This window comes from Rhinoraja longicauda, chromosome 12 (assembly GCF_053455715.1).
Source record: "Rhinoraja longicauda isolate Sanriku21f chromosome 12, sRhiLon1.1, whole genome shotgun sequence".
Classification (NCBI taxonomy): domain Eukaryota; kingdom Metazoa; phylum Chordata; class Chondrichthyes; order Rajiformes; family Arhynchobatidae; genus Rhinoraja; species Rhinoraja longicauda.
This window is the reverse complement of record NC_135964.1, coordinates 37048789-37152675: the sequence shown is the minus strand read 5'-3', so window position 1 is coordinate 37152675 and position 103887 is coordinate 37048789. Positions and strand designations below refer to the sequence as shown.

At 43.1% G+C, this 103887-nt stretch overlaps 1 protein-coding gene across 1 annotated transcript; it reads left to right on the top strand.

The window, feature by feature from the left end:
- The first annotated feature begins 13308 nt into the window (after positions 1-13308).
- Positions 13309-101147, top strand: map3k15 (mitogen-activated protein kinase kinase kinase 15). The gene is made up of 28 exons (XM_078408742.1): positions 13309-13642; positions 26336-26475; positions 27965-28158; positions 33509-33677; positions 33828-33934; positions 37378-37548; positions 40652-40764; positions 42890-43049; positions 45638-45788; positions 46810-46917; positions 50388-50437; positions 52880-52975; positions 54195-54279; positions 55642-55775; positions 62944-63071; positions 72694-72830; positions 75429-75534; positions 75664-75821; positions 76714-76897; positions 77473-77644; positions 80546-80720; positions 81770-81955; positions 90929-91034; positions 92159-92372; positions 94351-94463; positions 94718-94824; positions 100424-100500; positions 101084-101147. Exons 1-28 carry the CDS (start codon positions 13309-13311, stop codon positions 101145-101147), a joined length of 3939 nt encoding a protein of 1312 aa, XP_078264868.1.
- Positions 101148-103887: the final 2740 nt, after the last annotated feature.

Below are 103887 nucleotides of genomic sequence, written 5' to 3'. Positions count from 1 at the left end.
GGATAGAACTTGTCCTCACCTTCCACCCCATCAGTCATCGCATACAACAAATCATCCTCCAACATTTCTACCACCTCCAATGGGATCTCACTATTGGCCACATCTTCCCATCTCCACCCCTTTCTGCTTTCCACAGAGACCGTTCCCTCCGTAACTCCCTGGTCCACTCGTCCCTTCCCACCCAAACCACCCTCTCCCCGGGTACTTTCCCGTGCAACTGCAGGAGATGCAACAACTGTCCCTTTACCTCCCCCCTCAACTCCATCCAAGGACCCAAACAGTCTTTCTAGGTGAGGCAGAGGTTCACCTGCACCTCCTCCAACCTCATCTATTGTATCTGCTGTTCCAGATGTCAACTTCTCTACATCGGCGAAACCAAGCGCAGGCTCGGCGATTGTTTCGCTCAACACCTCCACTCTGTCTGCCTTAACCAACCTAATTTCCCAGTGGCTCAGAACTTCAACTCCCCCTCTCATTCCCAATCTGCCCTGGGACTCCTCCATTGTCATATTGAGGCCCAGTGCAAATTGGAGGAACAGCATCTCATATTTCGCTTGGGCAGTTTACACCCCAGTGGTATGAACATTGACTTCTCTAACTTCAGATAGTTCCTCTGTCTCTTTCCCCACCCCCTTCCTAGTTCTCCCACTAGTCTTCCTGTCTCCTACTACATGTTATCTTTGTCCCGCCCCCTCCCCTGACATCAATCTGAAGAAGGGTCTCAATCCTTCCTTACTATTGATTTGTCTATATTTGTCTGGGAATCTTACACCAGGACTCCCAAATCCCTTTGCACCTCCGTTCAAATTAACGTGTGACATGATTTGGCAGTATACGTCAGAAACACAAACATAGAGGTGGGTTGACTTTGTGTAGTACCAAGTGTTGCTCCTGCTGCCACCAAGAGGTCGTGTGCAATTTATTTAACAGCCTTGCCTGAAATCTTCCTCATATTGGATGTTGGTAAAGAGTTACTTTGCAAATTGTGCAAAAGTGTTGACGAGGATAAGGAGGTAACAATAGGGAATACACTAAGTCCCAATTAGCTCATGCCATCTGTTCTCTTATTTTGTGGGCTGCTACTAAGCCTTGGTTTCTAACTATATTCCCTAAGTGTAGTGTTAAGTTGTCTGCTGATATCACCGCTGTTTGTTTGCTTGTAAATCCAGGCATATATTTGATTAGGATTTCCAGCATAATTTGGAAGTGGTGCAGAGTTGTAGGAAATAACATTTGTAGGAATTGTTGGATTTGCTGGGGTGAATAAGACACCAAGTGTCATAGCTGGTAGAGCTGCTGCCTCACAGTGGCAGAGACCAGGGTTTGATCCTGACCTCAGGTGTGGTCTATGTAGAGTTTCCATGTGGCCGTGGAGGTATCCTCTGGCAGCTCCGGTTTCTTTGAGCATCAGCTGGGTCTGCAGTACTTGCTGTAAGTACTTGTACTACTTAATTATAGGCTTACGTAACCTGTAGGCTCTGGATAGCTAATAGTTCAAAAAGCTGATGGGGTAAAGTGAAGTGAACTAAACTAAACTGATTCCTTCTCTCCCGAGATGCTGCCTGACCCACTGAGTTACTCCAGCATTTTGTGTCTACTTTCCATTTTAAACAGCATCTGCTGTTTTTTTTCCTAAACTAAACTGAGTTTTTCCTAGAACGCTTGTTAGCTTCCGGTAGTAACCATTTCAAAAATTCCTTCAGCATCAGCTGGGTCTGTAGTATTTACTGCAAATACTTACTTGTAATACTTATAGGCTTATATAGCTTGTAAAATATGGATAGTTAATGGTTCAAAAACCTGATAGGGAACTGGTGAGAAGGATGCACAGATTCCATATACAGGAATATGTTCTCCCATCTATCTATATACTAAAACCCTCATTTGTTTGTTCTTGTACAGCCAAAACGGTACACAATAGCGTGACAATTTTAGGCCCACCTTACTCACCATCGTCCCTTTAGTGCTAATGGAAGAAGTTTCATTGAAATCGGTGTTATATTTTTAAAGATAGTCACATTTTAAAGTTTAATTCTATCTCCCAGGGAGGGAGGGGGTGGGGGAGGGAGGGAGGGAGGGAAAGGAGGGAGGATAAGGGGGGGTTGAGGGGGATGGAGTGGGGGGGAGGGGAAGAGGGGGAGGGGAGGTAGGGGGGAGGAGGGAGGGGGGGAGAGAGGAGGGAGAGGGGAGGGGGGGAGGAGAGGGTGCTGCACCAATGCAGGAGAGGTTTGGGCCCATCGGGTCCACTTGGTCTAGTTCTTCCTGTTACTGCCTTGCTGAGTCTTGCTAATGTGATTATTACATAGTCACAAAGTTCCACGTCCCTCCTCTCCAGACCTCATTAGTGCTTCTAGGGCCTTGTGTTTGGGGAGCTATCTCATAGAGTTATGAATTAAACACATGATGTCATTGGACATTATAAGAAGGATGAGCAGTTTGCAATATGTTCAACCCTGTTGTTTGTAAATGCAGTGCTGCAGGGATCACATCTCATTACACAGTTTATTTTGTTACCTGCATTTATGATTTGGGTGACAATATAGTCAAAATTGTTTGTACATTTGCATATGACACCAAAATTAGTTTTGTGGTGGAAAGTGGGGATGGACATTAAAGTTTACAACAGCATTCAGATCATTTGAGAATGTTGGCCAAACAAATGGCAGATGGAATTTAATTCTGCCAAGAGTGAGATGTTGCATTCTGCTATGTCAAACTAGGGCAGGACTTACACAGTAAATGGCAGAGCCCCAGAGAATGTTGCAGAGTACAGGTTCTTGGATCCCAGAAACTAGAGGTAGGGTGTACAGGGTGTTGAACAGGTTTGTTTGGCACACTTACCTTTCATGTCAATTGAATTTAGTTTAGTTAAATGTAGAGACACAGGACGGTAACAGGCCCTTTGGCCCACTGAGTCCGCGCCGACCAGCGATCCCCGCACACTAACACTATCCTCCACTCATTAGGGACAATTTACAATTTTAACAAGCCAATTAACCTACAAACCTGTACATCTTTGGAGTGTGGGAGGAAACCAGAGCTCCCCGAGATCACGGGGAGAACTTACAAAACTCATGCAGGTCACGGGAAAAACATACAAACTCCATACAGACCACAAATGTAGTCAGGATCAAACCCGGGTCTCTGGCGCTGTAAGATAGCAACTCTGCTGCTGTGCCACTGGAGAGTAGACTCCAATGCAACTGACAACTTTACCCCCAAAATAATGTTCCACTATATTTGTATTTGTTCTTGTGCTAAGAGCATCATTGGTTACATCAGCGTTAACTGTTCAATCCCCAAATTTTTTTTAACATTTGCCCAGCCAATTAACCTACATACCTGTACGTCTTTGAATTGTTGATGCAATTGCTATCGGAGTTGATCATACTTTCCTTAGAGTTCCTTTATGACCAGATTGTTAATTAATTGACACGCAATGCAAGATACAAAATTGAATGGAGCCTGTATCCTTATTAATTCTTCAAAAACTGATCCATGAACACTGTGTACACACTAAAAAACTTACCCTCCAAATATCAGCCCAAACTGGATTTCCCCATACACCGCGCAGAGTAATGACACCACAGATTATTGAATATCCATGTTAGATTCCCCTCACAATTATTGCTTTATACTTTTTCCTACATCACTGCAGTTTTGTGGGACAGGGTGGATGGAATGTTTATAGACAGCTCCATCAATGTTTTCTGCTGTTTCATAGCTCCATCCATTCTTGTTGATTTTACAAGGATCAAGGACCCTTCCCCTCCACTGACTTCTCCAACCCCTGGCAAACCATTCAGTTGACGGGCACTTGGGGTTGAATAATGAACACTGATGTAACCAGTGATGCTTTTAGCACAAGAACAAATAAAAATATAGTGGAACATTATTTTGGAGGTAAAGCTGTCAGCTGCATTGGAGTCCAGTCTACAGAGGCACAGCAGCAGAGTTGCTGCCTTACTGCGCCAGAGATCCGGTTCAATCCTGACCACAGGTGATGTCTGTATGGAGTTTGTACGTTCTCCCCGTGACCTGCGTGGGTTTTCTCCGGGAGCTCCGGTTTCCTCTAAAGACATACAGGTTTGTAGGTTAATTGGCTTGGTGAAATTGTAAATTATTCCTAGTGTGTGTAGGATAGTGTTAGTGTGCAAGGATCGCTGGCCGGCACGGACTCGGTTGGCCAAAAGGCCTGTTTCAACGCTGTATCTCTAAACTAAACTAAACCAAGATACAGACTACAGGTGCTTAGTGTAATGAAGTGCAATGTACAGGCACTGACCATAATGGAGAGCACTCTACAGGTGCTGATAACATTCGACTGCAGTTTTCAGGTTCTGCCTGGCCGTAGTAGACAATAGACAATAGACAATAGGTGCAGGAGGAGGCCATTCGGCCCTTTGAGCCAGCACCGCCATTCAACGTGATCATGGTTGATCATTCTCAATCAGTACCCTGATCAGTAGAATCAAGACTGAGCCACTGCGATAAACCCATGACAACCAGCGCCACCATGTGGTCATAACTGTGGTCGGAAGTAGCCCTTGGCAGCCAATGGCTCTACTGAGACTAAGACTGAGTGGCTGGGGCAAGCCTGAGATGCTAGTGCAAGCCTGAGATGCTAGTGCCTCTTCCTGGCCACGGACAATGAGGGACCGCACCCACACAGAGGCAAAGATTGAGTCAGCAGGATGACGCAGAGACTACCAGTGCCACCTCTTCATGCCTAAAGCTGAGCTACCTGGAATAATCTGCGAGGCCAGCGCCTCCTCTTGAGGCAAGGGTGAACTGCAGGGGGAAGCCTGAGATTGCCGCGCCTCCTCCGTCGAGTCCTCCCGGACTGAGCTGCCGAGACTTGCCTGGGATCGGAAGCATGAGCTCATATTCACCCTGATGTCAAGGAACAGCGCCCCTATGTGGTCCTGGACTTTCTTGTCACTCCAAATAAAATATATCAACGAGATCACTCTACTGTGAGTGTCGGCGTGGTCACTGCCGGACCCAATGTCTTTCCTGAGGACGCAGTTCTTTTAGCAGCAATGCTGGTAAAAATTGCCTCAGGAAGATCCAACATTAAACTTCTGAAAAGATTTTAATGTTTCCTCAATTCCCTTCTTTAATGCACAAGAGGCAGAGGTTCACTTGCACCTCCTCCAAGTTAGGAAAAGGGGACGTACAACGAGATCTGGGTGTCCTAATGCATCAGTCACTGAAAGGAAGCATGCAGGTGCAGCAGGCAGTGAAGAAAGCCAATGGAATGTTGGCCTTCATAACAAGAGGAGTTGAGTATAGGAACAAAGAGGTCCTTCTACAGTTGTACAGGGCCCTGGTGAGACCGCACCTGGAGTACTGTGTGCAGTTTTGTTCTCCAAATTTGAGGAAGGATATTCTTGCTATCGAGGGCGTGCAGCGTAGGTTTACTAGGTTAATTCTCGGAATGGCGGGACTGTCGTATGTTGAAAGACTGGAGCGACTAGGCTTGTGTACACTGGAATTTAGAAGGATGAGAGGGGATCTTATTGAAACGTATAAGATTATTAAGGGGTTGGACACGTTAGAGGCAGGAAACATGTTCCCAATGTTGGGGGAGTCCAGAACCAGGGGGCACAGTTTAAGAATAAGGGGTGGGCCATTTAGAACAGAGATGAGGAAAAACTTTTTCAGTCAGAGAGTTGTAAATCTGTGGAATTCTCTGCCTCAGAAGGCAGTGGAGGCCAGATCTCTGAATGCTTTCAAGGGAGAGCTAGATAGAGCTCTTAAGGATAGCGGAGTCAGGGGGTATGGGGAGAAGGCAGGAGCGGGGTACTGATTGAGAATGATGAGCCATGATCACATTGAATGGTGGTGCTGGCTCAAAGGGCCGATTGGCTTACTCCTGCACCTATTGTCTATTGTCCAACCTCATCTACTGCTCTCACTGGGCCGAAGGGCCTGTTTTGGCGCTCTATCTCTAATCCAAACTAAACTAAGATGCATAGGAAAGATCTGCAGATGATGGTTTAAATCGAAGGTAGACACAAAATGTTGGAGTAACTCAGCGGGACAGGCAGCATCTGTGGAGAGAAGGAATAGGTGATGTCTCGGGTCGAGACCCTTCTTCGGACTCAGATGTGGCTAAAGGAGTACAGTCTTCAGGTGCTTAGTGCAATGGAATGTGGTCCACTATATATTTCATATAACGTTCCACTATATTTATATTTGTTCTTGTGCTAAGAACATGAACCACCCCATCAATCTATGCTGCAAGTGGTTAAAATGAAAATCACCAAAAATGAATCATATCAAATTTCTCAGGTTCCCTCACATCTGCAGATTAAAATGATGATCAGTTTTTATCCTCAACGCTTTGAATAAATCACCCACAGGCTGCAGAGATACAATGGTGTTGAGTCAGCTTTATATTAATTGCTGGAGTCTTGTTCCTTATGAATATGGAAATGCACATGAGCTGAGGCCTGTTGGTAGCGAAGCAGAAACTCAATAAAATCTGTTCATCGCCTAACTATTAAAGATACAAATTAACCCGTTGGTCTTTCTGCTTGCAGACATTCCTTTAATTCCACATGATGGGATTATGCCATTCAGTGATACTTCCTTGTTTCAGTGATAGTTCCTTCTTATGTTTGAATGTAAATCTGACAAGATTCATTATGTGATTGCAGCACCTAGATTCAGACTCAGATTAGTTTATTGTCATATACGGCAGGATGCAATGACATTTTTAATTCACATGAAGCTCACAGGGTAAACCTTGTAAACCAACATTAAATGTTGTATTGTTGCACTCTTTAAGTGAGGAATAATGCACATTCAGTTGGTGTTGAAGTAGTGTGAGGATTGGTGGATTAGATTTGGTACTGTGAATGGTGATTGCAGGAAGCCAACTTCAAGTCTAAGATGCTCATGCTTGCCTTGGAAACACTCAATGTGGTTACTGAATCCAAATTGGACAAATGTCTGATTTTGCAGGACTTCCATACCTCACACAGGGCAGGGTAAGTAATGAACCTTAAATTATAGCATTTATAGTCATTTGAGTGGAGCGGGAACTCACAAGTGTCTAATCAAGAATATCTGAAACACCGACTACGGGTGCTGTCTGTGCGGAGTTTGTACGTTCTCCCTGTGACTGTATGAGTTTTCTCCGAGATCTTCGGTTTCCTCCCACACTTCAAAGACAAACAAGTTTGTAGGTTAATTGGCTTGGGTTTGTATACTTGGTATAAGTGTAAATTATCCCTTATGCATGAAGGATAGTGTTACTGTATGGGGATCGCTGGTCGGTGAGTCAAAGGGCCTGTTTTCCACGCTTAGCTCTAAACTAAACTAAACCTAACGCAGTACCTAATTTTAAACTAATCTTGAAGCAATAACTATACTCTAACAATGCCATTGATGGTGAAAAGGAATAGAAATATTCTGTGTGCAGAACATTGTGCAAAAAAAGATCCTTTGAAAAGACTCTGGACATGTGGCATCTTCTTCTCAATTTCCACTTCCCCTTGATTTACACTAGTGTGCAGTTCCTCAACCCAATGGTATTAAGGAAATCGAGGGATGTTTGGTTAGTACAGAATGGTGGCTCTGAGGTAAAGGATCTTATTGCATGCCAGACAGGGATAAGTGAGTGAATTGAGCACTCCTGCTTCTGCTTCTAATGTTCTTGTAATTCTCACATACTACAGGAAGCAGGGGCATGATAAAAAAAGTTAAACAGGAACTCTCAACCACCTCCCATCCCTATTCCATTACAAATTGCTTTCTCTGTCTCTGTTTCAGCAAAACAGTTTCAAATATTCAGACTTTACATCCCTCCTGGAAACATATCGTTAGTGAGCATCTTGTAGACAACTTCCTGTAAGGGTCTACATGAGGATATAGATTCAAACAGGAGTTTAAACTTCCAATTCAATTCAATACATTTTGGCACTGCAATACAGAATGTTACGATTAGAACAAATAAAGCAAAGACAAATTTACTTTGTGTGAAGGAAGGAACTGCAAATGCTGGTTTAAACTGAAGATAGACACTAAAAGCTGGAGTAACATCGGGTCAGGCAGCATCACTGGAGAAAAGGAATAGGTGATGTTTTGTGTTGAGTTCTTTCTTTAGACTGAGTGAAAGGGAAATGTGAAATACAGACGGTGATATAAAGAGATATAGAACAAATGAATGAAAGATATGCCAAAAGTAACAATGATCAAGGAAAGGTCGTGTGACATCTTTTAGATAGTTTTTTAATGTATGATTATATCAACGGAGCAGAACAAAAGATGTCAGGATTTATTCTCTTTGGTTTTGCAATCAGTTACATAAAAGGTTGGACAGATAAAAGTTAAGGTGGTGAATATATATCTGGTATCTTTGCCTAACATAATGAAAGGCAATTATTGTCTGGTTTTGTGGTTGAGAGCACTGATATACACTTAATTAATGTGTACTCTTAGATTTTAATCAGCATACGTATTTGTTCTGGTTGAATGATTTATTTTTAAGTGTTTGACAACTCTGAAATTATTTGCACTTGTTTGAACAGTGATAGCAGTCTGAATTATTGAAGACCAGAGAAGAATTTTGGCATGGTTTTCAAGGGAATTTTTGAAAGCTTTAATTTCAATTTCCCATTAATATCAATAAAGCCAAAAGTCCTATCTGCCATGATTGGTATGTTGAGAGTGGACCAGGCCACGAATGGAGAGCATATTTGCTGTTCGAGTTTGTGCCAGTCTAAAGTGTAATAGTATTGCACAGTACAGAAACAAGCCATTTGGCCCATCATGCCCATGCTGCCCTTTTATTGCGCTATCAAACAAAATTTGGAAATGCACTATTTGTCTATTACAGTTTATTCACGGTTTAATTAATGCCCAGTACAGTTTTGTGGCGAATCTTGTCTGTTTGTGATCAATGAATAAGGTAATGTTACAGATATGAACATATGCGACAAATGTATACATTGATATATTTATGTGTAGGTAATAATCATATGGGTAGGTAACATAATGATTTCATCAAGATGCAAGAACAATAATAATAATAATAATAATAATGCATTACATTTATATAGCGCTTTTCAAACACTCAAAGACGCTTTACAGGGATTTCTAGAACATAGAGAAGTGAATAAATAGATAAATAAGTAAACGAGCAGAAAAAGGAGACAGAAGGTGAGGTGACCAGTGGTTGAAGGCAGTGCTGAACAGGTGAGACTTCAGTGATGTTTTGAATGTGGTGAGTGAGGAGGAGTCTCTGATGGTTTGGGGTAGTGAGTTCCAGAGGGTGGGAGCAGCGATGGAGAAAGCCCTGTCCCCCCAGGATCTGAGTTTGGTCCGGATGGGGGGGGGACAGGAGATTGGCAGCAGCAGAGCGGAGGGTGCAGGTGGGAGTGTGCCTGTGGAGGAGGTCAGTCAGGTAGGATGGGGCCAGGTTATGGAGGGCTTTGTAGGTCATGAGGAGGATTTTGTGCTGGATTCTCTGGGGGATGGGGAGCCAGTGGAGTTTGTAAAGGACGGGGGTGATATGGTCACGGATCGGGGAGTGGGTGAGTAGACGGGCAGCGGAGTTTTGAATGTATTGAAGTTTACTGATGATTTTTGAGGGTGAGCCATAGAGGAGGCTGTTGCAATAGTCCAGACGGGAGGTGATGAAGGCGTGGATGAGGGTTTCTGCAGCTGTGGAGGAGAGGGATGGACGGAGACGGGCAATGTTTTTGAGGTGGAAGAAGGCTGTCTTTGTGATGTGTTTGATGTGTTTGTCGAAGGAGAGGGTTTGATCAAAGATGATTCCAAGATTCCGGATGTGAGGGGAGGTGGATACTGGGAGACCATCAATATTGAGGATGAAGTTTTGGGTGGATTTGGTGAGCGTTTTTGGACCAATGATGATGATTTCAGATTTGTTGAAGTTGAGTTTGAGGAAATTTGATTGAAGCCAAGATTTTATTTCAGTGATGCAGTTTGTCAGTGTAGAGTGTGTGGTGGTGGAGATTGACTTGGTGGAGATGAGGAGCTGGATATCATCGGCGAAGCAGTGGAAGTTGAGACCATGACGGCGGATTAATTGACCAAGGGGGAACAGGTAGAGGATGAAGAGGAGGGGGCCAAGGACTGAGCCTTGGGGGACACCTTGGGGGAGGGGAGCGGTGGGGGATGTTAATTGTTAGTCTGTGATACTTTTTTCTAAATCATCTGGTGTTCCCACATGGATACAGTGTATAGTTGGTTGAGCTACTGCCTCACAGTTCCAAGAAACCAGGTTCTATCCTGACCTCGTGATACAGTTTACATATTTTTTCTGTGACCATATGTGTTTCCATTGCTCTGGTTTGATCCCACATCCCAAAGATTTATCATCTGGTCAATGAAATAGCCTCAGCAAATTATCCCCAGTGTAAGTGGATGGCAGTAATATCAGAGTGGAATTGATCAAGTTCAAGAGTAAGAACCAAAGAATTTCAGGTGATGTTTTACAAAAAAAGACACAATGTGCTGGGATACCTCAGCATCTCTGGAGAACATGTGACGTTTCAGGTCGAGACCCTTTTTCAGGCTGATTTTGTTACGTGCTCTCCAGTTGGAAAAAAAGATTATACTTAATTAAAGAAGCCATCCACAATGTACAGGAACAGGATAAAGGGTATAACATATAGTGCAAGATAAAGTCCATCAAAGTCCAATTAAAGATCGTTCAAAGGTCTCCAATGAGGTAGATGGAAGGTCACGGCTTCTCTCTAGCTGGTGAGATGATGGTTCATTTACCTGATAACAGTTGGGAAGAAAATGACCCTGAATCTGGAGGTATGCATTTTCAAACTTCTGTACCTCTTGCCTGATGGGAGTGGGGAGAAAAGGGAGTGGCTGGGATGAGACTGGTCCTTGATTATGCTGATGGCCTTGCTGTGACAGCATGAAGTGTAGATGGAATCAATGGAAGCTACCTGATCCGTTGAGTTACTCCAGCACTTGTGTCTATCATCATATCATATCATATCATATATATACAGCCGGAAACAGGCCTTTTCGGCCCACCAAGTCCGTGCCGCCCAGCGATCCCCGTACATTAACACTATCCTACACCCACTAGGGACAATTTTTTACATTTACCCAGCTAATTAACCTACATACCTGTACGTCTTTGGAGTGTGGGAGGAAACCGAAGATCTCGGAGAAAACCCACGCAGGTCACGGGGAGAACGATTGCCACATTGGGATACTTTGACAGCAAAGCATGATGAGACAGTCTGCATAACATTGTTGTCCATGCAGACAATACAGAATTGGATTGGTACAACATCAGCACAATGCGTGGCAAGGCGGGAAGCTGCAATACAATATTACCATCGCTACCGATACATGCAATGGCTTCTTTGAAACAGATCCTGAGCACCTTGAAGTAATCAGATCTGATGGTAAAGGGGACAGAAGATCAGTCAGGCCAGTTGCTGAAAACTATGGTCTTGCTCGACTAGTATTTTACTCTGGCTTCTGATAACAACTCAAACTGGTGGCAGATGCTGATCAATCTGCAAATTGACTGTGGAATGGAGTAGAAGATGGCAATAGCCCATATACAGGGAGATTTTGATCTGCCCTCCCACTGCCTGGCATTGTCACCCCTCTTATGCTTTCACCCCACCTGAAAGATTCATTAAACATTTCTGCACAGCTCACAAACAAGACAGGGGAGAGTTGTCAACCCTGCCTGGCTCCAGACCTGATGGGGAAGCTATCCACTTCCTACCATTGTATTAGACTGCACCACATATATCGATGTAGAGCTGTTGGATCCCGATTACTTCCAAAAAATCAATTTTGGAAAGCACATCCATCATGTACTTGTGTGATAATCAGTATTCTGAGAGCTGATGACAAACCATTAACTATTTCACTGTCCTCCTGGTTAATTTTACTGTCTGTATGCCTCATTGTCAACTTCCCCTCAGCCAACAATGAACCATTCTACATTTTCTTGCTTTGATCTGTCACTTTCACACCTTGCCCATTCCCCTCACTCTCTGCCTGAATAAAGTTCTCGACCCAAATCGTCACCCATTCTTTCTCTCCTGAGGTGCTGCCTGTCCCGTTGAGTTGCTCCAGCATTTTTTGACTATCTTGGATGTAAACCAGCATCTGCAGTTCCTTCCTACAATAGATATTTGGACCATTCAGAATCATCCTCATCCCTTGATGAAACCAGTTCTTTAAAACAACCTATTTTCAGCTAGACCGTTATCAGTGGAAACGTTCTGGAGACAGAGAGAATAATTCAGAAATGAAATGCATTAAAAATTTTAATCATACTCTGGGCAGCCCAGTGGCGCAGCTGGTAGGGGTGCTGCTGCTTCACAACACTAGAGACCCAGCTTCGATCTTGACCTCAAAAGCTGTCTGTGTGGAGTCTGCACGTTCTCCCTGTGAATGTGTGGGTTTCATCCCTATGCTCCAAAGACGAACAGGTCTGTAGGTTAATTAGCCTCTGTAAATTTCTCCGAGTGTGCAGGGACTGGATGTGAAAATGAGAGAACATGCAGATCAATGGTCGGCATGGACTCGGTTGTGTCAAAGGGCCTGTTTCCATGCTGTATCTTTTGATCAGTCAAATCAATTATAACAATATCTTTGTGATGTGAGCAACTTATAAGCATGGATGTGCTTGAGGAAAGGGAGATTAAAATAAAAACTGCAGAAACCTGAAATAAAAGCAGAGAAGATTGGAAAAAGAAAGAGGGCTCGAGCAGCATCTGTGGAAAGAGAAGTGCAATTTGAATTGATGTCCTAATTAATGAATTTTCGAATGAATGAATTGATGCAATTTTTTAATGAAACTATAAGGTTTTTGGCCCGAAATGTTGACCAATTTAGTTTTCTTTCCATAGATGCTTCCTGAGCTGTTGAGTTTCCAGCCTGTTTGTTTCTCCTGCGTCTTAAGAGGAAACTGGATAAAGAAACGGAGGAATAAGGAATGGAAGGGTACATGAGGTATTTAGAGCAAGAGAAGGAGTCAACAGATAGGGGGGGGGAAGCAGGAACGGGGTACTGATTTTACATGATCAGCCATGGTCACATTGAATGGCTCGAGGGGCCGAATGGCCTACTCCTGCACCTATTTTTCTATATTTTCTAAGTTTCAATGGGAGCGTTGACACCAGCTGGATGTTTTCTCAGTTAAACCCTGGTGATAGGGGGTGCTGCACTCTGTATTTCCAGGGCACACGTGTAATCTGTATTTAGACACTGCCTGTTCCACAGCGGACAAACAGCAACTTGCATCGTGACAGTGCTAAGGTCAAGGCATCGTGGGCAGAGATGAACAGAGACAGCTCGTCCCATTGCCTGTGGTCTGAGATGGGCCAGGGGCCAGGGGGTTGCGGGGACCAGGCGGGCGGCAGAGGGGGAGCGGGCCATCGGCAGGCGGCTGTCGCTGGCGGTGGGGGCTCGGAGCCGGCGGCAGTGCCCCGGTCGCGGTGCCTGAGGGCGGTCTGCGTGCTCAACGAGACGGCCAAGCCCCAGAGCACGGAGTGGGGTGCACTACAGTGCCTGGAGCGGGCATGTCGGAGCCAGGACACCGGGCTCACCATCCTCCCCTTCGGCCAGCTGGACTTCGGGGAGACGCCGGTCCTCGACTCCTTTTACCATGCAGGTTGGTGGGGGAAAAGTTGCATTAGCAAAAACAAAAATACAGTGGCTATTAATGCCTTCGCGGCGTTACTAACTTATTTTCACATCGTATCCTTGTAATAAAGCATCCTCGTGAATAACTTAAATATTGGAACGTAATTATTTTTTTAACGTAATTAACTTTTTCACCGTAGAACTGTCAATTTTGTTATATGACTTTTTGATAATTTTTCATTAAGCCTTTCCGTGAGAAATATGGTTGGATTTTCAGTGGATATTGAGATACCTTTAAGAGCCGGTGATTTTGCTTGAAATGCACTGTTTTGTCGGCCACTGCTGTTAATTGTTTGCCATTAAAGCTCTCCACAATTCACATGTGTTACTAAACCGCAATGTGGAGAATAACGTGAAAGAGTCTCGACCTGAAACGTCACCCCATTCCTTCTCTCCAGAGATGCCGTCAGTCCCGCTGAGTTACTCCAGTATTTTATGTCTATCTAACGTGTTAACAGTCACCTTGGCGACCGTTTGAGATATCCCTATGGAGAAACTTACTTTTCCCCAGGGTGGAAAAATCAAAGACTAGAGGGCATGACTTTAAGAGTTGTAGATGTGACCCATTCCCACACACAGACCAGACTTCGAGCACTTTGCGTGGGATTTCAACCACCTCAAGAAGATTACTGCAGGTGAGGCCAGTGGTTCCCATTTGTCTTGGGTGCAGGAAGATGTCCATGGTGGAAGTATTTTGGGAGGCCGCCCACAACCGACCAGTTTAGTTTAGAGAGACAGCATGGAAGCAGGGCCTTCAGCCTCACCAAGTTCATGCACCCACCAATGATCACCCGTTCACATATAGTTCTGTTATCCCTCTTTCTTAGATACATACATATTTGGGGCAATTTTACAGAGGCCAATTAACCTATAAACCCACACATATTTGGAATGTGGGTGGAAACCGGAGAATACTTGTGGTCACAGGGAGAACGTACAAACTCCACGCTGACAGTACCGGTGGTCGGGATCGAACCTGGGTCCCTGGCATTGTGAGGCAGTGGCTCTACCAGCTGAGCCACTGTGCCGCTCCAGTCAGGTTACTAGCTATGCCTGGGAATGGAGAAAGAGGAGGTTGAATGGGGTACATTAAATGGAGTTTACTCCACATCTGGTGACAGTATTATCAGCAGCATATTAGTAACCACATAATCAGCTGAAGACCTGAGAACATGCTTTGCTGCAAGCACTTTGGGTCTGATACTTCTCACCGATGTGCGGTAATCTGGTGTTAGAAGCATATGCTGGTGGGAATAGGGGATGTTGGAGGGAATTTTGAGAATTCAGGGGAGATGAGCTGTTGGGTTATCAGTGTTTAGAGATGAGTCCGGTTACTTATCATGGATTTAAGCCAGAGCTTTTTCCCTGTAATCATGGACACAGATTGGGTTGAGTTAAGGATCTGTGTGTTTCAAAGAGTTGCAGCTTTGAGCAGTGGATCCTGGAGCCACACGCATGGTGGAGAGCACAAGTCAGATGTGCTCCAGAAACATCAGCAATTCTAAAGCTCTCAGATGTGGATAAACTAGAACCAACAGTGTCCACAATATGAACAAGGTGAATGGGGAAACAGTACCCACCGTTCCTCCATCTGGGAAGGTGAATGATATCTCCTTTTACAGAACTGGATGCGATCATGGTGCAGACTGTCACCAGGCTAGATGGAGTCTGAGGTGAACTTGACTGAGGAGGAGTACAGAGTAATTTAGCCATACAGCATAGACGCAGGCCTCTTGACTCTCGGTTTAACCTGTCCATGCCAACCAAGGTACCCCATCTAAGCTAGTCCCATTTGCCCAGGTTTGGCCCATATCACTCAAAACCTTTTGTATCTATGTACCTGTCCAAGCATCTTTTAAATGCTGTGATTTTCATACCTCAACTACCTTCTCTCGCTGTTTGTTCCATATACTCACCACTGTCTGTGTGAGAAAGCTACCCCTCGGGTTGCTATTAATTAGAAGCAGAAACATAGAAAATAGGTGCAGGAGTAGGCCCTTCGAGCCAGTACTGCCATTCAATATGATCATTGCTGATCATCCAAAATCAGTACTCCATTCCTGCTTTTCCCTCGTATCCGTTGATTCCTTTAGCCCTAAGATCTACTGTAAATCTAACGCTCTCTTAAAAACATCCAGTGAATTGGCCTCCACTTCCTTCTGTGGCAGAGAATTCCACAGATTCGCAACTCTCTGGATGAATTTTTTTTTCCTCATCTTGGGTTTATCTTGGTTGGCATGGGAAAGTTGGGCCAAAAGGCCTGTTTCCATGTATGACTCTAAACGTGCCAAAAAATAACCTGATTGATTTTCATTCATTGTGGTAAATTTCAAAAGTCTATTTCGGTCAGAATTTTGGTGCTGGCTTGGGGCTGAATGGCCTCTTCTTGCACCTATATTCTATGTTAATGGTTCTATCAACGTATCTGTTTCTGAGGTTTAAAACAGCACGAGCCACAGAAATGTTTTCCAATTTAAAAGATAATTAAATTATGCTTGAGGTCTGTTTTACATTCGGACACTGGGAACCATCATTTTGGTATTTTTCAATGCATGAAGGCAGGGAGTACAGGAGACTGGGGTGATTGTACAGAGGTATATAACATCATGAGGGGAGTAGATGAGGTGAATACACCGTCTTTTACCTACATTAGGGGAATCAAGAACAAGAGGACATTAGTTTAAGCCTTGAGCATCAATCAATTTGTTTGAGATATCACTTATCTGTAATGATCGGTTGCTCTCTTGGAGATGAGGATTAGTATGTTATTCATTGAAGTGGTTAAAGGAAAGGTCAGGTGTGAACGGCGTGTTGGGTTATTACTTGAGTTATTCCTGTAGTGGATCAGCAACTGTACATGGAAACATATTAATAGAACTGTTAGAATAAATATACTCATCTCATTTTGCAGTTTGGCCAGTCCTGATGATGACAAGCACAATGTTAAAGATGTAAACAGGATCCAATGCATAAGAAGTGATCTTCATGAATAAAGTGTGTGCTCAATATTGAGAATTTATCTTCCTAGGCTAAATCTGAGTTGTGTTTTAGCTGCCACTTGATCCACTTCCATAAGGATGTCAGGGTGTACTACAAGGATGGTAAATGGCAATTACAAATCCTCCACCAATATTCATCAAAAAAGTGAAATTACAGGCAATCATGCAGACCCTCACTCTACAATGTCAAGGATTTAATGGTGTGACCTTTCAAAAGCTGACCAAATGTTAAACTCCTGCACGTTGCTGTGTAGAGTTGCACTTTGCATCTTTGAGAGTCATTAAGACTCTTAGTTCAGTTTAGAGATCCAGCATGGAAATGGGCCCTTTGATCCATTATGTCCATACCGACCATCGATCACCTGTTCACATTGTTCGATGTTATCCCGCTTTCTCGTCCACGCCCTACACATTCAGGGCAATCTTTTGTTTTATACAGGCCAATGAACCTACAAAACCCACATGCCTTTGGCATGACGGAGGAAATCAGGGCAGAGGAACCCCAAACGGTCACAGATAGAATGTATAAATTCCACACAGACAGCGCCCAAGGTCAGGAACGGACCCGGGTCTCTGGCGCTGTGAGGTAGCAGCTCTACCAGCTACGCCACTGTTCTGAGAGATCACCTGGGGAAGTTACCTTCAGGAGCCAGGGGCATGGATCAATTACACACCTTATACCTGTTCTTGAGGTTAGCCAATATGTTCCCATTTAACCCCCTCCACTAAATTATTCTACCAGGAAAACAGTTTTTGGGCATCTAATTAGCTGAATCACTTTTCACTTACATAGACCAGCTGGATCAGTTCAATCTATTAAACTCAAGACATGCTTATCCAACTTGCTTGTAATGTAACCCTTAAAGCCCTGTATCATTTTGGTGCATCTGACTGAAGCTGGCATAACTTACCTGAAGTTTGCCGCTTATTTATTTACTTACTGCGGTAATTGCAAATAATATCTTGCGTCAAACTTTATTAATCTGGCTCTTTTGGAATTGCAGGGACAACAGAGTTGCATTTCAGCTTTGGGTACGATCATTACATTGGCCCATTACATTAGGTGGCATGGTGGGGCAACGGTAGAGTTGCTGCCTTTCAGCGCCAGAGACCGGCTCAGGCCTGAGTACGGGTGCTATCTGTACAGAATTTGTATGTTCTCCTCATGACCGTGTGAGTTTTCACCGGGTGCTTTCCTTCCACATTCCAAAGACGTACAGGTTTGCAGGTTAATTGGCTTTGGTAAAAATTGTAAAGTACCCCCAGTGTGTAGGAGAGTGTTAGTGTACGGGGATTGCTGGTCAGTGCGGACTCGCTGGGCCAAAGGGTTTTTTCCCACATTGTATCTCTAAACTAAACTAAACTAAAATGCACTTGAAATTGCATTGGCTAAGGTAGGCTGCAAGTTTTCCCCAGGAGGATCTGCAGAATGCCTTGTACCATTGCTTTGTAATGAATTTAAGGAAAAGTATGCAGAGTTGGGACAAGGGGTTGATTCTCTACTTGCCTGGTAAATCAAGACTCCTTCAACCATAACTCGGGTGAAGAGTGGGGAAGTTTACTTCAAGGAGTCACTGTGTTAAATTGGATAGCCCCAAAAATAAAAAAGGGCATAGAGATATTAATATGCCTGACTGTTGCTTTTGATGCAAGCAAAGTGCCAACTTTTCTCTGCCATTGTGCCAAGAGTAGTAAATGGGACAGTGCAGGCGAACATTGACCTTAATCGCTAAAAGTGTTAAAAGTACTGCAATCATTTCTCTTCGCATATTCCAATAATATTCATTTCTTACAAAGTCCTGTAGCAGTGTTTTTAATTCAGCTGTATTTGGATTTATTGGCAACAGTGAGATATCTTGTCATTGCTTACAAAGATCTTTAAATAAATCTATGCTGAACCGATCACTGCCTCACTGCCGCAATGTGAAACACTGTGACAATAAATGAACAATAAATGTTTACTTATGTGGAATTTTCAAAAACATACATTCAGCTATTACAAAAATGTGTCTGTGAATGAGTACAAGTCAGCAGAATCTCATAATCGTGCCACCAGGGTGTGGCCAGTGTGTTCGGCAGAGCAAGTTAGGCTGGTTCAACCTTATACAAATGTAAAATGAGAATACAAAATGAAGGACACGATGGCATTTAATTTCCTGATCCAGAACCTTTCGATATTGGAAAACATCCACATTGCTGTTATCTCTTGCACTATCCGTTGACTCTTTGTGTTAAAGGTCTCCACAATACGTTGAATGAGAAATAAAACCTGACTGATGCTTCACATTTCCGTCTTTCAACTCTTTGAACTTTTGACTCGGTTCTTGATAAGGGGTTTCACTTTTTTTTAACAAGCTGATGTTCAATTATTTCCAGCATCTTGCATGTTTTCCTTTCCTCTTTTGTAATCTACTGACATTAGTAAATTTTCATAACAAGAGGTGGAATTTTTGAAAATAAAGATCTTCGAAAAATGATGACCAATATAGGTTCAATTTACATTTTTTTCTTTTAATGCTCTGGGATGGAAATTGTTATGTGCAAGAGATTTCTTAATTGTAAGTTTTGGTACTTTCTCCATTGCCATTTTTAAAAACATAAATGTACAACGACCAACCAATGTTACTTGATTTTGCTGGTGTTTATTTTTTCTTCTCTATTCTTCAAACTGAAACAATGCACAGTTCTCATTTAACAAACTTGCTATTTATGATCTCATAACCTGTAATCGTTTCACCTGTTTTTGTTTTTAAATAATCTATTTTCCCTTTACCTCTCTCTTTTCCTTTAATATGTTTTGCTATGCAAATTGTTTATGTCATATTTCTTCAAGTAACTCTTAATTTCCTCTGACTGTAACTCAGTTCGCTGGATTTCCCTTGGACTTTCATCTCACTGTTGCCAAATATTGCTTAACCATACATGGAGCCTTTGTCTTTCAAGGATAAGTACTGATTTTGTATCGGTCCTTAAACCTATTTTGAATAATGTTCACTCCGAGGTCAAATCCCTCTTCAAAGTCACACTCCCCAAAGGATTGTCCACAGGAGTGAAAAGAAATTCATGTTCTGAGAGCCAGCTGCATTTGTATCCATAAGTGCCTTGTTCCTTCCTTTCCAAAAGGCACAGACCTCCTCCCTTAAGGTCAAAAACATTTCCCTTCTCATGGTTAAATGTTACTGTTGTTCCTCTTTCCAAAGTCAAGCCATTTCCAAGAAATGTTATTTATGCTGACTGCCTATGGTAAATACTTTAAGAAAAAAAAACAGCAACAAAAAATCAGTTGCAGTTGAGTTCATGAGAAATTAAGGCTTTCTCATGTGCATGCTATCCCAAGAGAGATGATGACTAAGAATAATTTAATATGTCCAGAGCCTCAGTTTGCCTAGTGCCGTCTTGGCATTGGCTTGTGCTGGTATGGAGATCGCCAATAGGATGTTGGAGGTGTATTCACTTGGTAGATTAAAGGGATGGTATTTTATAATCGGGTATTCCTGGTAAGGGTGATAGAATTGAGTGAGTTAAGAGCGTCACAACAATGCATCATTGATAAATTTCGCTCCTGGGATAAATAAAGTTCGATCGTATTTTTACCAATGCCAATTAACCTACAAACCTGTATGTCTTTGGAATGTGGGGAGATTTCCACCCAGAGAAAACCCACGGGGAGAGTTCTGTACAGATTCTGTACAGACAGCCCCTGTAGTCAGGATCGAACTTGGGTCTCTGACGCTGTAAGCCAGCAACTCTACCATTGCACCTCTGTGCTTCCCTAAATGGAGAAACCAGCGGGTTGTGTAGAAGGGTCAGATGACTCAAGCGTGAATCATGTTTTGTTGAAACAAAGAACGCAGCAGTCCCTGACTTCCCTTTGAAGCTGTTGCTTTGCTCTGAAATCTTCACGTTTGTTTCCAAGTGATTGCAAGGCAGGAGTATGCGGGCCAGTGCTTCTGATGTTGGTTTTTGTATGCCTGGGTTTGATTCCTTGCGGAGGTGATTGCGTTTTTTTACAGGGTTGGAAAATGGGCAGTTTTGGACCAGTCCCCTGTTATGGCACCACTGCCAGGTATTGGAAATCAAATGGGACGTTTGATGGGCGTCTCATCCACTCTGACCCCTTTGTGTGCAAATTGTATCTTTATATGAGGAAATGTGCCACAAGCTGTTGGCATGGGTCAGACCCGAAAGAAGTTTGGATGGTTCCGGATGCGCCTGAAACACGAATAAAGTAGTCTCCTCTCCAGGAATTAGGAACTTGTCATTTGAGAATTATTCTCTGCTGTTTGTGTCTGTTCAGCAATTCTACTTTGTATCCTATTCCACTAACAAGGAAAGACATTAGGAAAGACATTAGAAATACAGTGGGGATCGTGGCTGCATTGGTGATAATTTTCCAAAGCTCCCTGGAGTCAGAAAGGGTCCCGGTGGATTGGAAAATGGCTAATGTAACACCTATGTTTAAAAAGGGAAGTAGACAGAAGGCTGGTAATTATAGACCGGTTAGTCTAACATCTGTGGTGGGTAAAATGTTGGAGACAATAGACAATAGACAATAGGTGCAGGAGTAGGCCATTCAGCCCTTCGAGCCAGCACCGCCATTCAATGCGATCATGGCTGATCACTCTCAATCAGTACCCCGTTCCTGCCTTCTCCCCATACCCCCTCACTCCGCTATCCTTAAGAGCTCTATCCAGCTCTCTCTTGAAAGCATCCAACGAACTGGCCTCCACTGCCTTCTGAGGCAGAGAATTCCACACCTTCACCACTCTCTGACTGAAAAAGTTCTTCCTCATCTCCGTTCTAAATGGCCTACCCCTTATTCTTAAACTGTGGCCCCTTGTTCTGGACTCCCCCAACATTGGGAACATGTTTCCTGCCTCTAATGTGTCCAATCCCCTAATTATCTTATACGTTTCAATAAGATCCCCCCTCATCCTTCTAAATTCCAGTGTATACAAGCCTAATTGCTCCAGCCTTTCAACATACGACAGTCCCGCCATTCCGGGAATCAACCTAGTGAACCTACGCTGCACGCCCTCAATAGCAAGAATATCCTTCCTCAAATTTGGAGACCAAAACTGCACACAGTACTCCAGGTGCGGTCTCACCAGGGCCCGGTACAACTGTAGAAGGACCTCTTTGCTCCTATACTCAACTCCTCTTGTTACGAAGGCCAACATTCCATTGGCTTTCTTCACTGCCTGCTGTACCTGCATGCTTCCTTTCAGTGACTGATGCACTAGGACACCCAGATCTCGTTGAACATCCCCTCTTCCTAACTTGACACCATTCAGATAATAATCTGCCTTTCTATTCTTACTTCCAAAGTGAATAACCTCACACTTATCTACATTAAACTGCATCTGCCATGTATCCGCCCACTCACACAACCTGTCCAAGTCACCCTGCAGCCTTATTGCATCTTCCTCACAATTCACACTAACCCCCCAGCTTAGTATCATCTGCAAATTTGCTAATGGTACTTTTAATCCCTTCATCTGTCATTAATTAAAGAAATACTGACGGGGTATTTGGATAAACATAACTTAATTGGACAGAGTCAGCATGGTTTTACGAAGGGGAAGTCATGTTTGACTAACTTGCTTGAATTCTTTGAGGAAGTAACATCTCGGGTGGATAAAGGGGAACCGGTGGATGTGGTATACTTGGACTTCCAAAAGGCTTTTGATAAGGTGCCACATAAAAGACTATTACTTAAGATAAAAAATCATGGGATTGGGGGTAATATATTAGCATGGGTAGAAGATTGGCTTTCAAACAGGAAGCAGAGAGTTGGGTTAAATGGATCATACTCGGGATGGCAATCGGTGACTAGTGGGGTTCCGCAGGGGTCAGTGCTGGGACCCCAGCTGTTTACAATTTATATAAATGACTTAGAGGAGGGGACCAAGTGTAATATATCCAAGTTCGCAGATGACACAAAAATGGGAGGTAAAGCAGGGAGTGAGGAGGATAGAAAAAGCCTGCAAAAGGATGTAGATAAGCTAGGAGAGTGGGCAGCGACTTGGCAGATGAAATTTAATACTGATAAATGTGAAGTTATGCATTTTGGAAAAAAAAATCATAAAGAAAGTTATTTTCTAAATGGGGAGGAGCTGCGTGGTAATACAACACAAAGGGACCTGGGGGTACTAGTACAGGAATCACAAAAAGTTAATATGCAGGTGCAGCAAGTGATTAGGAAGGCCAATGGAGTCTTAGCCTTTATTGCCAGGGGGATAGAGTATAAAAGTAGGGAGGTGTTGCTGCAGCTGTATACAGTATTGGTAAGACCGCATTTGGAATACTGTGTGCAGTTTTGGTGTCCATATTTAAGAAAGGATGTACTTGCTCTGGAGGCAGTGCAGAGAAGGTTTACACGGTTAATTCCAGGGATGAGGGGGTCGACATATGAGGAAAGGTTAAGTAGGTTGGGACTTTTCTCATTGGAGTTCAGAAGAATGAGAGGCGATCTTATTGAAACGTATAAGATCGTGAGGGGCCTTGATCGGGTGGATGCGCTAAAGATGTTTTCGATGATCAGGGAGACCAGAACTAGGGAGCATAGTTTTAGAATAAGAGGGGGCTCTTTTAAAACTGAGATGAGGAGAAACTTCTTCACTCAGAGGGTGGTTAGTCTGTGGAATTCGCTGCCTCAGGGAGCTGTGGATGCAGGAACGTTAAATACATTTAAAACGGAAATAGATTGTTTTTTAATAGACAAGGGAATTAGGGGTTACGGGGAGCGGGCAGGGAAGTGGACATGAGCTATGGTTAGTATAGTAAGACCTGAGTAATCTCCTGGACAAGTTTCGATCGCCTAGCTTGGGGTCGGAGAGGAATTTCCCGGATTTTTTTCCCAAATTGGCCTGGGTTTTTATCCGTTTTTTCGCCTCTCCCAAGAGATCACACAGTGGGAAGAAGGGCGATAGTGGGAAGGGGGTTGGGGTAGGATCAGCCATGGTCGTATTGAATGGCGGAGCGGGCTCGAGGGGCCGGTTGGCCTACTCCTGCTCCTATTTTCTTGTGTTCTTGTGTGCTGGAGTAACTCAGCAGATCAGGCAGCATTTTTGGAGAACATGGATAGGTGACTCTTTGGGTCGGGACCCTTCTTTAGACTGACTCTGAAATGATCCAGAACATCACCTATCCATGTTCCACAGAGATGCTGCCTGACCTGCTGAGTTACTCCTGCTTTTTTGTAACCCAGCACCTTCAGATCTTGTTTCCTCTAACAGGGAAGTAGATCTTGCGATATTGCGATCTCATAAAGAGGCCATCCAGCACCTTGAGATTGTGATGATACATTGCTTCAGTCCACTTTGCTCTATTGTCCCTCACTTCATTTAACCGTTGGAAGTGCTCTGCCTTAATTGAGGGATATATGTTCCTGAAATGCAGTCCATTCTAAATGTCATAACTGAAGTTGGCCTGAAGCTTCAGTGAGTGGCTGTGTGAAATCCTGCAGATTGAATGTGTACTGTGCTGGAGTGAAAGCATAGAGATTCAGTGAAAAAGCTACCAGAAGACATAGGAAAATCTTAATAAATGTGGAATTATTTGTCTGGCAAATCTTTGAGCTAAAGACAGACACAAAAAAGCTAGAGTAACTCAATGGGCCAGGCAGCATCCCTGGTAAAGAGAATAGCTGACGTTTCTGATCAAGACCCATCTTCAGACTGAGAGTCAGAGGAAAGGGGAACAGTAGATATAAACAGTACTTAGGACAAATGAATGGAAGATGTGCAAAAAGCAATAATAGTCAAGGACACGTGGAGAGCCAAATTTTATGCAATTTGGCACGACGCAGGAATGCAACAAACAAAGGCCTATTTCCGCTGTAAGCCAATCCCAAAGCCGTTCTTTATTGGTCTTGCATGGAGAGAGATTTTGTCTATCGTGATCACTTTGCATGTTCACATTTGAAACATTTCGGTCAGTTTAGAGTACTTCTGCCTCTTTTGGAATAATTGCACGGGCTCCCAGTACATCTCAGAATCAGTGTAAGAAGCTCACTCTGCATGTCAATGAGTCCAACCCTTGAGATTTTAGTGGTATTGGTCTGTGGGTCTTTTGTGTTAACTCTAGATTTAGGTTGCATCTGTACCGTGACTAAATTGCCAAAGCACAACATGACCATCACAGCAGCACTACTACTCTGGCTTAGGAGTGTGATTATTGGTTACAGTATCATTCAGAGAATGAAGAGGGTTGTGTAAGGATAAAGGACATGCGGTTTGGGAAGACAAATTCTATTAGAACATGTAAAGTAAATGGGAGGGATCTTTGGAGTATTAATGTACAGAGGGACCTTGCTGTGCAAAACCATAGCTCAATGAAAGTGATGATACAGGTGAATAGATAAGTTAAGAAGGCATTTGGCCATGCCATTGTGAGGATTGGGATGTAATGTTGCAGCCGTCCGAAACATTGGTCAGATTGGAGTTGGAGTATTGCGTACAGTTCTGATTGCCTCGCTGCAGGAAGGATGTGGTGGCAATAAAGAGAAGAGATTCACCAGAATGTTACCTGAAATGGAGAGTTGTAGTAATAAGGAGAGATTGGATAGATCGTATTTATTATTGGAACATAGGAGCCTGAGGGGTGATCTTATAGAGGTTTATAAAATTATGAGGTGTGTATTTAGGATAGAATCTTTAGCCTGGGGCAGAGAGTCTCGAGTCTGTTTATTAAAAGGCAGAGGTTTAAGGTGAGATGGGAGAAATTTAAAGCAGATTGGAGAAGTATATTTTTCACATTGACAGTAATGGTTAAATGGAAGGAGCTGCCAGAGGAGATGGTGCAGGTAGATAGAATTACAATATTTAGAAGGTATTTGGACAAGTACTTGGATAGGAAAGGCATAAGGGATATGGGTGCAATGCATGCATCAGGGGTTGGCATTATTAGGCAACACTGTTGGCAGGGACAATTTGGGCCAAAAATGTCTGAATTAGTGCTGTATGTTTCTCTCAGACCCTGGGTTTGAATCTTGAATGAAGCTCTTGGCTTTCTCTGCCTGAGTCAGATTAGCCATTTTAAGAAATAACCCCCCCCCCCCCCACCACCACTCCCCATCTCTCTCCTTCACATCCCAATTTCCACACATTTCTCCCACCACTCTAGTCACCTGCTATTTCCCTTCCTCTGCCCTATCCCAAAATCTTGTGTTTCCCTTTGATCTGTCCCCTTCCACCCACATCCTTCATTCAAGCTTTACATTTCACTCCTCCTCCTCTTTCCTTATCTGTCATCCTTTTGTCTCCTTCTCCTGGACAGAGTGGATGTGGAGAGGTTGTTTCCACTAGTGGGAGGGTCTAGGAACAGAGGGCACAGCCTCAGAATAAAAGGACGTACCTTTAGAAAGAAGATAAGGAGGGATTTCTTTATTCAGAGGGTGGTGAATCTGTGGAATTCATTGCCATAGACAGTTATGGAGGTCAAGCCATTGGGTATTTTTAAGGCGGAGATTGACACATTCTCGATTAGTAAAGGTATCAAGGGTTATAGGGAGAAGGCAGGAGAATGGGGTTGAGAGGGAAAGAAAGATTAGCTATCATTGAATGGTGGAGTAGACTCGATGGACTGAGTGGCCTAATTCTGCTCCTATGACGTATGAATGTCTGAACTTATTGAACTGTCAGCCAGAATTTCTTTTACAGACATTGCGGTGGTGGACATGAGTGATGTTTTCAGACAACCGACACTCTTCTATCATCTGGGCATACGAGAGAGCTTCGATATGACAAACAACATCATTCTCTACCACAACACTGACCTGAAAGGTGCCCAGTCACTTAAGGTTAGTTAATTCACAGTTACTGTTGCAATCTGTTACTTTCACCAAGATGTAGTAAAAAATGTCAGCTGACAGTCCCTGGAGATTATGCCTTCATGTGCTACTTCAAATTAACTGCTTCTCATGGAGTTGTTTCTGCTTTGGGAATTCCACTTCAAAGTACAGGGTTGTATGGAGAGTAAGGATTTGGACTTTGAGACAGCTGGAATGTTGCCACTGGCCATTGCACTAACTGCATGCAAGGCTGCAATCTGTGAGGTGAAATTGTCACCCGTAACTTGGGACCACACATTTATCATTCACTCTCTGCTCAATGTAGTGTGGTGGTATGTATGTGCCTCCAGTTACAGGAATCGGGTGGAAAACTCCGCAGGTCAGTGGAAAGAGAAACAGAGCTCATGTTTCGGGTCAGAGACTGTGCACCAGAACTGGGAAAGACGATTTTCTTTAAATTGAACTGCCTTCAGAAATAGTCCTATTAAGTGTGGCACAGTGGTGCAGCTGGTAGAGCTGCTGCCTAACAGCACCAGACATCGAGGTTTGATCCTAACCTCTGATGCTATTTGCAGAGAGTTTGCACTTTCTTGTTGTGACTGTGTAGGTTTCCTCTGGGTGCTCAGTTTCCTCCCACTTCCCATAGCCCTGTGGGTTTATAGGCTAATTGGCCACTGTAAATGGCCCCCAACGTAAAGATAGTGGATAGGAAAGTGTGATGACGTAGAATGAAGGAAAATGGGTAATCAATGCTTAGTATAGACCTGGTGAGCCAAAGGGCCTATTTCCTTGCTGTATCTTTTTTGTTAAATTGACTTGATCTCGCTTCATTACAGATGATCCTTTTAGTCTCATCCATTTCTCCTGCCACATTCTCCATGACTTTAAAATGACCTTGTTTTGAATCTTTTTTTTTCCAGTTCTGGTGCCTGACCTGAAACATGAACTCTGTTTCACTTTTCACTGACATGCTGAGTGTCTCAGCCAGTTTGTGTTTTTATTTTCTCTCTGAGGGGGAGCTTTGATCGCTGGCTGTGGGAGCTTCGATCACCCCGACTGCGGGAGAAAATGAGGGAAGAAGATCAGACTTTATTGCCTTCCATCACAGTGAGGAATGTGGGGAATCCTCTGTGGTGGATGTTAATGTTAACTTTTATGCAGTTGTGTGTCTTGTTGCTTTTTTTAGTATGGCTGTACGGTAATACGAAATTCACTGTACCTTCGTGGTATGCGTGACAATAAAGACCTTTGAAACCTTTAAATTGCCCTGTGTAAAGATTTCTTGAAACTCCATTGTGGGCTATATCTGTCACTCACAATGCACCTAAAACCCCTTAAAGTGGCCCTCAAAGCAAGGTATTTTGAGTTTTGTGAAAGAAGGAACTGCAGATGCTGGCTTTTATCGAGGTTTTGAGTCGGAACCCTTCTTCAGACTGAGTCGATTGAGAATATTGTGAATTTTTTATGTGTTGACTTTAATGTATATTTTCTTCCTTAGGCTATTGGTGGCAGTTGTCACTTTATCCCCTACGTGACAACCACAAATGATGACTTCCTGTGCTGTGAAAATGATGTTCAACGAGGAGCCTCTGAGTACTTGCAGCCAAACTGGGACAACCTTCTGGGACCCTTCTGCCAGCCATTAGTGGAGAAACTGAGCAGTCTTCTGAAAGATATTGACGTTACCACAAGGTAGCTATTTGCAAATGACGAGAGATGCTCAATGGAAATGAATGATTTGGCAACTGAAGGTCTTGTTGAGGCAGCACAGTGGCGCAGCCGGTAGAGCTTCTGTCTCTCAGCGCCAGCGACCCAAGTTCGATCCTATCCTTGAGTGCTGTCTGTGTGGAGTTTGCATGTTCTTCCTGTGACCACATAGGTTTCTTCTGGGTGCTCCCTTTTCTTCCCACGTCCCAAAGACATGCGAGTTTGTAGGTTAATTGGTCTCTGCAAATTGCCCCCAGTGTGTAGGGAATTAGGGAACGGTTGCAAAGTAGAAGTAGTGTGAATGGGTAATCGATGGTCGGTGTGGACTCAGTGGGCTGAAGGACCTGTTTCCATGCTACATCTTTCAATCAATCAGTTTAGTGTAAATTCCCAGTGTTTTTATTATTATGACAATGTTGGTCTAAACTAAAAAAAAAAACACCTAATAAAGTCTGATTTGAAGTAAATCTCAGTTTGCTTTGCTGACAATGGATATTCATAAAGATTTCATAAAGAGCATATGAGTGTTTTGGTCTTAAAGTGGCTGGAGGTTGGATTTGCATTTTAGAATTTTGTGTGATGTTTCTTGAAAGGATGAAAGGGGATCTTATAGAGACGTATAAAATTATAAAAGGACTGGACAAGCCAGATGCAGGAAAAATGTTCCGAATGTTGGGGGAGTCCAGAACCAGGGGCCACAGTCTAAGAATAAAGGGGAGGCCATTTAAAACTGAGGTGAGAAGAAACTTTTTCACCCAGAGAGTTGTGAATTTGTGGACTTCTCTGCCACAGAAGGCAGTGGAGGCCAATTCACTGGATGAATTTAAAAGAGAGTTAGATAGAGCTCGAGGGGCTAGTGGAATCGAGGGATATGGGGAGAAGGCAGGCACAGGTTACTGATTGTGGATGATCAGCCAAGATCACAACGAATGGCGGTGCTGGCTCGAAGGGCCAAATGGCTTCCTCCTGCACCTATTTTCTATGTTTCTCAAAATATTGCTCAGCTTCAACATTGACAGTTCTCTGATCCACACATAACGTATCATCACACAAATCATTCTTTCTTTGCACTTACTCATTTAAACGAGACTTTAGAGATATAGCGTGGAAACAGGTTCTTCAGCTCACCGAGTCCATGCCGACAAGCACTAGCACTATCCTACACACTAGGGACAATTTACAGAAGCTAAATTAACCTACAAACCTGTCCGTCTTTTGAGTGTGGGAGGAAACCGGAGCACTCGGAGAAAACCTACATGGTCATAGGGAGAATGTACAAACTCCGTACAGACAGCACCCATAATCAGGATCAAACCCGGGTCTCTGGCGCTGTAAGGCAGCAACTCTACCGCTGTGCCACTATGACACCCCAATGATCAGTTCATCACTGCTATTAATCCACTGATGATAATGGGAAGCTTTTTCAATTGCTTGCTGTCATAGGTTAAGAGGTCCCTCATTCAGTGCAACACCTTGGTCACCACAAGCAGGACTTTGTTTTCTAAAGCCTTGTGTGGGCCTGACAGGATTTGTTTCAGGTTCTTCATTCTGTGCACACACACAGGCAACCGGACTCACTGAGTGAGGTCAAATGGGCTGCAGTGTGCAATTCCATGTTGATTAAACATTCATTCGCTGATGTTGTTTAAAAAAAACAAAAAACACTAAGTACTGCAAAGTAAACCTCAAATGGCCCCAAATGTATTTGGCACAGAGCCAATGAACTCAAGGCATTGATCTTCTTTCCCAGGCCGAGTTGGTTCGGCAATTCTTCTTCTCTCCCTCGCCCTCCCTCTCCCTAACGAACCATCTACTCAGGACCCTGACTTGATCATGTCCCTTACCCTTGACGAGTCAGTGCTTGGTACTGACCTATCACTGCCCTGACTGATGCCCTGACGCTTGGCCCTCCAACTCTTCCATCATCTTGGGGCTGACCCTCTCTACCTGTTGGTCTGAGCCACACTCAGTTGACAGCAAGCTGCCTTCCCAACCCCTGCCCGCATCATCACTACACAAATTCTGCCCTCAAACATTCCTAAGAAAAAAAAACTTTGGAAAAGACCAAAAGGCTTGATTTGCAAGGAGAGACTTGATAGGTTGGAGGCTTTTTCCCCTCAAGCCTTTGCAGAGATGTAAGGGTGAACTTGTTGAGTTTTGTAAAATCATGAGGTGCGTAGATAAGGTGAATGATCACAGTCTATTTCCTAGGATAGGGGAGTCCAAAACTAGAGGGCACAGGTTTAAGGTGATACAGGAAAGGTTAAAAAGGGAACATGAGGGGCACACAAAGGAAGGTGAGTATCTGGAACAAGCTACTAGAGGAAGCTGTCGTGACGGGTATTGTGTCTGTTATTGCCGATTGTCCGCTATAACAGAGTAAGGGATTCACTCCACCTAGTGGTGACTCAGTGAAATAATGAGTTGTTTAAAATACAAAGTTCTATTGAACAACTAAAAATGTATTTATATTACTGCAGGCCAAAAATACTAAAGACTTTTTGTTACATTGTTTAATAGAGTGGCATTGCACAATTTTCAATCAAAGCAATTGCTTGTCAATATCAGTGGCTTCCTGCAATATAACTAGTAGCCTGAGTTCTTAAAGAGACAATGGTGACTGATTACTGGGGAAAATCCGTCTGTTATAAACTAAAATCTGTTATAACGAGGGTGGATTGCAGTTGCAACATTTAAAAGGCATGTAGACTACTATGATGATAAGAAATCATTGGAGATCATTTTTCAATGTTCTATAGATTCAGGATCAGTTCCTGTGGATTGGAGGATAGCAAATGTCATCCCACTTTTTAAGAAAGGAGGGAGAGAGAAAACGGGTAATTATAAACCAGTTAGTCTCACATCAGTGGTGGGGAAGATGCTGGAGTCAATTATAAAAGATGAAATTGCTGAGCATTTGGATAGCAGTAACAGGATCATTCCGAGTCAGCATGGATTTACGAAGGGGAAATCATGCTTGACAAATCTACTGGAATTTTTTGAGGATGTAACTAGGAAAATTGACAGGGGAGGGTCAGTGGATGTGGTGTACCTCGACTTTCAGAAAGCCTTCGACAAGGTCCCACATAGGAGATTAGTGGGCAAAATTAGAGCACATGGTATTGGGGGTAGGGTACTGACATGGATAGTAAATTGGTTGACAGACAGAAAGCAAAGAGTGGGGATAAATGGGTCCCTTTCGGAATGGCAGGCAGTGACCAGTGGGGTACCGCAAGGTTCGGTGCTGGGACCCCAGCTATTTACGATATACATTAATGACTTAGAAGAAGGGATTAAAAGTACTGTTAGCAAATTTGCAGATGATACTAAGCTGGGGGGTAGTGTGAATTGTGAGGAAGATGCAATAAGGCTGCAGGGTGACTTGGACAGGTTGTGCGAGTGGGCGGATACATGGCAGATGCAGTTTAATGTAGATAAGTGTGAGGTTATTCACTTTGGAAGTAAGAATAGAAAGGCAGATTATTATCTGAATGGTGTCAAGTTAGGAAGAGGGAATGTTCAACGAGATCTGGGTGTCCTAGTGCATCAGTCACTGAAAGGAAGCATGCAGGTACAGCAGGCAATGAAGAAAGCCAATGGAATGTTGGCCTTCATAACAAGAGGAGTTGAGTATAGGAGCAAAGAGGTCCTTCTACAGTTGTACAGGGCCCTGGTGAGACCGCACCTGGAGTACTGTGTGCAGTTTTGGTCTCCAAATTTGAGGAAGGATATTCTTGCTATTGAGGGCGTGCAGCGTAGGTTCACTAGGTTAATTCCCGGAATGGCGGGACTGTCGTATGTTGAAAGGCTGGAGCAATTAGGCTTGTATACACTGGAATTTAGAAGGATGAGGGGGGATCTTATTGAAACATATAAGATAATTAGGGGATTGGACACATTGGAGGCAGGAAACATGTTCCCAATGTTGGGGGAGTCCAGAACAACGGGCCACAGTTTAAGAATAAGGGGTAGGCCATTTAGAACGGAGATGAGGAAGAACTTTTTCGGTCAGAGAGTGGTGAAGGGGTGGAATTCTCTGCCTCAGAAGGCAGTGGAGGCCAGTTCGTTGGATGCTTTCAAGAGAGAGCTGGATAGAGCTCTTAAGGATAGCGGAGTGAGGGGGTATGGGGAGAAGGCAGGAATGGGATACTGATTGAGAGTGATCAGCCATGATCGCATTGAATGGCGGTGCTGGCTCGAAGGGCTGAATGGCCTACTCCTGCACCTATTGTCTATTGTCTATTGAAATGTTTACAGGAATATGTGCCAAATACAGGAAAATGGGATTAGCTCAGGGGGGCATCTTGGTCGGTATGGACATATGGCTCTATGACTTTCAAAGATCAGCAGGTTGGGCCTGTGCTCATGACTTTTAAAAGGATGAAAGATGATCTTGAAATGTGCAGGATTCTGAGAAAGATTAACATGGTAGATGCTAGAGGATGTTTTCCTTTCGGGGGGAATCTGGAACCAAGAGCTTTGTTTCACAATAAGAAGTCATGATTATAAGTGGAGATGAGGAACATCATCTTTCATTGAGTGGCACAATTTTGGAATTCTCTGCCCACAGAGTTATGAAGGTGGAGTCATTGAACATATTCTCAAAGCTGAGGTTAGGCAGACAGTTGGTATGTTGGGGATTCAAGGCTTGTGGGAAGTGGGCAGGGAAGTGATGCTGAGATCACAAGAACAATCAGGTCATGCATACACTCAATGGTAGAACATGTTGAAGGGCCATTTGACCATCCTTTTCCTATTCCTTATTATGTATGTAAAGACAGTTTGGCCCATTGGGCCCGTACTGCTTTTGAGATCATCTGTAACATAGCAGTACTTATTGGAGAGAGTGCTGGAGATTTATATCACACAACCCTCCAGGGCTCCTGCACAATAGAATATTACTGCACAAAACTGACTTAGGCCCTGTTGACTGCACTATTTAGCATGCTGTTTGTGGTACAGAATTTCTGGGCCATAGATTTTAGGTTTAGGTTTACTATTGTCACGTGTGCCAAGGTACACTGAAAAGCTTCGTTTTGCATGCTATCCACTCAAAATCGGATAATACAACACTTAAATACAGTCAAGTCAAACTCGAGTACCACAGGTGGAGTGAAGGGTAAAATACAGAGTGCAGAATATAATTCTCAGCATTATTGCGCAACAGTTCCAGAAACCACGTCCAATGTATATCACTTGCTTCACTTTGGAAAATGTACCAAGTATTCACGGTTGGTTAGTGATATTGACAATTACCACTTGGTGCCACACTCTCTGTCATTGCTGTTTATTGTCACCATTCACATCTGATGAGCAATCAATGATCTGTCCACAGCACGTATTTGAAGGATACTCTGCTGAGTGATATTAGAAAAGCACGGGAGAAGTACCAAGGGGAAGAGTTGGCCAAGCAGCTATCTGCCATAAAGTTGCGTATGGAAAGCACGGAGGTCATCACACCTGACGTTATCACAAACCTCCTTTTCTCTTACAGAGACATCCAGGTAATATAATTTTTTTTTAAAGGCAAACATGCCTAATAGATGATATACGCCAGAAGAACTCTTTTTTTACTTTTAGAAGTTATCAGGTTAAATTTGTATGGCTTTAATCTACTTTTGTTTTGACTGAGTGCTTCTCCGCTTCACTGACAGGATTATGATGGCATGGTGAAGTTGGTGGAAACACTGCAGGAGCTGCCAACCTGTGACCTGGCAGATCAGCACAGCATCCGCTTTCATTATGCCTTTGCACTGAACAGGTACTGTCACTGCTGTTTAGTCACAGCTGAGGAAGAAGGCATGGGCTCTGGACTGAAGGGCCTATTTCTGCGCTGTTTCTCTGCATGAGGGCTGTGGAGGCCGAGTCAGTGGATATTTTTAAGACAGAGATAGACATGTTTTTGATTAGACTGGGTGTCAAGGGTTATGGGAAGAAGGCAGGAAAATAGGATTAGGTGACAGAGATCAGCCATGATTGAATGGCGGAGTAGACTCGATGGGCCAAATAGCCTAATTCTACTCCTATAACTTGTAATCCACAGCCTTCCCCCTTTGATTGATTGAACTGGTTGCAAGATACAGCATAGAAATAGGCCCTTTAGCCCCCCAAGTCATCATCAGGGCGGCACAGTGACGCAGTGGTAGAGTTGATGCCTTACAGCACCTGAGACCCGGGTTCAATCCTGAGTACGGGTGCTGTCAGTACGGAGTTTGTAAGTTTTCCCTGGGACCATGTGGGTTTTCTCCGGATGCTCTTCTTTCCTACCACACTCCAAAGGCGTACAGTTTCTAGGTTAATTGGCTTCTGGAAATTGTCCCTTGTGTGTAGGATACTGCTTGTGTACGGGATGATCACTGGTCGGCGCAGACTCGGTGGGCCGAAGGGCTTGTTTTTTACGATGTATCTCTAAAATAAAGTCTAGTGTACAGTTTCACCCTTTAAAGCGCAGGTGTTTTGGTAGGTTGAGGTTGACTGATAATGAAAGGTTGCGCAGGCTGGCCCTATGTTCATTGCGGTTGAGAAGAATGAGAGAAGATCTTATTGTAATGTGTAAGATTTTGATAGGGTTCATAGGATTGATACTGAGAGGGGATTTGGCTCGGGAGGCGTGGGGGGTGCGGGGGAGGGGTGGTGTGAGGATCTGGAACTGAGGGCATAGTTTCAGAGTGCAGTTGCCATTGAAGTTGGAGATGAAGAATTTCTTCTCAGAAAATGGTTAATTTCGTTCATCTATAAATTTTGTAGAGATTTTTAAAGAGGTGGTGCAGTGGTAAAGGTGGGTTTTCTCTGTGATTTTTGGTTTCCTCCCACACTCCAAAAACGTACAGGTTTGTAGGTTAATTGGCTTGGTATAAGTGTCAATTGTCCCATGTGTGTAGGATAGTGTTAATATGAGTGGATCGCTTGTCAGTGCAGACTTGGTAGGCCGAAGGGCCTGTTACCACGATGTATCTCTAAAACTAAACTAAAAAAAAGAATGATTACAAAGATAAATTGATTTTAATTTAAAGTAACTTTATTGGACAAGCATTTTTGCTTTGTGGTTTGCTTTTGCAAAGATGTACACTGCAGTTCTAGAACAATGTAAATGAACATGTGACGTTTCTGGTTGACTGAACTAAAAGCTTCAGTAAATTTATCATCTGATCTGTCAATTGTGTTATTTTCATTGACATGTTTACCTCAGTTGATAGCGAGGTGTTGCATTATGGTAGGACCTATCAGGGTAGGACTCGCACAGTACATGGTAGGGTCCAGGGGAGTGTGTGTACAACAAAGAGTCCTTTCCATCCAGGTACAAAGTTTGATGAAAGTGGTGACACAGGCAGACAGAGTAGTGATGAATGCATTTGGTGCACTTGCCTCCTTTGACATTGAGTAACGGAAATGGGATGTCTTGTTGGTAAGGCCACATTAGGAGTGCTGTGTACATTTCCAGTCATCTTGTTACAGGAAGGATGTAATTCATCTGGAAAGGATGCAGAAAAGGATTTACAAGGATGTCACCAGGTCTGATGGTGAGAGGTTGGATAGGCTAGGTCTTTTCTCTCTGGAGCATAAAGGTGACTTTTGTAGAGGTTTATGAAATCATGAGGGGCAAGTGTAAGGTGAATAGCCAACAGCGTTACCCCAGGGTAGGAGAGTCTAAAACTGGAGGGCATAAGTTTAAGGTGAGAAAAGAAGGATTTAAAAGGGACCCGAGGGGCAATTTATTCACACGGAGGGCAGCGTGTAAATGGAATGGGCTGCCTGAGGAAGTGGTAGCAGCAGGTACAATTATGACATTTAAAAGACATTTGGACTGGTACGTAGATAGGAAAGGTTTGGAGGATGTGGGTTAGGCACAGCAAGTGGTGCTTGCTAGGTTATGCAACTTGGTTGGCATGGACGAGCTGGGCCGGAGGGCCTGTTTCCATGGTGTAGGCCTCGATGACCTGCTCATTGATCAATCGGGAACTTCCTCAATTCTTTCTCTCAGCCACAGTTTCCCAGAATCCAGTATAGTCTACATGCTAAATGGTGTTGAAGTCTTGCCCACAGTCGAGGGGCTTCTCTAAAACTATAAAAAACCACAAGAAATAGGAGCTGAATTAGTCCATTGAACATACCTCACAATTTGATCATGGCTAATCAAATTTTCCTGCCTTCTCCCTATAACTTTTGATGCCCATTCCAATCAAGAACCTATCAATCTCCATTTTAAAATTACCCAAATGTCTTGGCCTCCACGACAGTTTGTAGCAGTGAATACCACCAAAGACATTCCTGCTCATCAGAGGCACATCCTTTTATTCTGAGTCTGTGCCCTTTGGTTCTGGAATCTCCCAATACTGGAAACATCCTCTCCACATCCACTCTACCTGGGCTGCAGGAAAAGTGGGCACAGAACTACTATGGGCAAGATCATCACCAAAGCACAGCACCGTTCGCCAATGCCTCGACTGCTGATGTGCTGTGAGATCTGGAGACGACTGCTTTAAAGTGATTTGTTTTTGAAACGTTACCATCTATTTATTTTTATATGGGCACCTTTGGACGAAAGGTCCATCCTGCTCTCGAATGGATAGAAGAGATCCTCTGCCGTTATTCTAGGAAGAGCAAGAGAATTGTCCCGGCGACCTACCTAATATCTACGACCCAGTCAAGACCACTAATGCAGCTTGCACATCATTACATTTCTGTTTATGAGCTTGTTCTAAGCATGTTGACTGTCCCTTATAACCACAAGACAGTAGTTGGGGCAGCATGGTGGCACAGCGGTAGAGTTGCTGCCTTACAGCTCCAGAGTCCCAGGTTCGATCCTGACCAATGGAGCTGTCTGCATGGAGTTTGTACATTCTCCCCATGACAGTGTGGGTTTTCACTGGGTGCTCCAGTTTTCTCCTTCACTCCTAAGACATAGAGAGGTTTGTCGGTTAATTGGCTTTGGTAAAATTGTAAATTATGCCAAGCTTGTGTAGGATAGAACTAGTGTACGGGGATCACTGGTTGGCGCGGACTCGGTGGGCCGAAGTGCCTGTTTCTGCGCTGTTACTCTAAACTAAACTAAATAATATAGCAGTCATTTCTCTTCAAAAGCACTATTGGCTGCAAAAAGTTTGCTGCTGATCGAACGTCATGAAAGGCATGATAAAAATGGAGGTCTTTCTTTCTTGACTTTTGTTGCTTTTCTCCCCTCTTTCCAACCCCTACCTCCTGCAGGAGGAATCAACAAGGTGACAGAAAGAAAGCCTTAAGAGTGATGCTGGAAGTCTTGGCGTCGTTTGAGAAGCCTGCCCCCGACATGTACTGCCTGTGTGGAAGAATTTACAAAGACCTCTTTCTCGACTCGTACTGCAAGGATGCAACCAGCCGAGACAACGCGATAGAATGGTAAAAAATCTTCACAAATGCAAGGAAGAAGCAATGGCAAACTTCACAGTAGGAAATTTTCTTTCATATAAAGTGGGGAAATGTTGGTAGAAAAGTAGGGTATTTCTTTTCGCAATGGTAAAATTGGGAAGAGGTGATATTCAGAGGGACCTAGGTATATGTACCACAGAAATTTAACATGAAATTCAGAAACCTTATGTAATGTTGGCCTTTATTATAAAATGATTTGAGAATATCCCACGAGAATGAATAGCCAAGTCCTTTATTTAGCGATGATCTCATGTAAATATAAAATTCTTAAGAGCATTGACAAAATAGATACTGTGAGGATGTTTCCTTTGGCAAGTAAGCAGAAAACCAGAGATCAGTCTCAAAAACAAGAGGTCAGCCATTCAAAGCTGTGGTTTTGAGATACAGCATGGAAACGGGCCTTCAGCCCACCAGGTCAGTGTTTACCCTTACACTAGTTCTACCCTGCCCACTGGGGATCATTTACAGAAGCCAACTAACCTGCGAACCTTTGGAATGTGTGAGGAAACTGGAGCACCCGGAGAAAACGCACATGGTCATAGGGAGAACATACAAACTCCATATGGACAGAACTCTTAGGATCGAACCCGGGTCTCTACCGCTGTAAGGCATCTACTCTACCGCTGCGCCACCTTGCCGCCCAAAGTGATTGATGGGATTTTCGATATTAAGGGAAATGTCAATGAGGGAAGGGCAGGTGCGAAACTTGCGAAAAAGATCAATGCTGATCTCTAACCAAAGGCACCATTTTGAAGGAATTTATGTTTAAATATACTTGCTATCTTTGTGTTGCTTTTTGACCCTGACTCGTATAAATATAGGAGGCAGAGGATAGCATGATATAGGGAGGAACAGACTTTCTGTTTCAGCCTTATTGTAAGAACTGAAAAATATATTACAACAACAAATCTATTGTCACGACAAATTAAGAATAGTCAATGTTGGAAATCCTCAGCAGATCATGCAGCATCTGTGGACAATAACAGAGTTAACATTTCAGGTCAAAAATCATTTATCAGAACTGGGAAAGAATGAAGAGTTCAAGAGTTATTTGTCATATGCACGTGATATGAACCAGAACAATTAAATTCTTGCTTTCTGCAGCATTACAGGCACATGAAATACAACAACAAAAATTACGATAAATTGTCAGTTATTCTAAGTAGACAGCCCATACAAAGTATGTAGAGCAAATGGAGTGGTGCAAAGTCTGCATTTGTCCAGTGCTGAGCTGGGCTTGTGGTTAGGGCTTTGCAGGGCGGTTCAAGAACCTGATTATTGATGGGAGAAAGCTTTTCTTGATCTCAGAAGTAACGAATTTCAGGCTCTTTTACCGACTTCCTGATGGTAGCAGCGAGAAGAGTGTGTGGCCACTGTAATGCGAGTCTTTGATGATGTTAGTTGTCTTCTTAGTTTAGTTTAGAGATGCAGCAAGGAAACAGGCTCTTTGGCCCACTGAGTCTGCACCGACCAACGATCACCCATACACTACTTCTATCCCACACTCTAGAGCCAAATTTTTACAGAAACCGATTAACCTACGCACCTGTGGGTTTTTTTGGCAAGAAAACTGGAGCACCTGGAGAAATCCCACACAATCATAGGGAGAACATACAAACTCTGTACAAATAGCACCACATAAACAGGATTGAACCTGGGTCTAATGCGCAGTAAGGCAGCAAGTCTACTGCTGGGCCACAGCGCCATGCCTCTTTCTTGAGACAGCACTCTCTGCAGATTCCTTCGAAGAGAGAATACAAGATAATTTTTGTTTTTTTCTCTGGAATATTCAGTCTGCTGAGATCTATTTTCAATAATATTCTGTAGATTAATTTAAAGTGGTTAAAGTTCCAATGATCACATGTGTAAAATCCTTTTGAATTTGCACAGTGAATGGCTAGTATCTGGAATGAAGTGTTTCCGTGGTGGTGGAGGCATTTTCAATCTGAGCTTTCAGAAAGGAACGTGATCAGAGCATGAAATTATGAAAAATGCAGGGCTCTAGGGAAAGGGACCAGTTGCATTGCTGTAGCAGAGAACCAGGATAGATTTGCAAGACTGAATGGCCTTCCTTGATTAGTAAGGTCATCAAAAAGCGGCATGGTAGCGCAGCGGTAGAGTTGCTGCTTTACAGCGAATGCAGCGCTGGAGACTCAGGTTCGATCCTGACTACGGGTGCTGCACTGTAAGGAGTTTGTACGTTCTCCCCGTGACCTGCGTGGGTTTTCTCCGAGATCTTCGGTTTCCTCCCACACTCCAAAGACGTACAGGTATGTAGGTTAATTGGCTGGGTAAATGTAAAAATTGTCCCTAGTGGGTGTAGGATAGTGTTAATGTACGGGGATCGCTGGGCGGCACGGACTTGGTGGGCCGAAAAGGCCTGTTTCCGGCTGTATATATATGATATGATATGATATGATAAAAGTTATGGGGAGAAGGCAGGAGAATGGGGTTTGAGAGAGAAAAATAGACCAGCCATGATTGAATGGTGGAGTAGACTTAATGGGCTGAATGGCCTAATTCTGCTCCTATGTCTTATGTTTTTATGGTCCTCTGTGTTCTCAGTTATACAGCAGGTAAATCACTGTGAGTTCAGTTCCTCAACTAGCAAGTATCCATATTCTACACTGTTGTTGAGATCAGTTTTTGCCTGTGATCAGTGTTTGCAGATGAAAGCCAACATCATCTCCATTTCATTAAATGGAACAATGGCTTGAATGGGGATGGGGGGGGAATGATTACAAGTCTACATGTCAACGTAACTCAATTATAATCTTCAATCTAATTTAATGATTCGATTTGGCAACAAACACCAGCAATATCCACAATTGCTGCAGTATATCCTGGCGAGAGAGAACTACGACAAGTTTATTTATTGATGGTTATATAAGTGTCCGAATGTTATACATATTTGGAGGTTAAATTGTGACAAATCTGCTTTCAGATTAGTTACATATTTTGAGCTATATGTAACGTGTCGGTCACTTTGGTATTTTTGGAGATCAGCATGCACAGTTTCTTCTGATTCTGCTTAGGTTATAAATAATGCCTGTTTGTTTCTGTTAATAATTAGGTACCGCAAAGGCTTTGAGCTGCAACCAACCCTGTACTCTGGCATTAATTTGGCCGTCCTTCTAATTGCTACAGGTCAGCAGTTTGAAAACTCAATGGAGCTGAGAAAAATTGGTGAGTACATCACCGTGAAAGGACACTGTTTGCTTTAGTTCACCGAAAAAAATCTCTCAAATCCCACTGTAACTAAGCAGTTCTCATTTAAAAATCAGGAGCAAAAAATAATTGCAAAAGCTAAAAACTGTTGAAGCATGGGAGTGGGAATGGGAGGTGGAGGGTATTCAGGTGATTGAGGAAGGAAGTCTAGAGACATTGTCACCCTTTTATTTTAGTGCCCATACCAACACGTGAGTTGGTGGGACCCCAGCAGTTTTGTTAATCTATTTGGCTCAAATGCAGTACCTCGTCTTGGACAAACCTCTTGCAGGAGTGGAGCTAATCCTCGGAACTAATGGGAAATTCCCAGGGAAATGGGAAAAATTTAAGCTTTTATGACTGCACACCCCATCCAAGGTTCCCTTGGTATCGGGAGTCAAGCTGCAGTGCACATTTGATGCTTGGGGGCATGCATGCTCAGAGGCAGCACACCAAGCCATTGTCACTGCTTTCACTGAAGCATGTAAGAGCTTGGGCTTTATAACACCAGGCAAGCAAAGGTCCTGAACCAACCTGCTTTGACTGTACCATGCTGCCCTCCCACAACAAAGGTTCGCACCGATGTCTTAAAGCTTTTGGTGAAGGCAGGCGTGATGAATGAGCCAGCACAGCCTTTGGTCAATTGAGGAAAAGGGTAGCTGAAGATTGAGACCTCAGGGCTGGCACAATGCTCATGTACTGACATCCAGAAATGATCGCTGCCCTCTTATCTCTGAGATGTGGGCTTCCTGCAGCAGACATCTCAAGGCAGTGGAAATATACCCAACACTCTCCCTGCAAAATCCTCCCAGTTCATTGAAAGGACAAGTGGACAAACACCAGTGTCTTCTCACAGGCCAGCATCTGCAGCATTGAGGCCCATGTTGCACTGAAGTCAGCTAACATTGAACAGCCCCCATTGTTCACATGCACACCTCCAGACTCCTGAAACAGCTCTATTCCGAGCTCTGTCACAAGCCTTATCGGGCAAAGAATTCCACAGATTCAAGACCCTCTGACTAAAAGATTTCCTCTTCATCTCCTTCCAAAAAGAATGTCCTTTAATTCTGAGCTATGACTTCTAGTCCTAGACTCTCCAACCAGTGGAAACATCCTCTCCATATCCACTCTATCCAAGCATTTCAATATTCCGTATGTTTCAATGGCATCCCCCCTCATTCTTCTAAACTCCAGCTAGTATATGACCAGTGCCATCAAATGCTCATCATATGTTAACCTACTTATTCCTGGGATCATTCTTGAAAACCTCCTCTGGTCTCTCTCCAGAGCCAGTTCATCCTTCCCGAGATATGGTGCCCAAAATTGCTCACAATATTCCAAATGCGGCCTTACCCGTGCCTTATAGAGCCTCGACATTACATCCCTGTTTTTGTGTACAAGCCCTCTCGAAATAAATGCTAGCATTGAGTTTGCTTTCTTTACTACTAATTCGACTTGCAGATTAACTTTTTGCGAATCCTGCACCAGCACTCCCAAGTCCCATTGCACCTCCGATTTCTGGATTCTCTACCCATTTAGAAAATAATCTACGCCTTTTCCCCCGTGTTTGCCTACTTGTCCTTTCTCCAGAGATGCTGCCTGGCCTGCTAAGTTACTCCAGCTTTTTGTGTCTATCTTCGGTTTAGACCAGCATCTGCAGTCCCTTCCTACACCATCATACCTCCTCTGCCAGTCATTTAGATCCTAATATCTCTTGATCCTTTAATGTTGAACAATCTATTAATCCTTGTGGTAACATCACTATCCACCTTCTTCCACATTCTGCATCTCTGCTACCCATCCTCTGCTTCTATATTAATATCCTCTGCCCGATTGCCACCCTTTGCTTCTGTATACTGCAGTTTGTTATTTCAGGGCAGACTAAGGATCAAACAGGGAAAACTGAGTAGGTCCAAATGGGTGGTGCGTGCACTATTGGAAAGCTGTCTCATTCATTGTACACAACTGTCATGTTGAGGTCAGGAAGGTAAATGGTGTCCTTTGGCCGAGGTAGTGTCCCTCACGTGGGAAATAATGATAACAAGAACTTCTCCTGACATTCAGGCACCTGTTGCTGACAGTGATCAACTTATCTCATGGGCAGGTGTGAGAATGAACAGTCTGCTGGGGAGAAAAGGGAGTCTGGACACGATGAACAGCTACTATGATGTGGGCCACTTCTTCACAGTCAGCATGTTGGCTAAAGACATCAACAAGGCTGTGCTGGCAGCAGAGAAACTCTTCAAACTCAAGTCTCCTTTCTGGTAAGAGTGAGGAGCGAATGATCACCTATCACTATGTACCTGATTGAACTGCTTCTAAGTGACTCACTTTGGAATTCAGTGACACGGTATTAATGACCAAATTTTAATGACCAAAATGACCAAAATTAAATCAACCACCTTTTAGACATTCTGTGCCACCTTCCTTAATGCTGTAATGAACATTTATGAGGCCACATTTGGAGTACTGTGTTCGGTTTTGGTCACTGCTATAAAAAGGATGTCATTAAGCTAGAAAGAGTGCTGAGAAGTTCTACGAGGGTGTTGCCAGGACTCCAGGGCCTGAGCTACAGGGAAATGTTGGGCAGGCTAGGACTTTATTCCTTGGAGCTCAGGAGTCTGAGATGTGATTTTATAGAGGTGTATATAATCATAAGGGCAATAGATAGGGTGAATGTAGAATTTTATATTGGGTAAGGGAATCAAGAATCAGAGTTCATAGGTTTAAGGTGAGAGGGGCAAGATTGAATAGAGACCTGAGGGGCAAGTTTTTCACACAGAGGGTGATGGATGTATGCAACGAGCTGTCAGAGGTGGTAGAAGAGATGGGGGTTTATAGCAGCATTTAAAATTCAGGTGGACAAGTACATGGATAGGAAAGGCTTAGAGGGATATGTGCCAAAGCATTGGCCACAGGAAGTTGCTTAGAGGGGCATCTTGGTCGGCATGGATGAGTTGGGCCAAATCTATGACTCTATTACTCTAACAGTATTTAAAATGAGAAAGAGTCATGATGTAAAATGACTGAAAGACAATCCTAATGTAGGTGTGTTGATTCATGTCACAAGCTGGAGGATAGATCTATGCAATTGTACAAAATAGGAAAAAGAAATCTTGTTTCCATAAAATTCATAGAAAATAAGGAAAGCTTAAAATTAAAGTCCTAACATATCCTCATCAAAACCTCAGCAAAGTAATATGGAAGGTTGAACTACAGGCTTGTTAATGTTGTGAAGGAAGCTTGTGCTCACTGAGTTTGGGCTCACTCATTTAAATAGATTCAGGTTGAGTTCTTGCGGCACGGTAGCACAGCGGTAGAGTTGTTGCCTTACAGCGCTTGCAGCACCAGAGTTCGATCCTGACTACGGGTGCTGTCAGTGCGGAGTTTATACGTTCTACCCATGACAGTGTGGTTTTTCTCCGAGATCTTCGGTTTCCTCCCACACTCCAGGTTTGTAGGTTAATTGGCTTGGAATAATTGTGGATTATCCCTAGTGTGTGTCGGGTAGTGTTAATGTGTGGGGATCGCTGGTCGGTGCGGACACAGTGGGCCGGAGGGCCTGTTTCTGCACTGTATCTCTAAACTAAACTAAATTGTAGCAAGTCAGATACAAAATAAAAGATTCTGACCTCAAAATTGACAATTGTTTAGCACAGCTAATAGTGCTGAGACAAGGATTGCAATGGCAATGACCATTGCAATTTGCAGCCTTCAACGTATTGGCTTGCCATTGCTGTTGGATGCTTACTGTAATATATATAAATGAGAATGTACGGCACAGTAGTTGTGACTTCCATTAATACGTCTTACAAAACCGTGGATGAATGAACGCAACAACAGCTAAAATTAGCTGAGGTACTTTATCATCAGAGACTGTCCAAGAATGTTGAGCATGCTTTGGTAGTCGTTTATTTTGGCCCCCTGTACATGGATGGAATGTGACTGGCACTTGAAGGCCAAAGAACACAGCAGAGTACATGTAGATAATTTCCACCTGCCTCCCCCTACCCTCATCCCCATCCTCTGCACTGGTACGTCCTGAGCAAAAAGTCTAAGTGTCCCAATGCGAATGGGTTTGTTTGCAATTTTAATGGAGGAAAAATTAAAGGATGTAGGGAAAGTAATTGGGGCAGTGCTTGAGATATATTCTTAATCCTCTGTTGGATAGGTCTACCTGTGTTTGCACTCAATGTTAAGGGTTGTTTCAGTGCCATTGGGTTTGCATCATTGAGTAACTGGAGGAAAAATGCAATTCTGCATTTTGTGGTGACACCAAGACATCTCAATGATAGAAGCATCCAGTTTTATTGCATTCCTGAACAGGGTGCAATAAGTAGTTGCTCCCATTCTTAACACCATCACGTTTATCACAAACGAACAACAACACCATTTCCTGATTGAGTGTGATTGTTTGCAAGTTAATCTTTTCTCGACTGCTCAGCTTGCTTTAGGTTGCTACAATATGTATACCATTGGCTTTGGTCAGTGGGCAATATCATCAATGAGTGGTTTAAAAAGGCCCCAATAAATTAAACCATCATTAAAATTTATTTCCCAAAGATAAAATTGATGTTGGATAGTTGAAAAGCTAGGAAATGATCAGAAGATCGTGCAGCATGTGTGGAGTGTGGAGTCAACATTCCCAATTGATGATCAATTAGAAGGATGGTTGTTGACCTAAGATTATTCTGTCCACAGATGCTGCCTGGGCATTTCTGGAATTGGGAAACCTGTAAAAGATGTAGCATAAGTGTGCCAATGTTTGACAAAAGGCACTAATCTTCACGGCACCACATGGAGATTTGGAGTGGTTATCACTGAGCTGTCTTTCGTCTTGGCTGTTTTTCAGGTACTTGAGGTCCTTGGTTCAGAATCTCATGTTACTGCAGCAATTCCAGAAGATCAGCAATGACCATTCCCCCAAACAAGAGTGTCTTAACTTCTGGATGGACATCATCGTGGAAGCAACGGAGACCAATAGCAATGGTCTACGTTTCCCAGTATGAGATTTTATTTAATCTTGCTTCAATATTTTCTTCTCCTGCCTGAGGTGATGGATTGTAATATTGACACTAGTGTCTCTTCAATGTCTCCCGAATGCCTGTTAATGGCAAATGACACAATTGGTCAGTATTGGTACGTTCTGGCACCAACATGAATACAGCTTCCAGATGTAAACACTGGATATCAATGGAAGCTATTTATCAATTAGCTTCCATTGAGGACGAGTGCAAAATAGAATAGTACAAAGTTGTAGTGCAATGTGAAGTAGTGCAAAAAAAAACAATACATGTGAAATAATGGAATAACTGAACGAGGTATAGGAGTAAAAGAACATGGCAGCAGCTCCGGGAGAAGAGTATGAAAGAGGTAAATGGATCAGGAGTCTGATAACCAGTCTGTGTTTTGTCTGTATCATGTACAACTGTTTGGAAGAAATGGTTCATAGGTGTTGATGTCTGGGCTTTCATACTCCTGTATCTTCCCCCAGAAGTAAGAGTGGAAAGGGAATGGCCAGGCTGAATAAACCAATCATCCTTGCAATTTTTTTTTTGTTTGTTTACACGGAATTTATTGCACACAATTTTATTTAGCGCTGCCATTAATTATAATTGTAGCTACAGTTCAGCTGAGTGCAGAAATAAGCAGTGACAATAATGATCGTTACTTTAAATCTAGTTTTCATTTGAAATAATGCCTTTTATTTCCAGTGATTAATCTAATTCATTAAAGGAGAGTGCTGGGATGGATTGTATGAAATCTCTGGACTGTTATTTGTCTGGAGTAAAACAGCAAAGAATTTCACCCAAATGGCCTCTGTACCAATAGCGCACTGCAAATGCTCTCTGTACCAATATCGCACTGAAGAAACATGAAGGGTCTCGACCCGAAATGTCACGCATTCCTTCTCTCCAGAGTTGCTGCCTGTCCCACTGAGTTACTCCAGCATTTTGTGCTTATCTTTGAAGAAACATTGTTGATGCAGTTAAAGGGTGACAAATACCTGTGTTTTCTTTTTAGGTTCTTATTCTAGAGCCGACCAAGGTCTATCAGCCATCCTATGTTTCAGTAAATAGTGAAGCAGATGAGAAGACGATCTCCATATGGCATGTCTCCTCTGAAGAAGTGGTAAGATTGGGCAATAACATTTCTGCCACCTCTATTACATGTTGGATTCTTGTATCTGTATTGCTTTGCACTCCTTTTTTAAAATGAAGGGATGTATTACCTTGCTTTCTTTGTATGTTTGTGCATGAACAGCATGTTTGAAGTTACTTTGATGATTTCCTGTACTCCATGCAACAGAAGATTCAGTTCATCCGATTACAGCCAGAAGTTTTAAACCTGAGAAGCCCAGGACATCAAACAAATTGCAGGAGTCCTGCTTCTCTGGATTATAGATTTATTATGCTTGCATGGCAGCCCTGTGCTGCACATCATTGTCACTGCTATTCAGCAAGATGAGAAATCATACAGTAATATAGCACAGAATTGGATTAGTTATCTACCAAGTCCACCCCCTTCCTTCAGCTTTACACTCATCCCAATTTATTCTTCCATCATTCTTATCAACATCCCACAGATTTTACCACTCGTCTGCACAGTGGCAGCATTTCACAGCGTTCAGTTATCCTACCAATCTACATGTCTTTGGAATGTAGGAGGAAACCCATGTAGTCACAGGAAGAACATGCAAATACCACACAGGTAGTACCAGAGATCAGCATTGAACCCAGGAGCATGGGAGCTGCAAGGCATCAGCTCTACTAGAGACACCACTGTGCCGCTATGTACACTTGTTTGATGAGAAGAAGATTTGATTTGGCCAGCCGAATTTTCAGTCCAACTCTCCACTTTGATCAATAAGCTTGTGAAAGATACAAATTCAAGGTTACCTGTGATCATTTGGGTGGGATTGAAGGAGTTGTTACTCGCCCTTGATCTACAATCCATCCTAAGTCACTGTGTTGGAGAAAAGAGGTCCGAGAATTAAAGGGAGAATTATACAGGTGAACCTCCATCCTCACCATTTTGAACACTGTTCCAGGACATAATCTGACAGGTAACTTATTACTGGAAACAGGGAAGAAGTGTTTTTGACAGCCACTGACTTGCTCGTCCTCCCAAAATATCCTTGGATCGCTCACAATCTGCCTGCCAAATCATGCAACCTCATTTACACGTATGCTAACTTACCTGGACAGAGTACCTTTGATCTATTGAGAAGAACACAAAGTATTGGAGTAACTTAGCGCGACATGCAACATCTGTAGAAGAAATGCACAAGCAGCGTTTCGGGTCGGACCCCTGCATTACACTATCCATGCTCTCCACAAATGCTGCCCGATCTGCTGAGTTACTGCAGCACTTTGTGTTTTACTCAAGATTCCAGCATCTGCTTATCCTTGTCTCTCCAACACTGAATTATTGTTACCTTACACTCATCATGTACTTTGCGCTGTGACATTGAGGAATTGGAGGAACACTGAGCTTTACATTGGAGGATTTCACAATGTAATTTCTGCTGTCGCACCAGTCTTGATCTGGACTTGCTTCTCACTGCTTTAGACAGGACCAAACTACTAAAGAATCTGGAATCTACCTTTCTGGACATGTACTGCTAACCAGCCCTGGTGTGGCACTTGATGTAATGCACAGGTTGCTCAAGGGCCTTGGTGAGGAGATGTGTATAAGATGCAGATACTCACCAGACTTGGGCGTTGTGGATCTACAGCCACACTTAACTATACACCCAGGCTGCCATGGCAGTATTGACGCTGTTTCTTTTTAATATTAGCCTTTTAGACAAGAGCATGTGATGAGCAGTATTGCTGTCTGACTGGTTCCTGGATATAAAATTATTGAATTCTACGAGACAACTGACACTTTGATCTCCCGTTAAAGTGGCAATGGGAGAGGATTGATTCAGTTTAAGGGCCTGTCCCACTTTAGGCGATTTTAAGGCGACTGCCGGCGACTGTCAAAGTTGTAGCAGATTGCCGAACTTTTCTTTTACCCGACGACAATGACCACGACAATGCCGAGTCAGGTCGAGATTACACCGTCTTTGGAAACATCGCGAAATTCCCACCGAAATGCTTCTCCGGCGTCCTAATTTTTGCTGAAATCACTGATAAGTCGGTAAGTACTTGAGAGTTTTGAACTATAACATCTTGTATGGGTTACTTAAAAACCAAACATCACTGTAACAAGGCATAAACTGGATTTACTTCCAGTTTACTAATAGCTGTATTAAAATTTTTTTTTTTTAAAGTGGTTAAGTGGATTTTTGTGAAAAGTATGTGGGCATTCTTTGAAAATGTACAGGAGATGCATATTTGGTTTCTGGGTTGCATATCTGGGTTGGGAGCCCACTTTAAATGTAATGGCTGATGGCCATAAACATCGCGAAATTCCCACACTTACCTGACCGTCGCCTCCAATCTACTTGTCAAATGTCCTGACGGTAAATAAATTGGTTAAACACAAGCATTTTATGGTATTTTGAAATGACTTTACTTATTTTCATATAATGTGCTTCTAAATGCATCTAAGAGAACCTAGCAAACCTGGGGACAGCAGGCGACAGCGCCCGCAATAAGTAACGATACCTGGCGACAAGCCAGCTGTCGCCGAGAAATTTCACTCCGGATGATTTCTCAGCGGCGCGCTGAGATCCACGACGATTCTTGGAAGACTTCTCACGATCATGCCGCGGCACCCGGCGAACTGGCGGCGACAACCTAGTCACCGGCAGTCGTCTTAAATGTTTGTTTTTGCAATTCCAAAGGTCGAAGATGCAACAGTGGTTTCCATTTCACAATACGTTATGATAGAAAATCCTCTTGCATATCCCTTTGCAAGATGGGATAGAGCCGTCTGTATTTTTGAGAAGGCTCCGCTCCTTCAACGTCTGCAGTAAGATGCTGCAGATGTTCTACCAATCGGTGGTAGCCAGTGCCATTTTCTTTGTCGTTGTGTGCTGGGGCAGCAGTGCGAAGGTCGTGAACGCCAACAGGATTAACAAACTCATCAGGAAGGCTGACTCCGTCCTGGGGGCGGAGTTGGATTCGTGGGAGGTGGTCTTGGAGGGGAGGATGCTCCTCAAACTGCAGAGCATCTTGAACAATGTAGCTTACCCCCTCCATCACACAGTAGTGAACCTGAGGAGTACCTTCAGCAAAAGACTGGTTCCACCAAGATGCAGTACAGAACGCCACAGGAGATCCTTTTTCCCTGTGGCTATCAAACTGTACAACTCCTCCCCCTTCTCTTATGGGGTAGACTGACTCCCCTCACCGATCTTTGCATATCCCCAATCCTTTCCACACGTCACTTTAATTTCATGTTTCATGTATCTTGTGTTTTATGACTGTTGGCAGTCCAATTTCCTTCCTGGGATAAATAAAATTCTATCATATCCTATCGTAATATGAGTGATGCCTGTTCTTGGGTTAGCTGTGCTCTCATTGAATTGGCAGAACTGGCTGGAGGGATAAATGGCCTGCATCTGTTGATGTGGTGGGAGTTTGGTATGGAGTGTGTTGTCGCCTCATTGCTCAGCATAAATAATGTACATCTTGTTTTCTTCCTAATAGAAGGGGATTCATGAATGGAATTTTACATCTTCATCCATCAAAGGAATAAGGTGAGTGTGTGTGAAATAGCTTCCATAGCATTTTTGTTTTGTACCTTTCTCTGAATCTATGCTGCTTATGATGTTGCAGCACGCAAGATTTTCACCATTCCGGTGCATATATGGCTAAAAACGTGACTTGATTAGCCTTTTACCACCAGGCCAATTTTGTATCCATTTGGCTAGCTCACACTGGATCCCACAGTGGGGAAAATGCTCGGCACTGTAATTCTAGTGGGAAATGTCAGTAGTGCCAGCCAGCAAGTCACCTTCAAAGCGTGTCCCACCCACCCAGTCCACATGAGTTGCATCCGGCTACAGGCTTGACTCACGTGAGTGATCTTAGCCTCTCTGCTTCAGTTGTTGCATGGGCATTTTGACCGCACTGCCAACGTGCTCAAAGGTTGGTTAAAAAGTTGTTCTAGCCTCACATTTAATCTTATAGAGGTGTACAAAATCATGAGAGGAATAGATCAGATAGATATAGTCTTTTGCCCAGAATCGAGATCCAAAGGTTTAAGGTGAGGGGTGAAAGATTTAATAGCAACCTGAGGGGTAACTTTTTTACGCAAAGGGTGATAGTTGTATGGAATGAGCTGCCGGAGGAGGTAGTTGAAGCAGGTACTATCGCGACATTTAAGAAACATTTGGACAGGTACATGGATAGGACAGGTTTAGAGGGATAAACTTGACTTGACTTGGATATGGGTCAAATGTGGGCAGGTGGAACTAGTGTAGATGGAACATGTTGGCTGGTGTGGCGTTGGGCCAAAGGGATTGTTTCCACACTGTAAGACTCTGACTCTATATTCTATGACATTTCTCTGTAAGTATTTAAATGGACCTGAATGCAGGATATTTAACACGTTTTAAAACAATTCTTAATCCCTATTTCTTGCTGCTTTTTGGACAGAAATTCCCTTGGTTACACGAACAACAGGCTAGATGTTGCTTGTGCGTCTGTTCCACAAGATTTATGAACAGACCTGGATTTAGCAAAAGTACTTTAAAATCAAATCAATGTACCCCCTAAATTTCAAGTATACTTTTAATGCTGAGCCTCTCCAAAGGAATCTCTCCTCTGTTCCAACAACACAGTGTAAATCCATGTTACTTTATTTACCCGACGTCTCATTGACACATGGCTGTGGTGCAGCTGGCTTTGGCAAGGACTTTAGCTCTCCTCACTCGGTCTAGATTACAGCTCCACTGCACTGCTGGACCTGTGGACCCTTCATCCTGGAGGTCCCAGCCAAGCCTGCACATGCGGGGCCCTGTGGGGGAGGGGTTCCTGCCTGCATGCATTTCTTCTCAATTCACCACATTATCCCCAAAATCCCAATAAATATATTTCTTTATAAAATGAAAGAAAAACTGACAGAAATCCTTTGAGTCATGGATGGAGTCAGAGACACAGACAGCACGGAAGCAGGCCCTTCAGCCCATCAAGCCCATGCTGACAAACAGGCACCATCTTTAAACCTGTGCACACCCATTTTATTCTTTCCACACTACCAACAAGATCTACTCAGAATCTAATACTCAGCTATACACTTGGGGCAATTAACAGTGGAAGGAATCTGGAGTTTCTCAGTGGTGCAACTAGAAGAACCACAGGGCCAGATACCTAGTTTCAATCATCCAATTGCTCTGGATTCCTCCCACTTTAAAAAAATAAATTTAAATTTAAATTTTAACAAAGCACATACATGTTACAACTCATAATACCCAATGCTACCTACATTATAAATTCGAGATTTCTCCCACTTTGTAAAGGTGTGCTGTTGGTAGGTTAATTGGCCTCTAAGTGCGTGGTTGTCATAGCTTTTCAGTGAGGAGGGGTGGGGGGAGTGGGCAGGGGGTGGAGGGGCAGGGGGCGGGGCAGTGGGGTGGGGGAGGGGCGGTGGGGTGGGGGAGAGGCAGGGGGGAGGAGATGATGAAGCGAATGTGGAAAGACTTAAATATATAGGATAAGGGTAAAGATGGGTAGATGATAGAGCAGACTCATCAAAGGGCCGACTTCCATATTGCATCTTTCTATGACTCTACCTGAAAGAAACCCATGTGGTCACAGGGAGACTGTGCAAACCTCACCTGGACGGCACCAAGAGTTAGGATTGAAGTCATAGAGCAATCAGCACAGAAATAGGCCCTTAGACCCAACTTGTTCAAGCCGACCAAGATGCCCCATCTAAGCTAGTCCCATTTGCCTGCCTTTGGCTCGTATTCCTCGAAACCTTTCCCATCTACATACCTGAATGGAGCTGTGTGGATTACTGGTGCTTTGAGCAGGTGGCTCTGTGGCTACACCATTGTGCACCTAACATGGAGGATGGACTTTCTATATTCTGCGCTCTAATGGCTGAACTCCCTCCTGGCCTCCAGCTCGAATGGTGCTGGCTGTGGTAGGACCTGATGAGAACCCTGACGTGCATTGTTCTCTGTTCCCTGCAGCATATCCAAATGCGATGAGCGTTGCTGCTTCCTCTATGTCCATCACAACTCTGACCATTTTCAGATCTACCTCTCCACGGAGGCTCAGTGCAGCAGGTGAGTGGTCCGTCCTGTCACCACAGGGAAAGGGGACCAGCCCATGAATTAAATATTTTCAGCTTGTCAGAGACGTTCCTCAGGGGCATGGAGACTTCTGGTGGGATGTCTCTAAGCTTCGTTGTTGAAGTTTGTAATGGGGTAGGCTAACCATTTCCTTCCTTCAGCGTCTGTATCTGCCTTCCCCCTCCGTCTGAGCTCCATCGGCCCAGTTATTTCCCTTTTCTGTTTCTGCCCATCATCTGCCAGCCTCTGTATCCAAACTCCCACCACCCCACTTCCTACCTGGCCCATCATTCCTCCACATTATCATCTAGTTCTCTCTATCTTCCCCCTCTCTGCCTCCCACCTGGCTCCATTTGCCGACTTATTTTGTTATCTGTTTCCACCTCACCTACCAGCCTCTTGTCTCTAAATGCCCCCCTCTTCCCCCCCCCCCCCCGGCTGCCTCTGCCCATCATCCTCCACCTCGCCTTGTCCCACCCTCCCCTGTCGCACTCTTTCTTCTGGCCTCTTTAAACTGGCTACCTTCTTTCCACACGATATGAATGATACAGGGTCTCGACCCAAAGGGCGACTATCCCTTTACCTCCACAGATGCTGCCTGATCCACTGAGTTCCTACAGCAGTTTGTGCTTTGTTCCAAATCCCAGCATCTGTAGTCATGTGTGTCTCTTTTTTCCCCACCCAGCTCCTTCACTCTGTTCCTCTATTGAGTTAGATTGTGGCTGATTGCTGCCTCCTTGGTCCAGATTCCTTCGTGTCTTTGCTTAACAAAAATTGATCAGTCTCTCTCTTGATATTTCCAATTGGCCTCCAGTCTCCACAGTTTTTTTTGTTGTGTGAATCCCAAATTTCTACTGTCTTTTACACAGAAGAACCACTCCCTAGTATGACCGTCAAACAGCTTGGCTCGAATTGCATTTTCACCCTTGTCCTTGCTTCTCTTTCAAGTGGAAATAAATCCTCACTATTTCCCTTTTCCTTTAATCTGCAGAGAATACAGGATGTCCAAGGGGTGGGATTAGGGCCACCAATGGAAAACAATGCCCTCGCTAGTATACAATCTTTGCTACCTTGCCCACTAGTTAGATACCAAGTGGAAGGCCTGTTGGGTTTGGGGCCTGCCATCTTCTGATCAGTCTTATTTAAGACCACATCTCTTAAGCTTTTAAACTCTTTACCACTTCTACCAAGTAGTTTTGTTACGATATTGCAGGTTTTGCCATTTGGTAAAGGAAATCAACGATGAAGCAGCAAGCAGTGTGGAACTGGAGGGTGATGCCGAGGGAGACACACTGGAGGTATGATGGCTCTTCATTGTGGCTGATATCTGCACAGGGCTCTGTATACCTGAATTAATAGATGTTTTTGTGGTTTCTGGAGTAAATAGGAATAAAGGCAAAGCAATAAATGCTAGATTTAACAACTTGCAGTGAAACTGTTCTTCAACAAAAGTGTGAAGTAAAGAAGATAGTCAGATGGAATATGTAGTTGTTCTTTGGCAACGAATTTCATCTTAACTGCAAAATTAAACCAATTTTGTCTTGCCTGAAAAATGCAGAAAGGGAGATGAAACATGATGGCAGTGCAGTTACTGATTGACTTCTGATTTACAGATGGTTCTCTGTCCCAAAATCTAATGCATTGACCCATAGGACAGGTTTAGAGAGATATGGGCCGAACACAGGCAGGTTGGACTAGATGGGACATGTTGATCAGTGTGGGCTTGTTTCCATACTGTATAACCCTCATGACTGTGTTTCCTGGGAAGGCACTTGAAGGGTGAAGATTATTCCAGGATCCTGAAAGCCCTATTTGTGCTGATATTTTTTTCTCATCTAAGCCCCTCTCTCCCAACCCCTTGAAAGAAGAGAGACACTGTAAATGGAAATCTACCACAATAAAGTTTCCTTAACTGCCTCCTGGGTCGACCTGGTTTGGTGCTATGTCTAGCCAAACCAGTTCTACAGTACACTCTCAGATGCTGGTTGTGTGTTCCTGTCTTGGGATCCAGGCCTGGCCTTTGACCTGAATTCCCCCAAGACCTCGAGACATCTTGAGCAAAGGGACTCACTGAGGCTGACACAACCAAAGTGCGAAGTTGTTCTCTACAGTGGTCCTGGTTCCCACCAGTTGGGGCCTCCTCTGATAGATTCCCAGCAGATTAGACCCTGCACTTTGATCAGAATCAAAACCCCCGTGGCTTTGCATGTGTAGAAACAAAATGATGTTTTTGCATGAAACAGATTTTTATTGACTTGTATTTGTGTGGTACCTTGTCAAACTGATTTAAAACAAATTAAAACTTTGAACAATAAATCAGTGCTTTGTTGGAAAAATAGGGTTGGCCAGTTTGCGCATAACAAGGTCATATAATTTGTGATAAAATCCAAATCTTCTCAATTCAATTTGTTTATAGATAAATATTATTCATGTATCAGTTAATCTTTCCAATCAATGTCCGATTTCTTCTTGCTTTGTTGATTTCATGTCTAATTTAGAAGATGATACCTACAACAGTGTAACATTCTCTCAGTGCAGCCTGGGTTGTTGGATTGGAACTTGCAGGCATTAGCTCTGGTGTTTGAATTGAGTCCTAACCCTACAATTACAGTGCTTGGTGAAAGGCTAATGATTCTTGTCTCCCTTCCCTTGTGTTCCAGTATGAATATGAGTATGAAGAGTCTGAAGAACGGGTGGTGTTGGGGAAAGGCACATATGGAGTGGTCTATGCTGGGCGAGATCTCAGCAATCAAGTGAGGATAGCTATCAAAGAAATACCAGAGAAAGATAGTAGGTGAGTGTTTTCATATTTCGCCTGGGTCAGCGCATGTATAAATACACGGAAAATAGTATCGGTCTTTATTCTTTTTTTTGGTAAATACAGTATCAGAGTTACCTGTGCATAAACCATAGGTTTGTCCATCTACATTGAGCGTTCATTGCATATCATACTGTAGAATGATGAAAGACAGAAGCAATCTATTTGGCCTTTTGTGACTATGCTAGTAACTCTCACAATGGTTATCATGGCAAGAACTGATGATGGGCAGAAGTGATGGCGGTTTAGTGAGTCCTACTTTGTATTAGTGCTTATTTTGGAACTTAGGACAATCAGTGATACTGTTCAACTGTAATAGTTCATTCAGTGGTTTTTAATTGCAAAGTGGCAAATTGCACTGAATTTTACATAAGGACATCGGCTTTTCATCATTTGATCGGGGAGAATTATCACCATACACGTAGAATGATTATGTTTAGTTTTTTACAGTTTAGTTTAGAGATACAGCGCAGAAATAGGCCTATGGAGTCCGCATTGACCAGTGATCCTACACACATTAGGGACAATTTACAATTATACCAAACCAACTAACCTACAAACCTGTACATCTTTGGAGTGCGGGAAGAAACTGGATATCCCGGAGAAAAACCCACGCAGGTCACGGGGAGAACGTACAAACTTCGTACAGACAATCACCCATAGTCGGGATCGAACCCAGGTCTCTGGCACTGTAAGGCAGCAACTCTACCGCTGCACCATCGTGCTGCCCTATTCCCACTACCTCTTACCTTTTATCATAAATTTCACTTCTTTCTATTTTTGCTGCTGCATTTTGCATCATAAATTGCAGTGTCGTTATATTCACTTAAATATTGTTATGTATATCTTCACACTGCAGTTGTAAGTTTTGACTTCCACAGTATCTGGTAGAATTAGTTTCTACAGATTAGGGTGTGAATCTGTGGAGTTATTTGCCGCAGAAGGCTGTGGAGGCCATAAGAGTGAATATATTTAAGGCAGAGATAGAGAGATCCTTGATTAGTACAGGTGGCAGAGGTTATGGGGAGAAAGCAGGAGAATTGTGATCATGGCTGATCACCCACAATCAGTAACCCGTGCCTGCCTTCTCCCCACATCCCTTGATTCCACTAGCTCCTAGAGCTCTATCTAACTGATGTGGAAGCTTTATCTCTTTATTGGCAATATGCGCAATTTCAGATCTGTTTTTTTATGTTAGGTGGAGCATGGATCAAGACTTACCATGGTAATAAGTCATCAATATGAATTCCTCCTTCCACAGTTGCTGCCTGACCTGCTGAGTATTTGCAGCATTTTCTGTTTTGATGTCTTATTGCTGGCATCCACATTCTATTGATTAATTGATTGAAAGATACAGCATGGAAACAGGCCCTTCAGCCCACCGAATTCTCACCAACCGTTGATCACATGAGTTTCACATGAGTTTTACATTATCCCAATTTCTCATCCGTTCTCTACAGACTAGGGGCAATTTACTGCAGCCAATTAACCTACAAACCCACACGTTTTTGGGATGTGGGAGGAAACCAACAATGTGCAACCTCAACACAGACAGCAACCGTTCTCTGGCGCTGTGAGACAGCAGCTCTACTAGTGCACCACACTGCCGCCCCTATTTTTATTGTTCACACTGGTACAATATTGAGGACGCTTTTGAAGTTGAGATAGTGAATGACTTTACACAGTGTCTGCCTCACCAACTCAATTGAGTAGAACCCAGCAATAAATGTTGGGGCCAAATCTACAAGAGGTTACAAGTCCTGGAGCTTGGGTCAAGCCAGGCTGGCTCAGTACTTTGAAGTTTGGCGCCATGATCTTTGGTCACTGGTGCAGGGAGTTTCTCTCAGACTGAAGGATTGCCTGTGGAAATCATTGCTAAGACAGGCAGAGCAATCCACCTTGGAGTCCAGTGCTCTATGGTGTGGAAAACTGATGAGTTTGACTGGAAAAAAGAAACTCCTTGAAGAGTTTCAGAGTAATGATCTTTTAAAATCCAGGCAGGTCCCCATGTCAACAGGTTGAGTGCAAGAGGACAGAATTCTGGACACCAGCACGTCTGAGATTATATTTAAGGTGATAATGGGCGGCACAGTGGTGCAGCGGTAGATTTGCTGCCTTACCCGGTTTACACCATAAACCCGGGTTCAATCCTGACAACGGGTGCTGTTTGTATGGAGTTTGTACGTTCTCCTGGTGACCTGCATGGGCTTTCTCCGGGATTTCCGTTTTCCTCCAACACTCCAAAGCCGTACAGGTTTGTCGGCTAATTGGCTTGGTACAATTGCAAAATTGCCCCTTGTGTGTGTAGGATAGTGTTAGTGTGCAGGGATCGCTGGTTGGCGTGGACTCGGTGGGCCGAAGGGCCTGTTTCCACGCTGTATCTCTAAACTAAACTCAAATGATGGCCAGATTGGGTGCGAGGAAAATCATGCCCTTGGGTTGTGGTCACATCGGGTTGTGGTCACATCTGAGTTTTAATTTTGTATCCAAGCTGATAACCAGTGTCACATTACAATTGTAGTGTCAGTTTCAAATAGCATCATCACTTCGCACCGAGGCTGCAGATGTATATATAGACTGAAGCAAGAGTCAGGTTCCAATCCGGTGCCAGGGTGAACTGAACTGAGATTCCTCGAAGGTAGGAGTTCGCTTTGGATTATTGCTCAATATATATTACAGGGCACACAAATTCCCTGGGCAGTATACTGGTTCCCTAATGACTTAAGTGGGATGTTTGTCGACTTGGATCCTTCCTTCATGAGTTTATACCAGAGTGTGCTGGGGATTTCATTCATTTTTAAATGACAATTTAAAAACCACACAGTCAGTACGTCACAAATAGTTTCCCGTTTGTTCCTATCAGAGTATCAATTCTTTTTTGTTTTTATCGTGCTTCATAAAATAATCCTTTTCAGGGATATTACCACAAAGCCTCTTATTGAATCTTCCATTATAATCTAAAGTTATGGAGATGTAATTTCTACTTTCAACAGCGGAAGCAGCAGAGAGCATAAAAAGCTTAAATTGTAATTATCTTGTGATGTCAGTGGGCTAATTCAGTTCAAAACTTGCCCTAGTGTTCTGGGGTAAAATGCAAGTTAAAAATAGAACCTCACCAGTGGGAAGAAATTATTAAATAATTCCCCTCTCCTGCCTTTCGGTTCTGACACAGGCTACCAGATATTTAAAGTTTGTATCTATCTGGTAATCTCTGGCATCATGGCAATGTCAATTACTGGTTTAGATTTAATTTTCATAATTTATGGCATCAACTCATCAACTGCCAAGTACAATCCAGATTTTTACTTTTATTCCAGATTTCCAGCCTCTGCAATTTAAAAATAAAATTCAGCCATGCGGTGTTTAGATTTTAGATTTAGAGATACAGCGCGGAAACAGGCCCTTCGGCCCACAGAGTCCGCGCCGCCCAGCGATCCCCGCACATTAGCACTATCCTACACACACTAGGGACAATTGTTACATTTACCCAGTCAATTAACCTACATACCTGTACGTCTTTGGAGTGTGGGAGGAAACCGAAGATCTCGGAGAAAACCCACGCAGGTCACGGGAAGAACGTACAAACTCCGTACAGACGGCGCCCGTAGTCAGGATCGAACCTAAGTCTCCGGCGCTGCATTCGCTGTAAGGCAGCAACTCTACCGCTGCGCCACCGTGCCGCCGTGTTATTGGGTATTTAGTTTCGTTTATTGTCACATGTACCGAGGTACAATGAAAAGCTTTTGTTACATGTGAACCAGTTAGTGGAAAGGCAATAGATGATTACAATCGAACCATCCACATTGTATAGATACATGATAAAAGGAATAACGTTTAGTGCAAGATAATGTCCAGTAAAGTCCGATTGAAGATAGTCCGAGGGTCTCTATTGAGGTAGATAGTAGCTCAGGACTGTTCTCCAGTTGATTGTAATGTCTTCACATGTTAAATTTAATCAATTTTGTTCAAACATGATGTCTAGGCTGAATGGTAGTCACTAGTACCCTATCATACTGTGGCATTTAACATACACTGATCCTACGCTTCAGTGGTATGAAATTGATTGTATTTGCAACCTAATTTCCTATTGCCAAGATTACTGAGTTGATGCCATAAATTAATAAAAAACATTTAAACCAGTAATTGACACTGCCACGATGCCAGAGATTACAGAATAGACACCAACATTAAATATCTTTCAAAAAGTTAATTCAATTTAATGATAAATGTTTGGGCCAGCAACTATGTCGTAAAGCCACCTCTATTCATTAGCTAAATAGTCCTGCAAATCTCTTTTGAATGGGGCATGTAATTGGAAATCAATCTTGGAGTAATAAAACTCTCTACCTTCAGGTCAAAAGAGCTGTTTCTGCTTCATTTTGCAAGTCAAAACAGTCCTAATTATGCCAATTAGGCATTGTCATTGATAGTGGAGAGGTGATGGTGACATTGCAATGGTACAGAAACAGAAATATAAATGTAATATCATTCATTATCTCAGGGCATCTCAAGATGTTTTATAACCAATCCAGTATGTATGGAAAAGTGGTTGATGTAATGGCAGTGAAATTGTGGCAGGCCATTTTGCACACAGAAAAGTGATCGCGACTGGTAAATCTGGTTTTAGGTAAGGTCTTGGTTCAGAACATAAAATATAGAACAGTACAGCACAGAAACAGGCCCTTTGGCCCACAATGTCCGTGCTGAACATGATGCCAAATTAAACTACTCTCCTCTGCCTACACAAGGTTCATAGCCCTCCATTCCTTGTGTGTCCATGTGCCTGGTCAAAAGCCTCTTAAATGCCACTCGCGTATCTGCCCCCAAGACCACACCTGACAATGTGTTCCAGACACCCGCCACCCTCTGTGTGTAAAATAAATACTCTGAACATCTCTTTAAACTTTGCCCCCCTCATCTTAAAGATATGCCTTTTAATATTCAATATTTCTATCCTAGAAGAAATCTAGATAGAAATCCAGATCTATCCTAGAGAAAAGTTCTGACTGTCTATCCTACCTATGAATTTCACATTTTATATACTTCCATTAGATCTTACCTCAACCTCCAGCATTCCAGAAAAAAACAATCTAAATCTCTGACCCCTCCCCCCTTGGTTAATATCTCCTAATCCAAGCATTATTCTGGTAAACCTCTTCTGTATCCTCTCAAAAGCCTTTACATCCTTCCTATAATGTGGCGAGCAGAACTACACAAAATACTCCAAATATGACCTAACCAAAGTCCTATAAACTTGCAACATGACTTCCTGACTGATACTTAATACCCTGATCGATGAGTGCAAGTATACCATAAGCCTTCTATACCACTCTATCTACTAGTGTTGCCATTCCAGAGAGCTATGGACTTAATGTCAGAGAGAGATACAATGTGCAAATAGGCCCTTCAGCCCACCTTACCCACACTGGCCAACATGTCCCAGCTACAGTAGTCCCACCTGCCCGCATTTGGTCTATTCCCCTCCAAACCTGTCCTATCCATGTACCTGTCTGTTTCTTAAATGTTGGGATAATCCCTGCCTCAACGACCTCCTCGGGCAGCTTGTGCCACACACCCACCACTCGTTGTGTGAAAAAGTTACCCCTTTGATTCCAATTAAATAGTTTCCCCTTCGCCTTAAACCCATGCCCTCTGGTCCTCAATTCACTTAGACCCCAGGTAATATCAATGGTGTTGACGGTCTTTCCATATGCTCTTCCATATACTTTACCCTTCCATTTGACCTCCCAATGTGTAACACCTCACACTTGCTCAAATTAAATTCCATCTGCCATTTCTCCACCCATTTCTGTAGCTGATCTGTATCCCATTATATACTTTGACAATCTTTCTCACTGTCTGCAACTCCACCAATGTTGGTGTCATCTACAAACCAACCCATCTATATTCATGTCTAAGTCGTTATCACAAACAAAAGAGGTCCCAGCTCAGATCCCTGCAGAACTCCCTGGTTACAAACCTCCAACCAGAATAACACCCGTCCACCACAACCCTCTGCCTTCTCTCGTAATCTGTTCTGAATCCAAATAACCAAATCACTGCAAATCCCATGCATCTAAATCTGCTGGATCAGTGTAGCATGAGGTATGAAACACAAGTTCCGATAGATCAAATTTTATCCCACATTTCAGTTTTCTGGGTAGTGATTTATGAATTCTGTGAGGGTGAATTTCCATAACCTGAATGGTCATACAGTTGGGATCGTCTGTAATGGGAAGATGCCATGTAACAGATATCCACTTGTTGTTTCTTTGTGTCTGAAAACCCTACATATTTGTTAACGGGTGTTGCTAATAAGGCAGAAACGTTTAAAAAAATCAGTGGTCTGCTTGCAACCACAACATACAGCTACAGAAAGCTGAGGATCAAGAAAATATAGAGATACAAGAAACTGAGGATGCTTGAACCTTGAGAAAAATACCAAGTGCTGGAGGAACTCAATGGGTCAGGCAGCATCTGTGGAGGGAATATTCTGTGGACAGAAAAAAAATAGATATTTTCTACATCTGAGATCTTGGCTAAATCAGTGGAAGTACTGCAGCCAGTTCTAACCCCTGAACTATAACTTGCCATTCTCTGGAACGCTGAGTTCCTCCAGCACTTTGTTCTTTGTTTAAGATTCCAACATCTGCAGTCTCTAGTGTCTCCCACCGTTCCCCAATATCCAGTGTTGGGAAAAACACTAACAACATGAATCGCAATGGGGTTCCAGTGTCCTTACTGATTTTTGGGAAAAGCAACACAAAAATCAATGGGACTTCTGTTGAATTGTAAGACTATCCCATAAAATTACAAAAGTATATTCATAAGGAAATAGAGACAGCCTGTTCTAGAAGGGTTCCGTTCGAAATCGTCTCCTATCCATTCCCTCCACAGATGCAATCTGATCCACTGAGGTCCTCCAGCACTTTGTATTTTTCAGAAAGAAATATGCGAATGTCATATAGAAATTGTCTGGACTTAATCTGAAAGTGCTTGGTGCAGAAGTTAAATGGAAAGGATATCTCTGCACTGAACCCTCATCTTGAAAATGTCATTCCCCTTAAAAACTGTAGATGTTAATGAAAGAGTAACACTTGCAGCAATGTTGTCTTCAGTGGTTCTCTTGGATTTTTATTCCTAGATACTCTCAACCTCTCCATGAAGAGATAGCTTTACACAAACACCTGAAGCATCGGAATATTGTCCAGTACCTTGGTTCCATTTCGGAAAATGGCTACATCAAGATCTTTATGGAGCAAGTACCAGGAGGTGGGCACATTGAATCGTAACTTGTACGCAAGCTTAGTGAGTACTATTCCCAGCACTCTACTGCCAATAGAAACTCTAAATTAAGCTTCACTAAGGCCAAGCTCATCTGGTTTATATCCAATAGGCGCAAATGGAGAAAGGCTCTGAGTTGAGGGACTTGGATATCCAAGGAACAAATCTCCCCAAGAGCTAGTCTACAGGCACTAAAGGACGAACTTAATCTCAAGGGGCTGGAATACAAAAGTGAGGCGGTTTAACCGATCAACTGCAGCATTCAATGTTGAACAATGGGGGCAATTGTTGACAGTCAATAGACAATCGACAATAGGTGCAGGAGTAGGCCATTCGGCCCTTCGAGCCAGCACCACCATTCAATGTGATCATGGCTGATCATTCTCAATCAGTACCCCGTTCCTGCCTTCTCCCCATACCCCCTCTGCTATCCTTAAGAGCTCTATCTAGCTCTCTCTTGAATGCATTCAGAGAATTGGCCTCCACTGCCCTCTGAGGCAGAGAATTCCACAGATTCACAACTCTCTGACTGAAAAAGTTTTTCCTCATCTCCGTTCTAAATGGCCTACCCCTTATTCTTAAACTGTGGCCCCTGGTTCTGGACTCCCCCAACATTGGGAACATGTTTCCTGCCTCTAACGTGTCCAACCGCTTAAAATTTTTATATGTTTCGATAAGATCCCCTCTCATCCTTCTAAATTCCAGTGTATACAAGCCTAGTCGCTCCAGTCTTTCAACATATGACAGTCCCGCCATTCTGGGAATTAACCTAATGAACCTAGGCTACACGCCCTCAATAGCAAGAATATCCTTCAGGTGGATGAGGGTTGAGATGCAGGACGGTGATTGACTTTGCCAGAAATGGAAGTGGGACCAGAAAACGGCTTAAACTACAGTTTATATGGCCATGTGCTCCAAACCCCTCCAAGGAGGCAGGCTACTAATTGTAAAATTTAAATTGGACTTTATCAAAGAAACGAATGGCAACATTTCTCCTCTGCTAAAATGGAAGTGTGTTCCAGGCTTTTCAAGAGTGGCCATCCAGAGGACGTTGGGAAGGTTGGATGGTGATTCATCAGGCTAATTATCACGCATGATCATGCGGTAGTTACAATTGCTTGCTTACCTGCTATCTAAATGATATGCTGATTGACGTGGTGCTCCATCAGCCATTTAAGATTAACCTCGGCCGAATAATAATCAAATAACTAGAAAGATATGACGGCATGAAAATCAACAAAAAATCCCTGCAAAAGTGCCTAAAATCTGAAACAAAATGCTAGAAACATTTGCATCTCCAGAGATGTTGCCTGTCCCACTAAGTTACTCCAGCATTTTGTGTCTATCTTCACCTCGTGTTTACTGAATTCTCATTCCACTCTGTGTAGGAAGGAACTGCAGGTGCTGATTTAAACTGAAGATGGACACAGAGAGCTGGAGTGACTCGGTGGGTCGGGCGGCTTCTCTGGAGAGAAGGAATGGGTGACGTTTTGGGTCGAGACCGTTCTTCAGACTGAGGAATGAGTCTGAAGAAAGGTCTCGATCCAAAGCGTCACCCATTCCTTCTCTCCAGAGATGCTGCCTGTCCTGCTGAGATACTCCAGCATTTTGTGTCTATCTTCGCTAGAAACACTCAGCAGGTCAGGCAAAATCAGTGAAAGGCAAAACAGAGTTAATGTTTCAGGTCAATGACCTTGAAATAAGTGACAAAAATAAACCAGTTCTGGACTTGGGTCCTGGACCAGTTATCTGGAAACATGAGTTTGTGTCGCAGATAAGGAACTTAAATGCAAGTAATTAAATAAATCTAGAATCGGTGATTGTATTAATGATTTAATTAAAGATTTTATTAATGTCCTTCAAGGGCCATTTTCTGGGGTTTGTGTGACTCCAGAGCCATCAGTACTATGCAGTGACCTGACAATCCACAAGCCCATGCTGATCAGCAATCTCTGTATACTAGCACTATCCTACACCCCTGGGACAATTTTTGCAATTTAGCTGAGCCAATTAATGTACAGACCTGTACATCTTTACAGTGTGGGAGAAAACTAGAGAAAACCCACGCGGTCACGGGGAGAATGTACAAACTCCATACACTCAGCACCCGTAGTCAGGATCGAACCCGGACCACTGGTGCTGTCAGGCTGCAACTCCACCGTTGTGCCACTGCGCTGCCGCTGTCCTAGATAATGAATATGTCTGCCCACAATAGGCAGGGAAAATGGTTCCTAAAGTGGGTTAGCTCACTTTAGAGCATTTAAGCTCTGAGCCAGCCCAGCCCAACCCACCCAAGCCCAAGGTAGTAATATTCATGCGCCGCCTTATCAAAGTTTTCATAGTCAGGACCTTCTTGGCTTATGCTAGATAACCTGCCACTACTCCCAGTCATCTATTTTCCACTTTAACTGGGGCTGAAATCAAGTTCCTTCTATCCATGCTCAATTTGAGGACCAACACAAAAATACCTGCTGCGGGGGAAGTCCAAAGTCAACGGTTTGTTCACAATTCACACTCTGAATATCAGCAGGAGAGATATAATCTATTATGGATTCTGTTCATACTTATAATGTTGCTTCAGTCACAAGCTTATTGCCACAGGCACATGAGGGGCATCAAGTGCTGAGATGAGTTGTTACCCTCGACATGACTGTCAATGTAAAAAACAGACATAAAGTGCTGGCGTTACTCAGCGATCTTTGGAGATGTGCCCGAATCCCGACCCGAGAAGTCACCTATCGATGCTCTCCAGAGATGTTGTTTGACCCGCATGAGTTACTCCAGCACTTTGTACTTTTTTTTGTAAACCGGCATCCACACTTCCATGTTTCTACGTGACTATCAACGTGTAACTTCCATTATTATAATAGGTTGCTGGACTTCCACACCCTGTCTTTTAAATTCAGGAGCAGGGTTTGTGGTGGTAGTCACGGCAAGATCCTCATTGTCGATCTGTCGGTAACTGATACCAAAGGCATAGATACACTGACTGCTTTCATTGAGCTTGACAGAGGTTCCATGACGGTTCCACCGAGGAATTAGATGGAAGAGTGCCAACAACACAAGGTCTCTTTCCCAAACATTGAGCATTATGTTATGTAACTGGATGTATACGTAATCCCATCTGAATTCCTTGGAAGACTGTCATTATTATTTGGAAGCAGCAGGCCAAATGTCAATGGCAGCTGAATGGCTTTGATATCTAACAATAGTAACACACATCGTCATCGTGCTAGGATATTTCTGTACGATGGCAGATCCAATAGATCTTCACCGAAGAGGATGCTGTAAATTCCTCCACAGAGCAGAAGGCAAGAAAGAGTCTTTGATCTTAAACATCAAATCTGTTTCTCTTTCCACGGATGTTGCCTGATCTGCTGAGTGTTGCCAGCATTTTCTATTCTCACTTAAGGCAGGAAAGCCGTAGGACATGCTAGAAGTAGATAAAGAGGAGACGCATCTCTGATTGTGGGCACTAAAACTCTTCATCCTCACTGGTCTATTTAAGGCAGCAAGGGTTTGAAACTGCAGTACAGTCTCTCGGCATAGCCCTCTCAACCTCCATTAGTATCATAATCATGCCAGTGGATGGAAGGGCCCTGAAAGATTTATTATCGAGGAAAACAAACCTAGTCTATCCTGTTTCTCCTCATAACTGAAATGCTCCATTCCAGGCTACATCCTGATGAATCTCCTCTGCACCCTCTGCAAAGCAGTCACATCCTTATAGTGTGGTGACCTGTATGTAGTGCAGTGCAATGTTTTATCGAGGTGTACCACTTGCTTGCTCTTATTTTCTGTACCTTGGCTGATGAAGGTAAGTATACCACATGCCTTCTTCATCACTTTATCTACTTCCCCTTAAAGGATTCTTGGAATTTTACACCAAGATCCTTCTGTTCCTCAGTACTCCTTTGGGTCCTAACACTCTTGGTATAAATCCTACCTTTTTTTTGGTTCCCACAAAGTCCATCACCACACAGTTATCAGGATTAAATTACATCAGCCATTGCTCTTCCCATTTTATCAACAGATTAATATCATCATGTGCTCTCAATGATCCTCCTCACCAACATAAACACAACCTATTTTTGAGTCGTCTGCAAATTTAATTATCATAGCTCTCACATTCATATCAATCTTTAATGTATATAAGAAACGGTACGAGCGCCAATTCTTCTGAATCACAAAAACAATCCTTCATCATCAATCTTCCACTATCAAGCTTATTTTAGATCCAATTTGCCATCTTTCACTGGATCTCAGAGGCTTTAACCTTTGGACCAATCCCCCATTGAGGACTTTGTCAAAGAACTTACTGAGGTCCATGCAGACTAGACTAGTTTAGTTTAGTTTATTGTCACATATACCGAACAGAAAGACAATGCATGATCACAATTGAGCCATTTACAGTGTATAGATACATGATGAGGGAATAATGTTTAGTGCAAGGTAAAGCCAACAAAGTCTGATCAAGGATAGTCCAAGGGTCGCTAAAGAGGTAGATAGTAGTTCAGCACTATTCTTTGGTGGTGGTGGGATGATTCAGTTGTGGGATGTGATAGGATGACTACATAAATGCATTGGCCTCCAATACATTTTTCTACCTCTTCAAAAAAAAACCAATTAAGTAAGTCATATTGGATCTCCCCCAATGAAGTCATGCTCACCAGCTTTGAATCCCTGCCCTCTCAAGTGCATTTGTGGGGAAGAGAAAGAGTTAGTATTTTAGCTGGAATATTATTTGTTAGAACTGGCCACTGTGATAAATGGTCTTTGATCTGAACACAATCTCTGCCTTTCTCTATATATTCATCTATTATTTTCTTATGGCACAGAAAGAGCCTGCCACTTCTCAGCCGTCCCACTAGTCCCATCGCTCCACTTAATACCCTAAAATCTATTCTCTCTCACATATCCATCTACCCTCCCCCTGGTTGGCCTGACTATTCCTACCCTCTACACCAAGAGGTAAGTTGTAATAAACTGTTAACCTACCGGAATATCTTTGGGATGTGTAAGGAAATTGGAGCACCCTGCATGGTCACAGGGAAAATGTGTTAATCCCATACAAATGGCACTCAAGGTTGCTGGAGCTGTGTGGCCGCAGCCTTAGCTCCTGCATCAGTGGTGCAGATACTGCCAGCCCCGTTGATGATAAGATCGAGACAAAGGAACAGAATGGAACCATTCGGCCCATCAAGTACGCTCTGCCATTCGATCATGGCTGATCTATATTTCACCCTCCATCCATTCTCCTGCCTTCTCCCCATAACCTTTGATGCCCTTAATAATCAAGAACCTATTAATCTCCGCTTTAAAAATACCCAATGACTTCACCTCCACAGCTGTCTGTGGCATTGAATTCCACAGATTCAACACTCTGACTAAGGACGTTCCTCCTCATCTCCATTCTGAAGCCAAGTCCTTTGGTCCTAGACTCTTCACATTCAAGTTATCTGGGCCTTTCATTATTCAGTAGGTTTCTATGACATCCCCCCCCCCCCCCCCCCCCCCCCCCCCTCATTCCTCTAAACTCAAGCGAGTACAGGCCCAGGACCATCAAACGCCTATCATACGTTAACCCAACCCTGGGACCATTCTTGTCAACCTCCTCTTGACTCTCTCCAATGCTAACACATCCTTCCTTGGATATTAAGCCCAAAACTAATCTCTGCTCATACTGTTGATGATCTGACCAGAACAGCAGCTCAATACTCTGACAGTGGGATGGCACTGGGGAGAAAGGCATCAAAGGTTGCTGGAACTAGGTGCAAAATCTCACCTTGTTCTAAAATACATTTTTAACAAATATATATGGCTCTCTGTAAATTTCATAATATATCTAACTATGTACAGTAGCACATACAAATCATAGGCTGTTTCTAATCAGAAATATTGGAATTGGGATTTATGAGGAAAGTGCAACTGATTAGTGTGTAAGAAGGAACTGCAGATGTTGGTTTACTCCGAAGGTAGGCACAAAATGCTAGAGTAACTCAGAGGGTCAGGCAGCATCTCTGGAGAAAAGGAATAGGTGACGTTTCGGGTTGGGACCAGTCTGATGAAAGGTCTCGACCCGAAACGTCACGTATTTCTTTCCTCCAGAGATGCTGCCTGACCCACTGAGTTATTCCAGCATTGTGTGTCTACCTTCGGTGCAGCAAGTCAGTCTTGTTACAGGCTGTTGTATTCTGTACAGTTGTTTCTGCACTGCATGTGGAAAGGCTAGAGAACAGGTTGTGACAAGCGGGCTGTTCCTGGCATTAACAAGTTTGCTGCAGTTTCTCATCTCATTGTCGCCTTCTACCAGCTTTGGGTCACAAGGGTAATCCTCAACAGCAAATATCTGGCTGAATTTCCTATGCCATTCAAAGCCATTTTGGAAATGATCGCAAGTGCAATTTACTCCAGATTAAATCTACATTTAAACATCTAGTGCTGAACAAGAAACAGTGTTATGTGATCCAATTTCTTAGCACTGTACCCATTTAGCCAAGACAAAGTAGAGACAATGGTGTTGCCCGTTAAAAAGGCCAGGCTTTCTTACTATGTGTTGGAAAGAACTGATGCTGGCTTAGAGCTCTGTTAGCACAGATGGCAAATTAAGTTATGTGGTTTTTTTTCCATGAGTATTTCACTGAAAAGTTAAATTAAAATGTATAAAGTTGCTACAATTGCCCAGCACCACATAACTGTTAAATTCATGTTTTAAGATGAGCTTCACAAAAATTCTAGCCATCGAATACAATTAGGTTTAAATTATTTGGAAATGGAATTACTTTTAACCATTCCCTTTCTGCAATATTCTGAACTGGATGTAATTATATCTGGTGCTGATAGAGATTATGTTAGCATGCTGGAAAAGGGGCCCTGATTTTTTAATGAACTGGAACAGAACCATGACAGCAAGGAAAGAGGCTATTTGGCTTATCGAGTCTGTCATCTCCCTACTGGAGCAGTCCAGTAATTCCCAGCTGTAAATCATTCCCCATAATCCTGCTCTATTTTGAACTCCAATCATTTATTCCATTGCCTCTAAAGTTCACGGAGTCCGTTCCTGGGTTATGAACGCCTGAATTCTGCACACGCGTATGAACTCACGAGCTTCTACAATACTAAATTCAAAAGTCGGACATGTACATGCATTGATTCCTACGTAGGACAGTTTCTTCTCTCCACTTTGAGTAATTGTTCTTTCCTCGGAGGCTAATGTGCTTTTAATACCATTAATTTAAATACTGTGGAGATCTGGTTACCGTATCGAGTGATATTTTGTGTTTGGACAAAATCGATTTCTTGGCATTTGTAAAATGGAACCCGTTCATTTCCCGCATTCGCTGTATTAAGGAAGATTTTCCATTTCACTCAGTCCAGATCCTTCATAATTTTAAACACATTTGTCAAATCATCCCTCCTCCCTCGTTCCATTCCACCAAATTTATCTCCAGGGCCTTTACCTTTCTATATGCAGTCACCTGAGATGAATTTTCTAAATACAGAAAATGCTGGAAACTTTCAGCATATCAGGCAGCATCTATAGGTAGGGAAAAATAGAGTTAATGTTTAAGATCAATGGCTTTTATCAGAATTGGAAGCTGATGAACAAGCACAAGATTCTTCTAGTAACCAAACTAGTCCTTTACAAAGGCTCAACACTTTTATTCTATTTATATATCTGCTCAATGTGCTGTATTTATAAAGTCTGTGATCTTACATGATTTTTGAAAATCTCCTTCAATCTGTTCTGCGGCCTTCAATCGTCTGTGCACCTTTCACAATTGTATCCTACATATTATGTTGCCTTTACTTATTCTTTCTACCAAAATATATTGCACTGCACTTGTCTCTGTTAAATTGCAGCAGCCTTGTTTTGTTCTGGTCACCCAGCTATAGGAAGAACACCTTTGGTTTGGAAAGGGTGCAAAAGAGATTCAGCAGGATGTTACCTGGGCTTGCGGGCTTGAGTTGTAGGGAGCGTTTGGATACGATGGGATTTATTTTCTTTGGAGCACGAGAGGCCAAGGTTGGGACATTATTGAGGTGTACAAGATCATGAGGGACATAGATAAAGTGAACAAACACTCAGTCTTTTTCTCAGGGTAGAGGATTCTAAAATTAAAGGCTTAAGATGAGAGGAGAGAGATTTAAGAGGGATCTCAGAGGCAATGTTTTTACTCTGAGAGTAGACTGTATTTGGAATGAATATATGAATGAATATATGAATAAATGAATATTATTATTATTATTATTATGTGTTGTCAGCGGAAGCTTTAGGAGCAGATAAAATTGTGACTCTTAAAAGGCATTTGAGCAGATATATCAATAGGAAGGGTTGAGAAGGCTAGGGGCCAAATAGAGGCAAATAGGACCAGCAAAGTATACCAACATGGTCGGCAAGTGCAAGGTGGGCCAAAGGGCCTGTTCCTGGGCTGTATGGCTCTGACTACCATTCCATCATTGTGCTATCATCCATTTGAAGTCTATTACTACTTTCAAGTTTTGGGACATATGCACATTTTCAAATGGAGTCCTGTGCACACAAGTGCTAGAAACTGAGGGTTAGCCTGTTTAATCCCAAAGCTGCACATTATTTAACAGCGGGACATAAAGAGGTTTTAGCTTGTGCTTAGGAGACATAACGGGAGAATGGGTATTAATGAATCAACAGGAGACATAGAACAATACAGCAGGAGCTGCACACTCAGCTCTGGTGGGGGAAATCACAATTTATTCACTCAACTTTGCATTGGATTGGATTGGAGGACTGTCTTTAAACTGACCCAGAGAACAATGGAATGAAAAAGAAACCTCAGTAGAAGTAAGAATAGGTGGAGCTTGAAACACTGCAGGTCAGGGAGAGGGTTTAGGGAACAGTCTTTCACTTGAGCAGGATGAGTCCGAGATGGATGGCTGAACAAATGGAAATAGTCCAAAAATATTTATTGCCCGTCCTGCAATATTCCATCCTGGATATAATTACAACTAGTCTGGCGGAACTTGTATTGGCAATATGCTGAATATGAAACTTTTTGTTAATACAATAATATAATACAATACAATATATCTTTATTGTCATTGTACCCAGGGGTACAACGAGATTGGGAATGCGCCTCCCATACGATGCAATAATTTAAGTAATTAACAGCAACCCAACGAAACGAAACAATTGTAACAGTTTTTAGACAGGGTAAAGTGCAAGTTGATCTATGCGTTGTGGCCATCCGGCCACATTACAGCAAAGAAGGGGGCAAATCACCCCAATGAGCTTACATCAACCCTCTGTTGGAGCAACAGTCAGTTGCAGTTCCAGCACAACTCCTGTATAAAGGTACAATGAATTGAAAAATACACAAAATATAACATTGCTTCAAGGATAAGGATACACGTTGATGACTGTTAGGAATAGTGTGAACAATCTTGATTACTGATCTGATGGCCAAGGCCAGACAGATTTCAGAAGCCACTGGTGGTTTTCTGGATAAATGAATTGCTCATTTCAGGAAAAAATAGCTCTGGATGCAGTCTTGATTTGTGTATTGGAATTAAAGAGCTGCATTGAAGTGCATAAGTTAACATTGTTTATGACATATGTTTTTGTTCTTTGCAGGGAGCCTTTCTGCACTCATCAAATCAAAATGGGGTCCTTTGAAAGATAATGTGTCTACCATTGTGTTTTACACCAGACAGATACTGGAGGGCCTATGCTATCTTCATGAGAACCAGATTGTGCACCGAGACATAAAGGTGACAGGTTTGAATTGGCCTAATTCTGAGTTCAAATCAGATGTAATACTTAAGTAAAAGACATTAAGAGGAGAAAAGATGGGTCACTGATGATTTTATAATCTACACTTGAATTTTGAGGAAGATGCTATGAGGTTGCAGGGTGACTTGAACAGGTTGTGTGAATGGGCGGATGCATGGCAGATGCAGATTAATGTGGATAAGTGTGAGGTTATCCACTTTGGTGGTAAGAATAAGAAGGCAGATTATTATCTGAATGGTGTCAAGTTAGGAAAAGGGGACGTACAACGAGATCTGGGTGTCCTAGTGCATCAGTCACTGAAAGGAAGCATGCAGGTACAGCAGGCAGTGAAGAAAGCCAATGGAATGTTGGCCTTCATAACAAGAGGAGTTGAGTATAGGAGCAAAGAGGTCCTTCTGCAGTTGTATAGGGCCCTAGTGAGACCACACCTGGAGTACTGTGTGCAGTTTTGGTCTCCAAATTTGAGAAAGGATATTCTTGCTATTGAGGACGTGCAGCCTAGGTTTACTAGGTTAATTCCCGGAATGGCGGGACTGTCATATGTTGAAAGACTGGAGCGGCTAGGCTTGTATACACTGGAATTTAGAAGGATGAGAGGGGATCATATTGAAACATATAAAATTATTAAGGGGTTAGACACGTTAGAGGCAGGAAACATGTTCCCAATGTTAGGGGAGTCCAGAACCAGGGGCCACAGTTTAAGAATAAGGGGTAGGCCATTTAGAACGGAGATGAGGAAAAACTTTTTCAGTCAGAGAGTTGTAAATCTGTGGAATTCACTGCCACGGAAGGCAGTGGAGGCCAATTCTCCGAATGCATTTAAGAGAGAGCTAGATAGAGCTCTTAAGGATAGCGGAGTCAGGGGGTATGGGGAGAAGGCAGGAACGGGGTACTGATTGAGAATGATCAGCCATGATCACATTGAATGGTGGTGCTGGCTCGAAGGGCCGAATGGCCTATTCCTGCACCTATTGTCTATAGTCTATTGTCTATAGTCTATTGTCTATAAGATATAAATAGACCAAGACATGCCGATTACTTGGGTGGCCTGAATCGAGATGTTTATCCTTACTCTGTTGCTGGTGTCGATAGTCTATTCTGCATTGGCTTAAAGGCTGCAGGGAGGTTTCCATTCAGTTTTTGGGTTCAGATTCTTCTTTTAAGCTTTAAGTTCTGCCACCGAGAATGGAATTAAATTCGCTGCAGAAAGCTGCAGAGTGGGTCCCTCTATGGGCTGTCTGCAGATGCAGTTAAAGTCTTTAAAGTGGCTGCAGGAGTGTCGGAGATCAGCAATTGAAAGCCAATGTCAACACTGTGCGATGTGTTAAGGCATTGCAGTACCTTGCCAAGGTGAAGGCAGATATGACTTTTTTACGAGAGTATGGGCTGCCACTGTTCTGCAGGTATTGGAGGTGATGGCGATGGTGTCCCTCCTCCGACCACTGGCGGTAGGTACTCACCACTGCTGACAGGGAGCACCCCACAAGACTTGCCGTTTCAGAGATGCTCTGACCCAGTCGTCTGGCCATAACAATTTGGCCCTTGTCAAAGTCACTCAGGTCTTTACTCCTGCCCATTTCTCCTGCATCGAACACATCAATTTCAAGAACTGACTGTTCACTTGCTACCTAATATATCCCACCCCTTGACAAGTGCCATTGTAACAAGATAATCAATGTTATTGACTTTGCCTGTCAGTGGTCATAATGTTTTGGCTGATCGGTGTATTTTAGAGGCACCTGATAATGTACAGTATTATTTTCATCATCATATTACCAATGCATCATATCAGCTGTTAAGTAGACAATGATACTCTGTATAATGTCTATCTCTGTATCTGTTTAATTACATATTTATAAAAGTTGTGACAGCATTTGACATGTATTGATTGGCACAATGGTTAATTAGCAAAAGATTTTGCTAGAGCTCCAGAATCCTCTGCTTTGAACAGCAGAACATACTGTGGGATAATTTAAAGCTTAAGGGCTCAGATGGATCTTTAAATAAGGATGCAAAGGAAATAGAGAAAGACAAACAAAATGCCAGATCAACCATCAAGTTTAGTTGTTTTGGGAAGGAACTGCAGATGCTGATCTAAACCAAAGATGGACACAAAAAGCTGGAGTAACTCAGTGGGTCACACAGCATCTCAGGAGAAATGGAATAGGTGATGCTGAAGAGGGGTCTCGACCTGAAACGTCATCTATTCCCTTTCTCCAGAGATGCTGTGTGTCCCACTGAGTTACTCCAGCTTTTTGTGTCTATCAAGATTAGTTTATTACTTTCACTGAGGTACAGTGAAAAGCTTTTTGGTGCAAGCTATCCAGTCAGCGAAAAGACTTTACATTGATAGAATGTAGAGATCAATTGTAGCCAAAGAAATTGCTAAAGCCTGCTCCGTTCTCCACAGGACTGTACTCTCAGTAGTATCAATATCAATAGTAAATATTGTCGACCGTTTGGTTTATGCAGAATTGTGCTAGAAGAGTCACTTCCCTAACGTTAGTATTACTGACTACCTAGTCTAATTTCCTTCCCAATTCTTTTGGAAGCTATGAAGATCTTTGTCCTTACAGGGAGACAATGTCCTTGTGAACACATATAGTGGTGTGGTGAAGATTTCAGATTTTGGAACGTCGAAGCGATTGGCAGGAGTGAACCCTTGTGCCGAAACATTTGCAGGTAAGTGCCACATTTGGTTTAGTTTTAGTTTAGTTCAGAGATACAGCGCAGAAACAGGCACTTTGGCCCTTCAATGATCATCATGGAACTTTTTTTTACATGTGTTTTTTTGTCTAACAAACTACCTAGGCACATTACAGTACATGGCTCCTGAGATTCTGGACAAGGGTCCCCGTGGTTATGCTGCCCCAGCTGATATTTGGTCTCTGGGTTGTACTATCATTGAAATGGCAACTGGCAAACCTCCCTTCTACGAATTAGGGGAGCCTGAAGTTGCTATGTTCAAGGTAAGATTGCTCTTGTGTCTCTTTGCCATTACAAAGTATGCCGTCATTGTAAAAGTCAAACTGTGATAATCTGGCACCCTCGGGAATTTGGTGCTGGACTGTCAGATATTCCAGATCATTTAATATTATTTCTATTCATGCTTTTACTTCATTTCCTTTTATAAATGTCACACAGAAGGATAATAAATCTTTCGCTGAACTAAATAGGTTTAAAATGCGCAGAAAACGTGCAGTGATGCAGCAGGGTGGCGCAGTGGTAGAGCTGCTGCCTTTCAACGCCAAGACCTGGGTTCGATCCTGACTCCGGGCACTGTCTGTGTGGAGTTTGTGCATTCACCCTGTGACCACCTGGGTTTTATAGACAATAGAAAATAGGTGCAGGAGAAGGCCATTCGGCCCTTCGAGCCAGCACCGCCATTCAATGTGATCATGGCTGATCATTCTCAATCAGTACCCCGTTCCTGCCTTCTCCCCATACCCCCTGACTCCGCTATCCTTAAGAGCTCTATCTAGCTCTCTCTTGAATGTATTCAGAGAATTGGCCTCCACTGCCCTCTGAGGCAGAGAATTCCACAGATTCACAACTCTCTGACTAAAAAAGTTTTTCCTCATCTCTGTTCTAAATGGTCTACCCCTTATACTTAAACTGTGGCCTCTGGTTCTGGACTCCCCCAACATTGGGAACATGTTTCCTGCCTCTAACGTGTCCAACCCCTTAATAATTTTATACGTTTCGATAAGATCCCCTCTCATCCTTCTAAATTCCAGTGTATACAAACCTAGTCGCTCCAGTCTTTCAACATATGACAGTCCCGCCATTCCGGGAATTAACGTAGTAAACCTACGCTGCACGCTGGGTGCTCCAGTTAGTTAAGATGGGTTTCTTCAACAGGTTGGGATGTTTAAGATCCATCCTGAGATCCCAGAATCGATGCCAGCAGATGCGAAGTCCTTCGCTCTGCACTGCTTTGAGCCTGATCCTTTGAAGCGAGCTACAGCCGCCGAGCTGCTGAAGGACCCCTTCCTCAGGAAGACCCACAGGTGCAAGAAGAATAAAATTGCCTTCAAGCTAACGGGTGAGCCTTGCAAATCATCAGAGGTCCAAACCATTTAGAGAAGGGAGTAACCGTGATGATATAGTTAAATAAGGGGATCCGCATTCGGGAGAGGATGGACAGAAACCAATAGAAAATTGCAAGGATGGAAATGGTCCCCTGACATTGAGAGCAGAGCATCTGTTAAATGGAAGATAGGAAAGGGTGGCGTTTTGGGTCGAGACCCTTCTTCAGACTGAAAAAGGATCTTGACCCGAAACGTCACCCATTCCTTCTCTCCAGAGATGCTGCTTGTCCCCCTGAGTTACGCCAGCATTTTGTGCCCATCTTCAGTTTAAACCAGCATCTGCAGTTCCTTCATATACACTCTGTTAAATGGAACTAGACTCCAGTATTGGGTATGGGCTTTGTTGCTTTCGATTATTACAGTTAATATTAATGGTCTGAAAATTAAGCCTGGTCCAGTGTAGCGAGCTGAGTGCTGGGAAAAAGGAATTTAATGCCTGCACCCACTAAGGTGAACTATGAAGCAAACTGTCCTGAAGGGCAATGGTCACCATGGAGATCACATGTTTCTCTTCTCCTTTGCGGTGTAGAGTACAGTCGAAACATCTCTCTTCCCATCTTAGATGAAAACCGGGGTAGCAGTGGCAGTGACCACGGGTCAATGTCACCGGACTTCGACACCAAGCACGATGTGTTCTTCGAGAAAAACGGGAGACCAAATTCGGACCATCTGACCAGGGCTCTGGGGTCTCCTTTACTGAGGTTAGAAGCAAGACAAATTTTACTTGCCATTTTTTGCCTTTGCTCAGATGTTCTGGAGAAATGTCACCGTGGTGACAGACTGAAACATTCTGCCAGGGGGCAGATTGGTGGTGTAAATGCCACAGTACTTCATTGTATGCCCAGCAACAAGGAAGCAGATGCAGAATAGTTAATTGCTTTTGACATTTCTTCAGAAGTAGAAGGGGCACAGCACCTATTTTGTCCAGTTGAAGAGTCTATTTGTTACAATGCACTAGAATGAAGCAATGAGATTCTTGCTGCTACTTTACAGGAACTTCAACACAACATATAAATATACAATAATACAATAACGTTTTCACAAAACCTGCTCCTGATTCAAGACATTAACAATTATTAATCTTTCCAAATAGATAGCGAAGGAGCCAGAAAAGAGATTTAAAATAAGTTGAATTATTTTGAAAACTGCTCCCTTTTAAAAAAAACAATTCTTGGGTTTGATTTCTCAACCAGAAGAATACAGAAGCGGAAGAGACAATGTAAAAAGTACAATGAGCTCTGCATAGATTCAAGGCTGAATGTATAAAATCATTAGGCATGTGTTAGAATGGAAACTATATCCAATGGGTGAAGCTTCTGTGCCTGTCCAGGTTTTCCCAGGAATGCAAGTCATTCTTGAGTTCAAAAGGAGCTCCTCGGGTGTCTTCTTTACTGAAGTATTCAGGACTGCATCAAAGAATAACAGTTCCATTCCTTGTTAGGTTTCTATCTGCAGCCTGCTCTCACTCTAGAGGATGGTACACTTTTCGTGAATGAGTTGACAGTGGTCACGTGCCTATTATCAACAAGTTTTCTTGTGATCGGATAAAGAACCTTGATTGTCAAAGCAGTTGAATGAATGACACTTTATCGTCACAGGTAGCTAGGGCACCTAGGTACAGTGAAATACTTTGTTTTGCATACAACCTCGGCAGTACACAGGTATCGCCATGTGTCTGGTGCTGACAAAGTAACAAAGTACTGAACAGTCAAGTCAATTTTATTTGTATAGCACATTTAAAAACAACCCACGTTGACCAAAGTGCTGTACATCAGTTCAGGTACTAAGAATGAACATACAATGGCACCCAAACATAACAGCACATACATAAACAGTTTACAGCGCCCCCTCAGAGGGCCTCAAACGCTAGGGAGTAGAAATAGGTTTTGAGCCTGAACTTAAAGGAGTCGATGGAGGGGGCAGTTCTGATGGGGAGAGGGATGCTGTTCCACAGTCTCGGAGCTGCAACCGCAAAAGCACGGTCACCCCTGAGCTTAAGCCTAGACCGCGGGATAGTGAGTAGCCCCAAATCGGCCGACCTCAGGGACCTGGAGATAGAGTGGTGTACCTGGAAATAGAGTTCTATGTACTGCCTGCCCGTCACACATGGCAACAGGCCAAGAGTATTTAAATTCCTCTTGGGCAAGCTGCCATTTTGCCCATTCACTACCCACAGCAAAAACATGGATCATGGTCCCACAACGTATGTATGTATGCCTTTTAACGGTTTGATGCTTTTGGGCGTGATGTGGGATGCAATTTGAGTGTGAGAAGTTTTGTGTGGAGTTTGCACATTTGGAATCGGAAGGCGTGTAACTGCACAGCTGAGTCTATATAATTTATGCCTTTGATTCGATTCATTCCCTTCATAAATCAAATTTTTATGTTGTGCATGAGATACACTTAGAAAGCCAAAAGTTTCCACTTGCCAATTGCATTTATTTTAAGAACCTAACAGAGTAGTAAAGGTTGAGCTATAAGTAGAAGATGGTTTCATTTCCAAGAAAATATGGAATCCAATTTTGCATTAAAATAGACAGTTGTGAAGACCTTTCACTTCAAATCAATGTTGATTAACAAGGTGCCTGATTACTTCAATCAGTCAATCCCATTTGTCTGTTGCATAGACTTGCCTGGTTTCAGCAGTGATTTAAATTGATGTTTTATTGATCCAGCTCTCCCTTGAGGAATTACATCTGCAAAACGGCTTTTCTCATGTGGTAGTAGCAAAACAAATTGAATATTAATCTCATGCCAATAATCCAGGCCAAACCTCGTGTAATAGTGTGGCCATTATACGCTATAACTGAAAGCATAGAAATAATGCCAACCAAAATCACAATAGAGCTATTACCTATTATTCTTCAAGACCCCAACATTTTTGCTCTATTAGTATGGGTGTCAGGGGTTATGGGGAGAAGGCGGAAGAATGGGGTTAGGAGGGAGAGATAGATTAGCCATGATTGAATGGCGGAGTAGACTTGATGGGCCGAATGGCGTAATTCTGATCCCATCACTTATGACCTTATGAGCGATTACTTAATGCTACGTTTTGCCTGTTACTGTCATTGTTACACCAACCCCAACATTAGAGTAGATGGTTGTACCACATTTCTATTTCTTATACTCACTGTTTCTGGCACACCAGTGTGTTGGTTGTGCTTTCCTAACCCTGATGAGAATGCCTGCATTTTCTTTTGACCACCCAGTATCAGACCGTGCACTTGCCAGCTCTGCCCTGCTGCTCTCTGCACAGATACTTATCTGTCAATGGCCAATGGGTCTTGAATTCACTTCTAAGATCTCTTCTCTCTTGTTAGCGCCCACCTAAACTTTGACGTTGATTGGTTAGCCTATAGGTATCATCTCTAGCTTTTTTTTGTGTCACTTTTTTTTGTCTGATACCTCGCAATGATTGTTTTTACTATGATGAACATCTTACATCATGTATGTGTTGTTCATCAACTTAAATGTTGGCATAACCTACATTTATTTGAGATTCGGCATTGATCACGACCTCATTTGTCGGATAAATGGCATTCTGTTCCTAAAATATCTGGTTCCTCGAAGTTGCTTACTAACCAAAATGTTCAATGATACAGTCTGCCTGATGAGACTTCTTCCACGGAAGATCGGAGCAGTCCCGTTTCCTCTGACGAGATAGACACAAGCCTCTTCCTGCTAAAGAAAGACAGCAAACGCAGATCCATTCTCTACAAAATTTTGAATGCGGACCAGGATCGGGTTGTTTCCAACTTGCTAGAAAGCCTGCAGCAGGTAAGCTAGAAATATATATATATATATAGCATACTGAGAATATCATGGCACAACGTCGCCACAAGTGCTGGTTCTGCCTCCTAGCTCAAGTGGTTCCACATGTGATCCAGCCCAAGGCTGGATTTTGCCTGATCTCCCTGGATCCATGTCAGTTAATCTTGGGTGGTCCTGGTCATTCCCATGTTCCAAAGACGTCCTGGTCAGTGAATTAGTTGGTGACAGTAAATTGCCCGTCAAGTGGGCAGTGGTCGGACAATTGGAGTGGAGCTGACGGATATGTGAGAGAGAAATGGGTGAGGGAAAGGGTGAGGGAAAGGGGTTGACTGGATACAATAGACAACAGGTGCAGGAGTAGGCCATTCAATGTGGTCATGGCTGATCATTCTCTGGGAGCTAGCATGGGCTCCCGTGCTGTAAGGTAATATGAGAAAAATAGGTTTGAATGACCTATTTTTGTTAATACTGTTTAGAATATTTTGACAGTAAGCCCTGACAGTTACCCCTCATGTTGGCCAGTTAAATCAAGTGACCAGACTCCATTTTTTAATGTGAATTATGATATAATGAGCAATGAAACTGTTGAAAATTGAAGCACTTTTCTATCCTGCTGTGGAATGTCAGCAATGAGTATTTTCATATTAAGAGCAACATGGTCGACACTTCGTTTGCTCTCTCCCAAGAATGTTCCTGCCACCAAAACACCCAAAACTAAATCAGTAGCAAATACTTTCAGCAACATTCATCCTGTGTAAAATACTATTGAGCAATAGCTTTTTGCAGTGGACCATGTGCAGTAGTTTCTGGTGAATGAACTTCACTGACCGCAAACACGTGGGTTAAATTAAATTAAATTACGTGGGTTAAATTCAATTCAATTAAAACAATATGGCATGATTGCATTACTGCTAAGATAATGACCTGTCAGGTGCCCTGTTTGTTGTTTACTGTTTTCTTCACTCAATTTTATTTTCCCTTCAGTTTTAAATTTACCAGTCACTCCCACCAGTTTCCCCGCATATATTTAACACTTTGCTTGTTTTACATTGCAGGGGCACGAAGAGCTAAAGCTATCGGTTGACCACCTGAAGCAGATAATCGGCATCCTGCGGGATTTCATTCGCATCCCCGAGCGGAGAGTGATGGCCAACACCATCTCCAAACTCAAATTGGACTTGGATTTTGACAGCATCTCCATAAACCAGTTTCAGTTGGTTTTGTTTGGGTTTCAGGATGCAGTAAGTTCTGTGACAATAATGCAAACAGCAAGAGAGGAATACATCGGTAGATGCACAGAGTCTCTTGCCCAGTGTAGGTGAATCGAGGACCAGAGGGCATAGGTTCACGGTGAAGGGGAAACTATTTAATAGGAATTTGAGGGGGGACTTTTTCACACAAAGGTTAGTGGGTGTACGGAACAAGCAGCCAGAGGGGGTAGTTGAGGCAGGGACTCTCCCAACATTTAAGAAACAGTTAAATGGGTACATGGGACAGGTTTGGAGGCATATGGACCGAACGCCGGCAGGTGGGACTAGTGTAGCGGGGACATGTTGGCCATTGTGAGCAAGTTGTGCCGAAGGGCCAGTTTCCATGCTGTACCACTCTGACTCTATTTAGTTTGGCCTAATCAGAAACAACTGGAAACGTGTGACATGCAATGACCTTCGGGAATGTCTTTTGAGCTGAACCAGTGCTCATCAAATGGAATTGAAGGAGGACGGTGTGGGAGCCATTTACGCTTAATTTAGCTACTGTCATTGTATTATGGCTATGTTTAATATTTCTAGTTTCGGTCTTTTTTGCATGCTTGTGGGTGTGATTTGATACGTAATGGGGAGTGTCCGTAAGGGAGGAGGCTAGTGTAGCGACAGAGATTGTGGGTCAGTTTAGTCTCGGAGGATGGAGATAATACCGTTTTTTACCACACTGACATCTGCCACACTCACGACTGCCACACTCACGACTGCCACACTCACGACTGCCACACTCACGACTGCCACACTCGGGCCAGCTACACTCACAAGGACCACACAGTAATGACTACACGATTTTTACTGTATTGTTTGAAGAAGAAACAGTTGATAAGAACGAAAAGTTATGAATTACTCGTCTGATTTGCGCTACATTAATAAAGACCAATTAATCAAGAAACAGCATTTGGAAGATTCATTTTTGATATCTCAGAGTGTGGTGTGTGAGTAAGCTATACCTCCATTCCATCCCCGAGCAGTAATGGCTATCGAAGTTGGACTTTGATAAGGTATAGAAACTGCCTTTACATTAGAGTAAAAAACTTTTCTCTGAATGGAGCCATAGAGTAAAAAACTTCTCTGAATGGACTAGACAGTTTCGTGACAAAATTTATCCGGATCGATCTGCACTAAGCCAGGGATTTCAAAATTAATTCTATTAATTGGTAAGGAATCAAACGAGACTCAGCGAGCTCATGGTTCAACAAAATCTTTCTTCCACCTTACCCCCAATGGAAATTCCTAAATATGATGGTGATCCTTTACAATATGAACCTTTCATAGTAGCGTTTGAAGATGGAGTTGAAATGAAAACTACAAGTCACAGAGATAGCTTACGATTTCTGGAGCAATACACAAACGGATATTCTTAGCAGCTTGTTAAGAGTTGTCGACATTTGCCTGCGGATGAGGGCTATCAAATGGCAAGAGAGTTGCTTGAAGAGCATTTTGGTAACAAACAGATTGCTAAGGCATACATGATAAAGGCCTTTGCTTGGTCAGTTATCAAGGTGGAAATGTGAAGGCTTTGCATGAGTTTGCGATATTTCTTGGGGGTTGTTATAATTCAATGAGAAATAGCATCCACATGGAAGAAATGAATGTTGGTAGTAATATGAAGGCTATCATTCTAAAACTGCCCTATAGGCTTAGAGAAAAGTGGAGAGATAAAGCAGGCCTGATACAGGAGGTTGACGATAGAGAGGCCATGCTTCCTGACCTGGTGAATTTCATGAAAAGAGTACGGTTAATGTCAAACCTACGCCATGGGAATATTCAAGATCCTAAACCAGCAACTGTCAAAGACTCTACCTTTACTAAAACCAAGGGAAGATCAGGACCTAAGGAAAGCAGTTTTGCTGCTGCCGTAATACCCGTAGAAATGAAGGACGGAATAAAAAAGGATGTATCTACCGTTAAACCACAAGGGTTTTGTTTTTCATGTAATGAAGTTGGTCACACTACAAGATGGTGTCGAAAATTCAAGAAAAAGGAATATAAAGATAAGATTGACTTCTTGAAGGAGAAAGGAATCTGTTATGGATGTCTGAAGAAAGGACACATGGTTAAAGACTGCAGGAATCGGATAACGTAATATATGCAAACAAGATCATCCTGAATTGTTTCACATTGAACAGAGGAATACGGACAAGAAGCCGGAGTAAATGGAATATAAGGAGAAGCCAGCTACAAGTGATGTTGTTGCCTCACCTCAGTTAAATGCGCATATTGGGGCTGGGGTAGAAACCTGTATTTTCTCCAACTTACCAGTACAGGTAAGGAGTAGCAAGTGGAATACAGTGTTGCAAACATATGCATTTTTGGACAGTGGAAGTTCAGCTACCTTATGCACAGAAAGCTTGATGAGAAGGCTGGACATTACAGGAGAAAAGGTTAAGCTTCTCTTGAACACCATGTATGGTCAGAAATGCTACGATAGTTATTGTAATGGTAGTTTCTATACCTTCTCAAAGTCCAACTTTGATAGCCATTACTGCCTGGGGATGGAATGGAGGTATAGCTTACGCACACACCGCACTCTGAGATAACAAAAACTAATCTTCCAAACGCTGTTTCTTGACTAATTGGTCTTTATTAAAGTAGCAGAAATCAAACGAGTAATTCATAACTTTTTGGTCTTATCAACTGTTTCTTCTTCAAACAATACAGTAAAAATCATGTAGTCGTTACCGTGTGGTCCTTGTGAGTGTAGCTGGCGCGAGTGTGGCAGTCGTGAGTGTGGCAGACGTGAGCGTGGTAAAACACTGTATTCTCTCCATCCTCCGAGACTAAACTGACCCACAATCTCTGTCTCTACGCTAGCCTCCTCCCATGTAGACACTCCCCATTACGTATCAAATCTCACCCACAAGCATGCAAAAAAGACAGAAACTAGAAATATTAAACATAGCCATAATACAATGACAGTAACTAAATTAGGCGTAAATGGCTCCTACACACCGGCCCCTAATTGTTCTGCATATATATCGAACCAATTACCAATTGATGCCAAAAGGAGCTATAAAAGCTTAATATTGATCAAAAACAAAAGTAATATGCATTATATATTGGCATTCAAACTTCTTTAGCGATTCTTCGCTCTTCTCCTTCACCTTCTAGAAGCAGACATATCTTGGTTATCGGTCTTACCAAGATGTTGTCCTTAGTCCGAAGTCGTACAGTACACACAAAACCTTTAATGTCTGACAAGATTTCCAGTATCGTTTTACAGATTCGACAACATGTGATTTCTTCCTCCATGTTCATGAATATGTCGTAACAGCAATGTTGAAATATGAAAGTCCTTCGAGAGAATAATAGGATGCTTAGCTTCTTCAGGCATCGCTAGTTTATTTAGGCGACCACCTACTCTCAGGTCCTTTATCCAGTATCAGGTCAAGCCTGTATAAATGACTACTTCTTTTAACACCATGTTCACCAGCATGTAATGCTGATAGCTCTTCCTTATATTCTTGTCTTTGACAGAAAGAGATAACTGCATTTTCCACCTTAAAAAGATCATCCGGACATAAACACTGTCCCCGTTATGATACCTTAAAAACTTGCATCTCTCTGTCAACCTTTTCTTTCAGCTTGCCAGGATCTGTTTTAAAGCTACTCGTAGCAGCCCGAGTTTCCTTTCTCTTACGAGTTCACTGCAAAAGCATTGTTTTTAATTTAGGAAACCAAGCCACCACAGTCTTCAACGTATTCCATGATGAGAAATGGGTAATTAAATAGTTTGTTGAATCCAATGGGTCCTTAATAATGGCGTTCACTAAGATGTCTTGCTTGATCTCCGGATCATTAGCAGAGATCTCAGTTTCCAGGTTAAACTTTGGCCATTCTCGGTCTGGTTTACAGAGAAACTCTGGCCCATTGATCCATCTCCAGAGGCTTCATCTGCAGGATTTTCCTTGGAATTAATATACTTCCACTGTGATACATTAGTAGCATCCCTTATAAAAGAAATCCTGTTTGCGATAAATGTTAGGAAGCGTTTGTTTTCATTGTTGATGTACTTAAGCACTGTCATGCTATCAGTCCAGAAGGTAGCTTCCTCCAGCTTAAGCTGCAGTTCTTTTTGCAGCAATATGTCAATTCTGACAGCTAAGACTGCAGCTGCAAGCTCCATTCTAGGAATCGTCATTTGCTTCAATGGTGCCACTCTGGCCTTTCCCATTAAGAATGCAGCATGTACTTCATTGTTATCATTTTCCAGTCTCAGATATGAAGCAGTACCGTAACCACTTTCACTTGCGTCAGAAAAGTGATGCAGCGGTGCAAATTTGATTCGACCAAAGTTTGTAGGCTTCATACACCGGTCCACTTTGAACTCCGAGATCTTCGAACAACTCTGTCCATCGCTGAGAGAAGATTTGTGTTATACACTCATCCCATCCAAGTTTCTTCTTACAGAGATCCTGCAAAATTAACTTGGCTGGTAGTGTAAATGGTGCAAGAAATCCCAAAGGGTCGTAAACAGAACCAATCACAGACAGGATGCCCCGTCTTGTACATGGTCGATCCTGAATCGAGATTCTGAACTTGAACACATCTGTTTCGACGCACCAGTGCAATCCCAGTGCTCTCTCCATGGGCAGATTGTCTTTGTCCAAATCCAACTCCCGGGTCTCCTTGGCTCTGTTATCTAGTGGAACGGTTTCCAATACAGCACGGCTCTTGCTAATCCATTTCGATAGCATGAATCCTCCCTTGTTGCAGAGGGAAGTCAAATGTTTTACCATTTGAATTGCGTCTTGTTCCGTAGACATGGATTTTAAACAATCGTCCACATAGAAATTGCTCTTTACTGTGTTTGTCACTTCTTCAGAAAAATTAGCTTTATTGTCCTCAGCGGTTTTCCTCAATGCAAAGTTTGCACAACTTGGCGATGACACTGCTCCAAAGAGATGTACCTTCATCCGGTATTCAACGAGATCTTGTAATGCATCTCCATCCGGCCACCATAGGAATCGCAAGTAGTCGACATGTTTTTCCGATACCTTCACCTGATGAAACATTACCTTGATATCCGCCATCAAAGCTCTTGTCTGAATCTGATGAGAACTCCGATGAGTGAGTTTGTTAAGTCTGGACCCTGCAGCAATTGACAGTTAAATGATTTACCCTTGAAAACCACAGCACAGTTGAAGACCACTCTTAAAGTTCCTTTCTTTGAATGATACACCCCATGGTGTGGGATATATCAAAGCTCTCCATCACTTCGATTCAGCTGGTCTTCTAGCACCTTTTTGGCATAACCATTATCAATCATCTCTGTGAGGAAAGATGTATATTCATCATGAAATTTCGTATTCTTGCCAAACTTGCGTTTCAGATTCTGAATGTGTTCTGCAATGCAATGGTTATTCGGCAGACTAACACTTTCTTGTTTAAAAGGTAAGTCTAGGCAATAGTGTCCTTCTATCATCTTTACTGAGTGATTCATAATTTCCAAATTTTTTACTTCTTCTCTGGACATTTCTTCTAATTCCTTGCTGGTTCTTTCATTGAAGTCGTGGTTATATTGCTTGGTCAACAACTCCTCTAGATATACAATAGATAGTCGATTGATGGCAGCAGCAGTATAGTTATTCCTTTTCCTGCCTTTGTTGTTCCTTCTCAAGGAGCCATAGATAACCCATCCAAGTATGGTTCTCACAGCAAACGGTCCATCTCCTTGACTTGTAACAACTTTTCTAGTTTCTAATGCCTTCAAAGCATTCGTTCCGATAAGTAGGTCGATATCAGAATTTATTTTAGGTATCTTGACATCCTTCAAGTAAGGCCATTTTTTCCAAGTCTTCTTGCTTAGGTATATTTGGATGAGAGACGGGTATAGTCTCTTGTGTAAATACATCAGATATTTGTATTAAATTGTCTTCCTCCAAACTAGATATTTCCATACTTGTGATATGATAACTGTAGGAGCCATTTACGCTTAATTTAGTTACTGTCATTGTATTATGGCTATGTTTAATATCTCTAGTTTCTGTCTTTTTGCATGCTTGTGGGTGTGATTTGATACGTAATGGGGAGTGTCCACATGGGAGGAGGCTAGCGTAGAGACAGAGATTGTGGGTCAGTTTAGTCTCGGAGGATGGAGAGAATACAGTTTTTTACCACACACGTCTGCCACACTCACGACTGCCACAATAACGACTGCCACACTCGCGCCAACTACACTCACAAGGACCACATGGTAACGACGACATGATTTTTACTATATTGTTTGAAGAAGAAACAGTTGATAAGAACAAAAAGTTATGAATTACTCGTTTGATTTGTGCTACATTAATAAAGACCAATTAATCAAGAAACAGCATTTGGAAGATTAGTTTTTGTTATCTCAGAGTGCGGTGTGTGCGTAAGCTATACCTCCATTCCATCCCCGAGCAGTAATGGCTATCGAAGTTGGACTTTGAGAAGGTATAGAAACTGCCATTACAGACGGAGTTGCCTGTCTTTTGCTGAGGACCAGGAGTTTTAGAGCAGGTAGGGTCCTTGAAATTGCCCACATGCAACTTTTGAGTTTGATGTTGAAACGCAGCAAGGAAAGAACAATCATGCAGAAACTAGTTGAGGATTTGATCCTTGATTGACTGAAATATTGAACACAAGAGTTTCAATTCAAGATGTTGATGGATAGATACTTGGCTACAACAGATCAAGGAGGGAGGTGAATAAAGACGGTAGATGGACACAAAAAGCTGGAGTAACTCAGCGGGTCAGACCAGCATCTCTGGAGAAAAGGAATAGGTGACGTTTCGGGTTGAGGCCCTTCTTCAGACGACGTTTTGGGTTGAGACTTTCCTACACATCCTGAATAAAGACGGTGATCCAGATAAAGAGATGAGGCACAAAAACATTGGAAATATTTAGTCAACTAAACAAATGTCACTATTAATAAAGGAATTAAGGGAGACAAAGCTACAGATGAATGGAACTAATAAAGAACTGAGAATATGAGATGTGAGGAAACAAAGTGCTGGTAGACACAATGCTGGAGTAACTCAGCGGGTCAGGCAGCATCTCAGGAGAGAAGGAAAGGGTGACGTTTCGGGTCAAGACCCTTCTTCAGACCGATGTCAGGGGAGGGGGTGGGACAAAGATAGGATGTAGTAAGAGACAGGAAGACAGCAGGAGCACTGAGAAGAGGGAGGAGAAAGAGAGGGACAGAGGAACTATCTGAAGTTAGGGAAGTCAATGTTCATACCGCTGGGGTGTAAACTGCCCAAGTGAAATATGAGATGCTGTTCCTCCAATTTGCGCTGGGCCTCACTATGACAATGGTCTCTTCGACGAGAGTTTAGCAACATGCTCTAATTGGACAGTTTACACCCCAGCGTGAGTGAAATTTCTGTAGTAGGAGTCTTCCTGTCTCCTACTACATCCTATCTTGTCCCTCCCCCTCCCCTGATATCAGTTTGAAGAAGGGTCTCGATCCGAAACGTCACCCATTCCTTCTCTTCTGAGATGCTGCCTGACCCGCTGAGTTACTCCAGCATTTTGTGTCTACCTTCGATTTAAACCAGCATCTGCAGTTGTTTTCCTGAACAAAGTGCTGGAGTAACTCAGCAGGTCAGGCAGCATCTTGAGACCTGAAACATCACCTATCCATGTTTCCCAGAGGTGCTGCCTGACCTGCTGAGTTACTCCAGCACGTTGTGTCCTTTTGTGTATTAACCGGCATCTGCAGTTCTTCGTTTCTATAATGTGAGAGGTGAGGTTAGCTGAAGAAACTACAGCTAAAAGTCAGAGATGTGAGTGAGACAAGACAAGCATCCAGAGTGAGTAGTCTAATTGGCAATAAACAGATGAATGGGTCAGTAGCAAAGAAAGCAAATAAATCATTGTTAGTTACCAAGTGGCATGCTCCTGTCCAAAGATTTTGAGAATTCAGAATTTAATGGAAATGCAAGGCGGTGAGCTTAGACAAGATAATTCCAGTGTGGAGCTATGGCAGGCAGCATTGGGTTAAATGGACTCCATCTGTGCTTCAAGAAGTATTCTTCAACCTTCAACATTATCATTTCTAGTAGGACTTCAATCTCTGTTTGGTAAGGTTATTCCTCGAGTATAAAAATAGGCAAGGCTACTAAACCAAATTGACATAATCTTGAGAAAATCGAAATGGGCAAGTAATTTCTCTGTGAAGCGAACACTGAAGATGGATGGAAGACAGTAATGAAATGACATTGCCTGAAGTGGAATTGGCAAGGATGGCTCTTTCAAAGAGCTGGCATGTTTTTATATCATCAAGGGATGTTCTAAATGAAAAGTGACAGCAGAATGGAAGTTGGCAGAGGTAATAATGTTTTAGCAGTGTGTTCCAGCATTCCCAATCAATCATCGTTGAATGACAATGCCTGGTTGTGGTAATGGCATGATGGTTGAGGAACCAAGGTTACAATAAAATATTACCACTCTGGTTTGCCAAATGATGGTGGCAATCTTGTGCCTTAATGACAACTTTCAGAATGTTTAATGTTAATCAGGATCAAACGGCCGGTTAAACTCTGAATGCGACCATAAAAGGTCAGATCCTGCCAAATGATATCTATTAAGTCATCAGCAGAAATTTGTTCCCCCATTGCTGAGCAATGTTGAAGTCGAATAGAACTATAATTTGAGGAAAAATGAATCTGATTGTGGACACTCTGAAATCAAGGATAGATGTCATTCTACAGAATACAGACATTAGGTGTGATGTATTATCCCAAACCTCGTGACCTGAACAACAACAATAATCTTTGTGGCACATTGTTAAACTAAAACTGGGTGACTATTAGCCATTAATCCTAGCATTCAAATGATACTTCCATGGTGAGTCTGAATAAATAAATGAGAGAGAAAGGGTTTTAACAAGGCAACTAGTCTTCAGCAACAGGCAGATTGATGGTTGATTATTGTTTCTTTTCTCTTTGCAAAAAAATAAAGACTTTTTTCCTGCCATAGGTTAATAAGGTACTCCGACACCATCACATCAAGCCCCACTGGATGTTTGCAATGGACAACATCATCCGCCGTGCAGTTCAAGCTGCAGTGACTATCCTCATTCCAGGTACATGATACCATGCTCTTTAAAGATCTGGTCAGGAATATCCTTCCCTTTGGTAATATACCTCTAATATTGAGACTTCCGAGCTTCAACCAATAATAGAGTTGGAGTAGTTGGAGTTCAATCCTTATAATTTCTGAATGTAAGATTGCAACTTTCACAGTTTTAAGTTTTATTTTAGTTTATAGACAGCACAGAAACAGGCCTTGCAGCCCACCGAGTCTGCGCTGACCAGTGATTCCCGTACACTGGCACTATCCTGCACACTGGGGATTTTACAATTTACAATTTTGCACCAAAGCCAATTAACCTACAAATCTTTGAAGTGTGGGAGGAAACGGGAGCACCCGGAGAAAACACATGCAGTCACAGGGAGAATGTACAAACTCCGTACAGACAGCACCCATGCTCAGGATCGAATCCGGGTCTCTGGCGCTGCAAGCCAGCAAATCTACCTCTGTGCCACCATGTCACCCTTTTAAGAAGGAGTGTCAAGTAAGGTACAGTTCACAAGAACTACGATCATATTATAAACTGCAGTCTATCTCTCGCATTGAAGAAGTCTTCAAAATGTGTTGACATTAATTAGATCCTGTTTCATTTGAATTTTGATATGAGAGGAGCTGTATTTCTCAGATAGTAATGCAGGTTAGTGAAGTGACCTCTGGTTGCAGTCACAGTAACACAGTGGTAGAGTTGCTGACTTATAGCGCCTGAGGCACAGGTTCGATCCCGACTACGGGTGCTGTCTGTATGGAGTTTGTACACTCTCCCCGTGACCGGGTCGATTTTCTCCGGGTGCTCCGGTTTTTTCCCACATTCCAAACACGCACAGGTTTGTGGGTTAATTGGCTTCAGTAAAAAAAATAGTAAATTGTCCCTCGTGTGTAAAATAGTGCTAGTGTATGGGGTGATCACTGGTTCGCCTGAATTCGATGGGCCAAAGGGCCTGTTTCTATGCTGCATTTCTAAAGTCTTTAAGTCTGAAGACGGAACCCGACCCAAAACATCACCTGCCCACGTTCTCCTGAGATGCGAACTTTACCTGCTGAGTAACTTCAGCACCGAGTATTTGATTTTGTTGTTTAATGGCCAGATACTAATGTGTCAAAGGCGCTTTTGCTTAGAGCTGCGTGCTCACTTTGGCCCTGCCTCCGAGGGTGAAGCGGCAGACAAAGATGGAGATGAGGTGGAGGGTCCTGTATACCAACTGAGGACGCTTCCCGAAAACAAGGAGCATCCCTTAACCTCAGCTGCAAGATTTTCCAGTTCCACCGCATCACCAGACCTACGAGAGTCTCTGAGCCTGCAGCTGGGGCAACTGAGACTCGAGTCAAACAGGTATTGAACCTCTGTTGATGATGGTTATTTTAAAGAGGGAATCATTAAGCTAAAGAGGGTGCAGAAAAGATTGACAATGCTATTGCTGGGAATGGATGGCATGAGTATTTAAGAGAGATACTATGGGCTGGGACTGCAAAGGAAGCTAATGGATAAACTTGAGGAGGTTTAAAAAATCACAAGAGGCAGAGATAAGGTGGATGGTCGATCTTTTTCCCCCAGAGTAGAGCGGTCTAAAACTAGAGGGTACAGGTTTAAAGTGACCCACACACACACCCACGCACACACGCACCCACGCACACACGTACACACGCACACATGTACACGCAGACACACGAACAGACCCAGACACATCTCTGGTACTATGTGAAGACATAGAGGGGTGCCAGAAAAATCTACTGGAGCTGTTCCTGGGATAAGGGACTTGTATTACTTGGACGCTTGGGAAAAGTTGGGGTTGTTCCCTCCAAAGCAAGGTGACATTGTTTTTGAAGTTCAAATAGAGCAAAATGGTGCCAGCATGTGAAAGGTTCCAGAACAAGGGGCCACAGTTTAAGAATAAGGGGTAGGCCATTTAGAACGGAGATGAGGAAGAACTTTTTCAGTCAGAGAGTGGTGAAGGTGTGGAATTCTCTGCCTCAGAAGGCAGTGGAGGCCAGTTCGTTGGATGCTTTCAAGAGAGAGCTGGATAGAGCTCTTAAGGATAGCGGAGTGAGGGGGTATGGGAAGGCAGGAACGGGGTACTGATTGAGAGTGATCAGCCATGATCGCATTGAATGGCGGTGCTGGCTCGAAGGGCTGAATGGCCTACTTCTGCACCTATTGTCTATTGTCTATTGTTTGAGAGCTCAAGAATATTAATTTAAAGATCCAAAGGTGATGTGAGGAAAAATTTCTGAATGCAACAACTGTTTATGATATGGAATGTGTAGCCTGCTCAGTTAGTGGGCCCAGATTTAGTCATAGTTTTCAAACAGAAGCCGGATAATACTGAAAGAGTGATTGAGACATAGACACCACTCAGCCCATCGCATGCACCTCAACCAGTGGGCTCACATCTGCAGTAATCCCCTCTCCAAGCATTTGGCCCTTGCCTTTCTGAGGCAATTCCAGTGCTCACCAGGAGACTCCTTAAATACTGTCAGTGACTCTGCTTCCACCACTCTCTCAGTCCGTATTTTCCAGCTATTCGCCACTCTCTGTGCGAAGAAGGTCCGTTCCCCCCCGTCCCCCCCCCCCCAATTTACAGTGGTCAATTAACCTACCAACCCACAAATCCTTGGGCTATGAGAAAGAACCAAACTATTTGCAGGAAATCCACAAAGTCACAGGGTGAACATGCAAACTCCACACAGACAGCACTGAAGGCTGGGGTTGAGCCTGGGTTACTGGAGCTATGAGGCAGTGGGTTTACTGGCTGCCCCACTGTGTCATGCAAGAGAAAAGCCAGCACAGATATGATGAGCTAAATGGTCTCTTACTTGTCTGCTTCACTATAACTCAAACTGTGAAAGAGGAGAAGGATAAAAGTCTAATGCAAGAGCTGAAATTGAAGCAGATTATAAGTTATATAAGTTATATTAATTATACAATTATATACGTTCCCAACATTATGCCAGTGACTACCCTGCAGTTATATTTCACAGCTGTAACGCACTCTGGGAGACACCGAATTCCTAAAATGCAAATCTATCTCTCAGTGGAGTTAAACATAAGTTATAGGGGAAATTCAGCAGGTCAGGCAGCATCTATTGAGGCAGAGGAATGGTTAACATTACAAATCGAGAGTCTAACTCAGGATTGAGGGTGATGCTGAGTCCTGATGCAGGGTCTCGACACAGATCGTCACTCATCCCGCTGCCTCCTCAGATGCTGCCCGACTGCTGAGTTCTTCCAGCAGTTTTTTTTTTCTCCAGATTCCAGCATCTGCACTATCCTGTGTCTCCGTGCAGCTAATGTTCTTATTCTGGCCCGACAGGCTTATGGAGGAGTTGGTGCAGAAGGAAAAAGAGTATCAGAAGCTGCTTCAACAAACAATCGAGCAGAGAGACCTGGCTCTGTCCAAACTTCAGTTAAAATCCAAACCAACAGGTTAGTGATTAAATCACTATTTTAACTTCCACCACCAGATCTGATGGCAATATGAGATGAATGAGTGATTGGCAGAAATGCATCTCCGTTAGTCCCCAGTTATGTGAATCTAGTTGGAGCACATTTTTTTAAAGTCGTCGTCGTCGTCCCCCGTCCCCGTCCCCCATCTATGTTGGCCTTTTGAGCACATTCCAGGACTGACATACAGCATCATGACCAACACGCTGACTATTGCCTATGCTCTCCCCTCCCAGGTGCATTGTCTGTACCAGCGGCACAGCCTCCTGCACACCACGCACTGGATCAGCAACTCATCAGCTGGCTGCAAGAGCAAGGAGCCGACCCAGAGGCTATAAACAGGGTAAAGTGGCACCTGGCAGGCCAGGACGATTTAAGACTTCAAAATTACGTTCTTCTCCTCAGATGATTATTTATAATGAACTGCATTTTTTTAGTTTAGAGATACAGCACAGAAGCAAGCCATTTGGCCCACCAAGTCCATGCCGACCAGTGATCCCTGCACACTAACACTATCCTACACATACTAGCGACAATTTTTAATTTCACCAATTCAATTAGCCTACAGACCTGTACGTCTTTGAAGTGTGGGAGGAAACCGGGGCACCCGGAGAAAACCCACGCAGGTCACAGGATGTACAAACTCCATACAGACAGCACCCGTAGTCAGGATCGAACCCGGGTCGCTGGCACTGTAAGGCAGCAACTCTACCCCTGCGCCACCATGCCGCACAGAAAGCTGTTTTAAAAATGACGAATGTTTGGAATACTCAGCAGGTCAGGCAGCGTCTGCAGAGATAGAAACAGAATGAACGTTTCAAGTTGTTGATCTTCATTAGAATGGTTGCTGAGATGAGGACTTTAGTTAAGGGGACAGAATGGACAGATGGGGAAAATCTTTCTCAATTTCTCTTTGTTCATTCACCCTTATCCTCCACTGTTCTTCTTCCTCCACAGGGTCAAATGTGACTTTTTTAACCAACCATTTCTTTAATATCGTTTTCCTCTCTCTTCCCCTTCTCTATCTCTCCCCTTTTTTCTTTATCCCCCCCTTTCTCTCTCACCCTTTTCTCTCTCTAACCCTTCTCTATCAGCACTTCCCCCTCACCCGCCCACCCCTACTATGCAAAAACAGTTTCCTTGCTGATTACACAAATTGGCTGCATTGTGGCTGTGCCATGCAGGTGTCAATCTATCTGCCAATTGATCATAATCATACTTTATTAGCCAAGTATGTTTTGCAACATACGAGGAATTTGATTTGCCATACAGTCATACCAATAAAAAGCAACAAAACACACAAAATGCATTTTAACATAAACATCCACCACAGTGACTCCTCCACATTCCTCATTATGATGGAAGGCGAAAAAAAAGTTCAATCTCTTCCCTTCTTTGTTCTCCCACGGTCGGGGGCCTCGAGCCTTCCATTGACGGGGCGATCAAGCTCCCGCATCGAGGGGATCTCAGCTCCCCTGCGCCGGGCGATTGGACCCCGGGTCGGGGCTAGTCGAACTTTCTGCGACTTTGGAGCTTTCCAACATCGGCCTCTACTCGAGACTGCGAGTTCCTCGATGTTGAAATCCGCAGGCCATGGTTGGAGCGTCGATCCCAGACAAGGGATCGCAGGCTCCGATGGTAAGTCCATGGCTCCGCGATGGGGCTCAAGGTCTGTACCGAGCAAGGCCTCCAGCTCCATGATGTTAGGCCGCAGAGCGACCGGAGATATGATCTGGAAAACAATCGCATCTCCGGCAAGGTAAGAGATTGGAAAAAAGCTTCCCCCGACTCCCTCCCCCACCCCCCACATTAAACAAACCAAAGAACATTAACACAAACTTTTAAAAACACACTAAAAATAACAAAAAATACAAAAAGACAGACAGATCGTTGGTGAGGCTGCGATCGCTGACTGCGCCACCCGGTGGATGTCAACGTTACATCCCTTGATGAGGTATCTGTCCACTGGACCACTGGAAAGCTGGAAGATTGCATGCTACATTGCATTAACATGGCTGCTAGAGTCCAAATTCAGGGAACAAGCATGTGTTTCACTTGTACTGGCCTTCATTCCCCGAGGATAGTTGAGGAGGAGGGCAGATCCCTTCACCAGTGATGTCAGGACATTGAAGGAAAATTCTAAAGAATGAGACACTACCCAAAGTGAATCGTCCTGTAGCCTGGAGCAGTGTGGGAGAAACCTCCACCTCTTCACTCACTTTGCCAAGGTTAGTCCTCCAATAATGATAATGGTAATTCACAAATGCAGACTTCACAAAGGGTAGAGTTGCTTCCTTACAGCGCCAGAGATCCGTTTCGATTCCGACTACGGGTGCTTGCCTGTCTGGAGTTTGTACAATCTCCACATGACCTGAGTGGGTTTTTCTCTGGTTTCCTCCCACACTCCTAATTTTCCAAGACTACCCGCATATTGAAATCGCCCATCACCACAGTGGCATTACCTTTCTTACATGCCAGTTTAACTCCTGCTGCATCTTACACCCTACATCCGGGCTACTATTTGGGGGTCTGTTGATTAGTGTCATCTTGCCTTTACAATTCCTCAACTCAATCCGCAGTGATTCTACCTCGTCAGTTCCTATGTCTTCCCTTGCAAGGGACTGAATTTTGTTCCTCACTAGATCTTCTCAATCTGTGCTGCTGTTTTCAGGAAGCCTTGGATGCGTACACCAAGGTCCTTCGATCCTGGGTGGCAGGAAGTGCATAGACAGTTGGATGGGGAGCACAGTGCAGTTCACTCTGTGTGCCAACTGTGCTCAAACTGCTTCACCACATGTTGCTTGTCACCTGCACACCGAGACAACAACTAGTAACTCAGTTGCTAGGTTTATTTTTCGGTATTACTGGCTCCTCTCCTCCTCCTCTCCAGCTCGTAGCAGTGGCTGGGATTGCTAAGTTTTTAGCGGAAAGCCAACCTCACAGGATGTTGTTCACTACAGATCTCGCTCACTGGTGCAGGAAGCAGCAGTAGCGCCAGAGGATGCTGGCAGGCCACTAGATAAGCTTTTAAAGAGGTGGAAAAGCCTTTGTATGCACATGCATGTGGCGCGGTGTAGCTTGTAGGCTGGAGTCAAGAGCAGAGTGATCGGTGGATAGTCTTTGTTTCACAGTGGCCTCTTGTTTAGCCACAGCGGCTCAAATATAGAAGGCACAATGAACTAGCACATTAAAAATCATTTAAAAAGATGGTTATTGACCAGTTAAGGTCGTGTCAGTCAGGAATAGTTATGAGTGAAAACTCTTTATGGCACATTTATTGCCACACATGGTGGCATTGAAGAGACAAATTGGTGGCATCTTGTCTTTGTAGGAAGCCCCCCTTCCCTGCAAATCTGAGAACTTGCACTGTCTGCTGCTCCATTTTGTGAGAATGAGATGAATGCCACTCTCCAGGAGATGAGATCTTCAGTGACTTCAATTCAACAGTGTGAAACATTACTGATGGCCCCAGTGTGAAAGGGCTGGAAGCACAAGGGTTGACCCAAACTGTCAAAGCCAAGGAGTTTCCGGCTCTACTCTGCAGCTGCAATGCATTGCCTGGTGGCTCTCTGATAGCGCTTCTGACTGAAGCAGGCTCTCCAAATGGTTTGGCCCTTAGTGCGGTAGATAGACGGCAGAGTGCGGCAGAGGCGGTGGGGTAGCTCTGCTGGTGAGGGATGAAATTCAGTCCCTTTCAGGATCAGTTCCTGTGGATTGGAGGATAGCTAATGTTATCCCACTTTTCAAGAAAGGAGCAAGAGAGGAAATGGGGAATTACAGACCAGTTAGCCCGACTTCGGTGGTGGGAAAGATTGTTGGAGTCAATTATTAAAGAGGTAATAACGGTGCATTTGGATAGCAGTAAAAGAATAAGTCCAAGTCAGCATGGAGTTATGAAAGGGAAATCATGCTTGACTAATCTTCTGGAATTTTTTGAGGATGTGACAAGTAAAATGGATGAAGGGGAGCCAGTGGATGTAGTGTATCTAGACTTTCAGAAAGCCTTTGATAAGGTCCCGCACGGGAGATTGGTGACTAAAATTAGAGGACATGGTATTGGGGGTAGGGTGTTGACATGGATAGAAAATTGGTTGGCAGACAGGAAGCAAAGAATAGGAGTAAACGGGTCCTTTTCAGAATGGCAGGCAGTGGCGAGTGGAGTGCCGCAAGGCTCGGTGTTGGGGCCGCAACTGTTTACCATATATATTAATGATTTGGAAGAAGGAATTAGAAGCAACACTCACAAGTTTGCAGTTGGCACAAAGCTGGGTGGCAGTGTAAACTGTGAAGAGGATGTTAGGAGGTTGCAGGGTGACCTGGACAGGTTGGGTGAGTGGGCAGATGCGTGGCAGATGCAGTATAATATAAATGTGAGGTTATTCACTTTGGCGGCAGAAACAAGGAGGCAGATTATTATCTCAATGGAGTTAGGTTAGGTAAGGGGGAAGTGCAGCGAGACCTGGGTGTCCTTGTACATCAGTCACTGAAAGTTGGCATGCAGTGAAGAAAGCTAATGGAATGTTGGCCTTCATAACAAGAGGATTTCAGTATAGGAGTAAAGAGGTTCTTCTGCAGTTGTATAGGGCCCTGGTAAGACCACATCTGGAGTATTGTGTACAGTTTTGGTCTCCTAATTTGAGGAAGGACATCCTTGTAATTGAAGCAGTGCAGCGTAGGTTCACGAGATTGATCCCTGGGATGGCGGGACTCACATATGAGGAAAGATTGACAAGACTAGGCTTGTATTCACTAGAGTTTAGAAGGATGAGAGGGGATCTTATAGAAACATATAAAATTATAAAAGGACTGGACAAGCTAGATGCAGGAAAATGTTCCCAATGTTAGGCGAGTCCAGAACCAGGGGCCACAGTCTTAGAATAAAGGGGAGGCCATTTAAAACTGAGGTGAGAAAAAACCTTTTCACCCAGAGTTGTGAATTTGTGGAATTCTCTGCCACAGAGGGCAGTGGAAGCGAAATCACTGGATGGATTTAAGAGAGAGACAGAGCTCTAGGGGCTAGTGGAATCAAGGGATTATGGGGGGGAAGGCAGGGGATGATCAGCCATGATCACAATGAATGGCGGTGCTGGCTCGAAGGGCCTGCTCCTGCACCTACTTTCTATGTTTCTAGATGCGTGAGGTAGATGGGATGCTGGTCTTCAAGAGTCGAGGCAAAGAATAAAAGAGCAGTAGGATTATGGTGCAATTTTACAAAACAATGGATCAGAGCGAGGAATCACATCTCAATCACATTTAGGTCTCAAAACACCAATGGTGCACCAATGTGGAGATCAGCACCTTGCTCTTCTCTCAACAGCTGAATTACAAGACATTGACAGTGGAGTTAAACAGTGTAGTGGATGTACCTCACTTTGCTCAGTGTTGTCCTGTTGACACTTGCTTTGACAGCGCTGGCTTCAAACCAGTGGCTGTTGTGATTCAAGTTGCAAGAGCGTAGCCTCACATCAGAAGTCACATTGAAACAAACCTGCAGGCTCGCTCTTTCCTAATCCAATAATAGAATGACACCACCAGTGTACATTGCAAATGATAAATTTCCTTTTTGTCTGCACCACCTACTGGTGCTATTGAGAATGACGTCCACTTGGAGACACAAGAAACTGCAGGTTTTGGAACGTTCATCAGACTGAGGAAGGGTTCCGGCCTGAAATGTAGCTTGCCCATTTTTCTCCACAGATGCTGCTGACCTGCTGAGTTCCTCCAGCAGTTTGTGACTTGAGGACTTCTTGTGTTTGCAAATGCATTATTTCTCTTACCTTCCTTTAGTTTAGCTAAATTAGCAAAATATTGCATGTTTATTATGTGGTTATTATGTGGTTATTATTCTAAGCAGACTCAAGTTTTCCAATCGATAAAACATGAGGAAAATGAACTACTTGTTTGTTGTAGTCAACTTTCTAAATAGCTTTTTCCTTCAGTAGATCTGTGAAGAAGGCTACGTGTTATCTGACCTTCTCAAACATATTACTAAAGATGATTTGCGATGTCTACAACTCGGGTAAGTGCAGGGAAAGAAAGAGATGGCAGATCCATTGGCTTCTGCATTTACAAATAACATTTAACCTTTGCTTTGTACTTCAAAGCGTAAAGAAGAGCGAATCATTTAAATACATTTATCAATGCAAGGATTAACTAATAAAAATAATAATTTTGGTTCTAGACTGGTCTGAATGTTATTTTCTGCAATGAGTACAGCTTCTTCCCAGGATAGGCTTCATTGTTGTGACTAGTTGTGGCAGCATTAATTAATTTAGACCTATAATCATAGTCTTACAGCATGGAAATAGGCCTTTCAGCCCAACTTGATGGCCACTGGCCACTGGCCAACATGTCCCATCTTCGCTTGTCCCATCTTTGCTAGTCCCAGCTGTTTGTGTTTGGCCCATAGCCCTCTAAACCTGTCCTACCCATGTACGTCTAAGATATTCAAGCTTTTTGAGGCTTGGTGAGGGCCAGTGAAAAGGTATTGTATTGATACATAACAGTGTCAGATATGTATGTTTAATGGATGTTCTATTAAATGAGTACATATTCCCATTGGGAAGAGTGCCTAAACTGCAATTTTTTTTGTTATATTTCAGAGGAGGAACTGTTTGTCGTCTCTGGAATGCCATATTGAAATTTAGAAATATGGCCAAGGACTGAATAAGTGAAAATAGAAAATATGCAATCCAGCCTTTTCAAAGTGTTATTTTATAATGACTAAAGCTGCGACTCTCCTAAGGGTAAATGTGTATGTACTGAAGCCTTTACTGTTCTTGAGATACAGTCTATTACCTCTGTGTGCTTAGCTGCACTGATATTCATCATGGACATAGTCGGTGAATCTGGAATGATCTTGTACTTAAAGCTGACTTATTCCTTTAAGTACAATTGTTTCTTGCCATTTCTGGGGGATTGCTTAGTGGGGTTGTATGGGTGAACTCAGAAATAAGTGAATGATCACTTTGATGGGATTGTACTGTAGGTCCCTGAGTGCAGGAATTAGAGGAGCAAATATGTAGAGAAATCTCAAATTGTTGCAATAGCAGGCAATTTTAACTTGCTTAATTTATAACTTGCCTAATTTTGTCTGGGACCGCCAAGGTGCCAAGGGTTTGAATTAGGTGGAATTTGTTAAGTGTTTTTCAGGAAGGTTTTCTAAAACAATATGTAGATGGCCCTACCATAGAGGGGGCAATATTGAATCTCCTATTGGGTGATGGGGCAGGGCAAGTGACTGAAGTGTTAGAGGGGGAGCTATTTAGGACCAGTGATCACTGGTCTATCAGTTTTAGAACAGTAATGAAAAAAGATAGGACTGGTCCACAAGTTTAAGTCATAAATTGTGGCAAGGCTAATCTTGATGGCATTGGATAGGAATTTGCAAATGTCGATTAAGAATGGCTATTTTCAAGTAAAGGGACATCTGGCAAGTGGAAGGCTTTTAAAAATGAGATACTAAGAAATCAGAGTCAGCATGTTCCTGTTAGAGAGGGGCAGCATTATAGAAGCCTCATTCAAGAATGATATTGAAGAATTTGTCACCAAAAAAGAGGCAAGTGTCAGGTAAAAGGAAGCTGGGATCAAGAATCCCCTGCGTCCAAGGCATGAAGGAGTACACAGAGCAAAATGAGGATATGAGATAGCTTTAGCAGATAAAAAGGAAAATCCTAAGAGATTCTACAAATATATTAAGACCAAAGGCAAACTAGGGAGAAAATTGGGCCCCTTAAGGGTCCATGTGTGGAGCCACAAGAGATGGGCGAGGTTTTAAATGAGTATTTCCCGTCAGTATTTACTGTGGAGGTCATGGTAGCTAAAGGAAGGCAAAGGTGATGTCTTGAAGCATATCTACATTACATATGGGTGGATAAATCCTTAGCCAAATGGAGACAAAATGGACTTGCTTGTAGCAGTCAGTTGGCAGTGGGGAGTTGCTTTACAGATTGGAAATCTATGCCTACTGATGTGCCATAGGGAACCAGTTGGGTCAACTGTTTGTCATCTGACATCATTGTAACAATTTGAGAATGTGTTTGTTTAAGTGTGTGGATGACAACAGAATTGGTGGTAGAGTGGATCACAGTGGGATCTAGAACAAGGGCGGCACGGTGGCGCAGCGGTAGAGTTGCTGCCTTACAGCGAATGCAGCGCCGGAGACTCAGGTTCGATCCTGACTACGGGCGCCGTCTGTACGGAGTTCTCCCCGTGACCTGCGTGGGTTTTCTCTGAGATCTTCGGTTTCCTCCCACACTCCAAAGACGTACAGGTATGTAGGTTAATTGACTGGGTAAATGTTAAAATTGTCCCTAGTGCGTGTAGGATAGTGTTAATGTGCGGGGATCACTGGGCGGCGCGGACTCGGTGGGCCGAAGGGCCTGTTTCTGCGCTGTATCTCTAAATCTAAAAAAAAAAAATCTAAAATGGGAAAATGTGCCAAGAAAAGGAATTTAATTAGGACAAATGTAGACTGTTGCATTTTGGTAAGTTAAACCAGGACAAGACTTGAACAGTAAATGTCAGGACACAGGATAGTATGGTAGAACACAGAAGCTGTATGTGCATAGTTTCTTTAGTGTCAATATGGGTGGACAGGATGGCGAAGGTGGTGTCTTCAATGGTTAGGGCATTTAATGTGTGGTGTTATCATGTTACAAGTGTACAAGATGGGATGAAACTGCATATGGAGAATTGTGCACAGCTGATTGCAGAGCAATAGGAAGGATGTCATTAAAATGGAAAGGAAAAATTCACAAGGATTTTACTGACAGTGGAAGGCTTGAATTACAAGGCTTGACAGGATAGACTGGAACCTGTTCTTCCTTGTATTAAGTTATCAAAATTTTAAAAATACAACTTCATATCATGGCATGATTTGGCTTAGTAATGGGCTCAACGTCTTGCTGAATGATCCTGTCAAAAGGACATCTTTATTCATTTTATATTTCAAAAGTTGTCCCTGAGGAGTAATTATCTTCACATATTTTATAATGTCGTATTGTAAATTCTGTGTGTATAATTGTAAATATTGCTTGGTAATGAAAATAATTTGAGGTGTGGGTACATTAATTCCTAGACTAAATTTTAAGCGAGTTGATTGCGATTAAAGATTTCTTGAGTAAATGATATTTTCTTTACAGTGGAGTTTGCTAAAGTGTTCGACCATACTTTAATGAATAACAGTCAGAAAACAAATTATTTTTAAACTAGCATGAGCATTGATTTAAAAGAGACACAAGGGCCAACTATTTCCACACAGAGGGTGGTGCGGACAAGGAATGAACTGCCAGAAAAAGTTGTAAAGGCAGGTACAATTATGACATTTAGAAGCTACAGGGAGAGGAGTGGTTAAGAAGGATGTGGGCCAGACGCAGGTAACCTGGTCAGCATGGATAAGTTAGGC

Excerpts from the sequence above, each read along its gene's own strand:
- map3k15 (XM_078408742.1), top strand. The coding sequence starts at position 13,309 with ATGAACAGAGACAGCTCGTCCCATTGCCTGTGGTCTGAGATGGGCCAG. Across the intron at positions 50,438-52,879 it reads TCATCCATCAAAGGAATAAG|CATATCCAAATGCGATGAGC; the intron begins GTGAGTGTGTGT and ends TGTTCCCTGCAG. Across the intron at positions 76,898-77,472 it reads AATTGCCTTCAAGCTAACGG|AGTACAGTCGAAACATCTCT; the intron begins GTGAGCCTTGCA and ends TTTGCGGTGTAG.